This window comes from Salmo salar, chromosome ssa19, assembly GCF_905237065.1.
Source record: "Salmo salar chromosome ssa19, Ssal_v3.1, whole genome shotgun sequence".
Lineage (NCBI taxonomy): Eukaryota > Metazoa > Chordata > Actinopteri > Salmoniformes > Salmonidae > Salmo > Salmo salar.
The window spans coordinates 65,150,823-65,295,001 of NC_059460.1; the positions used below are offsets into that span (position 1 = coordinate 65,150,823).

General features: G+C 42.8%; 2 protein-coding genes and 1 long non-coding RNA gene across 10 annotated transcripts; 1 reads left to right on the forward strand and 2 right to left on the reverse strand.

Annotated features, from left to right (window-relative positions):
- Positions 1-7,156: 7,156 nt before the first annotated feature.
- Positions 7,157-15,570, forward strand: nif3l1 (NIF3 NGG1 interacting factor 3-like 1 (S. cerevisiae)). The gene is given in 3 exon segments (NM_001146480.2): positions 7,157-7,213; positions 8,315-8,781; positions 15,240-15,570. Coding segments are annotated over 2 exon segments (603 nt in total). The 5' UTR covers positions 7,157-7,213; positions 8,315-8,324; the 3' UTR covers positions 15,386-15,570.
- A 10,761-nt stretch (positions 15,571-26,331) lies between these two features.
- eif3c (eukaryotic translation initiation factor 3, subunit C) lies at positions 26,332-96,001 on the reverse strand. 8 transcript variants are annotated; one of them, XM_014159281.2, is made up of 27 exons: positions 95,837-96,001; positions 85,101-85,221; positions 84,950-85,015; positions 83,968-84,157; positions 83,753-83,878; positions 81,486-81,537; positions 80,994-81,106; positions 69,308-69,432; positions 68,735-68,897; positions 66,877-66,968; positions 66,383-66,524; positions 65,741-65,869; positions 65,334-65,427; positions 64,852-65,039; positions 62,669-62,893; positions 51,703-51,894; positions 47,168-47,339; positions 41,227-41,386; positions 40,856-40,921; positions 40,072-40,159; positions 39,715-39,880; positions 34,997-35,038; positions 33,390-33,434; positions 33,116-33,163; positions 32,508-32,549; positions 31,982-32,023; positions 26,332-26,951 (listed from the first exon to the last, which is right to left on the reverse strand). In XM_014159281.2, exons 2-27 carry the CDS (start codon positions 85,199-85,201, stop codon positions 26,731-26,733), a joined length of 3,090 nt encoding a protein of 1,029 aa, XP_014014756.2. In that variant the 5' UTR covers positions 85,202-85,221; positions 95,837-96,001; the 3' UTR covers positions 26,332-26,730. The 8 variants fall into 8 exon arrangements, with proteins under 8 accessions (XP_014014756.2, XP_014014758.2, XP_014014757.2 ...); XM_014159283.2 differs by lacking the exon at positions 33,390-33,434; XM_014159282.2 differs by lacking the exon at positions 32,508-32,549.
- A 38,084-nt stretch (positions 96,002-134,085) lies between these two features.
- Positions 134,086-137,143, reverse strand: LOC123729020 (uncharacterized). The gene is made up of 2 exons (XR_006760771.1): positions 135,136-137,143; positions 134,086-134,747 (listed from the first exon to the last, which is right to left on the reverse strand). It is a non-coding gene; the product is annotated as an uncharacterized lncRNA (long non-coding RNA).
- Positions 137,144-144,179: the final 7,036 nt, after the last annotated feature.

A 144,179-nucleotide genomic window follows, 5' to 3' on the forward strand; every position in this document is an offset into this window, starting at 1 on the left:
CTGTGGATGGTTTGTCCTCTGACAAATCAACTGTAAATTTCGGTGTTCCTCAAGGTTCCGTTTTAGGACCACTATTGTTTTCACTATATATTTTACCTCTTGGTGATGTCATTTGGAAACATAATGTTAACTTTCACTGCTATGCGGATGACACACAGCTGTACATTTCGATGAAACATGGTGAAGCAGAGCAATAGAAGTGTGTTTTGCGCCTCAAAAAGATATCGGAGTGGAATGTTTTGTGTATTGATTTTCGGAGCAGGGTACCTATCAAGGTTATCTCTGGGGTGTGCATGAAGTAAATTAAGATTATATAATTGAAGACCTAGATTGTGTGGTTGGTGAACATCGACTGACCCATATGGTGGATGGAGTAAAGAAATTCACTTCATCCATACTATCATTCTTTGTAGAAGAGTGTCTCCCATCTCATGTAAAGTTAGGATTCATGAGATACCCTGTAAGAGCTTTCGTGCACATGCCCCTTCAGTGTCATAAATGCATGTGTCAGCAGATGGGAAGAGTATCGTATGCCAGCTGAGGTGAAATGCTGCGAACATGTGCCCGAATTCCTTGAGTGCCCTGTTTTTTTTTTTAATGTTTTTTTTTTTCCCCTTTTTCTCCCAAATTTCATGGTATCCAATTGGTAGTTACAGTCTTGTCTCATCGCTGCAAAAGTCAAGAGCCGTGCGTCCGCCAAAACATGACCAAACCAAGCCGTATTGCTTCTTGACACAATGCCCGCTTAATCCAGAAGCCAGCCACACCAATGTATCAGAGGAAACAACGTACACCTGGCGACCCTGTCAACGTACATGTGCCCTGCCCGCCACAGCATTCGCTAGAGCGCAATGGGACAAGGACATCCCTGCCAGCCAAACCCTTCCCTAACCCGGCCATTTGTGTGCCGCCCCATGGGTCTCCCGGTCACGGCCGGATGCAACAGAGCCTGGACTCAAACCAGGATCTCTAGCAGCACAGCTAGCAACTGCGATGCAGTGCCTTAGACCACTGCGCCACTCGGGAGGCCCGGAGTGCCCTGTTATGGTGAAGGAGACAGAGCTGGCAAGAATAAGGGCTGTCCAGACACGCTCCTAACTGGAGGCGGCAAGAAGTGTGGAAGGAGCAAATAGCAGTGAAGAAACAATGGTATCACCAGTGAAGGTTTCTCACCAACTGAGGGATCATGATATATTACATGTTAAAAAGGTGGACTTTGTATCATTTATTGCAATGGATATAATCTGTATAGCACAAGCGGAGAAGTTGACATCATTGTGAGTGTGGCTGAACATTCTTGGGGTCTTCGTAATTTCACAGCTGAGGCCTTGCAAGGAATCCGTTCGAAAGACTGTTCCACCCTCACAGGCCCCTGAGCCCGAGTAGGGATGTATTTTGGATTGGTCTGTGAATGAAGGAGTGGGATGGATTTGTTTGTGGATGTCTATTTTTGTATTTTACATGATGTCATTTTCCCCCCTTTCTTTTTCTCCCTTTCCCCTGCAGAGGCACCAGCAAGAAGACAATGGCAGAATCGGACATGGAGCTGGAATCCTTTGGTGGTGGAAATGAAGAATGAACTTTTGTCCAAAGAAATATAAACATAAGCTGAATTGATGGGGGACAGGAAGCCACTGGTGTTGATAATTCCCCATTGTATTTTCTAGGGGTAGGTTTTGTGGGAATATGTACGCCCGACATGGTGAACCCATTGAAGACATCCAAAGTGGTGGAGAAAGCTTTGGGTAAAGAAAAATCGGTGATAATCACGAGAAGTGGGCTTGTTCTTCTAATGTCTGCTTCCAACTCACACCCTCAAACACCTAGATGCCTGAACGCAGCTCACTCTCCAGATCCAAATCACCTGAATTCTAATCACCAGTTCACACACCTGTTTGTCATTATCACACACTATTTAGTTCAGTTCTTTGCATCCCATCACTGTGAGGTATTGTTTGTTTTGTGACACACGGCTTTCAAAGTGCTGGGTTTCCTGTGATTTACTCCTCCTGAGTATGATAGCTTTTGCCTATTCCCTGCCTGTACTTTAGCCTATTGGATTTCCTGTTATCAACCTATTGCCTGATCTCCAGGACAACGTTACTAGCCTTTTCCCTGCCTGTGCTGTTGCCCTTTTGGACCCCCTGTGTATGACCTTCTGCCTGCCCCTGGATCCAGCTACCTGCCTCCTCCTGTGGTCCTTTGCAATAAACACCAGCTGCGCCCTGTGCTTGAAACCAGCTCTGTCTCCCCTCGTGTTCATTACAGTTCTGATTTTGTTTGTGTCGGAGGAGCAGAAAAAAACTGCTATTGGAACTCACCAAATTTGGAGCTGATGTGTCGTACTTTGAGATACGGAACAAGGCACCTATTAAAGGAATAATTTCTGGAGTTTCGGAAGACATTGATATACTAAAGAAAATTCCTGGAGAGGTTGATGTATGCTGGATGAATCGTGTGAATAATGGAAAGACGGAGAAGAGTTTGTCAGTTGTGCTTTTTTATGTGGAATCCCTCTTGACCCTTGTGCAGCTGGGATATGTGTATTATCCTTTCAGAGCCATTATATCCAGGTATTGGCAGTGAAAGATAAGTAAAATGTTTGGACATGTAGAAAGTGTCTTGAGACGGAAGGAACCGAAATGTGGGATAAAATCACTTTGATGGAGACTGAAGGGCAGGAGAGAATCGCAAAGGAATAAAGTGTTGTAAAGTGGGGTGGAGAACATATGGTGACATCCTTGGAATGCCCAAATAGGGTGAAATAGATGGAGGTGGCCAAAGTCAAGGCAGTTCAGTTTGTCTTCTATGGGGAGGCGGTAAAAAAGGTAGAAGGAGCAGAAGGTCCAATGTTTGTTAGTCAATACCAGTGGAGCCAACAGCAACATGCGCCTAGGCCTGCGTGTCACCAGCAGGATCCAGACATTCTTCATATGAAGAAAGTGGACTTTGTCAGTTGTAGCATTGTCGATAAAAGGAAGTGCATAAGTGGAAAAGAAGTCAAGAAAGATTGACATAATTGTTTCTGCAGCTGAACTCTTTCTGGGATTAAAGGATTTGACATCTGAGGAACTACATGGAGTACTGTCTCGTGCAGTCCCACCCTCTCAGGCCCCGGAACCTGAGCAGGGTATTTTAGTTTTCGAATGACTTAAGGCGTGGGAATGTATATATTTTTTTGTCGTTTGTGTGGATGAATGATCATTTTCCTTTCCCCGTATGGAATTTACTTTTCTCTTGTACATTCTTTTGCACCCCCCCCGTTCAATTGACGGCGACAAGGCCCTCCCCCGCCCTCTCTTGGGCAAATCTGAACACGGCCATCTTGCTCCTCCCTTCCTATAGGCAGAAACTCAAACAGGATGTACCCGTGCTAAGAACTATTCAACACTGGTCTGACCAATCGGAATCCACGCTTCAAGATTGTTTTGATCATGCAGACTGGGACATGTTCCTGGTAGCCTCAGGGAATAATATTGACGTATACGCTGATTCGGTGAGTGAGTTTATAAGGAAGTGCATAGGAGATGTTGTACCCATTGTGACTATTAAAACCTACCCTAACCAGAAACCGTGAATAGATGACGGCATTCGCGCAAAACTGAAAGCGTGAACACCGCATTTAACCATGGAAAGGTGTCTGGGATTATGGCCGAATACAAACAGTGTAGTTATTCCCTCCGCATGGCAATCAAACAAGCGAAATTTCAGTATAGAGACACGAGCTCAGACTGTATGGCTCAGACACGAGATGTACACTACCGTTCAAAAGTTTGGGGTCACTTAGAAATGTCCTTGATTTTGAAAGAAAAGCACATTTTTGGTCCATTAAAATAACATCAAATTGATCAGAAATACCATGTAGACATTGTTAATGTTGTAAATGACTATCGAAGCTGGAAGTGGCTGATTTTTGTAAATGGAATATCTACATAGGTGTACAGAGGCACATTATCAGCAACCATCACTCCTGTGTTCCAATGGCATGTTGTGTTAGCTAATCCAAGTTTATCATTTTAAAAGGCTAAATGATCATTAGAAAACCCTTTTGCAAATATGTTAGCACAGCAGACAACTGTTTTCCTGATTAAAGAAGCAATACAACTGGCCTTCTTTAGACTAGTTGAGTATCTGGAGCATCAGCATTTGTGGGTTCGATTACAGACTCAAAATGACCAGAAACAAAGAACTTTCTTCTGAAACTCGTCAGTCTATTCTTGTTCTGAGGAATTAAGGCTATTCCATGCGAGAAATTGCCAAGAAACTGAAGATCTCGTACAACGCTGTGTACTACTCCCTTCACAGAACAGCGCAAACTGTCTCTAACCAGAATAGAAGGAGGAGTGGGAGGCCCTGGTGCACAACTGAGCAAGAGGGCAAGTACATTAGAGTGTCTAGTTTGAGAAACAGATGCCTCACAAGTCCTCAACTGGCAGCTTCATTAAATAGTACTCGCAAAACACCACTCTCAACGTCAACAGTGAAGAGGTGACTCCGGGATGCTGGCCTTCTAGGCAGAGTTCCTCTGTCCAGTGTCTGTGTTCTTTTGTCAATCTTAATCTTTTCTTTTATTGGCCAGTCTTTTCCTTTGCAACTCTGCCTAGAAGGCCAGCATCCTGGAGTCACCTCTTCACTGGACTTCACTGAATACCACTTCTGTATTGTGCAAGTCAATGTTACTTCCTGCTTTAGTTTTTGCTTGTAAGCAGGAGAATCAGGAGGACAGAATTATGGTCAGATTTGCCAAATGGAGGGCGACTTGAACTTGATCTAACATCTCTGGAGAGACCTGAAAATAGCTGTGCAGTGACGCTCCCCATACAACCTGACAGAGCTTGAGAGAATCTGCAGAGAAAGCAGAGCCCTGACCTCAACCCCATCGAACTCATTTGGGTTGAATTGGAACGCCGACTGAGAGCCAGGTCTAATCGCCTAACATCCGCGCCCAACTTCACTAATGTTTTTGTGGCTGAATGGAAGCAAGTCCGAGCAGAAATGTTACAACTTCTAGTGGAAAGCCTACCCAGAAGAGCGGAGGCTGTTATAGCAGCAAAGGGGGACCAACTCCATAATAATGCCCATGATTTTGGAATGAGACGTTCGACAAGCAGGTGTCCACATACTTTTGATCATGTAGCATAGCTAAAGGAGTGAGATGAGAGGGTAGTGGATGTCCCACAACCTACAGTGAATGTCGTTCAGGAGAAAGATCCTGACACACTAACTGTGAAGAAGCGCATTGCACTAGTGAAACTAATAAAAAAAATCTAAGAAGCTAGACATCATTGTAAAGGCGTGAAAAATACTTCTGGATCAGCCAAAATGTTACAGGGAATACTGACTGAATGAAGAGGTTCCCCCCTCCACATCCAGTAGGTGCACCATGCACCATTAACGTTGTTTGCGGACCTGAAGAAGAAGAAGAAGAAGAAGGCATTCCTAAAGTTATTCTTCCAGTATCAAAAGTAATTTCTGGACAGAGCATGACTGAGGGGCACAGGGTCTGAGCAAGCGAATCGAGGAATCCGTGAGAAAGGGAGCACACTTGTTTAAAATGGAAAAACGTTGCGGTAGCTATTGATGAAGAATAACATCAAGACAAAGTAGCTGCTTTACAAGCGGGATGCACTGTTGAGCGTTACATCCCGAGGGGATTGTGCTGATTGTACAGAGATTGTGACAGCCAGTTAAATGGCGTCCCTTGACAAGGCAAGAACAAGATGTATGTCAGGAGAAGTGCAGCATTATCATAACGAGACTTATACTTGGAATACGGAGGAGGAATGGAGGGAAAAGAGAGGCAGAGGAGGTGGGAAGAAAATGGTGAGAAAAAAGGAGATGGTTTGTTAAAGAAGAATGGTAGAAAGTGTAAGCAGAGTGCATTGAAGACAGGTGGAGAAATGGAAGTGAATGAGGGCGAAGTATTGGAGTTCATAGGTGTGGTGAAGTTCTCGGAGCCCGAGGCTTGCATCGAGGGTCAGGGTAAAGATGAGTCTTTGACAGTAGAAGTTAATTTTTTGGAAAAAGTGGACCCTTATATAAGTTATCCTCTATGAGCTTTTGTGCCAAATACATTACGTTGTTACAGGTGCCAAGCTTATGGGCATGTGGCAGCAGTGTGTAGGATGGAGGTTCCTAGGTATGAGATGTGTGCAGAAGGGCATGAGACAAAGGAAGGTGTAGCATTGGGGAAAGTAGTGTTATGTGTTAATTGTAGGGGTGCCCATGGGGCTGGGGATCAGAAATGTCCTGTGTGAGAGGCAGGTTGAGGTTTCCCGGGTTAGACTAGTGCAGAAGTTGTCATATGCTGAGGCAGTGAAGAAAGTAGAGGAAGATGGGTCAAGGGGGAGGGATCCTTAGAGGAGTGGTGTGAGTATTCGATCTGTACCAGTACAGAGGGATAAACCAACAAGTGATACATGTTTCAGTAAGATTGGATTTTTGGCATGTATAGCAATGGTTATCAACTGTTCTGCAGGGATGGAACGTAAGTCGCAGAAAATAGAGGTTGAGGTGGCGGCTGCAGAGGTATTTGGGTGTGCGAGACTTGACATCAGAAGAGTTACAGGGTGTGTTAAGTGGTGGTGTTCCTTTCTTTCAGGCTGTTGGCCTGAAGTAGCACTAAATAGAGGAGTATTTTACTTATTTATTTTATTTTATTTCACCTTTATTTAACCAGGTAGGCCAGATGAGAACAAGTTTTACTAGCATTTAAAAGCAGTTGGAGGCCACGGAAAGAGTGTTGTATGGCATTGATGCTCGTCTGGAGGTTTGTTAACACAGTGTCCAAAGAAGGGCCAGAAGTATACAGAATGGTGTCGTCTGAGTAGAGATGGATCAGAGAATCACCAGCAGCAAGAGCGACATCATTGATATATACTGAGAAAAGAGTCGGCCCGAGAATTGAACCCTATGGCACCCCCATAGAGACTACCAGAGGTCTGGACAACAGGCCCTCCGATTTGACACACTGAACTCTGAGAGGTAGTTGGTGACCCAGGCGAGGCAGTCATTTTAGAAAATGTTATTATTATTATTTTTGGTGTAGTGTTAGATGGTTGGGGATTTGTTGTATTTATTTTTTCAAACAAAGTATATGGGAGTTATACTCCAGTCTAGTAGGTGGCAGTAATGCAACATTTATTGGATGCCAACTGCGGTTAAACTTCATCGAAGAAGAAGGTAACCACAAAAGCTGGCTCTCTCTCCACCAGTAAGTGCTGTTACAATGCTTGCATTTCCAATTCATAGTTTTTGCCTATTAATTGATAACTTACGTTTAAAATGTATCGTATGAATCACACCAGTCTGAACATGCAAAAAGAAACACCTTTTTTTTTTTGGTAGCTAGCGTATTGCTGTGGGCCCTGTTCGAAGTTTGGGAGCCAGCTATCTAATGTTAGCGAAGCTATTATACATGCCTCTAAGTTACTTTACCTAGCTAGTTTGTAGAGTTTCTCTGGCTCATATTCGTGTGATTTAAATTATCTCGATTCTAACGTTACCTTGGTCATTAAACCCGTGCAGTTGATTTAATTTGTAAACAATGCACCTTAACAACCATGCCCAAAATGGCAACAGCAGCCATTGCAATCCAAACCTATTAGCTAGCCTACTAAATGTAGCTAGAACAGTGCATATTAGCATTTGAGCAGTGATGTAACGTACTACTTAAGTCGTTTTTGAGTGTATCTGTACTTCACTTTACTATGTATATGTTTGTTTTCTTTAGGAATGTAGTCATGTAGTTTTTACTCCATACGTTTTCCTTGACACCCAAAAGTACTCGTTACAGTTTGAATGCTAAGCAGGACAGGAAAGTGGTCCAATACACGCACTTATCAACAGGACATCCCTTGTGATCCATACTGGCTTTGATCTGGCGAACTCACTGAACACACACAATTCGTTTCTAAATTATGTTGGAGTGTGCCTCTGGAGATCCGTGAAAAAACAAAATGGTGCCGTCTGGTTAGTTTATAAGGAATTTTAAATTATTTATACTTCTACTTTTGATACTTAAGTATATTTTAACCCAAAAACGTTTACTTTTACTCAAGTAGAATTTTACTGGGTGACTTTTACTTGAGTCGTTTCTATTAAGGTATCTTTACTTTTACTTAAGTATGACAATTGGGTACTTTTTCCACCACTGCATTTGAATGGGAGTTTTGACAATTAGCCTTTTTAATAATAGATGACAAGATAAACAGGTCATGATGTTTTAAGAGAATGCAGCCTTGTTGCAGATTAGCCTTGCTCTTGGATGCAAACAATATTTATTCATATCAAATGAACTCTCTTTTGCACACAGGTCTACACTAATGTTGACTGGCTACAAGAATGCTTTCCAGAGAATTCTGTCATTGACCTGCAGAAGGAGCTACCACGAAAGCATCTCTCAAACACTCGCTTGTTCCCCTTTCTCTTCTCACTCCAAATTGTCTGCCCTTCGCTCATCCTTTTTTTATGACCCCTCTCATTGTACTATTAGGTCTCGTCAGCTTTCTACCCATCTCCATCTCTGTCATTGCTACTCTTTTTCGTGCTCCCTTTCCCACTCATCTCGTCCAACAGGTCCAATGGATTTAAAGGAGGTTCTCAAGGTTCTGGAGCAGCTTGCCCCTCTATCACTGGCAGAGTCCTGGGATAACGTTGGCATATTAGTTGAGCCCATTAAATGTCGGCCTATCAAAACCATCCTGTTAACCAATGACCTGACCGACTCTGTCATGTCGGAAGCAGAGGCCATGAACTGCGATCTCATCATTTCTTACCACCCCCCGTTGTTTCATCCAATCAAGTGCTTGGTTTCAAAGGACTGGAAGCAGCGATTGGCTATCCGGGCGATTACGGCTGGAATAGCAGTGTTTTCTCCTCACACCTCTTGGGACAGCGTCAAAGGAGGTGTGAATGACTGGCTGGTTGGAGGAGTTGGTAAGAGACTGTTGTCAGTGTTTCCCCTAGCTTTATAATAAGAAAAGTGGACTGCTGTAGCTCTGTGCGCTATGAAAGTGACACAGAATTTTCCAAGAACTCGTTTTTGAACTTTTGTATGCTTTTTGAATGGTCTTCAATGGGCAAAAATGTAGCGCAATGGTCTTCAGCACAAAATCCCCAAAAAGGCATCTGGCAGATATCTTAAATGAATGTGTTTTCACAAATTGTATTATAATTGTTAAGCCCAATCCAAAGATTAGGGTAGGATGATGTCACTTTCACAGTTTATTGAAGATGCGTATAGAGTGTCATATCTGTTCTACTCAAATTATCTGAATGTTCTGGAGTGTTCTCCCCACCTGAATAACTTCATGATGTTTGAAAAGCACTGCGGAGTAACAAGTACTGTTTCTGTTGTCTTCTTCAGGGAGTGGCAAAGTTTCAGTGTTGAGTCAAGCCTTCAGCAGCGCCCCCCAGAGCCACAAACTGGAGTTTACAGTCAGGAGTCAGGAGGAGCTCAACACCATCATGGCAGAACTGAAGGGGACGAATAGCGGTGTCAGTTTACAGCACACAGCTGTCAGGTACTGGATACTCTGTCAGTTTGTTTGTGTGTGCGTGCTTAAATTTGTATACACCTCTTCACTGTTGTTTACACTGTTACTGTACATGTCTCCTATCTGGCTCTAGCTCTGAAACTGATGGCTTCTTCATTAGTCTGATCTGTCCAGACTCAGGGCTGACCCCCAGTGTTCAAACTCTGTTACAACACGCCACTCCCAGCCAGTCTCTCAGTATCCTTCAAGTAAAAAAGGTATAGTACTGCTGCTAGCCTGGTCCCAGATCTGTTTGTGCTGTATAGCCATCTCCTATGGTCATTGTCATGGGAAATACGACCATAGCAGTTGGCAAAACAGCACAAACAAATCTGGGGCCATATGTATCCAGCGTATTACACCCTGAACACGCAAAGTAGACAGTTTGGTCTGAGTGTTGATTTTTAAGATCATTTTTGCCTTTTAGAGCACAATGGCTGCGTTTACACGGGCAGCCCAATTCTGATATTTTTTTCACTAATTGGTATTTTGACCAGTCAGATCAATTCTGAAAAATATCTGATGATCTGATGTGATTGGTCAGAGAACCAATTAGTGGAAAAAGATATCAGAATTGGGCTACCTGTGTAAATGCAAGATAAGATTACATGGAAAGGGGGAAGCAGACTGTATATCAGCACGCATGACAGGGATTAACATTTAAACAATTATTTTTTTTTTAGGTTGCCCAAAGATTATGACCACTTGCACGAAAATGTAAATTAGATATTTACACGCAGTAGTGCCATATATTGACAGCTGTTCATCTACACACGGGAGAAATCAGAAAGATCAGTACTGGAATTCTTTATATTTTGGTTGTTATCAGTAAAACATTTCTCAGAGCTGGCTCAACTCGCCCGACTGCCATAAATTGTCTGTTTTAGGCTACTAGAGGTCTTTGGTTGTTTTAACTTATTTTATCACCTGCCCAATGGCGCAACCTCAGAGCAGGCCCCAGGCAATAGGACAACCCTTAATGTTAATCCCTGCTTGATAAATATCCCCTGGGATCATATTCCTGCTATCCTGAATCAATAGGCGTAGCTTGCCACAGAGTGAATAGGACTGGACTTCAATGAATTTTACTAAATGTTTTCACTCTTTTTACATGTGACATCTTATTCATTAGTGCACACTGTAGTAAAACAAAAAGTTCAGGCAGTCCCTCCCTGTTTCTGTTTTATTCCTCTTGGTGCCTAGTGAACACGACCCTGGCTGTTTCTCACCCTGTAGCGTCCTCTCCCAGGCTACGGCCAAGGGCGACTCAGCGTTTTGGACGAGCCCGTAACTGTGGCGGCGGCCGTCCAGCAAATGAAATCGCACCTGGGTTTGAATCACCTTCGACTGGCCCTCGGAGCCCAGCAAACTTTAGGTGAGTGAGAAGGCTAAACAAACATCTATGTCTTCCTTTTTGTTACCGGATTACTAACTTGGATGCGTCCCAAATGGCACACTATTCCCTATATAGTGCCCTGGTCAAAAGTAGCTATAAAGTAGTGACAGGAGGATACCAGTATTGCGATACATGTTTTTCTTTAGGAAAACAGCCCTAATGTTAGAAATGAACTTCATTATGTTGTCATCCAGAGTCACATTTATTTATTTTTTGATATAGCATGCAATATTTTACATACAGCAGGTTTTTAAAGGACCAAAGTGTTTGCTCTTCTTTGTGTTTTCATTTTTGCCATGGAAAAAATATTGCGATATTGGTATCGTCCCGGCCTTACTATAAAGAGAATAGTGTGCCGTTTGGGAAACACACCATGTCTTTTAAATATACTGAACAAAGATTTTACTGAATTACAGTTCATAGAAGGAAATCAGCCAATTGAAATAAATAAATTAGTCCCTAATCTATGGATTTCTTCATGACTGGGCAGGAGGGCATAGGCCCATCCACTTGGCAGCCAGGCCAACCCACTGGGGAGCCAGGCCTAGCCAATCAGAATGAGTTTTTCCCCCACAAAAGGGCTTTATTACAGGTTGGGCGGTTGTTAGGCCAGTTGGACGTACTGACAAATTCTCTAAAACAACGTTGAAGGCGGCTTATGGTAGAGAAATTAACATTCAATTATCTGGCATCAGCTCTCTTGGACATTACTGCAGTCAGCATGCCAATTCCACACTCCTTCAAAACTTGAGACATTTGTGACATTGTTGTGTGATAAAAGTGCATATTTTAGTGGCCTTTTATTGTCCCCAGCACAAGGTGCACCTGTGTAATGATCATGCTGTTTAATCAGTTTCTTGATATGCCACACCTGTCAGGTGGGTGGATTATCTTGGCAAAGGAGAAATGCTCACTAACAACAATGTAAACAAAATTGTGCTCAACATTTGAGGGAAATAGGCTTTTTGTGCACATGGACATTTTCTGGGATCTTTTATTTCGGCTCATGAAACATGGGACCAACACTTCACATGTTGGGTTTATATTTTTGTTTAGTGTATATATTCGCTGCAATAAGTGTATTATGTTGACAGCTAGTGAGGGGCTGAGAGGATAACGTAATTTTATGTGATTGTTCCTTTTAGAGTCCATTGTAAGCACTGTGGCAGTGTGTGCTGGGTCCGGAGGCTCAGTATTGAATGGAGTGAAAGCAGACCTCTACATCACAGGTACATTCACTATAAACGCCAGCTGCTAGAATCAAAACAAATTCTGTCAAGAATACTGAACAATTTCTTTTGCATATACAGTGCCTTCGGGAAGTATTCAGACCCCTTGACTTTTTCCAAATTTTGTTACGTTAGCCTTATTTTAAAATATATTTTTAAAGCTCCTCAGCAATCTACACACACCACCACATAATGACAAAGCAAAAACAGGATTTTAGAATTTTTTGGAAAAGTATTAAAAATAAAACGGATACCTTATTTACATAAGTATTCAGACACTTTGCTATGAGACTCGAAATTGAGCTCAGGTGCATCCTGTTTCCATTGATCATTCTTGAGATGTTTCTACAACTTGATTGGAGTCGACCTGTGGTAAATTCAATTGATTGGACAGGATTTGGAAAGGCACACACCTGTCTAGAGTACCAGTCAAAAGTTTGGACACACCTACTCATTCAAGGGTTTACTTTATTTTTACATTGTAGAATAATAGTGAATACATAAACTATGAAATGGCACATATGTAATCATGTAGTAACCAAAAAAGTGTTAAACAAATCAAAATATATTTGAGATTCTTCAAAATAGCCACCCTCTGCCTTGATGACAGCTTTGCACACTCTTGGCATTCTCAACCAGCTTCACTTAGAATGCTTTTCCAACAGCCTTGGAGTTCCCACATATGCTGAGCACTTGTTGGCTGCTTTTCCTTCACCCTGCTGTCCAAACCATCTCAATTGGGTTGAGGTTGGGTGATTGTGGAGGCCAGGTCATCTGATGCAGCACTCCATCACTTTCCTTCTTGGTCAAATAGCCCTTACACAGCCTGGAGGTATGATGGGTCATTGTCCTGTTGAAAAACAAATTATAGTCCCACTAATCGCAAACCAGATGGGATGGTGTATCGCTGCAGAATGCTGTGGTAGCCATGCTGGTTAAGTGTGCCTTGAATCCTAAATAAATCAGTGTCACCAGCAAAGTACCCCCACACCATAACACCTCCATGCTTTTGGACCGAGACTTGCGATCCAGTACCGCTTGCCGTGTAGTAGCAGAGAGACAGCATGGTGGCTAGAGTCTGACAATTCTTAGGGCCTTCGTATGACACAGCCTGGTATAGAGGTCCTGGATGGCAGGAAGCTTGCACTCAGTGATGTACACATGCAGAGTTCATCCGTTCATCTACTCTGCGTATCACAAAGACAGTGGTTGGAACCAAAAATCTCAAATTTGGACTCAGACCAAAGGACAGATTTTCACCGGTCTAATGTCCATTGCTCGTGTTTCTTGGCCCAAGCAAGTCTCTTATTATTGGAGTCCTTTAGTAGTAGTTTCTTTGCAGCAATTCAACCATGAAGGCCTGATTCACGCAGTCTCCTCTGAACAGTTGATGTTGAGATGTCTGTTACTTGAACTCTGAAGCATTTATTTGGGTTGCAATTTGAGGCTGGCAACTACTGAACTTATCCTCTGCAGCAGAGGTAAATCTGGGTCTTCCTTTCCTGTGGCTGTCCTCATGAGAGCCAGTTTCATCATAGCGCTTGACGGTTTTTGTGACTGCACTTGAAGAAACTTTAAGTTCTTGAAATTTTCCGCATTGACTGACCTTCATGTCTTAAAGTAATGGACTGTCGTTTCTCTTTGCTTATTTGAGCTGTTCTTGCCATAATATGGACTTGGTCTTTTACCAAATAGGGCTATCTTCTGTTTTCCACCCCTACCTTGTCACAACAACTGATTGGCTCAAACGCATTAAGAAGGAAAGAAATTCCACAAATTAATGAACAAGGCACACCTGTTAATTGAAATGCATTCCACGTGACCACCTCATGAAGCTGGTTGAGAGAATGCCAAGAGTGTGCAAAGCTGTCAACTTTGAAGAATCTCAAATATAAAATATATTTTGATTTGTTTAACACTTTTTTGGTTACTACATGATTCCATATGTGTTATTTCATTGTTTGTCTTCACTATTATTCTACAATGTAGAAAATAGTAAAAATTAAGAAAAACCCTTGATTGACACTTTATATAAGGTCCCACAGTTGACAGTGCATGTCAGCAAAAACCAAGCCATGAGGTGGAATTAATTTTCCGTAGAGCTCCAAGACAGGATTGTCGAGGCACAGATCTGGGGAAGGGTTCCCCAAAATGCCGGCAACATTGAAGGTCCCCAAAAACACTGTGGCTGCCATCATTCTTAAATGGAAGAAATTTGGAACCACCAAGACTCCTCCTAGAGCTAGCCGCTCGGCCAAACTGAGCAATCGGGAGAGAAGGGCCTCGGTCAGGGAGGTGACCAAGAACCCAATGGTCACTGACAGAGCTCCAGAGTTCCTCTATGGAGAAGGGAGAACCTTCCAGAAGGGCAACCATCTCTGCAGCACCACCAATCAGGCCTTTATGGTAGAGTGACCAGACGGAAGCCACCCCTCAGTAAAAGGCACATGACAGCCCACTTGGAGTTTTTCAAAAGGCACATAAAGGACTCTCAGACCATGAGAAACAAGATGTTATGGTCTGATGAAACCAAGATTGAACTATTTGGCCTGAATGCCAAGTGTCACTTCTGGAGAGAACCTGGCACCGTCCCTACTGTGAAGCATGGTGGTGGCAGAATCATGCATGTCTCAAGGCTTAAAAAGCTTTTAACCGGTCTCCTCCCCTTCATCTACACTGATTTGAAGTGGATTTAACAGGTGACATCAAAAAGGATCATAGCTTTCACCTGGTCAGTCTGTCATGGAATGATCAGTTTTGTATACTCAGTGTACATGCATGCATGCCTACACACACACACACTTTTACTTGACTTTACTTGATTCATGTTTAAATGTCCAGACATTGACCTCATTTCTCCCCCAGGTGAGATGTCCCATCACGAGGTCCTGGACTCCGTTGCTGCGGGTGCCAGCGTGATCCTCAGTGACCATAGCAACAGCGAGCGGGGTTTCCTGGCCGTGTTCAAGAAGAGGCTGGCAGGGCATCTGTCCAACTCCGTTACCGTGGCGCTGTCACGGGCTGACAAGGACCCCCTGGAGGTGGTCTGAGATGCTTACAGTTTTCCTCAACTGGCGGCCCACAGGCCGAATCTATTCCGCAGGTGTTTTTCTGAGCAAATAATTAATAAATTCATATTTGGACATAAGGCTGTAAAAACACCAGGAAATCAACTCGAAGTGATTTTAATTTTGGAAATCTGTTCCCAGTATTCCCACACATAATAGAGATGTGATCGTATACTAAATGTAAGCAAGGTTTGAAATGATTGTTTAAGTCAAATATGTTTGGGCTCCTTCCTGTCTATTTGCAATTATGTTCCAACCATCCTCTCAAGGAAAAAAATAGGACTGTTTGTATCTAGTTGATGATCTGTGTTAAAGGATTTAATAAATAATGCATACAACTGAATAAGGTAATTCTTTGGGTGATATTCAAAGTATGCATCTACATCAGTGGTCACCACAGCATTCCTAGTCAATTACCAAACATTAATGTGTGTATATATATAAGAAATAAATCCTTGCATTCCTATTTTTTTTAATTCCTTTTGCACTGTTGGTGGTAGGTGCACTTGATTCAGAAGTCCTAGCGCCCGGAAAGGTAGTGTTCCCATTTTGAACTACTTCATGTGTCTGAAGGTAGATCTCCACCTACCCGGCAGGCCCAGAGAGCAAATCAAGTGCACCTATCACTGTCTGCAGTTTCCTCACCATAGACTGGAAAAATCAGCCTCTAACGCACAGAAAAGTTGATACTGAGATTTCAAAACTTTTATAACCATGACTAGAGAGAAACAGCAGCTCTGCTGTATTCATTGAATGTTTAAGTTGTTATTCAGCACTGTCAACACTTCATAAGCCATAAAATGCGCATTCCCCCTACTTCCACATGCTGCAATGAATGAGTATAACAAAGTGTTCCGATAAGATTGCATTATTATTAGCGTCTTGTCTTTTAATAGAGGAATATTTCACATTCTCTGGTCATAGGAGTAAAAACATGAATTGGTGTATGAGGCAGGAATAATGCAGTGCGACTTGAGTTACACCATCAGCTGGAAGACTGCCCTTTTTTCTCAGTAGAGGGAAGGAGGGCAGAGGGACGGTGAGCCGGGTGAGAGGCAACCTCACCGCTGCTCCCCTCAGACTGACCACTTCAAATGACTGACAGTATCACCAGCAAAGCAGCATCACACCTCCATGCTTCACAGTGGTAAACACACATGCAGAGATCATCCGTTCACCTATTCTGCAAAGACATGGCGGTTGGAACCAAAAATCTAAAATTTAGACTAATCAGACCAAAGGGCAGATTTCCACCGGTCTAATGTCCATTGCTCGTGTTTCTTGGCCCATGCAAGTCTCTTATTATTGGAGTCCTTTAGTAGTAGTTTCTTTGCAGCAATTCAACCATGAAGGCCTGATTCCCGCAGTCTCCTCTGACCAGTTAGTTGATGTTGAGATGTGTCTGTTACTTGAACTCTGAAGCGCAGTTAATAAGTCTAATGAACTTATTCTCTGCAGCAGAGGTAACTCTGGGTCTTCCTTTCCTGTGGCGCTCCTCATGAGAGCCAGTTTCATAGCACTTGATGATTTTTGCTACTGCACTTGGAAGAAACTTTAAAAGTTCCTAATGTTCCGCATTGACTGACCATGTCATGATGGACTGTCGCTTCTCTTCTTTTATTTGAGCTGTTCTTGCCATAATATGGACTTGGTCTTTTACCAAATAGGGGTGGTATACAGAAGATAAGATAGGGCTATCACAACAACTGAAACACATTGAGGAAAGAAATTCCACAACTTAACTTTTAACAAGGCACACCTGTTAATTGAAATGCATTCCAGGTGACTCCCTCATCAAATCAAATTGTATTTGTCACATGCGCCGAATACAACAGGTGTAGACAGTGAAATGCTTACTTACAAGCCCTTAACCAACAATGCAGTTAAGAAAATACCCCCCAAAAATATAAAGATAAGAGATAACAATAAATAATTAAAGAGCAGCAGTAAATACCAATAGTGGGGCTATATACAGGGGGTGCCAGTACAGAGTCAATGTGCGGGGGCAAGGGTGTCGAGGGATTTGAAGTAATATGAACATGTGGGTAGAGTTATTAAAGTGACTACACATAGATAATAACAGAGAATAGCAGCAGCGTTCCAGAGGGAGGGGGGGCAATGCAAATAGTTGGGTAGCCATTTGATTAGCTGTTCAGTTGTCTTATGGTTTGGGGGTAGAAGCTGTTTAGGAGCCTCTCCGGTACCGCTTGCTGTGCAGTAGCAAAGATAAGTCTATGACTAGGGTGGATGGAGTCTGACTATTTTTAGGGCCTTCCTCTGACACCGCCTGGTATACAGGTCCTGGATGGCAGGAAGCTTGGCCCCGGTGATGTACTGGGCCGTACGCACTACCCTCTGTAGTGCCTTGCGGTCGGAGGCCGAGCAGTTGCCATACCAGACAGTGATGCAACCCGTCAGGATGGTCTGTAAAAGCTTTTGAGGATCTGAGGACCCATGCAAAATATCCTGAGGGGGAATAGGTTTTGTTGTGCCCTCTTCAGAACTGTTTTGGTGTGCTTGGACCAGGTTGGAAAGGGCAGTGTGGAAATTGCATCATCAGTAGATCTGTTGGTGCGTTATGCAAATTGGAGTGGGTTTCTGGGATAATGGTGTTGTGAGCCATGACCAGCCTTTCAAAGCATTTCATGGCTACAGACGTGAGAGTGCTACGGGTCAGTAGTCATTTAGGCAGGTTACCTTAGTGTTCTTGGGCACAGGGACTATGGTGGTCTGCTTGAAACATGTTGGTATTACAGACTCAGACAGGGAGAGGTTGAAAATGTCAGTGAAGACACTTGCCAGTTGGTCAGCACATGCTCGGTGTACACGTCCTGGTAATCCGTCTGGCCCTGCGGCCTTATGAATGTTGACCTGTTTAAAGGTCTTACTCACATCGGCTGCGGTGAGCGTGATCACACAGTCGTCCGTAACAGCTGATGCTCTCATGCATGTTTCAGTGTTACTTGCTTCGAAGCGAGCATAGAAGTTATTTAGCTCATCTAGTAGGCTCATGTCCCTGGGCAGCTCTCGGCTGTGCTTCCCTTTGCAGTCTGTAATAGTTTGCAAGCCCTGCCACATCCGACGCGTGTCGGAGCCGGTGTAGTACGATTCGATCTTAGTCCTGTGTTGACGCTTTGCCTGTTTGATGGTTCATCGGAGGGCATAGCTGGATTTCTTATAAGCTTCCGGGTTAGAGTCCCGCTCCTTGAAAGTGGCAGCTCTACCCTTTAGCTCAGTGCGAATGTTGCCTGTAATCCATGGCTTCTGGTTGGGGTGTGTACGTACAGTCTACATTCTACACCTACATTCTGTCCAGTTTCCCAGACTTCTTGTTTGTTTGGGCAGTACAATTAATCACCTGCGCAATAAACTCTACAATATCCACCTTCTTTACAATCAATGTATCAGTATCCCTCAAATGTTAGGCGACAATCTGAACCGGTTGCGGGTCATCCACTGCCATAGCTTCCTCAGCTCCACTTGCTCCTTCAACTATTTTCCACACCTCTCTGTAGGAGACCTGTTGTACATCTCAGATCCTTGCAACTTCAAACTCCTTTACCCTAGCAGGGCACTCCAGGAACTCTGCAATGCGATTTCCACCACAATTGCTACACTGTACATTATCAGATTCTTCAACTACATCTTGATTCTGTTGACACACACTTGAGACATGGCCATACTTAGACATTTCTGCACTTTAACGGTTAATTTACGAAGGCTCTTACAGCGTATCCCATCTTTACATGTGTAGGCAGATACTCTTCATCAAACATCAGTAAAACGAATTGACTTTCTTCCTTCTTTCCATCCACTACATAGCGCAGGCATTGTGCTCCCACCACTCCTGGAATCTTCTTCTTAAGACATGAAGTCTCAATGTCCAGTGATACTCCTGAAATCACACCTTTAATTGGTGCCCTGCTCCAAAAATCAAAGCTCTCCACTTCAGTTGTCGCCAACTTGCTAAATGAACTAGTGTAGCCCACAGCCAAATGGCATAGCTAGATCAGGACCTAACATAAGGACAACTCTGAGTATGCTATTCTGTTCTTCTGAAATAGACTACATTTTCTTCATATCGTGTTTCTTTCGACCGGTCTAAAATAAATTGATTTATTGTTAAGTGTAGGCTATATTTCATTGATTTATTCGACTTTTTAAAATGTAGATATTCCAAAGGTCTGCATCCGTGGCTTGTGTGAAAGCCAGGAGATGATAAATGTGTTTATGTTAATTAACAGACAATTATCTTGAGATTGACAGTTATTTGCTTGACCATCACCGGCTGATGAAATTTAGTGACCGCCACAGCCCTACTTTTGACCCACCGGCTGTCCTTACGTTACAGTAAGGACAGGAAGTGAATACGTTACGGTATTCATTTCCCAATGCAAAACTCATAGAAAAATGAATGAAAAGAATGTCAATGATGGCATAATGGGTGGATTGGATGCCATTTTGAGTGTACCCATGCCAGAAAGTAAAAACAGGAAGTGTACCCTTCAATCTGTACTGTGATTTGTCTAGTCAACTGAACTGACATTACAAAAAATGTATACCATGGCATTGTTGAATGCTCGTTTCTCTTCTTTTTTTTTTTCATTAACCCCTCCACCACCCCCCCTCTTCGGAGGACAAATATCTTCATTTTTGTACAGGTTTTTTGCCACAAATACATATACATTTGACATACATGGTACTTTTATATAAAGCAGTCACATAACAATAATACATTACCAAACATAAACTCTTTAATCCCAACCCTCAGCCACTCTCAGCCCATCCCACCTATCACCATAGACCACCCTCGTTTGGTTTCCATGTGCCATATATTTTTAAATTGTATTGTTTTACAAAATGTGAACCTTTCTAGTCGTATGTTATCCCCAGATTGTGAGCTAAAGATGAAAACCTTTCCTACGAGTATTATATTATTTATTGACTGACTATGGCTTTCCAAATCGACCAACACTGCTATTTGCAAGGTCATTTTAAGTGCATGTGATTTTTTAACCATTCCTGAATCTGTGACCAGAAACAAGCTACATAGGGGCAATACCAGAATGCATGTTTTATTGATTCTGTCTCTTCGCAGCAAAATCTGGAGAGCTGAGATTGTTGTATGCCCCATATATATAGCATTCTGTTGGTGGCAAGAATTGTATATAATAATTTAAATTGAAAAACTAAGTGTTGAATCAAGTGTAGTTTTTTGTACCAGTTCATACACCATGGAATTGGTACATTGAAAATCTCCTCCCATTTATTTTGCAACCTCTATGGTGCAGCTGTCAACATTTTTGTCCTCAGATGAAACTGGCATATTTTTCTATTCATGCCAGTTCCTTTCAACCAATTTCTATCTTTAATATTTGTCAGGCAAACAAGTTCCCTACCTTCTCCCTTTTCCACTTGCCTCCTCCATTTTTGTGGTAGTGCTGCAATCAGTTGGTGGTAAATTTGGATTGAGCAGATATTCCCATATATTTTCAATAACAGAATATGTGACATAACTCCTCCATTTCTATACATAATATCATTAATAAATATAATACAATAAAATTAAAATAAATCCATAAAGAATGTTTTGTTATTAATCAGTATATTTGTGTTTAACCATAACATTTGTTGTAATACTTGTTCTATCTTTTCTGGAGGATAAAACTGAAATTGTAACCAGCTTTATATGGCTTGTTTAAGAAAGGGCGATACTTTAAACAAAATCTAATTTTCAATTAGTCGGATATGAGAAGTTGTAATCGGTATGAAGGCAAAAAGGCAATTTAACAAACAATGAGCCTTTCTTAATAATCTACTGGAGAACCATTTAAGTATAATTTATCTATGAGTGAAGCTTTCAGTGAGACGTTTAAAGATTTAATATTGAATAATTTTAGCCCCTCAAACTCATATTCAATTTATAAATAGGCACGTTTAATGTTGTATGGCTTATCATTCTAAATAAAGTGAAATATTTTTTGCTCATATGATTTCCAAAAGAGTCATCTGGAGTAAGCAGTGCCATTAGTAAGTAAGTAAACTGTGATTTTTCCATAAATAGACAAGTATTTACATCTCCATGGTTGCAGAACCTTATCTATTTTTGCTAACTTTATTGAAATTGTGGTTAGTTCATTTATATTTTTTGAGATGTGAATACCAAGTATGTCTACTTCACCATCCACCCATTTTATTGGTAAACTACAAGGTAGTGTAAAAAATTTTTAACGATCCAATACGTAATATGGTACACTTGTCATAATTAGGTTTTAATCCAGAGGCTAGAGAAGTGATCAAGATCTTCAATGAGACTTCAATGAGACAGGAATCCAGATTGCAGACTTAAATTGTCATCCAATAGGCTTTGATTAAATGTCCAATATCCCCATCCACGTGGATATTCTGTAAGAGTTATATGGAGGCCAATTAGATGGTGGTCCGATCGCATTCGGTTATCTATTTATACTTTTTTTAACTTTTGATGCCAGCAAGGAGGAGACTGAAGGGCATTCTTGAGCATGCATTGTTTCCCTCTAACACACGCTATATCAGCACGGTAGAATTCAATGGCTATAGTTAATTCTTACATGTTCTATGTTAAAGCTGCATTTGAAAGCGAAAGTCTAATTAAAAACATTATTCGTACTGTTGAATTCGATTTTCATAATAGCAAACTAGGATTGATGGTTTGGTTACCAAGGCAACTAGGGTATATATCTAGTAAACTTGTTATCTACTTCAGTGGATGTTGAACATAGAAATAAAATGAATAGAAAGGGTGTCTCCAGTCAAGTAATGATGTCATAATGGGTGGACTGACCAGTGGCGACCCATCGTTCAGAGCCCTAAAAATGTGGGGCTCAAAAGAGATTTATTTGGGTGGGCTTGACTGTTTTGCATGTTATTTTGGCATTAATACGTGTCACATATCAGTTTGCAAACAATGTAAAAAAAATATATATCATTGAGTTAATAAAGCCGCATACAAACATGGTCTCTTTTTGTTTTCTTGTTTAAGGCAGCTACAAAATGCAGGTGTTTCAGCCTAGCTCAGGGCTTTCTGTGGGGGTGGGGCAAGCAAGCAGAAAATACAGAGCGTTGCGCCGTGATGGGCTCAGTGTTCTGTCACTCATGGGGACACTACGTCACCGCCAAGTCTAACGGTAGAGCTAGAAAATTCAAGCCCCTTGGGTGCTGCCCATAGAGTTACATTAGAAGTGCCCATCCAAAAAGGCTCAAGGTCATTGGCGACAGATAAAATTACATCAAATCACATTATATCTACAGTAGCTTTGATTGGACTTTCAAAATCTTAGCAGTCATGAATCAAGTCGACAATCTACTGGCAAATCCTTATCATATTTAGAAATGTTTTTGATAAAATGTATCTGTGCTCATTAGCCATTGGACAAACATTACACAACAAGTTGGAAATCGCAAATTCAACAATGAGTGCTTTGGAAGGAATCAGTGGCTAACTGCAAGCATTGCAAAGCAATCATTAGCCTGCTATTCAGTGGAGTGGCTGTGTGGTCCCAAATCTGGGATTAAGGGGCTCTTTTCCAAGTTTAAAATTATTTACAATTACAATTACGTCATTTAGCAGACGCTCTTATTCAGAGCGACTTACAGTAGTGAATGCATACATTTCATTTCATGCATTTATTTTTTTTGTACTGGCCCCCCGTGGGAATCGAACCCACAACCCTGGCGTTGCACACACCAATCTGGCGTTGTAAACACCATGCTCTACCAACTGAGCCACAGGGAAGACCAAAAAATACTCTTCTTGGCCATGCTGTCAATGAAGCATGATTTGTGCCGCGCTCAAAACAACTTAACTCGGAACTGCAAAATCTGATTTTAGTGAGTTCAAGACAACTGGGAACTCTGAAAAAAAGAGCTACGACTTGGAAAATAAGTCTGATGAAAGTTCAAAACTCTGGCCTCTTTCTAGAGCTACGACTTGAAGATCACTAACGTCATCCCGATTCAAACTTTTTTTCCACCCACCAGAGTTCCCAGTTGTCTTGAAAGCACCATAAATCCAGAGAGTGACAGACTTTGATGACAATTTTCCCACGAAGGACCGCTTCCCCACCTTCCTGTTCAAGTGAGCACAGCACAACAAGGTGAGTCCAAAAATGTCTTGTATGCTGCTGCATAAATGATTTAATATGCCAGGGAGATATGTATAGTGTATCTAAGAAAGTAATATGTGTATGTTGTGTAGAAAGCTGTTAGTAGCCCATTTCCTCACCCTAATAATTTCGCCTACTGTTCTGACTTGGTGGTGCACATGTAGCCTTTAACCTGTTTTTGAAAAATGTAATCATTGAATATTGTAAGAGCTTTCATTGTCTGCTTATATGCCCCCAGTATTTATCCTACGATTCTGAATTGGTGTACAGGGAGAACATTAAGAACGGCCCATGTTCTGAATTCTGTCACTGTACATTTCAAAAGTGCTGAACAAATAGTTGTATTGACTATGGACGTCCTAGCTCGCTCATTGTCTTAATCGAAATTACGGATTGCCTCTTATCCACTTGTCGTCCCCTTATGCCATAGTTTGTCCATCTCAATTGTCATTAGACACCACATTTGTTTAATGAAGTCAGCCATATCAGCTATGTATTTTTAAAAGGCAGTAAATGAGGCTGAATGAACTGTTTCGCTGCCAGACAAGGCTCCGCTGATAGCCAGGTGTAACAGTGGTAAGGTGTTGGGACTCTGCTGTTGGGACAGCTTTATGTAGACCCTAACAGTTTGTGGGCACCGTTTGACACCGTTATAGTGCAATTAATGTATTGTTCAGTGTTGTGTAGTGGCTTTGCTGGCATGTATCCCATGATTTACATGCTAAAATCACCACATTTTGAGTGTAACCATTGCCAGAAAGAAAAAGCAGGAAGTGTACCCTTCAATCTGTTCTGGGATTTGTTGAGTCAGCTGAACTGGCATTACAAAAATACATTCCATTGCATGAGCAACATCAGTTAGCATAATTTCATTATACATTCTACTTTACCATGGCAATCCAGCAGAACATTACAAAATACCATGGAAATGATTGCATCACAATACCAGGCAGCCATTGCAAGTGTACCCATGACTTTACCGGTCAAATTGCCAGCGTTAGAGCTTCTAAGTCCGATCTATTCATTCAATTTCTATGATGTTGAACACGTTTTTACCGTCAAATGAACACATTTTTAGCAGCAAATGTGTTCAATTATAGCCATGGTGTGAAAGGGATAATCAACTCGGGGCTCGATGTTCTCTTGAACATAATGCAACTTCCACTACGTGGAAGGTTAGAACACACGTTCTACGTAGTTGATTATTTTCCATAGAACGCATACCCATTCCATTGCATGAGCCATATCAGTTGGCATAATTTGAATGAACATTCTACATTACCATGGCAATCCAGCATCAGTTGATAGAACATTCAAACATACAATAGCAATTATTGCATCACAATACTAGGCAGCCACAGATGCAGTAAAGCGGTCAATAGAACTTGACCAAAAAAATGGAATTGCTCTGGAAACGTGGGGGAAAGATGGTCTCCTCACTGCCCCCCAGAAAGAAATGTCTACATTTAGGCTATTGTTTATGTGTATTTTACACTATGTCGAGGTAAACATGAGAGTATAACGCTTGTATGGATGTCAACCCCAACACATGTTCATGTCATCCTCACCAATCAACTGCATTACGGTTAAACGACTGACTACCATCAACGATTTCTGTATGCTAGCGAGTTTATACTAACGGGAGTTAGCAGTCGCTTCTAAATCTGATAAGGGACAACTTCTACCTGTTATGCAGTGAAAACAGCCAAATATATCCAAATCGGACTTAAGTAAGCACATTGTGGGCATGTTAAAATGCATATATCATGACGGATTTAAAGAATATTCACTTTGTTAGATTAGATTTGTTGAACGTGTGCCAATCTGGTCAATGGAACATCTGTGTGGCGCGATGGGTAACGATGCTTCGGTGGGTGTCAGTTGTTGATGTGTGCAAGGGTCCCTGGTTCGAGCCCGGGTTGGGGCGAAGAGAGGGACGGAACCTACACTGTTACACATGGTAGTGAACTTCTCACTTTGAACTGCAGCTTTTTCAGGCCAAGGCGCAGCATAACTGATTGGCAGTGCTCCATCTGTGCCAGGAGCTTCACCTCGAGGTCGTGATCAGGACATCATCAGCGATGGGTTCAATGCCCTTGAGCCCAGCCAGTATCTCGAGCTGCTTCCGTTGGTATACCTCAGGCTCCACGGAGACACCAAACGGGAGCTTGAGCCAGCGTTTGCGACCCTAGGGTGTCCAGAAGGTAGTCATGAAACTGCTTTCTTCGGCCATTTTGCATTGCAGGAATGCATCTCGGGTGTCCACCAAGGTGAAAATCCTGGCCTTGGGAAGCTTGTAGAGGACATCCTCCAGTGCCGGCATGATGTAGAGGGAGCGTTATACTGCTTGGTTCAGATGCTTTGGGTCGATGCAAACTCTCAGCTTCTCTGACTTTTTCACTATGTCCATATTGCTGATCCAGTCAGTTGGGTCAGTCACGTGGCCATCAGCCTCATACTTGTCCAGCTGGGCCTTCACAGCCACTTTCATTGCAATGGGTACATTGCGAGGAGCACACTGGACAGGAGTGTCACTCTCATCCAATTCAAAGTGTAGTACCTCCCCAGGTACTAATTCAACGGGCTTGTTGAATACATCGTCATATCTGATGAGTAGCTGTTCTTTGGACAGGGGTCCACGATGTACTGGTCATATGGTACGGTAAACTCAGTCCCAGGCGTTTGCATGTAGAGCCTGAGAGAAGATGTTGACTGGTTTTCATGATCTCAAATTTCAACTTGTTTTTGGCCCCCCGAATAACACAGTGGGTCTCAAAGATGCCCATAGAGCTCATTAGCTCTCCTGAGTACAGCTTTAGTCTAGTGTCGCTGGGTAAGAGATGTGTGTCAGGTGCCAGATTGATTTTGCAGCAGTTATCATTAGAGGGCAACAATGTTTTGATTCGTCTCCAAAAAACAATGTTTTAATGGACTTAAAGAATAAGACAAAACCATATATTAATTCAAATGTTTATTTCAGAGGTTACAACTGAAAATACTTCACTTGACATGTCTCTGACCCTGATACACTGCCAAAAGAAAACCCCTGTCACACTGCAAATGCATTAATCTTGTCACACACAATTATTCAACACCATTCTAAACACATTCACACTCGACAAAAAGCATAGGCAATTCAGATATATCCTACAAACTTTAAATATATAGGGAAACGGACTTGTATAAGTACAACGGTTTTCAAGCCTGTCATGTAGAGGGAAAGCTGATCAATGTTGTACAAAGGGAGAAAAGCATAGTAGAGCTGCAATGTCAAGTGATACAACCCAAGATAATGTTGTTTTGGAATGAAGACTGGCTGGCTCTGTTGGACCAGGTTCCAAGGGCGGCTCCTCTGGCTCAGTAGTCTCTCCTGTCCTGGTAGCCTCCCTTGTAGCCTCCCCTGTAGCCACCACCACCACCCTGATAGCCGCCGCCGCCACCACCACCCTGATAGCCGCCGCCACCACCACCCTGATAGCCGCCGCCACCACCACCCTGATAGCCGCCGCCACCACCACCACCACCCTGATAGCCCCCCCTGTTCTGCCCCTGGTAGCCACCACCGCCTCGGTTTCCATCTGTGGGGAGAAACAAAGATGGAGAAAGAAAGAAAAGTACGATTCAAAGAGATTCAATTTGGAAAATGTGAACAGAAAAGTAAAACATCCAGACAAAGAGCTGAAAAGACCAAGACATTTTGTTACGTTACAGCCTTATTCTAAAATTGATTAAATTGTCCCCCCCCCTCAATCTACACACAATAATGACTAAGCAAAAAAAAAAAATAATAATATATATATATATATTTAGTGTTCCCTTTATTTTTTTGAGCAGTATATATATATATATATATATATATATATATATATATATATACACACACTGCTCAAAAAAATAAAGGGAACACTAAAATAACACATCCTAGATCTGAATGAATGAAATAATCTTATTAAATACTTGTATCTTTACATAGTTGAATGTGTTGACAACATAATTACACAAAAATAATAAATGGAAATCCAATTTATCAACCCATGGAGGTCTGGATTTGGAGTTACACTCAAAATTAAAGTGGAAAACCACACTACAGGCTGATCCAAATTTGATGTAATGTCCTTAAAACAAGTCAAAATGAGGCTCAGTAGTGTGTGTGGCCTCCACATGCCTGTATGACCTCCCTTCAACGTCTGGGCATGCTCCTGATGAGGTGGCGGATGGTCTCCTGAGGGATCTCCTCCCAGACCTGGACTAAAGCATCCGCCAACTCCTGGACAGTCTGTGGTGCAACGTGGCGTTGGTGGATGGAGCGAGACATGATGTCCCAGATGTGCTCAATTGGATTCAGGTCTGGGGAACGGGCGGGCCAGTCCATAGCATCAATGCCTTCCTCTTGCAGGAACTGCTGACACACTCCAGCCACATGAGGTCTAGCATTGTCTTGCATTAGGAGGAACCCAGGGCCAACCGCACCAGCATATGGTCTCACAAGGGGTCTGAGGATCTCATCTCGGTACCTAATGGCAGTCAGGCTACCTCTGGCGAGCACATGGAGGGCTGTGCGGCCCCCCAAAGAAATGCCACCCCACACCATGACTGACCCACCGCCAAACCGGTCATGCTGGAGGATGTTGCAGGCAGCAGAACGTTCTCCACGGCGTCTCCAGACTGTCACGTCTGTCACATGTGCTCAGTGTGAACCTGCTTTCATCTGTGAAGAGCACAGGGCGCCAGTGCCGAATTTGCCAATCTTGGTGTTCTCTGGCAAATGCCAAACATCCTGCACGGTGTTGGGCTGTAAGCACAACCCCCACCTGTGGACGTCGGGCCCTCATACCACCCTCATGGAGTCTGTTTCTGACCTTTTGAGCACACATGCACATTTGTGCCCTGGAGGAGGTCATTTTGCAGGGCTCTGGCAGTGCTCCTCCTTGCACAAAGGCGGAGGTAGCGGTCCTGCTGCTGGGTTGTTGCCCTCCTACGGCCTCCTCCACGTCTCCTGATGTACTGGCCTGTCTCCTGGTAGCGCCTCCATGCTCTGGACACTACGCTGACAGACACAGCAAACCTTCTTGCAACAGCTCGCATTGATGTGCCATCCTGGATGAGCTGCACTACCTGAGCCACTTGTGTGGGTTGTAGACTCCGTCTCATGCTACCACTAAAGTGAAAGCACCGCCAGCATTCAAAAGTGACCAAAACATCAGCCAGGAAGCATTGGAACTGAGAAGTGGTCTGTGGTTACCACCTGCAGAACCACTCCTTTATTGGGGGTGTCTTGCTAATTGCCTATAATTTCCACCTGTTGTCTATTCCATTTGCACAACAGCATGTGAAATTTATTGTCAATCAGTGTTGCTTCCTAAGTGGACAGTTTGATTTCACAGAAGTGTGATTGACTTGGAGTTACATTGTGTTGTTTAAGTGTTCCCTTTATTTTTTTGAGCAGTATATATATATATATATATATATATAAATAAAAGGTATTCACACAGTTTACTCAGTACATTGATGGAGCACATTTGGCAGAGATTATAGCCTCGAGCATTCTTGGATAGGATTATAGAAATGTTTGCAAATTTATTACAAATAAAAAACAAATGACATTTACACCATTATTCAGACCCTTTACTCAGTACTTTGTTGAAGCAACTTTGGCAGCGATTACAGCCTTGGGTATGACGCTACAAGCTTGGCACAACTGCATTTGGGTAGTTTCTCCCATTCTTCTCTGCAGATCCTCTCAAGCTGTGTCAGGTTGGATGTGGAGCGTCGCTACACAGCTTTTTTTCAGGTCTCTCTAGAGATGTTTGATCGGGTTTAAGTCCCGGCTCTGGCTGGGCCACTTAAGGACATTCAGAGACTTGTCCCGAATCCACTCCTGCGTTGTCTTGGCTGTGTGCTAGGGTAGTTGTCCTGTTGGAAGGTCAAACTTCGCCCCAGTCTGAGGTCCTGAGCAGGTTTCCATCAAGGATCTCTCTCTGTACTTTGCTCTGTTCATCTTTCCCTCGATTCTGATTAGTTTCCCAGTCCCTGCTGCTGAAAAACATGGTGCCAGGTTTCCTCCAGATGTGACGCTTGGCATTCAGGCCAAAGAGTTCAATCTTGGTTTCATCACACCAGAGAATCTTGTCATGGTTTGAAAGTCCTTTTGGTGCCTTTTGGCAAACTCCAAGTGGGCTGTCATGTGCCTTTTACTGAGGAGTGGCTTACGTCTGGCCACTACCATAATGGCCTGATTGGTGGAGTGCTGCAGAGATAGTTGTCCTCTTGGAAGGTTCTCCCTTCTCCACAGAGGAACTCCGGAGCTCTGTCAGAGTGACCGTTGGGTTCTTGGTCACCTCCCTGACCAAGGCCCTTCTCCCCCGATTGCTCAGTTTGGAGGCCACTGTGTTCTTGGACTTTCAACGCTGCAGACATTTTTTGGTGCCTTTCCCAAGATCTGCGCCTCGACACAATCCTGTCTCTGAGCTCTACTGACAATTCCTTCGACCTCATGGCTTAGTTTTTGGTCTGAAATGCACTGCCAACTGCTAGACCTTATAAACAGTGTATTTGTTAATTACTCAGATCCCTTGTATTTTTCCATATTTTGTTACTTTACAGCCTTATTCTAAAATGGATTACATTTTTAAAGAGGTCTCCTCAATCAACACACAAAACCCCATAATGACAACGTGAACAGGTTTTAGAATTTTTTAAAAATGTTTTCAAAATAAACAGATACCTTCACATAAATATTCAGACCCTTTGCTATCAGACTTAAAATTGAGCTCAGGTGCATCCTGTTTCCATTGATTATCCTTGAGATGCTTCTACAACTTGATTGGAGTCCACCTGTGGTAAATTCAATTGATTGGACATGATTTGGAAAGGCACACACACTTGCCTGTATAAGGTCCCACAGCTGACAGTGCATGTCAGAGCAAAAACCAAGCCATGAGGTCGAAGGAATTGTCCGTAGAGCTCCGAGACAGGATTGTGTCGAGGCACATATCTGGGGAAGGGTACCAAAAAATTGAAGGTCCCCAGGAACACAGTGGCCTCAATCATTCTTAAATGGAAGAAGTTTGGAACCGCCAAGACTTTTCCTAGAGCCGGCCACTGCCAAACTGAGCAATCGAGAGATGAAGAATAACCCGATGGTCACTTTGACAGAGCTCCAGAGTTGCTCTGTGGAGGTGGGAGAATCTTCCAGGCGGACAACCATCTCTGCAGCACTCCACCAATCAGGCCTTTATGGTAGAGTGGCGAGACGGAAGCCACTCCTCAGTAAAAGGGAAGACAGCCCGCTTGGAGTTTGCTAAAAGTCACCCAAAGGACTCAAACCATGAGAAACAAGATTCTCTGGTCTGATGACACCAAGATGTAACTCTTTGGCCTGAATACCTAGCGTCACGTCTGGCGGAAACCTGGTACCATCCCTACGGTGAAGCATGGTGGTGGCAATGTTTTTCAGTGGCAGGGAGACTAGTCCAGGACCGAGGGAAAGATGAGCGGAGCAAGGTACAGAGAGATCCTTGATGAAAACCTGCTCCAGAGCACTAAGGACCTCAGACTGGGGCGAAGGTTCATACAGCCAAGACAACGCAGGAGTGGCTTCGGGACAAGTCTCTGAATGTCCTTGAGTGGCCCAACTAGAGCTCGGACCTGAACCCAATCTAACATCTCTGGAGAGACCTGAAAATAGCTGTGCAGCGATGCTCCCCATCCAACCTGACAAAGCTTGAGAGGATCTGCAGAGAAGAATGGGAGAAACTCCTTGTAGCGTCACACCCAAGTAGACTCAAGGCTGTAATCGCTGCCAAAGGCACTTCAACAAAGTACTGAGTAAAGGGTCTGAATACCTACGTAAAATGTCATTCTTTAAATTTGTAATAAATGAGCTCAAATTTCTATAAACCTGTTTTTGCTTCGTCATTAAGGGGTATTGTGTGTAGATTGAGGGGAAAAAACAATTTAATCACTTGTAGAATAAGGCTGTACCGTAACAAAATGTGGAAAAAGTCAAGGTCTGAACACTTTTCGAATGCACTGTAGACCGGTGTGAGCCTTTCAAAATCATCTCCAATCAACTGAATTTACCACAGGTGGACTCCAATCAAGTTGTAGAAAGATCAAGGATGATCAATGGAAACAGGATGCACCTGAGGTCAATTGAGTCTCATAGCAAAGGGTCTGAATACTTATGTAAAAAAAATATGAGATCTATTTTTTATATATTTGCTAAAATGTCTAAAAACCTGTTTTTGCTTTGTCATTATGGGGTATTGTGTGTAGTATGATGAGAGAAAAAAAACCAATCAATTTTAGAATGAGGCTGTTACGTAACAAAATGTGGAAAAAAGTCAAGGGGTCTGAATACTTTCCGAATGCACTGTACTGTGTGTGGGCTAATTCTAACAAGTTGTGCGAAGAACGGAAGTGAAAGACTGCGAGAGAGAATGAAGAGAATGAAATGTTGGGGGGACATTTTTAGAGTGGCCTAAAGGTTCAGGCATGAAGGGATGATAGATAAGGGGGGACTGCAGGTCACAGACTGGTTTTAAGAAAAAACAGAAGTAAAATGCAGACATTTAGAGGATAAAAGGTGGTATAAATGAATAAGCACCTCGGTTGTAACCGCCTTGCCTCTGTTGGTAACCGCCTCCGTCTGAAACCAACCATAAACGGTAAACATGTGCGAGGCCACAACTAATGTGTCCAATATATTCTAAAAATGACTTTTGTGCTTGTTTGCATTGGGTGCTTATGCGGTGGTTAGTTACACTTTCATCATTTGCATGCGGGTTTAGGGTACTTTTCTTAATCAAACAAAATGTGTTTTTTCCCCTCCAACTAAATATGAAGTTGATAGTATGTTTGAAATACCGGTTTCTTTAGACCTACCTAAACAATGCGTTGTTTTTACGATGGTATATAATTAAATGAAATTAGTACACTTAAAGGATAATTATGTTTATCCCATTCTGTCAAATCCCATTCTAAACAACTATTAATAGTGCCAAAGGCTTGGGCATTGCGAAATAGGAAAAGAGAGGACTGCAGCTCACTGACGGTGGCTTTAAGAAGAAACAGAAGAAAAATTCAGACATTCATAAGAAAATAAAAGGTGGTATAAAATGGTTCTTAAGCACCTCGGTTGTAACCGCCTTGCCTCTGTTGGTAACCGCCGACGTCTGAAACCAACCGTAACCATAAACTGTAAGCACGAGCGAGGCCACAACGGATGTGTCCAATTATAATCCACAAATGACTTGTGCACTTTAATAATGTCTATACATTTGTGCTTGTTCACACTTTTTTTTCTAATCAAGTTAGCTTTTCAGCTACGCTTTCATCAATTGACCTTACATCTTGCATGCGGGTTTAGGTCAAATATTTCTCATAGCAAGAAGCTGTTACTGGGTTCAATTACATGTTCTTTCTGTTTCATAGTTTAAGCTAGAGCAATCCTTAAATAAAATGGATTAAACATTTAATTGCAGTTTTTTTTTCTCCCAAAGACACATTTTTCTTTTAAACAATTACAGTATTTACAGAACAGTAAACCCATGAATACATTGTGTTCTTAGACATTCTAACTTACAGTATCCAATGTTTCTCAAGAACTGCCTAAACACAACCACATCCTGATGGTTCTAGACTAGTGACTGATGGTGGCTTTAAAAATATTATAACCATTTCATTTTTTTAATAAAGACATTCTTTAGAAAATAAAGGGAGTAGAAATAATCATAAGCACCTCTGTTGTAACCTCCTTGCTTCTGTTGGTAGCCGCCTCTCTGACCGTCTGAAAACGTACAATGAAAACAGTTCACACACACACACACACACACACACACACACACACACACACACACACCCCTGTGACACGTCATGTGTGCGGAAAAAAACACGTTTGACTACATATAATAAAAATGTCTGTCTCTCACATACAAACTGAAATAAGACACATACACAGTCGCCATCTTATAAGATTCAGACAAGCATGCATTTCAATCAATTAGTTTAAACACCTCGGTTGTAACCGCCTTGCTTCTGTTGGTAACTGCCTCTCTGGTCTGAAACCGTACAGTGAAAACAGTTTAGAAACACACAGCTGCGGCACGTAATGAGCGTGGGCACACACACACACACACACACGGATCCACATTTTTTTTTTTTTTACAAATTAAAAATCTTCCTGTTTTTTCCCCCCACACAATATATGCCTATTGCCTACAGGCACCAATACCTTTTTCACACCATCGTGCCAGCCAATCTCATTGTGCAACCGTAATACTTTATTTTCACATTGTTCTCTTTGGCACGGTTCCAGTATTTATGGTGGATGTATAACCAGGCCAGTGCAGTACAGCTCGGCTCAATAGTGAGAAATGGGCAATACACACCACCACAATCACACATATTAAATAAAACATGCATATTAATTAGCTCTCAATGCATTAGGAGAAAAAAAAAATACATCATTACAACATTCAAAATACAGGACAGCAACCTCCTGCGTTGCATCCACTAAGAAATGTGCAGGTTTGATAAGGATAATATTGTGGTCAGTGGTACGGAAACACACACCCTAAGGCAGACCTGTGTGTACAATATTGGCACTTACCTTATCATTGCTATGCAGACGACACACAATTAATCTTCTCCTTTCCCCCTTCTGACAACCAGGTGGCGAATCGCATCTCTGCATGTCTGGCAGACATATCAGTGTGGATGACGGATCACCACCTCAAGCTGAACCTCGGCAAGACGGAGCTGCTCTTCCTCCCGGGGAAGGACTGCCCGTTCCATGATCTCGCCATCACGGTTGACAACTCCCTTGTGTCCTCCTCCCAGAGTGCTAAGAGCCTTGGCGTGACCCTGGACAACAACCTGTCGTTCTCCACCAACATCAAGGCGGTGACCCGATCCTGTAGGTTCATGCTCTACAACATTCGCAGAGTACGACCCTGCCTCACACAGGAAGCGGCGCAGGTCCTAATCCAGGCACTTGTCATCTCCCGTCTGGATTACTGCAACTCGCTGTTGGCTGGGCTCCCTGCCTGTGCCATTAAACCCCTACAACTCATCCAGAACGCCGCAGCCCGTCTGGTGTTCAACCTTCCCAAGTTCTCTCACGTCACCCCGCTCCTCCGCTCTCTCCACTGGCTTCCAGTCGAAGCTCGCATCCGCTACAAGACCATGGTGCTTGCCTACGGAGCTGTGAGGGGAACGGCACCTCCGTACCTTCAGGCTCTGATCAGGCCCTACACCCAAACAAGGGCACTCCGTTCATCCACCTCTGGCCTGCTCGCCTCCCTACCTCTGAGGAAGCACAGTTCCCGCTCAGCCCAGTCAAAACTGTTCGCTGCTCTGGCACCCCAATGGTGGAACAAGCTCCCTCACGACGCCAGGACAGCGGAGTCAATCACCACCTTCCGGAGACACCTGAAACCCCACCTCTTCAAGGAATACCTGGGATAGGATAAAGTAATCCTTCTAACCCCCCCCTTAAAAGATTTAGATGCACTATTGTAAAGTGGTTGTTCCACTGGATATTATAAGGTGAATGCACCAATTTGTAAGTCGCTCTGGATAAGAGCGTCTGCTAAATGACTAAAAAAATGTAAAAATGTACCTCTGTTGTAGCCACCCTGCTTCTGCTGGTAGCCTTTTTGATCTGTAACACACACACACACAACCAGGACCCGTTAAAATCACTTAGTGTTACTTGTATGTGGTGCCTTGTGTGTCCCAAGGCACCAAGATGATTCAATAAGTGGTATTTGTGGCAAATTTCATCATGTCACACAACAGGGCATACAAAAAACACTGATACATAATCAGTATGCTAGTATTAGTGTTCTTGTTGGACTATATAGGAGTAAGGCATGTCATTCTACCCCATATTGGAACGTTGGGATAAAAGCCCTAGAAGCTGCCACATTTAAAAATAGTACATTTCAGGAAAAACTTTCTCCATCTAAAACCAGATTATTTATAAGATAATTCTGGTCTTCATTTTGACAGTTTGTTGCATAAATTAAACTACCATTGAAATCGTGATGTCGAGGCACCCTGAGAAGGGAGGAGTTTGGTATGAAACACACTCCCCTCTAGATGTGCTGGCTGGTACCACGTCAAAGTTTACTATAAAAGCAGGTGACAGCATGCCTTATTTGGCAATGGAGCGTGCCAATATATTTAGCATGATGCTTCCTTGACTACACTACAAAATTCAAAAGGCAGTAAGGCACATTTCCACATGACCAAATTCAAAGTTCATACACATGTGTTTTTCAAAGACAAACGTGTAGGCTATGAGGATTATATGACTATATACAGTACCGGTCAAAAGTTTGAACACACCTCCTCAATCAAGGGTTTTTCTTTATTTTTACTTGTGTACATTGTAGAATAATAGTGAAGACATCAAAACTATGAAATAACATATGGAATCATGTAGTAACCAAAACAAAGTGTTAAACAAATCAAAATATATTTTATATTTGAGATTCTTCAAAGTAGCCACCCTTTGCCTTGACAGCTTTGCACACTCTTGGCATTCTCTTAAACAGCTTCATGAGATAGTAAAGTGGAATACATTTAAATTAACAGGTGTGCCTTGTTAAAAGTTAATTTGTGGAATTTCTTTCCTTAATGCATTTGAGCCAATCAGTTGTGTTGTGACAAGGTAGGAGTGGTATACAGAAGATAGCCCTATTATGACAAGAACAGCTCAAATAAGCAAAGGAACGACAGTCCATTACTTTAAAACATGAAGGTCAGTCAATCTGGAAAATTTCAAGAAGGTTAAACGTTTCTTCAAGTGCAGTTGCAAAAACCACCAAGCGCTATGATGAAACTGGCTCTCATGAGGACCGCCACAGGAAAGGAAGATCCAGACTTACCTCTGCTGCAGAGGATCAGTTCATTAGGAGTTAACTGCACCTCAGATTGCAGCCCTAATAAATGCTTCAGAGTTCAAGTAACAGACATCTCAACATCAACTGTTCAGAGGAGACTGCGTGAATCAGGCCTTCATGATTTAATTGCTGCAAAGAAACCACTACTAAAAGACACCAATAAGAAGAAGAGAATTGTTTGGGCCAAGTCCAGAATTGTTTGGCCTGAGTCCACTGTCTTTGTGAGACGCAGTGTAGGTAAACGGATGATCCCCGCATGGGTGATACCCACCGTGAAGCATGCAGGTGTTGTGATGGTACTTTGCTGGTGACATCATCTAATTTATTTAGAATTCAAGGCACACTTAACCAGCATGGCCACCACAGCATTCTGCAGCAATACGCCATCCCATCTGCTTTGCGTTTAGTGGGACTATCATTTGTTTTTCAACAGGACAATGACTCAACACACCTCCAGGCTGTGTAAGGGCTATTTGACCAAGGAGGAGAGTGATGGAGTGCTGCATCAGTTGACCTGGCCTCCACAATCACCCGACCTCAACCCAAGTGAGATGGTTTGGGATGAGTTAGAGAGCAGAGTGAAGGAAAAACAGCCAACAAGCGCTCAGCATATCTGGAGCAGTGGAAACGCGTGCTCGAGAGTGATGAATCACGCTTCACCATCTGGCAATCCAATGGACAAATCTGGGTTTGGCAGATGCCAGGAGAACGCTACCTGCTTGAATGCACAGTGCCAACTGTAAAGTTTGGTGGAAGAGGAATAATGATCTGGGGGATTTTCATGGTTCGGGCCCCTTAGTTCCAGTGAAGGGAAATCTTAACGCTACAGCATACAATGACATTCTAGACAATTCTGTGCTTCCAACTTTGTGGCAGCAGTTTGGGGAAAGCCTTTTCCTGTTTCAGCAAGACAATGCCCCCGTGCACAAAGCGAGGTCCACACAGAAATGGTTTGTCGAGATCGGTGTGTAAGAACTAGACTGGCCCTCACAGAGCCCCTCTGACACCATTAGGATGAGTTGGAACGCCGACTGTGAGCCAGGCCAAAACTCCCAACATCAGTGCCGACCTCACTAATGCTTGTGGCTGAATGAAAGCAAGTCCCGGCAGCAATGTTCCAACATCTACTGATAAGCCTTCCCAGAAAAGTGGAGGCTATTATAGTCAACTAGCTTTTTTCCCTAACCCCTATGACTAATTGGTGGCACAGTTTTCTAAAACAGTTGGCTCTTGGTTCAATGGTTGTAAATTATAGTCCCACATGGGGCGGGCGGGCGTACGTACAAAAGCTTTGATTTGGGAATTCTAAATTCCAACAGAACAAAGTGTATAAATCAATATCAAATATTTCAATGCCCTTGGACACGGGAAAAATGGGTCACCTTTTTTTAACACAAATGCTACCTATTTCATAGTATGGAATGACCCTGTGCGCGCGCACACACACACACACACACACACACACACACACACACACACACACACACACACACACACACACACACACACACACACACACACACACACACACACACACACACACACACACACACACAAATAAAAGAAACGTCCCTTTTTCAGGACGCGGACTTTCAAAGATAATTCTTAAAAATCCAAATTACTTTACAGAACTTCATTGTAAAGGGTTTAAACACTGTTTCCCATGCTTGTCCAATGAACCATAAACAATTAATGAACATGCACCTGTGGAACAGTCGTTAAGACACTAACAGCTTACAGACGTTAGGCAATTATGGACACAGTTCTGAAAAGGACACTAAAGAGGCCTTTCTACTGACTCTGAAAAACACCAAAAGATAGATGCCCAGGGTCCCTGCTCATCTGCGTGAACGTGCCTTAGACATGCTGCAAAGAGGCATGAGGACTGCAGATGTGGCCAGGGCAATAAATTGCAATGTCCGTACTGTGAGACGCCTAAGAAAGCGCTACAGGAGACAGGACGGCCAGCTGTTCGTCCTCGCAGTGGCAGACCACGTGTAACAACACCTGCACAGGATCGGTACATCCCAATATCACACCTGCAGGACAGGTACAGGATGGCAACAACAACTGCCCGAGTTACACCAGGAATGCACAATCCCTCCATCAGTGCTCAGACTGTTCGCAATAGGCTGGACTGAGGTCTTGTAGGCCTGTTGTAAGGCAGGTCCTCACCAGACATCACCGGCAACAACGTCGCCTATGGGCACAAACCCACTGTCGCTGGACCAGACAGGACTGGGAAAAAGGGCTCTTCACTGACGAGTTGCGGTTTTGTCTCACCAGGGGTGATGGTCGGATTTTTGTTTATCATTGAAGGAATGAGCGTTACACCGAGGCCTGTACTCTGGAGCGGGATCGATTTGGAGGTGGAGGGTCCGTCATGGTCTGGGGCGGTGTGTCACAGCATCATCGGACTGAGCTTGTTGTCATTGCAGGCAATCTCAACGCTGTGCGTTACAGGGAAGACATCCTCCTCCCTCATGTGGTAGCCTTCCTGCAGGCTCATCCTGACATGACCCTCCAGCATGACAATGCCATCAGCCATACTGCTTGTTCTGTGCGTGATTTCCTGCAAGACAGGAATGTCAGTGTTCGGCCATGGCCAGCGAAGAGCCGGATCTCAATCCCATTGAGCACATCTGGAACCTGTTGGATTGGAGGGTGAGGGCTAGGGAAATTGCAGGTGCCTTGGTGGAAGAGTGGGGTAACATCTCACAGCAAGAACGGGCAAATCTGATGCAGTCCATGAGGAGGAGATGAACTACAGTACTTCAGGTCAAAATATTTTTGGGGGCCATTTTATCTAACCCTAACCCTTTTCATAACCTTAAACTAATTATCCTAACCTACTATCCTAAACTGCTGCGGAAGTTCTAACATGCTACAACGTCAAATCTGACAAAAGCTGTATCCTATCTAGTCAAAAACGATTTCATCACTGACTCAGATTCACATTCCCTTATAAAGGTCCACACTCACCAATAATCACATTTGGTAGTTAATTTCAGCAGAAATGGTGTCTTTTAGCATCTTTACAAACCAGATAAAACATATAGCCAGAGCACATAAGGTAGATACAGATCATATTATCAAAACGAGCAAATTCTTTAAGGAGCGAGAGCATAGAGGGAGGAGAATGAGATAATCCGTTAAACTATAATCATTAATGTACACTTACGCTATTGGGCATATTTACTTAAAAATACAATAAAATGTATCTATTAGAACGGTTATGATGGTTATTTTATTTACGGTCTTCATCCATAATCGTCAGTTACACGGTTATACAATTACCGTGCCAGCCCTAGAAGGGTGGACACGGGGATCGAACCCCAGTCTCTGCGGTTGGCATGTATGTGCTAGGAGTCAGGTGTTACCACTAGACGAAAGGCTCTGCACATGTATTCTATGTTGCTGCTCCACTAACCTCTGTTGAAGTAGCCGCCGTAGACGCCCTGCTTGAGGTCAAAGACACGCTCATTATTCTCCACCAAGCCACCCAGCTTCTCTGCCAGCTGCAGGGCCATGTTCTGCAGGGAGGTGGGCTCTGTGCGGTGCATCACCACCGTCTGGGTGGGCTGGTCCAGGGATGCCTGGGGGAGGAAAGACAGAGGAGACACAGATGACAGACAGACAGACCGACACACAGGTGAAAGCCATTCAGAGACACACACACAAAACATGTTACAGCTCCAGGTTCATAAAACAAATGTCATCATCTAGCTTTATTAATTCTATGGTGCTGAACGGTCTACACATGACACATTGATGCCGTGGATTTTACCATGAGCTCTTCGTTGATGATCATCTTGCTGATGATGCTGTGCACCATGGGCAGCTCCAGCTCAAACATCTCCTTCAGTGTCGCCATACTGAGACACAAAGGGGAAGGAGAAAGATTGTATTTATCCATTTAACCAGGCAAGCTAATTATATATGAGGCACAGTAGATGTAGCCTGGTCCCAGATCATTTTGTGCTGTATAACCAAATGGTAGCCTCAGAATCCGAGGCTTCTCACAGTAGTTAGAAAGCCTGGGGATGTAACTCCTCAGGAAGTAGTCCTGCTTGGGTTGAGTTCGGTAGTCTAGATGGAAACCAGTGACGGGTTGACACTTATCAAACCAATCAAAGATTTTGCATGGGTGGAGTTCCTAAAAGACGTTGTGTTTCAAAAACAAATGTTGACTTGCAACGAATGCCGCAAAGCCAACTAAAACTGAGATATGGCCAAAAAAATTAAAGACAAGGCCTCTCCGGAGGGAAAACACCATTTTTACTCACAGCCAATCAAATGCGAGTGCTGAATGTCACCGACTCAGGCAGAAATCCAAACATGAAGTTCACCAGACATCCAATAGCTGAGTGAACAAGATGGGATTTTGGAAGGTAATCCCTATGGTCGTTGTCATGCCATAGGAGATGGCAATAATAAACAGTTGGGGACCAGGCTACAGTAGTTAAGAATAGAACATTGAATAGAGAATCCACATTGAAAGTTATTTTTAGTCCAGGACTAGGCTTAGTTTGTAACTGGGAAACCGCCCGATTAGTTGTATAAGTTATTACCTGATGGAGTCGTAAACACTGCTGTAGGTGAACAGGTAAGTCCTCAGAGACTCCTCCTGGATCTTCCTGCAACCACAAACCATCAGGAAACGTTACAGGAATGCTACCTCTGAAGGATGCACTGTGTTGCCAAAACATTAATTCAGTCATGAAATTACAAACTACTTGTATACTAGTGTGCAACTTTATTTTTCTAAAGGGTTGTTTTATTAGTCCTTCTATGGACTTAATTGAATTAATTTTATTCAACCATTCCAGGCTGCGATTCGTTGATACTACCTACTGAAACTTGACTACTGATAAAACAAGGGACAGTTGCATAACAGGGGTTAAAGAAGACCTTTTATATGATACATTTTTGACACACTGACCTGACAAGCATCTCTCGCACGCACTGCGTCTCAGGGAATAGATCCCAAACCTTGCTGTTCATCTTCTCGTTGATGATGAATGAGTGGCAGGTGCGCCAGTCGCCCATCTTCATGGACTTGCTGGCCGCGACCACGTGCTCACGCATGCTCTCTGGGGGTCCTGGAAGGGACACAGAGAGGGATGAATTTGTTTAGTGTTTTATGTATGTCCATTGCTGTATCTGTACTTGTCTGTATCAGCTATACAATCTTATCGTAAGGATTCTTAGCCACCCATTTTCCTCAAAGTACATGTTTGTCTAACTTCTTTGGGCTAGGGGGCAGTATTTTGACGTCCGGATGAAAAATGTGCCCAAAGTAAACTGCCTGCTACTCAGGCCCAGAAGCTAGGATATGCATATAATTGGTAGATTTGGATAGAAAACACTCTAAAGTTTCTAAAACGGTTAAAATTATGTCTGAGTATAACAGAACTTATTTGGCAGGCGAAACCCCGAGGTGACAGTGTTTTCAATGGGTTTTCTATGTGGATCTAGATTTCTAAAGCACTTGCTTGCAGTTCCTATCGCTTCCACTGGATGTCAACAGTCTTTAGAAATTGGTTGATGTTTTTCTTTAGAGAAATGAAGAAGTACGGCAGTTCAGAACGAGGGTCCAGCCTAGTGCACTCTGTTTTGATGTGCGCTCCAGGTCACGCGCTTCACATTGTTTTTATCCGGTATTGAACACCGTTTATCCAGTTTTAAATTGTATCGATTATTTACGTTAAAAAATACCTAAAGTTGTATTAGGAAAGTTGTTTCAAATGTTTGGACAGCGTTTACAGGTAACTTAGATATATTGTAGTCATGCAGGGCGAGTTGGAACCGGTGTTTTTCTGAATAAATAAATTGACATTTTGGAGATATAACGACGGAATTAATCGAACAAAAGGACAATTTGTGATGTTTATGGGACATATTGGAGTGCCAACAGAAGAAGTTCTTCAACGGTAAGGCATTAAATCGTTATTTCTGACTTTTGTGTTGCGCCTGGCGGGTTGAAATCTGATTTTCATGTGTTGGTATGCTGGGCGCTGTCTTAAGATAATCGCATGGTTTGCTTTCACCGTAAAGCCTTTTTGAAATCTGACACGGTGGCTAGATTAACGAGAAGTTAAGCTTTAATTTGGTGTGTTGCACTTGTGAATGTATTAAAGTTAAATATTAGTAATAATTTTTTATTTATTTGGTGCTCTGCCATTTCACCGGATGTTGTCAAATCGATTCCGTTAACGGGATTTGAGCCCAAAGAAGTTAATGTACATTGTGTGTTGACATCTCGGGATTACTGGATATCATAAAGGCCAATCCGGGGGAAAAAAAACTAAATTCTTTCGCCCCTATGTCTTACTTAACCTCTGCTGGATCAGTGTCCTGTTAATGGGACAGTTGTTGCTCAATATGCATAATGTGACTAGAACGACGTTGTAAACAACCACCAATTTTCCGGTACATATAGATGTCTTATACGGGCAGAAAGCTTAAATTCTTGTTAATCTAACTGCATTGTCCAATTTACAGCAGCTATTACAGCAAAAAAAATACCATGCTATTGTTTGAGGATAGTGCACAACAACAAAACACTTCCATAGTGCCAGGGACTCGGATGAACAATGGGAACCCCCAAAGTCAAGGTGTCCATCCCCCACTCATTCAGATGTTGAAGCTGGTTCATCCAGTCTGACCCCTGCCGTCTCCTGCTCCACACCGACCCCCAACCTGGCCATCTAGAGGTGTGAAGAGGCCAGCCAAGAAGCAGAGGGGAAGTGCAACAGCTGTAACCGAAGAGGCAGGGGACCATTGGCACACTGTGCTAGATGATGATTTGGAGCCACTTCCACCAACATTTTGGCCGAAAAGGCAGCCAGAACCTCGGCTGAACATGACTAGAAAGAACAGGCTCCATCTTTTACAGATGTTCCTCCTTGTCAGTTCTTGATTCGCTGGTGTCTAACACCAACAAGTATGGGGCTAAAAAGCAAGCAGGCAAGAAAGAGGCATGGAAGCCCATTTCCATCCAAGACCTGTACTGTTACATCTCACTGGTCATTTACATGGATGGGGCTTGTGAAGTTGAAAAACCTGAAGGACTACTGGAGAAGCTCAACACTCTACCAACTGCCTTTTCCCACCACTGTCATATCTACTAAAAAGGTTTCTGACTAACTCGCGGGCGCTTCATATCAGTGACCCACAAGCTAACGACGACAATGACAAGAGAGGCACAGCAAGCTTTGATAGGCTCTGCAAAATTAAACCTCTCTACCCCAGCATGGTTGAGGCCTGCAAGACCCACTTTCAGCCCGACCAAAACCTGTCCATAGATGAGAGGATGGTAGCCTCAAAGGCTAGAATTGGCCTCAAACAATATAGGCGTAACAAGCCAACAAAATGGGTTGACAAACTGTTTGTTTGGCCGATTCTGTGTGTGCATACACTTGTGGACCACTAAAAACGCCCCCCATTCCAGCTGCTGTAAAGGGTTACAACAAGCGCATGGGAGGTGTGGACCTGTCAGACATTCTGATAGGCTACTACAATGTTCTCCACAAGACAATGAAATGGTACAAGACCTTGTTCTATCACTTCATCGACATTGCTGTGGTAAATGCATTCATCCTCCAGCAGGAAAATGGCTAAGAGCTATGGACAGCCCCCCTGACATAGCTAGCCTTCAGAGAGCTGCTCATCCAGGAGCTTGTTGACTATGGCACAAAGTCCACTGCAGCACCTTCTGTCCCCTCTACTCCTGCCACCAGTGGTGTTCACCTGCCCAAATACATAACTGCAGACATGAATGTGCCTCAGGGCCAAAAGGCCACAGCAGGGAGGCGTCGTGCTCTGTGTCACAAGAATCTCCCATCACCTGCACTACTTGTTCTGCTTCCCTCTGCTTTATAGCAGAAAGAGACTGCCATGGGACTTGGCATCAGCAGCACAATATTGTGTAGAGGACTCAGGGTGTTCCAAATATTATAATTCTAAAATAGATATATATATATATTTTTTTTTACACCACTGACATTAGATCACTGCTGGCTGCTAACTTGGCCCTTATCTTAAATATTTCACTTCTGTGTTTGGAGACATTGGATCAGCATTCTTGTCACATCTCCTGTTAGTACCGTTTATGTAGAGAAGCTAATGATCCATCATGTATGACATTCCTGGGTGTGTAAACTTGTATTTGAATTAGCATAGCATTTTTGTATGTTCTCTATAGTTATTTTCTTGAAAATGTATCCATTTACCAATTCGGCCACTTGGGTACATTTGGGCAACTCGTAAGGGACACCTGGGTTACTTCATACTAAATGTCATGTAGCTCTTGAAGTTATTAGTCTGAAACTTTGCACATATACTGTTGCCCTCTTGTGGACACCATCTAAATTTTCTCCAGCATCCTATCTGAATGTATGGCTTTTCTTTTTCAAAAATAAAAATAGAAAACTTATGTTTAAATTATTTTTTTTTTAATCTTTAACCAGATCTATTGTGTTATGTTCTCCTACATTAATTTCACATTTCCACAAACTCAAACTGTTTCCTTTCAAATGGTATCAAGAATATGCATATCCTTGCTTCAGATCCTGAGCTACAGGCAGTTAGATTTGGGTATGTCATTTTAGGCAGAAATTGAAAGGGCCTGATCCTTATGTCCAATGCATCCGTATTTAATCACAAAAACAGCTTCTTAGAAAAATGCTATTTCTCAAGCAAGAATTCTGGGAGTGGTCAGAGAGGGGCGTTATTGGTTTTATTGGCAGAGAGAAGGACAAACTCTTATTGGTCTATTAACTTATATCGCCTGGTCACCAGGCAGTCCATAACCCCACCTAGCCTAACAAATAGAAATTTCAGGCTGTCTTTTCATGCAGCTCTTTTGTGGCTCCCGAGTGGCGCAGCGGTCTAAGGCAATGCATCTCAGTGCTAGAGGCGTCACTACAGACCTTGGTTCAATCCCGGGCTGTATCGCAACCGGCTGTGATTGGGAGTCCCATAGGGCGGCGCACAATTGGCCCAGCGTCAACTGGTTTAGGGGAGGGTTTTGCCAGGGTAGGCCGTTATTGTAAAATAAGAATTTGTTCTTAACCTGTTATGGATAGGGGGCAGTATTTTCACGGCCGGATAAAAAACGTACCCGATTTAATCTGTTTATTACTCCTGCCCAGAAACTAGAATATGCATATAATTGTTTGATTTGGATAGAAAACACCCTAAAGTTTCTAAAACTGTTTGAATGGTGTCTGTGAGTATAACAGAACTCATATGGCAGGCCAAAACCTGACAAGATTCCAAACAGGAAGTGCCCTCTCTGACCATTTCTCGGCCTTCTTTAGCCTCTTTATTGAAAACAGAGGATCTCTGCTGTAACGTGACACTTTCTAAGGCTCCCATAGGCTCTCAGAAGGCGCCAGAACGTTGAATGATGACTCTGCAGTCCATGGCTGAAAAACAGTAGCACATTTGGATAGTGGTCGACCTGAGAACAATGAGACAGGTGCGCGCGAGTCCATTTTACATTTTCAGTCTTTGAACGAAAACGACGTCTCCCGGTCGGAATATTATCGCTATTTTACGAGAAAAATCGCATAAAAATTGATTTTAAACAGCGTTTGACATGCTTCGAAGTACGGTAATGGAATATTTTGACATTTTTTGTCACGATACGCGCCGGCGCGTCACCCTTCGGATAGTGTCTTGAACGCACGAACAAAACGCCGCTATTTGGATATAACTATGGATTATTTGGAACCAAACCAACATTTGTTGTTGAAGTAGACGTCCTGGGAGTGCATTCCGACGAAGAACAGCAAAGGTAATCCAATTTTTCTTATAGTAAATCTGAGTTTGGTGAGTACCAAACTTGGTGGGTGTCAAAATAGCTAGCCTGTGATGGCCGGGCTATCTACTCAGAATATTGCAAAATGTGCTTTCACCGAAAAGCTATTTTAAAATCGGACACCGCGATTGCATAAAGGAGTTCTGTATCTATAATTCTTAAAATAATTGTTATGTTTTTTGTTAACGTTTATCGTGAGTAATTTAGTAAATTCACCGGAAGTGTTCGGTGGGAATGCTAGTTCTGAACGTCACATGCTAATGTAAAAAGCAGTTTTTTGATATAAATATGAACTTGATTGAACAAAACATGCATGTATTGTATAACATAATGTCCTAGGAGTGTCATCTGATGAAGATCAAAGGTTAGTGCTGCATTTAGCTGTGGTTTTGGTTTTTGTGACATTATATGCTAGCTTGAAAAATGGGTGTCTGATTATTTCTGGCTGGATACTCTCCTGACGTAATCTAATGTTTTGCTTTCGTTGTAAAGCCTTTTTGAAATGGGACAGTGTGGTTAGATAAAGGAGAGTCTTGTCTTTAAAATGGTGTAAAATAGTCATATGTTTGAAAAATTGAAGTTTTCGGATTTTCGAGGAATTTGTAATTCGCGCCACGCCCCATCATTGGATATTGGAGCGGTGTTCCGCTAGCGGAACATCTAGATGTAAGAGGTTAACTGATTTGCCTAGTTTAAAAAATAAAAATGTTTACCTTTTTATTTAACACTAAAATGCATTATCATAATTTTCCCAATTTCACACTATTATTCCAAACTCAGTGTGGAAATAGATATAAAACACAGGAAATCATGTTTGACTGCACTGCCACTTTAAATCCTGTCCGTCTCTTATCTAGGTATGAGTTACTTGTACGCCCACATTTTGGTCCAAAACCAGGCTGTGTACATTAGGGCACTCAACGAAGAAAAAAAAAGGAAAAAAAGAACATTTATTATTGGACAGGTCCTGGTAGTTCCTCCCAGTTTCAGTATTTTTCTTCCAATTGGTGCCTAATGAACACAATCCTGCTTTGTCTTCACAGCCTACTGTACGTACCCAGAAGGGGCTGCCTCTCGCCCACCCTCAGCTGGTGGTGGAACTGCTTGCTGATCATCCTGCGGCGGGCGTCAAACTCGTGGGCCGCCATGTAGGGGATCTCCAGCAACATGGCAGACACCAGGTACACGCACTCCAGCAGCTCCAGGTTGATGTGCATGTGGAAGGGCACCTGGAACAAGATGGATAACAATGTCACGTTGTAAACTAATCACAGTCAGTGTAGTGTATCACTGTACAATATTCATAAAGGAGGCTCTAGTACACCACACACACACACACACACACACAAAAGTTTGGGGTCACTTAGAAATGTCCTTGATTTTGAAAGAAAAGCACATTTTTGGTCCACTAAAATAACATCAAATTCATCAGAAATACAGTGTAGACATGGTTAATGTTGTAAATGACTATTGTAGCTGGAAACTGCTGATTTTTTATGGAATATCTACATAGGCGCACAGAGGCACATTATAACCAACCATCACTCCTGTGTTCCAATGGCATATTGTCTTAACTAATCCAAGTTTATCATTTAAAAAAGGCTAATTGATCATTAGAAAACCCATTTGCAATTATGTTAGCACAGCTGAAAACTGTTGTGCTATTTAAAGAAGCAATACAACTGGCCTTCTTTGGATTAGTTGAGTATCTGAAGCATCAGCATTTGTGGGTTCGATTACAGGCTCAACATGGCCAGAAACAAAAAACTTTCTTCTGAAACTTGTCGGTGTATTATTGTTCTGAGAAATTAAGGCTATTCCATGCGAGAAATTGCCAAGAAACTAAAGATCTCATACAACGCTGTGTATTACTCCCTTCATAGAACAGCGCAAACTGGCTCTAACCAGAATAGAAAGAGTGGGAGGCCCCGGTGCACAACTGAGCAAGAGGACAAGTACATTAGAGTGTCTAGTTTGAGAAACAGACGCCTCACAAGTCCTCAACTGGCAGCTTCATTAAATAGTACCCGCAAAACACCAATCTCAACGTCAACAGTGAAGAGGCGACTCCAGGATGCCGGCCTTCTAGGCAGAGTTACAAAGAAAAATCCATGTCTCAGACTGGCCAATAAAAAGAAAAGATTAAGATGGGCAAAAGAACACAGACCCAGGAACTCTGCCTAGAAGGCCAACAGCATCACTGTTGAAACTGGTGTTTTGCGGACAGAGGAAGATTTGAAAAAAAGTGTTATGGACAGACTAAGTTTGAGGTGTTTGGATCACAAAGAAGAACATTGAAAAATGAAAAGATGCTGGAGGAGTGCTTGACGCCATCTGCCAAGCATAGTGGAGACAACGTGATGGTCTGGGGGTGCTTTGGTGGTGGTAAAGTGGGAGATTTGTACAGGGTAAAGGGGATCTTGAAGAAGGAAGGCTATCACTCCATTTTGCAACGCCATGCCATACCCTGTGGACAACGCTTAATTGGAGCCAATTTCCTCCTACAACAGGGCAATGCCCCAAAGCACAGCACCAAACTATGCAATAACTATTTAGGGAATAAGCAGTCAGCTGGTATTCTGCCTATAATCGAGTGGCCAGCACAGTCACCGGATCTCAACCCTATTGAGCTGTTGTGGGAGCAGCTTTACCATATGGTACGTAAGAAGTGCCGATCAAGCCAATCCAACTTTAGTGAGGTGCTTCAGGAAGCATTGGGTGAAATCTCTTCAGATTACCTCAACAAATTGACAACTGTAATTGATGCAAATGGAGGACTCTTTGACGAAAGCAAAGTTAGGACACTATTATTTATAATAACCTTGTTAACGTCTTGACTATATTTCATATTCATTTTGCAACTCATTTCATGTATGTTTTCATGGAAAACAAGGACATTTCTAAGTGACCCCAAACTTTTGAACGGTATTGTATACACAAAAGTATGTGGACACCCCTTCAAATTAGTGGATTTGGCTATTTCAGCCACACCCATTGCTGACAGGTATATAAAATCGAGCACACCGCCATGCAATCTCCATAGACAAACATTGGCAGTAGAATGACCTTACTGAAGAGCTCAGCGACAACGTGGCACCGTCATAGGATGCCATGCTTCCAACAAGTCAGTTCGTAAGATTCCTGCCCTGCTTGAGCTGCCCTGGTCAACTTCAAGTGATATTATTGTGAAGTGGAAACGTCTAGGAGCAACAACTGCTCAGCCGCGAAGTGGTAGGCCATGCAAGCTCACAGAACGGGATTGCAGAGTGCTTTAGCACGTAAAAAAAAACATGTCCTCTGTTGCAACACTCACTACCGAGTTCCAAACTGCCACTGGAAGCAACGTCAGCACAAGAACTGTTCGTCGGGAGCTTCATGAAATGGCCAAGCAGCCGAAAGGCAAGCCTAAGGTCACCATGAGTGATGAATCACGCTTCACCATCTGGCAGTCCGACGAACAAACCTGGGTTTGGCGATTGCCAGGAGAACGCTACCTGCCCCAATGCTCAGTGCCAACTGTAAAGTTTGGTGGAGGAGGAATAATGGTTTGGAGCTGTTTTTCATGGTTCGGGATTGGCCCCTTAGTTCCAGTGAAGGGAAATCTTAACGCTACAGCATACAATGACATTCTAGACGATTCTGTACTGCCAACTTTGTGGCAACAGTTTGGGAAGGCCCTTTCCTGCTTCAGCATGACCATGCCCCCGTGCACAAAGCGAGGTCCATACTGAAATGGTTTGTCGAGATCGGTGTGGAAGAACTTGACTGGCCTGCATAGAGCCCTGACCTCAATCCCATCAAACACCTTTGTGATGAATTGGAACGCCGACCACGAGCCAGGACTAATCGCCCAACATCAGTGTCCGACCACACTAATGCTCGTGGCTGAATGGAAGCATGTCACTGCAGCTATGTTCCAACATCTAGCGGAAAGCCTTCCCAGAAGAGTTGAGGCTGTAATAGCAGCAAAGGGGGACCAACTCCATATTAATGCCCATCATTTTGGAATGAGATGTTTCACGATTAGGTGTCCACATACTTTTGGCATGTAGTGTATATCATCCTAAGACGATACGAAGTTGATTTACTGTTTAATGGATTTCATATTTTTCAAAAGTGAGTCAACGTTAGTACAACACCTAGTGACCTTAGCAAGCGATTTTAGCCTTTTGGTATAATGGTTTTGGAACGACAGCCACAGGGACCACAGTTTCAGTCGTGGTCAGGATACCCCCTTAATTAACTACATTGGTGTCAGGAGTTGGATAGAACCATTGAAAGCTTGTCTAGGCTGAGGAAAGCACAGTTTTAAGCAGTTTTCCAGAGTTCTGCCTTTTTTTAAATGGATGTGCTAACTGAAATATAGGTAAAGGGAGATACCTAGTCAGTTGTACAACTGAATGCATTCAACTGAAATGTGTCTTCCGCATTTAATCCAACCCCTCTGAATCAGAGAGGTGCGGAGGGCTGCCTTAATGGACATCCACATCATCAGCGCCGGTGAATATTGGGTTAACTGCCTTGCTCAGGCACAGAACGACAGATTTGTACATGGTCAGCTCGGGGATTCGATCCAGCAACCTTTAATTTACTGGCCCTACCCTCCTACCCGCCAGGCTACCAAATATATAGCAGTCTACTAAAGTAATCAGCCCTATTCTTACTGCAACAAAGTGCTTCAGCTTCTATTCAGCTTGAATTCTACATATCCCACTACAATACAAATATTTTTATACAGCTGAAGCAACCAGACCCATTTTCTTCAGGAAATGTACCTTCTCATCCTCACTTTGCAGGCTGACTAGCATCTATTGAGTTGCAATTCCCTATAAACTGAATGCCAAAATCAACTTGAAGTATCTACAAAACAAGTTTTGCAGCCACATAATCCAAAAGGAAGGATAGACCTAATATTTTTTCCTACAATTATTTTGAGTCACTGCGATTGAACCAATCCCAACTACTATAACGGCAAAGTGAACCATTCGTTTAATCAAATATAATCGTTTGAAAGATTTGATTCATATGACTCAAATTAACCGCTAAAAACGTAACTTTTTTACGTGATGCAGCGCATCCGTTAAACAGTAAATACACTGTTAGGCCTAAACAATAAACAAATAGATCTCCAGGCATAATAACGTGAAAATCTGTCATAACTGTCTTTTCGCTTTCCAGCTCAGAACTTATGTGGAAGAGGATGCTGATCCCGCCGTGCATATGGGTTCCACCTAGCCTAGTCTACATATTTAGTCTAGCCGAGCTTGGCCTACCTGTTCTCTCAAACTTTTCCTGTTCGGCTGGTTAAGCCTTGCCTAGCCTAACCCTAGCATACCTGTTGCGTCGTCTTCTTGGTTTAGCCTAGCCTACCGGTCATTAGTTCTGCTGGGTTTAGCCTTGCCTACCTATTGTCTCCTCTGTTGTTTTTGATTAGCCTAGCGTACATGTAGTCTCTTCTCAATCCTCTACTTTTCTGCTGGCTTCAATCAGCCCATCCTCAGGTTACCACTGGTCTTTTCTGCTGGGATTAGCCTAGCCGTAACCTACCAGTGGTCTCTTCGCAGAGTTTAGTTTAGCTGAGCCGTAGATTACCTGTCGCCTCTTCTCGATTTTCTCCTGCTCGGCGTTCCTCTCCTGCATGTTCCTCATGAGCAGGCCCTGGCCCAGCAGCTCCTTGGCGCGGCCACTCGATTGGATGTCCAGCAGGGCATTGTGGGCGTCCTTGATCATGCCCTGGCGGAAGGCACAGATCCCCAGCTGCACCATGGTCCTGTTGTACAGGATCTGGAGGGGGGAGAGAGTTGGGGGAGACATGGTCACACACACATAATTCTAGCAGTGTGTGGCTAGGTGTACATACGCACACATTTTCTTTTAGCGCAGGGCTCTAGAGTGGGACCATTTAAATCACATTTTGCGTCTCTTTGACTTGGCTGTGCAAGTATAATGTTTACTTGGTCGCAGCAGTGCCAGCTGCAAATTCTAGTCGGTCACTTCACTCAAAGCTTTCAATTTTTGGAGCGGCTTAAACTTTGAGGATTTGGTCAAACAGGCTCACTTGATCCCTGCAATCAAAGTGTCTGCACTGCCCATTTCACTAGCGGGAGCCAGTCACTCCCTCCCACTGGGCACATCAAGTAGACAGCTTGTGTAGACATAAAAATGGATTTCTGAACTCTCAGAAAGAGATTTTAGGCACCGTTTTTATAACAAAGGCTGCTATGTTAGTTTTGGGTTGTTGTAACCGTCGGAACTCATAAGAAGTTGAACGCATTAATGCGTTCAACTTCTTACGATAGGCCCTGGTGGCACAAAATCAAAAGACTGCATGGAGATGCTTGGGAATATGGTCAATACAGGGGACCGTGTTGTGGGTGTTTCAGGGAAAAGGTGTACATTTGACCATCTAGGATGTGACAATGGTTAATAAAACCTCTCCATTCCTGCCCATTGTTTTGCACGGTCTTGCAGGCCTTCTCATACAGCTGCAACTGTATATGCATTTGTAAATCAAGACCTTTCTTGAGTTGGGCTCAGGGATGGTGCAACTGTTGAGAATGTGAGCCTATGGTTGTGTGGGGGGAAAGGGTGGAGTGTGTATGAGTGTGTGGGTGTATGTGTGTATCCCACAACTGTTGCGAAGGAGTAAAAGATGTTAGGGACAATAGAAGATGATTCACAACAATTGTTTGCTAATATAATACTTGCTTGTAATAAATGTAATTTTGGTAATGGCGAGACTGGTGAGAGGTAAAATCCTTTCCATAAATTGCCTACATTACTACAAATATTAATAGCTAATTATGGAAAATAAGAAACAGGATTCTATAATACAAATCAAGGTGAGGGAGATGGAAATGCATTTGGCAGTTGATCTACTTCTGTTCTGTAAATTGCACTGTGTGCTCTTTTCGAAGGATGGATCTCAGTCTCTTCAGGGCTATGGGCTCACAACCCAACTCGGGATGAGGAGGGCTTTTAGAGGGTGGAATAGTGGGGACCAATTGGAGGTTTACTTCGTAGCAATGCAAATATCATGGTACAGCTATATAGACACTCAATCATCATGTTACGTTTACAAACAAATTTTGATAATTAGAATTGAAAGTTGTGTCTCATTATGGTAAGTGCTGAAATAAGTATAGCCAGTTACAATTGTAATGGCCTAGCAGATAAGAAAAGGCAACCAGTATTTACCTGGCTAAAAGAGAAGGAATATAATATCTATTGTTTACAGGAAACTCATTCAACAATTTTAGATGAGGTTTAGTGGAAAAAGGACTGGGGGGGCGAAATATACACTGCTCAAAAAAATAAAGGGAACACTTAAACAACACAATGTAACTCCAAGTCAATCACACTTCTGTGAAATCAAACTGTCCACTTAGGAAGCAACACTGATTGACAATAAATTTCACATGCTGTTGTGCAAATGGAAAAGACAACAGGTGGAAATTATAGGCAATTAGCAAGACACCCCAATAAAGGAGTGGTTCTGCAGGTGGGGACCACAGACCACTTCTCAGTTCCTATTCTTTCTGGCTGATGTTTTGGTCACTTTTGAATGCTGGCGGTGCTTTCACTTTAGTGGTAGCATGAGACGGAATCTACAACCCACACAAGTGGCTCAGGTAGTGCAGCTCATCCAGGATGGCACATCAATGCGAGCTGTGGCAAGAAGGTTTGCTGTGTCTGTCAGCGTAGTGTCCAGAGCATGGAGGCGCTACCAGGAGACAGGCCAGTACATCAGGAGACGTGGAGGAGGCCGTAGGAGGGCAACAACCCAGCAGCAGGACCGCTACCTCTGCCTTTGTGCAAGGAGGAGCACTGCCAGAGCCCTGCAAAATGACCTCCAGCAGGCCACAAATGTGCATGAGTCTGCTCAAATGGTCAGAAACAGACTCCATGAGGGTGGTATGAGGGCCCGACGTCCACAGGTGGGGGTTGTGCTTACAGCCCAACACCGTGCAGGACGTTTGACATTTGCCAGAGAACACCAAGATTGGCAAATTCGCCACTGGCGCCCTGTGCTCTTCACAGATGAAAGCAGGTTCACACTGAGCACATGTGACAGAGTCTGGAGACGCCGTGGAGAACGTTCTGCTGCCTGCAACATCCTCCATCATGACCGGTTTGGCGGTGGGTCAGTCATGGTGTGGGGTGGCATTTCTTTGGGGGGCCGCACAGCCCTCCATGTGCTCGCCAGAGGTAGCCTGACTGCCATTAGGTACCGAGATGAGATCCTCAGACCCCTTGTGAGACCATATGCTGGTATGGTTGGCCCTGGGTTCCTCCTAATGCAAGACAATGCTAGACCTCATGTGGCTGGAGTGTGTCAGCAGTTCCTGCAAGAGGAAGGCATTGATGCTATGGACTGGCCCGCCCGTTCCCCAGACCTGAATCCAGTTGAGCACATCTGGGACATCATGTCTCACTCCATCCACCAACGCCACGTTGCACCACAGACTGTCCAGGAGTTGGCGGATGCTTTAATCCAGGTCTGGGAGGAGATCCCTCAGGAGACCATCCGCCACCTCATCAGGAGCATGCCCAGGCGTAGTAGGGAGGTCATACAGGCACGTGGAGGCCACACACACTACTGAGCCTCATTTTGACTTGTTTTAAGGACATTACATCAAAGTTGGATCAGCCTGTAGTGTGCTTTTCCACTTTCATTTTGAGTGTGACTTCAAATCCACTCTAAATAAATTTGATAAATTGGATTTCCATTGATTATTTTTGTGTGATTTTGTTGTCAGCACATTCAACAACGTAAAGAAAAAAGTATTTAATAAGATTATTTCATTCATTCAGATCTAGGATGTTATTTTAGTGTTCCCTTTATTTTTTTGAGCAGTGTATTTCTCCCATAGGCAAAGAAATTCAAAAGGGGTGATGGTTTTAATTAACAGTAATTTTGATCCAAATGTGTAAATTGTCCAAACAGATTATCAAGGTAGATGGATTATTTTAAATATGTTATTGGACAATAAACAGATATGGCTTATTAACCTATACGGTCCAAATAATGATTATCCAAGCTTCTTTGAAAATATAAGAATTTATCAACTCTACAAGCAACACTATTATTATGGTGGGAGATTTTAATACGGTCTTAAATACCTCTATGGACAGGAAAGGAAATCACACTACAAACTATCACCCTCATGCACTTAAGGAAATCATGAATGTCATGGATATATTGGAATTAGTGGATATCTGGAGACTTAAATACCCTGACCTAGTGAGATATACATGGCAGAGGCTTAATCAAGCAAGTCACCTTGACTACTTTCTTATGCTATTCTCTCTGGCACCAAAAGTTCAAAAAGTGTTGATAGGGGATAGAATGCGGTCGGATCATCACATAATTGGCATATATATTACTCTTACAGAATTTCCAGGTGGGCGAGGATATTGGAAATTTAATCAAAGCCTACTACATAATAAATTGTTTCGAACTAGGACAGAAGAATTTATAACTGACTTTTTCAGACATAACATGGGTACAGCAGATCCCCTTATTGTATGGGACACTTTTAAGTGTGCCTTTAGAGGCCATGCAATTCAGTACTCATCTATAAAACAAAAGCAATTTAGATCAAAACAATTAACAAAGGATTATTAACAAAAGAAATTTAAGGACTAACAGTACAGTTAGATAGCAATAACAACAGTACCATAGAGGCACAGAATAAGTTAAGAGGAAAAACAAAAAGAAATGGAGGAACTTATTCAAGAGAGATCCAGTGTAATATATTTAAAAAAATAAAGCGAACTGGATGGAATATGGGGAAAAATTAACCTAATTCTTTTTCAATCTTCAAAATAGAAATGCTACCAATTTTTTTTAATTAAAACTTGTTGCAAATGATGGAGTCACGCATGATTCACCGAATGATATTTTGAAAGAGGAAGTAAAGTACTTTTAGAATATGTTTTCGTTTCAGTCTCCTCCACTAACTGAAACTAATTGTATGGATTTTTTCCCTAATAATAATGTAAAATTAACATCTGTATAGAAAGACTCATGTGAAGGCCAAATTACAGAGGAGGAACTTCTTGATGCAATTGGGGCCTTTAAGGATGGGAAAACTCCAGGGCCGGATGGCATACCAGTGGAAGTATACACAACTTTTTTTGATATACTCAGAGGACCATTATTAGCATGTTTCAACCACACCTATATAAATGGTAGATTATCAGACACGCAACAAGAAGGTCTGATATAATTATTACTGAAACAGGACCCAAGTGGTATATATAAAGATCCAGTCCATTTAAAAAAATTGGAGACCTCTTACACTTCAGTGTTGTGATGCAAAAATCCTTGCAAAATGCTTGGTGTATAGAATTAAAAAAGTATTATCAGATATTATTCACCCTAATCAGACAGTTTTTTTTACATGGATGATACATTGGAGATAATATAAGACAAGTACTGAAAACAATAGAATACTATGAAATGTCGGGGACACCAGACCTGGTTTCCATAGTATTAAGGCTTTTGATAAAGTACGACTGGAGTTTATATATAAATGCCTAGACTAGAATATTTCAATTTTGGGGAATCTTATAAAATGGGTTACAATTAAGTATAGTAACCCTAGGTGTAAAATAGTAAATAATGGATACATCTCAGAAAGTTTTAAACTATCTAAAGGAGTAAAACAAGGTTGTCCACTATCGGCGTTTCTATTTATTATTGCCATTGAAATGTTAGCTGTTAAAATTAGATCAAACAATAATATTAAGGGATTATAAATTGGTGGTTTAAAAACTAAGGTGTTGGAGCACGTGATGCCACGGAGCTGAGCAGACGTTGACAAACCGAGCTCTTCAAAGTTATTCTATTATTACCTAAATAACAACGTTGAAACAATATTCTAACATCGGCTGATAAATTGTCAAGTACTTACCTTCCCAACGAGCCATGGACCTCCGACCGAGAGGCAAGAAGGACGACCAAAACCTCGTTGATTCCCAAGATAACGCTACAGCTAGCAAGATTAGCATTAACTCAGCATAACTCAGACGACAGTTCCAGGCCTCTTGCGAGCCTGCCGACATGCTGGCTACGCTCCTCCGGGAAATTCAGGATGGTAACAAAGGTCTATGAAAATTGACAAGAAATCGGCTGAACTCCATTCTTCCATTGACGACCTGAAATCCTCCATGAATGAACGACTGAGGCTGAGTTGCGCATTAGCACAGTTGAAGATACCATCGCTCGACATGACCAGGTTCTGATACAACTGCAGAAGGACAATGCCTACCTCAAAAACAAGGTAGACCAGATGGAGACCCAGAGCAGATGTAGCAATATCCATGTGGTGGGATTGAAAGAGGACAGCGAGGGCCGTGACCCGGTCCGTTTCTTCACTCAATGGATCCCGGATGTCCTAGGCATAATCAACTTCACCAAGCCGCTGGAAATCGAATGCGCCCACAGAACATCAGCGCCAAAACCCCGGCCAGATGAGCCCCCACGGGCCGTCCTGATCAGGTTCCTCCGTTTCCAAGACAGAGAGAAGATACTGCAATTCGCAAGAGCCAAAGGGGACATCACCATCGATGGCAAGAGGGTCAGCCTTTTCCCGGATATGAGCGTGGATCTCGCCAGATGTCGCAAACAGTTCAGACCTGCCTCCAAAGCACTGAAGGAGAAGAACATCACCGGCTACCTCATCCACCCTGCGCGGATGAAAGTTCAGTACAAAGGCCGAAGCCATCTCTTCAACACACCGGGAGAAGTGTTCACTTTTCTCAAAGAACTGAACTGCGTCTGAACCAGGATGGTCTCTTTGGGGGTTAAGATGCAGTTTGTTTGTTCTCTCTTATTCGGACCGACCTGCTGATATCTTCTTGCAATTTGGATCCGTTTACCCCGCTATCCAGTCGCTATAACTGATTTGTACATTTTCAACTAACCGTTTTTTTCCCGGGGTGAGTTCTATTATATTTACAGGAGAGTATATTTTGGTTTAGTCAATATCCACTGGGCGAAGCAAATAAGTGGGCTTAGGCCCACTGCTTTCCCCCCCATTTATGTTTCTCCTCTCCTGAAAAGAGACTTAAGCAGCCCTTACCGTGGGCAGTAAATATTCAGCCATAAATGTCTATTCACAACGTTTGTTTTCAACTTAGAGAGCTCGCAGGTTTTAGTTTACGCCAAGGTTTAGCTAGTAAGAGCAAGATGGAAAGCGAGCAGCAACGTATCTCTACAAGTATATTCATGTTTGATTGCTGGGATTGTTGTTTTAGTCCTACCTAAAGAGACACATAGGTCACTTCTGTGTTCAAACCAAAGTTGAAACATTTCCTGACTATTTCCACATGAGAGATTTCCCATTCGGTTACATATTTGAAACCCAACCTATGCTTAATCCACTAAAATATGTCACATTCAACGTAAATGGTCTTAACAGCCCGGTTAAGAGGAAAATACTCTATACATACCTTAAGAAATTAAAGGCTGTAAGAAACATATCTTACAGCCAGTGAACACAAGAAATTGAAGAGGGAATGGGTAGGACACGTTTTCGCGTCCTCTTTTAACGCCAAAGCAAGAGGAACTGCAATTTTGATAAGTAGACACATCCCCTTCTGCGTCAACAACACCATCTCTGATCCCTCGGGCAGGTTTGTTTTGGTGCAGGGGCATATGTTTTCAGTCTTGGACCCTATTGAATATTTATGCTCCTAACTTCGATGACCATATGTTTATACAAAATGTCTTCCTTCAGGTCGCTCAAGCACCACCAGGATGGCTACTGGTCGGAGGAGATTTTAATTTTTGTTTAGATACAGTTCTTGATAGGTCCTCTGATAAACCCTCACTTCTTACCAAAGCCAGCAAGCTCCCCATGTCATTCATGAAAGATCTCAATTTACTAGACATCTGGAGACAGTTGCACCCACACAACACACACGCATAGATCACTTTTTACTCCCGACCCAACTGTTTCATAGAGTGTTAGATATCGAGTATCTCCCCTGATTGCTTAGTGACCATTCTCCTCTGGTATTATCAATCTCCATTCCTACCAAGGTAAATGGAGCATATAGATGGAGACTAAATTCTACACTCCTAAAGCAACTTCAATTTTGTGCATTCATCAAAGAGCAGCAATAAAAAAAGTTGTTACGCTCGTCTGTTACTGTCACTTTGTCCTATTGTAGTCTAATATCTTTTCACTTTTGTTTTGAATGTTCTTAATTGGAAAATGAAAAAAATAAATAAAAAGGTGTCATTGTATGCTAATGATTCATGTTTCCTTTTAAAACCACAATTAGAATCTCTCCACGGCCTTATAGAGGATCTAGATACTTTTGCTATCCTCTCTGGATTAAAACCAAATTATGATAAGTGTTACGTATTGGATCACTTTTTTTTTTGTACTTTTACATTACCATGTAGTTTCCCAATTAAATAGTCTGACGGAGATGTGGACATACTCGGTATACAAATCCCAAAATAAATAAATGAGCTCACTCCCAATACATTTTTATAGAAAGTTAGCAAAAATAGATAAGATCTTGCTACCATGGAAAGGAAAATACCTGTCTATTTGTGGAAAAATCACCCTGATGAACTCTTTAGTCATATCACAGTTTACCTATTTGCTTATGGTTTTGCCTACACTTAGTGACATACTTTTTAAATTATATGAACAAAAACAAAATTCAATTTTACTTGGAACGGCAAGCCAGACAAAATTAAAAGGGCCTATTTATATAACGAATATGAATCCCGCGGCCAGAAATTATTAAATATTAAAGCATTAGACCTCTCACTAAAGGCATCAGTCATAAAAGTTATACTTAAATCCAAACTGGTTCTCTACTAAATTGGTAGGAATATCTCATCCTAATGTTCAAGAATGGCCTTTTTCCCTTTATTCAGATTACACCTGCTCACTTTGTTGTTTGAAAAGGAAATAATCTCCAAAATATCGTTATTTTTTAAACAAGCCTTAGAAAGTTGGTTGCAATTTCAGTTTAATCCACCTGAAAAGACAGAACAAATATTGTGGTTAAACTCAAATATTCTAATTGATAAAAAAAAAAACATTTACAAAAGGTAGAATTTTAGTGAATGATATCATAAATATGACTGGTGGAGTTGTCACACATGCAGCTAACACAGACATATGGAAATGGCTGCTCTACCCAAAATGACAACCAATTAATTGCAGCATTACCACAAAAATGGAAGAGGCAAGTAGAAGGGGAAAAAAGTAAGGAACTTGAATGTCGGCCCTGTATTAAAGAACATAAATGGTTAAAGAAAAAAGTGTGATAAATAAAAACATAAACCAACTTCATTTAAGGACCAAAAAAACTGACAGCTGTGCCATATAAATGGCAAAATAGTTGGGAAGAGATTTTCGATGTACCCATTCCATGGCACATGGTTAATGAATTGATATGCAAAACAACGCTGGATTCAAAACTTCTAATTTTTCAATTTAAATTACTATACACAATTCTTGCAACCAAATAGAAGAATGGTATATATATACATACATACATATATACATACATACATATATGTGTATACACACACACACACACACACACACACACACACACACACACACACATATATATATTTTTATATATATATATATATATATACACATACATACAGGGACTACCCTCTACATATATTGGCAAACCCAATATAAAAGGGCTGATAGCCGATTATCGATTGATCTCTATACAAAACATTAGGAACACCTTAATATTGACTTGCACCCCCTTTTTCCCCCCAAAACAGCCTCAAATTAGACTGGGCATGGACTCTGCAAGGTCCATGGGTGGTGGACCATACCCGTTCAAAGGCACTTAAAATATGTGGCTTGCCCATTCATCCTCAATGGGGCACTCATGCAATGTCTCAATTGTCTCAAGGCTTAAAAAAATCCTTCTTTAAATGCGTCTCCTCCCCTTCATCTACACTGATTTAAATGGATTTAATAGGTGAAATCAATAGGGGATTATAGATTTCACCTGGATTTACCTGGGTAGTACGCCATGGAAAGAGCCGGTGTTCCTAATGTTTTGTGCAGTCAGTGTACAACAATTGAAACAAAACAAAAACCTTTCAGTTATACAACTTGTCTTGTTGCGTCTTCCAAGCGTCGGAAATACACTGAACAAAAATAAAACGCAACATGTTAAATGTTGGTCCCATGTTTCATGAGCTGAAAAAAAACTCAGAAATGTTCCATTCGCACAAAAATGTTATTTCTCTAAAATGTTGAGCACAAGTTTCTTTACATTCCTGTTAGTGAGCATTTCTCCTTTGCCAAGATGATCCATCCACCTGAAAAGTGTAGCATATCAAGAAGCTAATTACACAGGTGCACCATGTGCTAGGGACAATAAAATGCCACTTTAAAATGTGCAGTTTTGTCACAACACAATGTCTGAAGTTGAGGGAGCGCGCAATTGGCATGCTGACTGCAGGAATGTCCAACAGAGCTGTTGCCCAAGAATGTAATGTTCATTTCTCTACCATAAGCTGCATCCAATGTCGTTTTAGAGAATTTGGCAGTGCGTCCAACCGGCCTCACAACCGCAGACCACGTGTAACCACGCTAGCCCAGGACTTCCACATCCAGCTTCTTCACCTGTGGGATTGTCTGAGGGCGTGTGTGTGTGGGGAAAAACTCATTCTGATTGGCTTGGCCTGGCTCCGCAGTGGGTGGGCCTGGCTCCCAAGTGGGTGGGCCTACGCCCTCCCAGGCCCACCCATGGCTGCACCACTGCCCAGTCATGTGAAATCCATAGATTAGGGCCAAATGAAATTATTTCAATTGACTGCTTTCCTCATATGAACTGTAACTCAGTAAAATGGTTGAAATTGTTGCACGTTGCGTTTATATTTTTGTTCAGTACAAAATATGTAACCTTTTCTGAATAGCCATTCAAGTTTTTCCTCATTAGTTTTGGTTTCTGTTGCATTTTCTTCAAACAGGGTTAGTCAAATCTTCATATAAAGTACAGTAAAATGTATCTCCCTTAAATCACAGGCTGTACAGAGCAAATCATCTTAATTTATGGCATTGAAGCTACCTTCTTTAATTGCCAGAGGCAGTATCCTGGTTCTCAACTGCGCTCACAAGGATCTTTGATTTCTTGTTAAGCGACAGGTAACATAGGGTTGTAGATCATAGGTGTTTTTGATCTGGTTATAAGTTCTGAGCTTTGGTTTTAGCCATATATCAGTTGCCCATTTTGCTTTGTAGGTAAGGGTTAACTTGTGTCTGATCAAGTTGACATTGCATCGTAACTTGTTTCTAAATATGCTTTGTAGCTCAGCTTCCTTAAATATGTTATTAAGTTCCTTTGTCCAAGGGTAAGTGTGTGTTTTAGTGGCAGGGCTCCAGAGTTAGTCTGGAGCCCTGTAGCCTGCCAGATGTTGCCCAGCAGGTGTGTGTGCCCCTCCCTACATGTATGAACAGCTTGGCATACTGGGTGCTGCCCTGTTGTGTGTGTGTGTGTGTGTGTGTGTGTGTGTGTGTGTGTGTCCACACTCACGTGCTCATACCTGTACAGGCGGGTCAGCGTGCTGAATATTATCCTGCAGGTGGCTCATGAGCATCAGGTCACGGGCTTGATACCAGCGCGAGTGAAGTGCGTGGTGGTAGATGTGGCACAGGATGGCACATGTGCGGATGCGGTCTGTGCGGTCCTTAGCGTAGATGAACTTGCACAGGCGGTCCATGATGAAGGCACTGTCCTCGCCTTCACTCTCCTCCGCATCCTGCTCAGACTAGGGAGGAAATACAGAGACAAAGAGAGAAGGGGGAGAGGGATAAAGTGACAATTCAATAGTAGGCGAGTATAGTGTTGCACGGTATACCGGTACCACGAAATCAAAATGTGATGACAATTAGAAATTTGAAAATACCGTAGTAGGTTTCATATGATAATAACCAATCTTTTCAGCCCTAACAATCTAAAGAACCTACTGGCGCCTGCCTGTTATAAAATGTTTATAAAGTCAGTTACTAGTCTCTTGTATGCGCAGGTTCAATAATATCCACTTCACTTTTCATGCGCATTTCACGTATGGCAGCTGTAATCAGCCATCAGCAACACCTACCAGCCCTCACCTGCTTCTCTCCGTCCGCATCTATTCCTCCGTCAGTTTGAATAATATACACTAACGTTCAAAAGTTTGGGGTCACCTAAAAATGTCCTTATTTTTTAAAAGAAAAGCAAATTCTTTGTCCATTTAAAATAACATCAAATTGATCGGAAAGTGTAGACATGGTTAATGTTGTAAATGACTATTGTTGCTTGAAATGGATGATTTTTAATGGAATATCTACATGGGCGTACAAAGGCCCATTATCAGCAACCGTCACTCCTGTGTTCCAATGGCACGTTGTGTTAACTAATTCAAGTTTATAATTTAAAAACGCTAATTAAACATTAGAAAACCCTTTTGCAATTATGTTAGCACAGCTGAAAAGATTTGTTCTGATTAAAGATTCAATGAAACTGGCCTTCTTTAGACTAGTTGAGTATATGGAGCATCAGCATTTGTGGGTTCGATTACAGGCTGAAAATGGCCAGAAACAAAGCACTTTCTTCCTGAAACTCGTCAGTCCATTCTTCTGAGAATTGAAGGCTATTCCATACGAGAAATTGCCAAGAAACTGAAGATCTCGTACAACACGGTGTACTACTTCCTTCAGAGAACAGTACAAACTGGCTCTAACCAGAATAGAACGAGTGGGAGTAACAACCTGGTTTAGGCTTATTTGATTGGCACAGGAAGAAAGGGTCTGCTACTCATGAGATGTGCTTCAAAAGGTAGGATTCATATAGGCCTAATAGTAAGCCTAAACCACTTCAAAAATCTATTTCTTGTGCTCCTTAAATTCTGTTTGGTGCCTAATGTTTTAAAAGATGGGAGAAGTATGTGTGTTTGTGGGAGAGAGAGGGGTGTGTTTTTTTTTTTTATAAGAGTGAGGGAGACAGTATGTGAGGAAGGGAGGGAGAGTGTGTGTGTGTGAACTGAAGAGCAAAGGTGTCATGCAGTGTTTTCCCCTTACTGACACAATGACATGCAAATCATGATGCATGTTTTTTTTTCCTCCCACTAAATCACAGGTAGGCCTTGGCAAATATGAGCAAATTAGCCATTCTATGCAGTATTCTATTTTTCACTTAACAGTGTGGAGTTAAACTCAATGAGTTGAGTAGAAGTGTGAATTTCAGCGACAGGTTTTTGGAGAACGTTTAGAAAACATGACCAAGCGTTCAGGGGACAGGGCGAACAGGATGCTAGGCCACTTTTTTTTCTAATTATGGTATCGTGATACTAGGCCTGGTATAGTATCGTTACGACACTACGTGAGGACAAGGTTGGGTTATGACTAGGGGTGTGATGTTTAAACATTTAAAAGAAATTGGGATTGTTAATGTTCAGAAATGTGTGAATTCACGTCCTTTTATGATTCTTCGTTCAAACGTTTTACACAAATTCCTAGTAAGTATCCGCCACATTGCTTACATCTCTCCTATCCTGCAATTTAAAACGAGAAAGAGACAGTCATTTCAGACAATTGAGAAGCAGCCATGGGGCACATAGAAATATAACTACTAAAACATACATTCCCATTCAAGTTCTATGATTGGTGGACCGGCTGCCATATTGAGTGTACCCATAACCTGAAAGTAATTTTGTGTTCATGATGGGGTCTCTGTCCGTTTCCTTACCTTGGTCTCTCCCTGGAGGCCCAGTGCGCGGCGGTGAGCCTTGTAGTCAAACTTGTAGTAGGTGTGCATGATGCGGCGTAGGTAGACGCGGCACACCTCCTCCGTGCTGCCCTTGGTCTCCAGGTAGCCCAGCAGGCGGTCGATAATGCCACACACATGACCCTCATCCTTCAAGTTGTCCACGTACTCTGGGAGAGGGAGTGAGTGATTAAATATCACCGTGTGAAATTTAAAGTCGGTGTGAAAAAGAGATCAGGGTATGGTTTTTCATAGGTAAAAAAAAGTGATCCCAATAATGTGTGTTATGTACAGGTTTTCATAGGAATTCTATTGCTGTCTATTCTATTAATCCATTTACTTCATGTGTCTATAGTGATTGAGTATCAATTAAGTTAGTCTTTGACAGACGCACAAGTGACTTGGATAATGTGAAAATGCGGGTGTGGATCTAAAATAGCGAGAACACTATGAGAGGGCCTCACCTTGAGAGTGGGGGTCAGTGTTCTGCATGATCTTGGTGAACTCCTCGTCCATCCTCTCCACCAAGGTCAGAATGCAGCCACGCACCCTGAATGGCTGAGGAACAGATAGAGAAACTGAATTTATTTGTACCATCTACTGCAAACTGCAGCCTATCATATGAAGTGTATTGCCATGCCTGTCTTCTTGACAAAAGGACCACAATGGCAATAAGTAAAACACTAACGTATTTGATAGGTTTTTGTAATGTACATACTGCTTGTTCTTGACTGTATATGTATTCCTGTTCCTGTGGGGAACTACTCGTTTGGAGTAGTTCAAATAAATTAACCAATCAATCATTCATTCATTCATTCATTCACTGAAAGAAACTCAATCAACCACTAAGAGTTTTCTGTGAGAGAATTACCTGAGAGTCAGTAATGGCCAGGTTCTCGCTGTCCTCGGCGATGTTCTCGCCGATAAAGATGTTGTTGTTGTTAAAGAGGATGTCCAGCAGCTCGTCAATGCAGTCTAGACACTTCTTCCACATATCAGCCTGGGAGAGGGGTGGGGCAGGACAGGTAAAATGGATGAGGAGATGTTAGTGTGAATTGGTGTCACACTCGGGCCGGATACGGGAGAATCCAGGACGAAAACGGGAGTTTATGGTTGTCAGCACCATTTCACCAGGTCAAATTCCTGGTAAATGTACTTGGAGAATCAAGGTAATTGATGCTGAGAAGACATTTCTAAAAACAGATAAAGTACAACTTGTCCAATAACTTTGTTTTTACATTTAATACATTCCCCCACCACATTTCCCCCCCAACTGCTATGGGGGGGGGGGTTAAAAGGGATGGAATTGCCATTTTTGTAGAATTGCACATTAAATATTCTTATTTTTTCCATGCTCAAATGTGTTGTCATTTCATATAGAGGTGGCAGAATTAAGACCGCTCAGGCTCAACCCCTTCAGACTACGAACGTTTTAAAATTCAGCAATTTAACCATTTAATAATTTAACAAATAAGCATTTAACAACTTGGAATTTAACACCAGTGAGTCTGACCTTCATGAAGGCGGCCAGGTTGGGGTTGTAGTCGTACAGGGAGGCGATGATGTTAAACTTGATCTTGACCAGGATGCCCTCGCCCAGAATGTTCTCATTGGAGATGTTGGCCAGGGCATGGAGAAGCTCGATCTGGGCAGCTCTGAACAAAGCAGAATGTAGAGGAGGGAGGTAGAGGGAATAACAGGTGTAGGGACAGTGTTAAGTTAGTTCAGGGTCTTTTCAGGCTTAGGTGTCATATTACCTAATGGCGGTTTTTACCTAATGGCGTTTTTATCTGGTCGCAAAAGAAACCCCAAAACCCTACCTGGATGTCCCCTTGTAGACATGAAAGTGCTATATCTGTGAAAGGCAAAAAAAACTTTGCATAGCCTTAGGTACAACCAATACCATATTGCTTACTTCACCATTGTTTTCAGATCTACAAAGGGCCATCGACTAGGGGCACATTCTGGGACAGAGCATTTATGTCAATGTAGTCAAATAAGTCGTACCTGTCTGTTCCCTTCTTTCCACGGGCCTGCAGAATCTCGTTGAGTTTCTTTACCACAACTGTTGTGTTGATTTCTGTTCCCTTGGCAAACATCTTAAAAGGTAGGAAGCATGAGTTTTTACTCACTAAAGTAACACAGTGTGGTCAAAGACTTAGTAACTTAGTTGCAGGTACAATCTGGTTAGCTATAAATACAAACAGTTGTGTTTTTTTTAACATATTTATTCACTTATTTCTGTATAACCACAATTAACTATTTTCTCAAAGTCATATGGAGAATCTACTCCGCGTTAGCTAGCTTAAGCTGGCTAATGTTAGCCACTAGCCATGCAGACAGACAGCTGGCAATGATGAGCTACAATTTACCAATCACGAGGTGGTGTGATGTAAACAGCCAATCAAATTCCCCACACCTGGGGGGCATATGATCCTGCTCGCCTGCTTTAAGCAGCTCTGACTTCTGCACCGGCAGGCTTGCCTCTGGTGCAAAAGGAAAGTGGAAAATTATTTCTGCCTGCTCTAATTGTTTAGTACCTCGTATGTTCTTCGTTTTTCGTCCTACAATTTATTTGGTCAACTTTGACGTGTTTTGAGTTTTTCAACCTTAGCTTAGTACTAACGCACTACAGTAGCTGACTGACTGTGCTGTTGTGATAACTTCAATCTGCCTGGAGCCCAATGCCGACTCTGGAATGTCTCTGGAATCTACTTTAGATTTGCCTCACTATAGGATTAGCTGACTCTCCCCTCTGCCGGTGAAATGGCCTCTCCCTTTGAAGTGCCTCTCTCCTTGGCCATTCTTTGGGAGCCAAGTCAGCCGTATATCAGTCTCCACTCTCTGTACTTTATATCTGCTGGCTTTTTTGTGTGTGTTCTATGGGTTCCTGTGCTAGACCAGGTGGTGTTGTTTTCTGGCTTACTATTTAGTTATGTCGCCCGTGGTGGTTGGCTAGCTAGTCTAGTTAGCTGGCTAAAATAACAAACTTTAGCTGGCTGGCTAAGAACTGCATATACCGGCAACATTGTTTGATAACTGGTTAGATGGCGTTATGCATTTCCAAAAACTTGGTTTACTTTAATGTAGTTGTAACCATGGTGTTTAAAGCAACTGGCTGACGCATTCTGTGCTAACATAACGTTAGCAGGCTGGTTGGCTAGCAACCTCAACAAATCAGCTTGCAACAATAAATTCATGAAGTATTTGCTTGTAAGTTGGCTGAAAATGTAATTGAGTGCAAACGATTTGGTTGAATTCTAAGTTATTTCTGTTGGAGTTTACATTATAGGGAATAGGCTGGCTTGCCGGGTCCTCCATATTACATCAGAACCCACAAAAACATTTTCTGGCATGACTTCAACATTCGGATAGGTTTTATGTAATAACACAAAAAATGTAAAAGTGAGGTGCAACTTTGCATTGGGACTTTTGATGCATATACTAACCATATGTTAAATGTGGTTACGTTCATGCTACCTAACCTTTAAACTTCTCCTGTAGGGAAAAGCAATTAGCACTATCCACATTCACTGGCAGGTTTGGCTCTGTACTCAAAGCATTTCAGAGTAGCAGTGCTGATCTAGGATCAGGTCATTACAATCTAAAAGGCAGAAACAATCCTAGATTAGCAGCACTTCTACTCTGAGACGCGTTATGACCATATAGGACCATTGGGTCGTGTTCATTTGGGGACTAGAGAGAAAATGCTTTAAAAGGTTTTGCAATGGAAAACAAAAAAATTAGTGTTTCTTATTAGTAAAGCTCAGGTGGTCCCTCTCCGTTTGTCAATTCTTACATTTGGTGGTTAATGAACACCAACTATACATACAGATAAGTGGAGTGCCATGACTTGATTACCCACCTTAACGAGGGGCACTCCTCCCTTCACCTTCTCCCATTCTCCTTCGTCCTCCTCTTGGGCCTCTTCCTCTGCCTCTTCCTCCACACGCTCCTTCCGCTTGTGTCTCTTCTTCCTATCCTCCTTTTTCTTCTCACTGGTGTGTCGCTCGACCTCACTACCAGACCTGGCAAGACAGAATGAGGTGTTGTGAATACATTTTGGTCAGTGTGTAAAACTGATCTGATGTCAGAGACGAGTTTCTAAAGCAGGGGGTAGGCAACTAGATTCAGTCGTCAGACAATTTTTTCAGGCGCAGCAGGTTGCGGGGCCGGGACATTATATAATTTTTTTATTAACTAAGAAAATATTGAGGGGCCAAATAAAATCGCTTTGGGGCCAAATTTGTCTCGCAGGCTGTCTGTTGCCGAGCACTGCCCTAGAGTATCGTTTAACATACAGAGTGAGATATAGCGAATGAAAGTCAAGGGCAGGATGTTTAGACTTCGAGGAATGTTTGGTTACAGAGGCAGTGATATTGACTCAATCCACAATAATTCCATCCTAACGCACAAGGTACAAAGGACAGGGACTGACTTCTTGAGGAAGATTTTGGCAATGGCGTCATTGCCCTCTTCGTCTTCGCTACCACTGCCGCTTTCCGCGGTGTCTGAGTCCCAGTCTTCGTCATCCACATGACTGCTGCTGGAAGACTCCTCATCCTGTTGAAGACATATACTGTTATTACATACGAGTTAGATTAAAGCCCCCATGCAGTCTTAATATAATTTTTAAATCATCCCTGTATATCTAATCAATCACTATTAATTTATTGAAAACACCACCAAAATATATTTGTAATAATTTATTTCACTTTCAGTTGGACCCAGAAAGCGACGAACTTCGACAAGCATATAGGATTAATTTTGTCATCAAAACTAAAAAAAGGCATACATCATGCATCTTAATTTGCAGTATCATTGTTGCACGGTTTTCAATAGGTCATCAGAAGATGCAGTAGGTCGCCAGAAGATGCAGGACCAGATCGTAAACAAGGTTATAAAGAAAGTCTAGATCATAGCATGCAAGTATCTTTTCCAGTTATTGTTTTACATGTGCTCAAGCTCTGGAAGGTGTTCCTGTGAGAGGAAAACAGATCATGGAGAAAGTAAGAGGGTGTTAGCTAAACATAATCAGATAGGTCTAAAATGTAGAGCAGCAGCAGAGTTGTCATGATGGCATGAAGTAGAAAAGTTGTGGTTTTATTTACATTGTCCTCACCAGCTTGCTCGAACACTGACATTACTATAAACTCATCCCATGACAGGAAAGGCGGAAGAGTTAGTATTGCAAACACACAATTACACTTAGCTTCTCAACAACAACTTGTTTGGCAGAATCTGTTGTGATTTGTGATGGTTGGGTGAAAATCTACCGGAGAATAGATCTCCAGGAGGATGGTTGTTGACCACTGCCCCTACACACACTACAAATGTGTTTTCAAGTAGTCATACAGTGAATCACAGATAGACCCATAGCCCCTACCCATTGACAATTCCTACTAAAAATCAGTTATAGGTCATAGTTCAACTACTATGCTCTCTGGAAAAAGTAAAATAGAACTTTTGCCCCCATAGCAGAACAATCTTGGGTCTATATTAGGGATGTTAACCGGTTAGCGGCAAAAAAATACATTTGACCATTCATGCTTATCGGACAATAGGTGAATTAGCAAAATGGAGTGGAATTCAATTGATGCGTGTATATTCGTTAGTTCGTCATACAGCTTATTTATCAAACACACACAGGATATGCTACAGAGCACAGTAGGCTATGAGCAGAATAATATCACCAGTTGGACAACGCAGCTCTCAAACAGCTGGATGCTGCTGGAGTGAAACGTGTAAGCACAGTCATTGCGCAACAATTCTAAATGCAATCGCATGTTAAAAACAGTTTTGATGGCCACAATTAACAAGAGGAGGATCTCAGCATGATATTGCTACTATTTTTATTAATTGAACCCAGTCATGGGCAATACAATAGGCAACACTATGAGAGCGTCACCCACCACCTAGCAACTGGAGGAAGTATGCATTTTAAAAACATAATTCAAATTGTATGAAACCTGGACATTTTACTTTATATTATGAGGCATGTCTTACCTTGCTTCAAAGTAGCCAGCCTAGCCAAAATCAAACCATAGAAACGTAGAGGCAATTTTATAAAAACTTCCTAATTTGCCATTAAAATAGCATTTCTCTCCTGTTCTATTGGTTTTCATATCAACTTTCTTTCACTATCCAGAAGCGAAAGGCACAATCCTAGTCATATTAGCAACCCATCTTAGTTGTTGCATCTTTAGACTCCCCCTCTTTCTATGTTGGAGATTTTCAGCTCTGTCACATATGGAACCACACGCATCAGGTGCGCTATTTAGAATGGTATTTTCCCAGGAATAGCATTTTGGAAAATGTTTGAAATTGTTTTATATTGGTTGCTTCATTAGAGAAGTATGTTCAATAACATAGCCTTTTTTGGGGGGCTGTGAGAGGATTGGCTTGCTACTGTTGCATGTTTCAATGTCAGTTCCTTGTATGCACGCATAATATTATCTGTTGGTCACGTTTAGGGCTTTTTTAAAAATGTAACCTTTATTTAACTAGGCAAGTCAGTTAGTTATGGACAAATTCTTATTTATAATGACGGCCTACCAAAAAGGCCTCCTGCGGGGACGGGGGCCGGGAGGGCTGTGGCCGTCACGAAATTTAGTCAGCCGGTTATTGTCAAGCAAATAAACTGTCGTTCTCACGGTAATTGACCGTTAATTAGCATAAACATTTAGCATCTCCTGGCTTCCACACATAGCCTACAAGCCACTGATGCAGACGTCGAACATCTCCATTTAAAAAATCCATTTAAAATAGCCTACACCTTCACAATAAATCCATTAATTTAGACAGGTTTAAAGAAGCATGATATGAAGAAAATATAGTCTATTACAGAAGAACAATAGCCAAATGGCTGTGGGCTACACTAGTTCATTTAGCAGACAAGATTTGCTTAGAATTCCATGGCATTATTTTATAGTATGAAGAATACAATTGAACAAAGCTGAATAAAATAGAAAGGATATTTTCTCAATGATTTGAGGGAGTGTGCACATGCGGCTATTCTGTGTCGAGCGGTTAACAAAGAAATAGGTAGTACTATATGCTTCATTTTGATTTATTGATGTATAGAACAGTGTGCTCTACAAACATTGGGCTATATGTTTTGATTTTGAATACATTGTAAGGCTGCATGATGCGACTCTGACAATTTGAAAAAAGTCGCTTGAAAGGCATGAGCTCTGCTTTGTTTTTTTGCGCAGGCTGTACACACGCCAATAGTCTCATTAACAAATTGACAAGCACTTGAAAATGCCTCGAATTGTGTGGCAGTAATGCACCCTAAAACAAAAATCCTTTTGTGGCCAGTGGCCGTTGTGCCCTTGGCCTGGAGTGCTGTGTTATGCCCTTTTTCCTGAGCGCTGCGTGCTCCGAAGCACCTCTCACTCACATGGCTCTCCATCAAGTGTTTGGGTCTCTCAGAGGCTACAAGTGAAGACAGACATTTCGGGGATGCAACAGCGCATGTCCTTATCCAATTCTGAGGTGCATTCTGAAGATATTGGAATAACTGTGCACATTTACTTTTGGTCAGCCAACAAGATTAGTAGGCCTAACAAACAGCAAAAGCACTAGCCTATGTCAATCAACTATCCCCCATAGTACAAAAGTTGACCTATTCTATTCTGTGCGAGAAATAAATATTCCAAACAGTCTGGGACAGTGGCTGATGCAACATGTGGCTGACGCAACAGATCAGAACGTTCAGCTTTAAATGTTGATAAACTATTAGGCAATTTCTTCACATTATAAAAGCAGCAATGTGCACATGGCAGTAGGCTATAAACAAATATTCCATTAGCAGAAAATAACATTATCAAAAGTGACAGCAAATGCAATTATGCATGTAATGCTTTTATTATACTCACCTTGAATTGGACTAATCATTTTTCTTTAATGAGTTGGACGAGAGGGATTTACTCCAAACACCCGAACAGGCCCTCATCCCCGTAATTCGCAGGAGAAAGAGACAGAGGTTTCGTGGAAGGAGATCGGGTTGCCTTGTGAGGATCAGGCGATGAGTAGCTAATCTGACTTTGCCATCGATACTATTGGCCAACGTACAATCGCTGGATAATAAAACGGACGAACTAAAAGCATATATATCCTACCAATGGGACATTAAAAATGAAAATCTTACGCTTCACAGAGTCGTGGCTGAACGATGACATGAATAACATACAGCTGGTGGGTTATACACTGTACCGGCAGGATAGAACAGCAGCCTCTGGTAAGACAAGGGGTGGCAGTTTATTTATGTTTGTAAACAACAGCTGGAGCACGATATCAAAGGAAGTCTCAAGGTTTTGCTCGCATGAGGTAGAGTATCTCATGATAAGCTGTAGACCACACTATCTACCTAGAGAGTTTTCATCTGTATTGTTTGTAACTGTCTATTTACCACCACAAACTGTTGCTGGCACTAAGACCGCTATCAATGAGCTGTATACGGCCATAATTAAACAGGAAAACGCTCATCTGAGGCTGTGCTCCTAGTGGCCGGGGACTTTAATGCAGGGAAACTTAAAATCAGTTTGTAGCTCATTTCTACCAGCATGTTAAATGTGCAACCAGAGGGGGAAAAAAATCAAGACCATCTGTACTCCACACACAGAGACACGTACAAAGCTCTCCCTCACCCTCCATTTGGCAAATCTGACCATTATTTGAACCTCCCGATTCCTGGTTATGTGACAGGTTAAAGGAAATACTCATAGCCTGTTATACATTAAAAAGTATTAGTAAGTTCATAGTATGTGAGGATCTTAAAACATCTAAGGTTAAAAAGATCATGCATTCTGTATTAGTTGATAGAGATTGATAACATTCATATAATTGTGTTAAAAAGTTAAAATCCATCAAGTGTACAAAGGGTAAGAATTGTAAAAGGAATGTGTAAATGTTATATTGATTACTTTATTTTGTGGTGCCTAATTGAAGGGGAAAAGTGTTAATCTGTGATCTACTAAATGCTGATGAGCCTGAGATCGATTGCTCTGGTCTCCACCCAAGTTCGCGGGGAAATCGCGGTCTTTTCCTTATTGCAGTAAAGGTTCTCAGTGAGGAAACAATACCGTATCACTCGTGATTATTTCTCCCCTTTTTCAGGTACGTTATTGATGATAAAACAGAGTCATTTAAATGTAATAACTCGCTAACATGTCAAGAGTGTTTAAGGTGTGTCTTAGTAACATCTTGAGGAAGTTAGAGTTACGTTTGCAGAGTAATATGAGCCCTGCTCGGTTGCAGCTAAGGCTAGCTTTGTACTGAGAGTAGCTGCCATTTTATGTCGATCGTGAATGAACATGTGCGTCGTTAATAAGATATTTTGCGGTGTTATTTGTGTAATGGTTTTTCAAACACTTTATTGACTGTTGATAAATTAAGTTATGGTTTACTGCGTTAAAGCTTTGTGCTTGACAGTTATATTGAAATGAGTGTATGTTTCAGTGAATTACAGTGTATACTGTTGTGACTTGAATAAGCCTTGTACCCTACAACACTAGCTCTTTCCTGTAGATCTGTTGTTTTGTAAAATGTGTTACTTTGGTAAAATGTGTTACTTTTGTAAAATCATTGCAGTAAAAGTTCTCAGTGAGGAAACAATACCGTATCACTCTCGTGATTATTTCTCCCCTTTTTCAGGGGCGTAACACTTACAAGCAAAAATTAAAGCAGGAAGCACCAGTGACTCAGTCTGTAAAAAAAAGTGGTCAGATGAAGCAGATGCTAAACTACAGGACTGCTTTGCTAGCACAGACTGGAATATGTTGCGGGATTCTTCCGATAGCATTGAGGAGTACACCACATCAGTCACTGGCTTCATCAATAAGTGCATCAATGACGTCAGCCCCACAGTGACTGTACGTACATATCCCAACCAGCTCCGACGCTCGGCAAACGTGGCAGAGCTAGCAAACTATTAGACTACAAAAGGGAAGCTCAGCCGAGAGCTGCCAAGTGACACAAGCCAACCAGACGAGCTAAAATCACTTTGCTCTCTGCGAGGAAAGTAACACTGAAACATGCATGAGAGCAACAGCTGTTAGACGACTGTGTGATCCCACTCTCCGCAGCCGATCTGAGTAAGACCGTAAAACAGGTCAACATTCACAAGGCCAGACGGATTACCAGGACGTGTACTCCGAGCATGCGCTGACCAACTGGCAAGTGTCTTCACTGACATTTTCAACATCTCCCTGTCTGAGTCTGTAATACCAACTTGTTTCAAGCAGACCACCATAGTCCCTGTGCCCAAGAACACTAAGGTAACCTGCCTAAATGACTACTGACCCGTAGCACTCACGTCTGTAGCCATGAAGTGCTTTGAAAGGCTGGCTCACATCAACACCATTATCCCAGAAACCCTAGACCCACTCCAATTTGCATACCGCCCTAACAGATCCACAGATGATGCAATCTCTATTGCACTCCACACTGCCCTTTCACATCTGGACAAAAGGAACACCTATGTGAGAATGCTATTCATTGACTAGAGCTCAGCGTTCAACACCACAGTGCCCTCAAAGCTCATCACTAAGCTAATGACCCTGGGAATAAACACCTCCCTCTGCAACTGGATCCTGGACTGTCCTGACGGGCCGCCCCAACGTGGTAAGGGTTGGAAACACATCCGCCACGTTGATCCTCAACACAGGGGCCCCTCAGGGGTGCGTGCTCAGTCCCTTCCTGTACTCCTTGTTCACTCATGACTGCACGGCCAGGCACGACTCCAACACAATCATTAAGTTTGCCGATGACAACAGTGGTAGGCCTGACCACCGACAAGACAGCCTATAGGGAGGAGGTCAGAGACCTGACTGTGTGGTGCAAGGACAACAACCTCCCCCTCAACGTGATCAAGACAAATGAGATGATTGTGGACTACAGGAAAAGGAGGACCGAGCACACCCCCATTCTCATTGACGGGGCTGCAGTGGAGCAGGTTGAGAGCGTCAAGTTCCTTGGTGTCCACATCACCAACAAACTAACATGGTCCAAGCACACCAAGACAGTTGTGAAGAAAGCACAACAAAACCTATTCCCCCTCAGGAGAATGAGAAGATTTGGCAGGGGTCCTCAGATCCTCAAAAGCTTCTACAGCTGCACCATCGAGAGCATCCTGACTGGTTCTATCACTCCCTGGTATGGCAACTGCTCGGCCTACGACCGCAAGACACTACAGAGGGTAGTGCGTACAGCCCAGTACATCACAGGGGCCAAGCTTCCTGACATCTAGGACCTGTATACCAGGCGGAGTCAGAGGAAGGCCCTAAAAATTGTCAAAGACTCCAGCCACCCTAGTCATAGACTGTTCTCTCTGCTACCGCACAGCAAGCGGTACCAGAGCGCCAAGCCTAGATACAAGAGGCTTCTAAAATAGCTTCCACAAGCCGTAAGACGCCTGAACATCTAATCAAATGGCTACCCAGACTATTTGCATTGACCCCTCCCCCCTTTTATGCTGCTACTCTGTTATTATCTATGCATAGTCACTTTAATAACTCTACCTACATGTACATATTACCTCAATTACCCCGACTAACCGGCACCCCCTGTATATAGCCTCGCTATTGTTATTTTACTGCTGCTCTTTAATTATTTGTTACTTTTATTAAAGGTATTTTTCTTAAAACTGCATTGTTGGTTAAGCATTTCACTGTAAGGTCTACACTGGTTGTATTCGGCACATGTGACAAATATATTTTCAAATCAATTTGTATAATTGGCTAATATTGTCACCAGACTACTCTTGATTTAATCTTATCTTTACACATACTAAATAATAGGTGTGAAATTTGTTTTGATTTAGAATGGACCATTATCATGCACCTGTCTCTAAACAGGGGCAGCGGGGGGAAAAATACACGTCATCTATGCACTTAAATAGTAAATGGATGATGCTTTTCCCGTGGTTCATGTTCATGCCAGCCAAGTAGGCTATACTCCTGTTGTAAAGATAAGCAATGTGCTTAATATTAGGAAAGTTGAGAAATAAATAGTAGGCCTAGCCTAGAGATTGCTGATGGGATCTTCGTTTTAATAGAGGCCATCACTCTTGCGCAATTGCATAGCCTATACTGCCCTACCAAGCAAAAAGGCAGTAACTGCTCATAGCGTTGGATTGAGAAAAATGGCTTTCATTTACCTTGGTTTCACAGTAACTTTATGCTGTTACTTTTAACATGACCCCCGTTTTCTCCAATCACAGAGGTAGGATACTTGTCCACCTGATTAAGCATGTATTTATTGTAGAAAAAAAATGACAACTAATTTTCAACCAAATGAGCAGTTACCGCCTTTTTGCTTGATAGGGCAGTGTAAAAATGTTGCGCAACACGAGCTCATGGGCTTCCATTAATTGTTTTGATTAGATTTGCGATTACATTTGCATTGATTTCAGAGCAATTAGAGGGACAATAGAGTGCTGCAGTTTGGTAGGCTACTATTGACCATCAGCAGCATCAGAGCTTGGCGAAGTCTAATTACTGTGACTAAACGGTCACATGGATTTTATTTTATTTAACTAGGCAAATTCTTATTTACAATGACGGCCTACCCCGGCAAAACCCTAACCCGGATGACGCTGGGCCAATTGTGCGCCGCCCTATGGGACTCCCAATCACGGCCGGTTGTGATACAACCTGGAATCGAGCAATTGTCTGTAGTGACGCCTCTAGCACAGATGCAGTGCCTTAGACAGCTGCACCACTCGGGAGCCCAAATTTGACTGCCTTCATGACTCGTGACTGCCAGTGTGGCGGTAATACAGTCACAGCAACAGCCCTAGTTATGTTATTTTAATCTATTTGGAACACATGTAACCGTTTGTTAACCGAGAGCCGGTTAGTTGGCAGCAAAATTGACAGAAATGTGCAATATAACTTGTGGCTAAACCATGCCCTTTGAAAGACTAAGCGGGAATTATTACTGAACAGGGGCTACTCGTCTCTGTGATTGGCTGTATGATTAATAGAAGACATTAGTAGTCATTACAGGCACCTGGCCTATAAAGGAGCTTAGTCAGTTAGTGCTGGGGCTATCAGGGCTGTAAGAACAGAGTGCCTAGACCTTCGCATCCACCAGGAGTTCCGGGATGCCCAGGGAACCAAGCCAAAATATGAGATGCAACACATTGAATCACTTTCATATCCATACCAAAATGTGCTAGACTGAAACAGAATATTCACTGCACACTTACCTTTTGACTATAGAATGCGGTGGCATAAAAATTGTTATTGCTAATTGGTAACCCAATCACAGCCAAAGTAAAACATTTTATTTGGGGTTATGACAGTTTATTACAAAATCAGTTTGACAGTATCTCAAATCTGAAGGAAGTGTATTTGAAGTGGCTGAAATGATTCAAAAAGGTACTGAGAAGTGATCGGAAGATCACAAGGCAATACCTGTGTATGAGTGTAGAAAAGATGTTGCTTTTTCCCCTTAGTCTGATTATGCTCTGGTCTAGCGAGTAGGGCTGAGCGATTAGAGCTTTGAGGTCAGTTCGGTTTCATTTTTTTATTTTTAATCACAGTTTTAAAGAAATTTTTTTAGACATTAAATGCACTGTGGGTTGAATGCTGTAATTTTTATTTGCATTTTATTTAACTAGACAAGTCAGTTAAGAACAAATTCTGTAACAGAATAAAAATGAATAAGTCCTATGATGGTGGTGACTGCCAATTACTGCTTATGAACGACCATTTATTCAAAATCACAAAAATATATTTCAGTTGTGTATAGTACATTTGTTTTAGGCCTATTTGATGACTATTATTTCATTCCAAGATCTCTATAGAGCTGCTGCCTATGCTGTCTGACAAAATCACTATTTTAGTAGTTCCTCAAAGTAAACAAGACATACTTTTGACTGTTGAATACCAACTATCAATCACTTATATCATGTATTTTCAGGTAGAGTTTGGTAAATTAGTTGTTAAAAAAATATGTGAATTGCTCAGCACAACTAACGAGTCCTGTGCAGCGTGTGAGCGTTGTAAAGGGAAACAGATGGGTTTCTGAGAATCTTAGCTTTCAGAAATGGGATCATAATAGCTTATAGCTCCAACTGTACAGAAGTTGCAGGAGAAAAACACATTGCAGGAGAAAAACGTAGAGCACTGTTTATCACAACCGCATTTAGGGGCTATCGGAAGTTACGCACGTAACCACGGTTCTATGAACTTAGCGATGCATTAATATTTTATGCAGAGCTTCTTTTGCCTCCCACAATGTAAACTTTACAGCATAAACTGTCAGCCTACACTATCCCTAGATTGGGGATCCAGTAAGCTACCTTCAGCGTATTTTCGAATTTGACGTGACATGCATTTACCTAGGTACCTGTACATAACAAAGCAATGTCAGAATCACAAATATAGCTAAATGTCATGTCAGTATCCTAGCTAATTGCGGTCGAAACTAGCTACTTACTAGCTAACGTTAGCTAGCTAAATCCCAGAATGGCTCTGCGGCCTCACAAGCGCAGATCACGTGTATGGCGTTGAGTGGGTGAGCGGTCTGCTGATATCAACGTTGTGAACAGATTGCCCCATGGCGCCGTTGGGGTTATGGTATTGGAAGGCATAAGCGATGGACAATTGCATTTTATCGATGGCAATTTGATGCACAACGCTCCCGTGACAAGATCCTGAGGCCCATTGTCGTGCCTTTCATCCGCGCCATCACCTCATGTTTCAGCATGATAATGCATGGCCCCACGTTGCAAGGATCTGTACACAATTCTTGGAAGATGAAAATGTCCCAGTTCTTCCAGGGCCTGCACACTCACTAGACATGTCACCAATTGAGCATGTTTGGGATGCTCTGGATCAACGTGTACGACACTGTGTTCCCAACAATATCTAGCAACTTCGCACAGCCATTGAAGTGGGACAACACTCCACAGGCCAGAATCAACTACCCGATCAACTCTATGCAAAGGAGATGTGTTGCGCTGCATGAGGCAAATTGTGGTCACACCAGATTCTGACTGGTTTTCTGATCCACGCCTGTGACCAACAGATGAATATCTGTATTCCAAGTCATTTTAAATCCATAGATTAGGGCCTAATTCATTTATTTTTATATGAACTGTAACTCAGTAAAATAATTAACATTTTTGCGTTCATGTTTTTTTAAAGTATAGTTTGTTGGATGCAACATCTGCCTACTTACAGAAAGCAATTCTGACATTACTTTTTATGTAGCTAGCTAAAGGTACTCATGTAAATACAAATGTCACATCAGGTAAGTAGCTAGCTAGTTATCCACGTTGTGGTCGAGGCTAGTGGCTAGCTAGCTAACGTTAGCTCGTTAGCAGCAGAGCCACAATATCAAGACCGTCATATTGAAGGATAATAGCTAGATAGAATAATAGACTTCTTGAATGCTTGCTGCCACTTCCGGATGCAAGATGTAGCTATGGGACAGCCCCTTTATGGAGGATGAAAGCTGCAAATCCACTGGCTAGCTACCTTGAAGTGTGCGGTGCATATGCTCAGGTTCAAGCTTAATTTCTATGGCACTTGAGTGAGTGAAATAAAATCAAAGCCAAATCAGACGAAGTGATTGCTCTGATGGAAGACAGTGCAAAGAAATACTTGCTGCATTGCAGCTAGCTACTGCACAAACCCTTGCTTTTGGCCGTGCATAACTAGCTACATCTCCTATGCATGTCAACAATAAGGACTACCAATTTGACCGGGTGGGACTGGCAGAAGTAGGAGGATATGGTCATTGGTCTATTATAATCAGCTCGCCTTGTGTCGTTAAGCGGTGGGCCAAAAGTTCAATTCCACTTGAAGAGGATGAAATTCGAGACGTAAAAAAATAAGAATAACTTTTACACAAAAAGGGCATTATCATATTCAAAATGTCAGTGTTATTTCCCCCATTGTGGAAATATCATAAATTATGAAAATCATGTTTTAGACTGCACTGCCCCTTTAAAGTGATGGTAGACCATGAAATTGACTGTCGGTGGTAGAAGGCTTGACAAAAATAGATAAAGTGTCACATTTCTGGCTTACTAAACGTATTCTTGTAGAATTGTCGAGTGAGTTAACTGTGCACTACAACAGAGCCACTGAGCGTGTCCTCCATCTTACCGCTGCTCCCTTCAGGAACTTGCTGCTGTCCGGCGGCAGTGCTTCGGCGGCCGGTTTCTTCTTCAGGAAGCTCTTGGCGTCTCCCGGCTCGTCATCACTATCTGACGACACCCCTACAGACAACAAGGAAGATGGGTGATTCTAAAAGAAACAGCAGTTAAAACAGTGGCTAGTCAATAGAATGAATGCATCAATGTCATCCTGAGATTGTAATGGTGGAGAGTCAATCCCCAAAGAAAAATGGGACCCGATGCGTCTCTGGGGTAAGTCCCTGCAATAGACTAGCCTCCTGTCCAGGGGGTTTACTTGTACATCAAGCTGCCTCTTTATCGAAACAGGAGGGAGGCTCCTGCCCTATTGGCTCGGCAAGGCTACTTTCTTTACTATGAGCTATCACCCAAATTACCAAAGCAGACGTTTGAGTCTTTCATTAATGGCATTTACTGTAGACATAGATCGAGGTGTAATGAAAAGGCATGGTAAGAAACTCACCTGATTCAACCTCATCCTTCTCATCCTCCTCATCCGCAGAGAGCATTGGGTTCTGAAAGAGAGAGAAAAGATTGCTATTATACCACGAAGCCATTAGTAGGAACTAAGCATCTCACGCTGGCTCAGAGTGTCTTGGGAAAGATGTATTAAGCCGAAAACACACGGGGGACGTCATACAACGAAGTGAATTCTGATTTACATAAGTATTCACACCAGAGTCAATACTTTGTAGAAGCACCTTTGGCTGTGATTACAGCTGTGAGTCTTTTGGAGTAAAGGTGTCAGCATGCTACAGTTCGGCTGTTGGCTAGACGAAGTCGGCTAGCTGAACCGAACAAGTGTGCTCGAATGCGCCGTAAGATATTCGCTTGAAAAACAAGTAAGGGGAAAGCGGAAAATATAACCTTGGGACAGTAGAGGGCGATAAGCTGTTAATAGCCATCTACGGCCAAACAAGTGAAGAGAATACACGCAGAGAATAAAATCGTGTACAGAGACACTTGACTGGCATGAACATTTTATTGATGCGAATTTCCCGGGATCTACTAGATTTGATTTACCAAGCAACACATATAATAGGCGAGATACGGAGACAGAAGATGCCTGGTACAGGTTCACAATGGTGGATGTAGGGGCATACGGCCAAGAGTTCTTTAGTCCAAACTGCTGCAGAAGACCCTCGATTTACCACCACCAGCAGTCCTACAAGGTACCACAATGCCAAGTCCTCATGGTTTCCTGGGAGAGGCAGCTTTCCCCTTACATGGAGAACCTCATGCACCCTTATCCAGGCATGTTGATAGAATGTTTGAATCAATTTCACTTCTGTTTCTAATTTCCCTTGTTACTGCATACATGTATGCACCACTATATGATAGGTGCCATTTTATCAAGGCTTTTGGAATATGGTTCCTGAAAAACGGTATGGTGTTTTTTGTGTTTACCATATATGACATATATTCTCGTTACCTCGCATTCACAGGTGTCCAGGTCAATAAACCTGGGTGTACCTGGAACTACCACTCTCGTTGTCGGAGAGTCAGAATGCATTCGGCAACATGGCTGCAAGGATGAGGATTCTTGGATGCAGACTCAGTTCTGTGTGCACTGTGAACCAGTAGTTTATATTTATCTTGTTAATAAAATGAAACCTGATTCTGGGATGGCTCAGAGTGGAGTAATTTAGATTAGACTGTACTACTACACAAGTAGAAGAAAATCTGTGGCACACAGCTCTTCTGTATGTTGTCAGCACTTGATATTCAAATAGAATGCATTGAAACACCTTGAAGAAATGCCAACAGAGCTTTTTCAGCACACAAATAAACCAGCTTTGCACACTCTTGGCAGTTAAGGCAAAGAGTGGCTACTTTGAAGAATCTCAAATATAAAATATTTGTTTAACACTTTTTTGGTTACTACATGATTCCATATGTGTTATTTCATAGCTCTGATGTCTTCACTATTATTCTACAATGTAGACAATAGTAAAACCAGACTGGAAGTGTGTAGAGACTTTTTCAGTTTAGCATTTTGCCTCCAGCACCTCCACTTATCGGTTTTGGGGGTGTGGTAGATTCTGCCTATTATCTACAATTACAGAGGTAGCAATGCACAAAACAGTCTAATCTGACAATTTGTTAGATTTGATATTCCAAACATATTGCTCACTATTTGTCTGCTTCAGAGACAAGAAAGAGAAAATGAGTTTTGATCAGCCATGGATATAAAAGTGCTGAAAACGTGGTGGCTGACTATTTAAGAAGACGGAGAACAAGGTATAGGATCAAATATACCCGAGTTTTGGTGCAGATACAGCCGACTAATGCTAGCATTTCATTAATTTATCGATACTTGGAGTCAAAGTACCGATATAATATTTTTCTAAATAATATTGCGATAAATAACTATTGATTCTCTCTCTCCCCCCCCCCCCATCACCACAATTTATCAGGAAATTTGACCAGCAATGCTCCGCATAGACGCAAGAACATTAGACTTGCTTCCTAATTTGACACACTATATGCTCGTGACACCGTTGAAGCTCGCGGTCCGTCTTCTCTCATTCACTCCCATGCATTCGATTTCCACGTTCCCCGTGTGATTGACTCCAAAAGGTTACAAAAATGTTGCCAAAAGAAAACGCATATTTGGATTATTTAATGTAGCTTTATATGTGCGTTCCTTATTAGTAAGTGTTATTTGCTAAAAAAATAAAACATGACTAAGAATCTACCATCATGTGTTGTCATAGCGAAAAGCCTCACCTCCTTATAGCTGGCGATCTCCGTCTCGTAGTCCCTGTTGTACTTGCGGATCTTCTGCCGCAGGGTGCTGAGTGCTTTGGCGTTGTTCTTGTTCATCTTCTTCTTGCCTTCTTTGTCCTCCCAAAGCTGTAGGGAAACATTAACCATCATCGTGCTTAGGCATAGTGGTAGGAGTGTGTGTCTTAATAGAAACAGTGTAAACTGTGAATGTTTACCTGATTTAAATAGTCTTCTAGGTCAGACAGAAGACGGATGTAGAAGGGAGGCATCCCTTCCTTGTCCACTATAGTCTTGCTTTTGAGGAATGCTCGACATAGCTGCTCAAACTCCTCCAGACACTTGGACATATCTCGGATCTTCATGGCGTTGCGGATTGTCTTGATCAGGTTAGTTAGCTCCTCGAACCTAGGACATAATCATTTTTCTTAATGATTGTTTATTGAGATAGCCTACATTAAATACAACACCAGTTTGATTTTGTTTAATTTGAGGGACCTAGGAAAATAATTGTCGCCCCGACTTTCATTTCCTGCAATTGTACATAGTTTAACTAGACTCCTGACATCTTTAAGGTAGGCTATTTGATAAGGAAAATAAAGTCTACATCCGATTTCCACAAATGTTATTCTACATTCTCTTTTACAGAAAGTGATTTGATCAATTGATAGCGACAGAGTAACACATTGTTTAAGTTTACTTCCCAAGCAAAGTCAAATTTCTTTGACTCCTCGTAGTTCAGCTTCTGAATGTCAGAGACAAACGAAAGATATTCCCATGTGCATCAGTCTCATATTCCTCTGCCATTTAACAGCTTGTTTCTAGCCTAAAGCACTGCGGATTTCTGCATTGTTTTAGACTAGTACAAAGAATTGAGAATGGCACAAAAAAAAAAGTCTTACGCTCCCCCATAGGTTGGGAACACCTGGGGTAGATGGCATAGTCCAGGGCAGGCATACCAACACATACTAGATTGCATCAGCGTCAGGGGATGGTAGCCTAGTCCCAGATATCTTTATGTTGCACAGCCAACTCCTATGGGTGGTAGCCTGGTCCCAGATCAGTTTATGCCTATGCTGTATTGCCAACTCCTATCAGGCATAAAAGCCCCCATAGGAGTTGGCTATACAGCACAACCAGATCATGGACAAGGCTAAGGAGATGGTTCTATGGATCATGGAAGTAGAGTAAATGACTGACCTCTTGTCCTTGGCACTACGCACCACTCTCTTGGTGTCTTCCTCATCGTCACGAAGCAGCAATGACCTACGGGGAACAAATGTGGAAAAGTGAGAAAGCTGTGAAAACAGTCAGAGTGACTGAGGTTTCAGAGAGAGAAAGTAGTACTGACTGCTTGGTGAAAGAAGTGCCGGGTACTTTAGGGGTGATCTCATCAGACAACGAGGAATCCTCAGACTCGCTGTCGGACCCGGTGGCAAAGAAACGTGACATTGCTGAAGGCTGCCGTCAACCTGTGGGGGTGGAATCATGATATTTTATAATTGTGCTCAAACACATGGTGCGAAGAAGCAACTTGAAATTACAGCTAACATTTCCTCTTAACCAAGTGTTTTCCATAAGTGCTATTTCCATTTCATAAATTATTAAGCCTTCATTTAATTTAAAAGCTTCAATTCACCAGTCAGAAAAGTCTGCACAGCCTTTTCTAGATAGAATGAACCAAATACATCTTCTAGTGATCTATTGATAGGACAGGTGCCTGTCAGTCACAGAGCGAGCAATGACAGGAAAAAACTGCTAGTTCGTCAGTCTGCCCCGCCTCTCGGTACCCGTATTATTTTTTGTGCGTTGTGGTTGGCTGCAGTCAAATTTATTTTCACGGCGGAGGGAGAGTATGGCGCTTCTTCATCGTTTCCTGTGAGTGAATGTACATATCACGTGTAATGTAAGAGGAGTTGAAATGTACGTAATTATGGTTGTAGCACATTAATTTATTTTATTTTGTGTGTTTCATAGGCCTATAGCCAGCCATGGAATCGGGGCGCATAGGCTATTTACTCTTGGATGATTGACGACGAACAGCTTGTATTGACTAGTTTAATTAAGGTGTTGAACTGACGGAACAAAGTCAATCTATATCCCTTTGTTATTCATAAATCATAACGCAATTATGTCCATGGTATCACATCGGGACAAATAAAATAAAACCTTGTTTGTATTCTCCTAGGACTCGAGTGCCCTTGTCGAGACTTGCCAGTGAATGCTAAAGTGAGTAGAACTGGGCGATAAACTGCCTGAACTGATGCAAGAACAATAAATAGAAAGATAAGTTTATATCAATATGCAATGTTTTTTCAAATTATCCTTTAAACTACTACTGCTGGTTTGATGGTTGTAGCCATCAATTGTCCCATTAACAATCACCTATATTACCATACGCATTTCATTTCAAACTACACATTTCTAGTATAGGCTACTTATCGTAATGAACAATATCTGCAAAATGCCTAAAATAAATGATCGGTGTTGATATTTTTCGGTTTATCGTCCCCACTCAAGTGTAGGCTAGTGACGGGTTGTTCACGAACTAACAGCTCTTTTTGAACTGATCTTTTAGGTGAATTGGTCACTAAACCTATCCAAGTCAGCGGTTTTCAGTTGCGGCTGAACAGTTTGTGTGTTTAGCTCTGCCTGTAATGATGATTCCTGGATGATTCAGAATCCATTGAAGAGCTTGAACGATTCATTGACGAGAGATACTTACGAACTCTTAGAAACATGTCGCTGGTTTCGGGGATTCAAGCATTGCTAAGGACAACCAACCCAATCAACAAAACAAACCAAAATCAGGTTGGCCAATTGGTATCAACGATGGAACCAAACCATCCCCTAGTAAGAGGGCGCGTGTGGCGAGAGGTTTACTGATATGGATGTTGACTTGTTAAAATCCATCAATGAAAGGCTTGCTAAACTTGATATCTTGGATATATTACGAGAGGACATCAATGCAGTATGTGCCAGTCTAGAATTCAGCCAACGTCAGATTGATGATCTAAGGAAAGAGAACACGGAGCTGAAAGGTACTGTAGACTCTATTCATAGCAAGGTGGAGGTGGTGCAAAGGGAGAACAAACAAGTTAAAGAAACCTTGCTTGATGTACAGTGTCGATCAATGCGGGATAAATCTAATATTTTCAGGGATACCGGAGAATGACAACAGCAGAGGCTGTGAGGTCATAGTCCGAGACTTTATGTCAACTCAACTAAAACTGCCTACTGATGTTATGCGTAATGTCACTTTCTCCAGAGTCCATAGAATAGGTAAGGCCTCTGGAAATAGGCCACGGCTATTATTGCATGTTTTGACAAATTTAAGCAAAAGGAAATGACAAAGAACATGGGCAGAGAACTCAGAAACACTGATTTTGGAATGAATGATCACTTCCCCACCGAGATCAATGAAAGGAGGAAAAAACTATATCCCATCATGAAGGAAAAGCGTTGCCTGAATCAACGAGTCTCCATGGTGATGGATAAACTTTATATCAGCGGGCAATTGTATCGGGACTCTAGAGTAACTCCCTGGTTATTTTAATTTAATGTTCAAATTAGATTTTGTCTGTTGTAGTGTATCATGACAACTTCAACTATAACGAATACATGCTCTATTGATCTTCACTTGATAAGGAAAGGGTTGCATATAGCTCAGGTTAATGTATGTAGCCTTCCTAACAAAATACATGAGGTCTTTAACTTGGTCAAGTTAAATAATATTCATATTTTGGCTTTGACCAAAACACATTTAGATGCATCTGTAAATGATGGGCAAATTAACATTCATGGATATAGTCTACTGAGAAGAGACAGGAATAGGAATGGTGGGGGTGTAGCACTGTACATTCAGAATCATATACCTTTAAAGAGGAGGGATGACCTTAATGTATGTCAAGTAGAGGCACTATGGGCTCAAGTACATCTGCCTCACCAGGCAGCCATATTGGTAGGATGTGTGTATAGACCTCCTAGCTCTAAGGTGTCCTATCTGGATGACTTATGTACTGGGATTGACCAGGCCACAGATAGCAACAGAGATGTATTTATCTTGGGTGATTTTAATATAAATTGGAAGGATCACAATAATTCGAATAGAACATAATTGATGAGATATGCCGAGAACTGTGGTTTGAAACAAATGGTTTCAAATGTCAACATACTACTAGACCATCAACTAAGTTGGGTCATCGTTCAGACACATGCATTGATCTGATTTTCTCTAATATACCATTGCAATATTTAAAAGCCAGATCAATGCCAGTGGGCTGGACAGACCATAATATTGTGACCATAACCATGAACACCAAGGTTCCAAAGAAACCCCCTAGGATTGTGGTCAAGAGAAATTAAAACATTTAATCATGAGATATTTCAAAATTATTTGGCTGCTGTACCCTGGGAGCTGATTTATCTAGAGGATGATTTAAAATCACACTACAGAATGTTTTATTGATTTGCTCACTGAGGTAATGGACCATCATGCCCCAGTAAGAAAGAGGACAGTTGGTGCTCGTCCATCTCCATGGATTGATGATGAACTGGGTGAGGCTTTTTCTCAAAGAAATATGGCAAAAGTCTTAGCAGCCAAGTCAAAATTAGAAATTGATGAACAGAATTATTCAGTTAAATTGAATCGAAGGGGGAAAAAGTTATTTTACAACAATGTTTTTATTGATTGTAAAAATGATTCTAAAAATGTATGGAACACAGTTAAGGGCTTACTTGGTACACCTATCTCATCATGCCCATCTAGTGTGGAGGTTGACGGGAGAATAATAACAAACCAGTTGATATTGCCAATCATTTTGCAGATTTTTTTTTACAAAGAAAATTAATTTACTGAGCAACAATGTAAACATACATTCTTCCAAACAAGCTATTGTCCAATGGATTGATGATCATATTATGAGCAACAAGGTCTGCCCTTTTAGTCTGCAAACGGTGTCAGTGGAGGAGGTGTTAAACCTATTGAAGTCATTACCTGATGGTAAATCTACAGGGTATGATCTTATGGACAATTTTTTACTTCGCTGTGCTGCTCCCCAGATTGCAGTTCCACTGAGATACATATTTAATTGGTCACTGGAAAAGGGGTTGTTTGCAAATGTATGGAAGCATGCGAAACTGTGTCCTATTCCGAAAGACTGCAAAGAACCCATTACTCCGGCCAATAGTCGACCAATTAGTCTACTCCCTACACTCTAAGATATTGGAGGGTATTGTGAGTAGACAAATATGGGAGTACATGGAAAATAATTATCTGATTACAGCCAATCAGCATGCTTATCGCAAAAACCATTCCACTACCACTGCATTGGTTGACATGACTGACCAGTGGCTTAATGCTATGGATAATGGCAAGTTTGTGAGTGTACTATTTTTAGATTTCAGTGCAGCATTTGATTTAGTGGATCATGAAATAATTGACAAAATTAATGCATTATGGTTTTAAGGAGGTAGCATTGAATTGGGTACAGTCATATCTAACTGACAGGAAACAGTCCACCTATATCAATGGTTCATTTTCTTTCCCTCATGTGTTAAACTGTGGAATACCGCAGGGCAGCTGCCTTGGGCCACTTCTTTATTTAATATATACCAACGACGTTCCCTATGCCTTAGCTGAAACTCAAGCTACTATATTTGCAGATGATACTACAATTTATGCAGCAAGACAATCGGTTCAACAGGTACAGCAAGCTTTACAAGGAGATTTGGAGAATATCAGGGAGTGGGTTTGCCAAAACAAACGTGTTTTAAACACAAAGAAAACCAAAGTTATGTTGGTCTGTTCAACTAGGAAAAGCCCAAAACAGCATGGGATACAATTAAGTATGGGAGGAGTACTAATTGAAGAAGTGGCAGAAACCAAACTATTGGGAGTGCAGCTAGACAACTGCTTATCATGGTCGTCTCAAATAACTAATCTATGTAAAAAATATTAAAACAGCATGCATAATCAGAAGGATAGCTAAATATTTACCAGGAAAAATTATTCAGCAAATAACACAAGCATTAATTGAGAGTCAGGTGAACTACTGTTCTGTGGTCTGGGGAAATGCATCAAGTGAAGTTAGAGGCTGCAGATTGCACAGAACTAAGCAGCAATGATTGTTTTAAGGTGGAGATATGGTTCTTCTGTTGCAGTCATGCGCAATGTTCTTGGTTGGTCATCAATTCATAAGATCATTGAAAAAAAAACATGCTTATTTTATTTCATAATATACATCATTTAAAACAGCCAAGTTCTATTCACAATTGTAATCAGTTGGTAAGAGACAGACATTCCGTAAATACTAGGAATAGATTGTCCACCATCTATGCGTTAACCAGACAGAAAAGAGAAATAGGCAAAAGAACATTTCAATTTAGAGCAATAAAGAAATTGAATAAATTAACTGAGCAAACCAGAAACTTTTCAATATATAAATTTAAACATTATTTTAAAACGATTTAAATATAATACATAGAAATGTTGTGGGACTATAGTAGATGAAGAATCAATATTTTTTAGATTGAGTATTTATTGGGTCATTATGTTAGTATATTATGTATGTTTGTAATAGTGTGTTATATGTGAAAATGTGTTCGTATTATAAATTGTATTTTAATGTTTAAGGACTCTTGGAAGATTAGTCCAAATGGGGACTAAAAGAGATCCAAATAAAATCAAAATCAAAACCTTGAGTCCTGGTCCAAGTGCTCAAGTTTGAGTAACTGGGTCCTTATTAACTCCAATTATTTACCAGGTGTGATATAGTGTAGTGGCAAGAAGGATTTAGTCAATAAATTGTTTTCTATCCATTTTCCTTTCTGTGCCTCCAAATGTTCGCATGTGTTTTGTAATGTTACCAGTTTTTAAACATTGCAAATACAAATTCCATTAATAGAGCCAACGTTATTCCTTATTCAAGATGTCAGAGGCATGTTTGTTCTACATAGTGTTAGGGTTTAACCAACTATTTGTTAGCATAACCTATATAAAATAACAGAGCAGCTATGCCACAATATTAAGTATATAAACTATAGATAATTGAATACTGCTATATGTTAGAGAAAGTGGCTCATGTGATGGTGGGTCATGTGGACATAATGATGATGCTTTAAAACAGGGTTTTGCAAGAGCTTTTTGCTGAACAACAGCAATAACAAGATAATGGGTGCAATGTAGGGGTTTTAGAGAACTGTGCATTGTGTAACAAGGTGTAGGCAGCTGACTTACTGATAGGAGGTTGTGAAACCCATCACAAGGGGAGCATGTGAGGAACAGGTAGAGTGGAGAAACAACAGTATAAGTAAATCACTGGAAATTGAGTGGTTGCTGACTCTTGAGTATACACTAAGAAGATAAGATCCAACGCCAGGCAACATGTGATGCGTCAAGAGGTTGGGACCAACCTGCACGCCAACGATAGGCTGGAGTAAGTCTAAACCACACCCAGTCTCTACTCTGACAGGCCCAGCAAGGAGTGGGAACTACGTCTGTCAAGAAGTATTTAAAGAAGAACTTGTGATGTCATTTCAGTTCTCTGTCTGCCCTGCGTGGTGTTTCAGTGAGCCCGTATATACAAACAACATACTTACCACTCAAGTGTTTGCATTAATTAAAGTACAAAGAAATCAGAAGTTACTCTGTGGTGACTATTTTGTTCCGACACCAGATTCGAATTGACGCAACCCAACAATAGTATACATTTATATCCGAACTAGAGGTCGACCGATTAATCGGAATGGCCAATTAATTAGGGCAGATTTCAAGTTTTGATAACAAAAATCGGTAATCTGCATTTTTGAACACCGATTATGGCCGATTACATTGCACTCCATGAGGAGACTACGTGGCAGGCTGACTACCAGTTATGCGAGTGCAGCAAGGAGCCAAGGTAAGGTGCTAGCTAGCATTAAACTTATCTTAACATAACCACTAGTTAACTACACATGTTTGATGATATTAGTAGTTTATCTAGCTTGTCCTGTGTTGCATATAATCGATGCGGTGCCTGTTAATTTATCATTTATCATTATAATTAAGTCTATGATTTGATAGAGCAGTCTGACTGAGCGGTGGTAGGCAGCAGCAGGCTCGTAAGCATTCATTCAAACAGCACTTTCCTGCATTTTCCAGCAGCTCGTCATTGCGCTGTTTATGACTTCATGCCCATCAACTCCCGAGATTAGGCTGGCAATACTAAAGTACCTATTAGAACAGCCAATACTCAAAGGTATATGAAATACAAATGGTTTAGAGAGAAATAGTCCTTTAACAACTACAACCTTAAAACTTCCTACCTGGGAATATTGAAGACTCATGTTAAAAGTAACCACCAGCTTTCATATGTTCTGAGCAAGGAACTTAAATGTTAGCTGTTTTACATGGCACATATTGCACTTACTTTCTTCTCCAACACTTTGTTTTTGCATTATTTAAACCAAATTGAACATGTTTCATTATTTATTTGAGATTAAATTGATGTATTATATTAAGCTAAAATAAGTGTTCATTCAGTATTGTTGTAATTGTAATTGTCATTAACACACACACACACACACACACACACACACACACACAACAAAAACGGCCGATTAATCGGTATCTGGCTATGAACTGCAGTGGGGCAAGTGCGAGGGTTGAGCAGGACTACAAATTCAAAAACATTTCTATACTCAAGGTAGAGAAAAATATAGCTAGACTGTTTTACTATTAAACTTAAAGCTGCAATATGTAACTTTGTGGGCGATCTGACCAAATTCATATGCAAGTTATATCTGACATTCTCATTGAAATAATGTGCAAAAAGCAGTAGACCTGTTAAATGTGTGGTATTTCTATACCTCCCGTGCTTAACCTGTTGGGGATAGGGGGCAGTATTTGCACGGCCGGATAAAAAAACGTACCGATTTAATCTGGTTACTACTCCTGCCCAGTAACTAGAATATGCATATATATATTGGCTTTGGATAGAAAACACCCTAAAGTTTCTAAAACTGTTTGAATGGTGTCTGTGAGTATAACAGAACTAATATGGCAGGCAAAAACCTGAGAAGATTCCTTACAGGAAGTGGCCTGTCTGACCATTCCTTGAGCTTCTTGACTCTGTTTATTGAAGACTGAGGATCTTTGCTGTAACGTGACACTTCCTACGGCTCCCATAGGCTCTCAGAAGGCGGGAAAAAGCTGAATGATGTAATTCCAGCCCCAGGCTGAAACCCATTAGCGCTTTCGGTAAGTGCTCTATCAGAGGACAATGGGCTGAGGCGCGTGCACGAGTCGACCCCATGTTTTTATTTTCTATCGTCTTTGAACCTAAACACAGATTCCCGGTCGGAATATTATCGCTTTTTTTACGAGAAAAATTGAATAAAAATTGATTTTAAACAGCGGTTGACATGCTTCGAAGTACGGTAATGGAATATTTAGATTTTTTTTGTCACGAAATGCGTTGTGCGCGTCACCCTTCTTTACCATTCGGATAGTGTCTTGAACGCACGAACAAAACAGAGGATATTTGAACATAACTATGGATTATTTTGAACCAAACCAACATTTGTTATTGAAGTAGAAGTCCTGGGAGTGCATTCTGACGAAGACAGCAAAGGTAATAACATTTTTCTTATAGTAAATCTGACTTTGGTGAGTGCTAAACTTGGTGGGTGTCTAAATAGCTAGCCCTGTGATGCCGGGCTATCTACTGAGAATATTGCAAAATGTGCTTTCACCGAAAAGCTATTTTAAAATCGGACATAGCGAGTGCATAGAGGTGTTCTGTATCTATAATTCTTAAAAATAATTATGTTTTTTGTGAACGTTTATCGTGAGTAATTTAGTAAATTCACCGGAATTGAAGTAATAGCATTTCTAAGGTATTTGAATAACGCGCCACGGGATTCAACTGGCTGTTGAGTAGGTGGGACGAATTTGTCCCGCCGACCCTAGAGAGGTTAAAGTTGCACTATGCAGAAACACGGAACCCAAACGGGCGTGCATAAATTTATTTTGTCCCCCTACACCAAACGCGATCACGACAAGCAGGTTAACCTCTTACATCTAGACGTTCCGCTAGCGGAACACCTGCTCCAATATCCAATGATGGGCGTGGCGCGAAATACAAACTCCTCTAAAATCCGAAAACTTCAATTTTTCAAACATATGACTATTTTACAGCATTTTAAAGACAAGACTCTCGTTAATCTAACCACACTGTCCGATTTCAAAAAGGTTTTACAGCGAAAGCAAAACATTACATTATGTCAGCAGAGTACCCAGCCAGAAATAATCAGACACCCATTTTTCAAACTAGCATATAATGTCACAAAAAACAAAACCACAGCTAAATGCAGCACTAACCTTTGATGATCTTCATCAGATGACAACCCTAGGACATTATGTTATACAATGCAAAAAATACTGCCCCCTAGCCATAACAGGTTAAAATATCAAAACAAACTCTGAACCAATGACATTAATTTGGGGACAGGTCAAAAAGCATGAAACATTTATGGCAATTTAGCTAGTTAGCTTGCACTTGCTAGCTAATTTGTCCTATTTAACTAGCTTACTGTTGCTAGCTAATTTGTCCGGGGTTAAACATTAGGTTGTTATTTTACCTGAAATGCACAAGGTCCTCTACACCGACAATTAATCCACACACAAAAACAGTCAACTGAATCGTTTCTAGTCATCTCTCCTCCTTCCAGGCTTTTTCTTCGTTTAAATTGTATGGTGATTGGCATCTAAACTTTCATAGTATTACCACGACAACCGGCAACAGTTCCGTCTTTCATAACCAATGAGGAGATGGCACGTGGGTACCTGCTTCTATAAACCAATGAGGAGATGGGAGAGGCAGGACTTGCAGCGTGATCTGCGTCAGAAATAGGAACGACTTCTATTTTAGCCCTTGGCAACGCAGACTCTCGTTGACTCGCACGAACAGTCTGGGTGTAATATTTGAATAACAGATTTCTACATTTATTTTGCAACGCTCACCTATATGAGTTTAACGTGGATATGTCTCATTGCCAACAATAGCAACGCAGGCATTGTAACAGAACAATGGGCTGGGAATAGAACGTTCAGAAGGCGAGTTTGTGCCACGGTGCTCAATAGAACTAATAGGAGCTGGCAGGGTGAAAAATGCCCTAAAATAATGCCTGTTTTTTCGAGGTTACTACGGCATGCAGTTGGGACAGATGGTAATATTATGAAACTGAGCTCCACGGCGGATGCAATTAACTAGTTTTTATCAGAAGAAAAAGCGTTAAATGTCATGTTTCCAGCCTATTTAGAGCACTCATCTGAGTGTATGAATGTACGTGTCAGTAAACGTCGCAAAACAATGTTGCCAGCAGCACAGTTAGTCGCCAAAGCCCTGGATAACGAACTGCCTTACAAGCTCTGCTAGGGCGAGTAGAAATAGTCAGTGAGGTTCTCTCATTTGTGTAGCAGTAGCAAGCCAGCCTGTTAACTTGGGTGCTTGACTGCCGTTGAGGTCAGAACGCTCGGATCAACCGAACTCCTCTGCCAGAACGGAACGCTCTGAAGTTTACGATCGCCCAGAGCGCACTCTAGCACACCATATAGAATTTACTTACACACTTCAAGTAGCTAAATTAGCTAGCGCTGGCCAGTAACGTTAATGTTGCAACTGATATTTCACGGCACAATAATAACACCTAGTAACTAGTTAGCTAGCAATGTAGCAAACACCAGCCCAGTGAACAATATCAGTACCTAACGTTGGCTAGCAATCTACGTATGAATGATGCACAAGTCGTATACCCAAAGACACTGAGTAGCTAGCTAAACTGACACGTTTGTAAAACGACTGACAAGCTAGCATGTTAACTAATTCAGATAAACAAGGTAGCAAGTAAAATAACCATTTTTGCCGTATTTCTCGCACTGTGAAATGGATAGTTAGCCAACGAGATAAATAACGGTGAACGCTTCCTTTTCACGGCAAAAACGATGACAGGTTAACTTGAGTGCTGCTAACACACTCGGCCCAAACTTTCCCAGCAAATATAAACGCTATTTAAGACAGATCAAACAAATCATTGCGAGGGACTAACCTACGTCCTTTTGAAAATCGTCCTGTGGTGCGTCTGATCACTTGGGAATGATTTATAATCCAGTTTTGCGATTTAACGGGCAAATTTGAGAGCGTGGAAAGTCTCTTCCGGGCACTTGCGTCAAGAAAGAAAGTGAGGGAAGAATTCACAAAACAGCTTCTGTGGCGTGTATCGGCGGTTGACATCCAATGGTGCCTTACCGCCACCTACTGTACGGGAGTGTGGGCCAGAGACGGGGAGGAACGGGTTAGAAGTTAGGCGAAAGGGTTAGCTAAGTAGCTAAGCTAAGTAGTTGCAAAGAAGTTAAAAGGTATATTGAACAAAGTTATAAATGCAACATGCAACAATTTCAACGATTTTACTGAGTTACAGTTCACATAAGGAAATCAGTCAATTTAAATAAATAAATTAGGCCATAATCTATGAATTTCACATGACTGGGTAGAGGCGCAGCCATGGGTGGGCCTGGGAGACGCCCAGCCACTGAGGAGCCAGGCCCAGCCAATAAGAACAAGTTTTTCACCACAAAAGGTTTTATTACAGAAAGAAATACTCCTCAGGTTCATTAACCGTCCGGGTGGCTGGTCTCAGACGATCCCGTAGGTAAGAAGCCAGATGTGGAGGTCCTGGGCTGGCGTGGTTACACATGGTCTGTGGTTCTGAAGTTGATGTACTGCCAAATTCTCTAAAATGGCGGCGGCTTATGATAGAGAAAGGACCATTCAATTCCCTGACAGCAGCTCTGGTGGACATTACTACAGTCAGTATGCCAATTGCACGCTCCCTCAAAACTTGAGACATCTGTGACAAAACTGCACATTTTAGAGTGACCTTTTATTGTCCCCAGCACAAGGGGCACCTGTGTAATGATCATGCTGTTTAATCAGCTTTTTGATATGCCACACCTGTCAGGTGGATGGATTATATTGGCAAAGGAGAAAAGCTCAAATGAGACATGCCAGCAACAAATGCCGACTCTACACATCCAAGTGTATCTGACCAAACTATGAAAGACAAGCATTGTAATTTTGAATTCCGTATGGGGGTGTGGAAGAGGCGAATTTTTTTTTTTGTCTATCAACAATGACAAGCCCCCGGGGTATGACAACTTGGATGGAAAAATTACTGAGGATGATAGCAGACAATATAGCCACTCCTATTTGCTACATCTTCAATTTAAGCCTACTAATAAGTGTGTCCTCAACCCTGGAGGGAAGCAAAAGTAATTATGTTACCTAAGAATAGTAAAGCCCCCTTTACTGGCTGAAATAGCCGACCGATCAGACTGTTACCAACACTTAGTAGACTTTGGAAAAAATGGTGCTTGATCAGATACAATGCTATTTTACAGTAAACGAATTGACAACAGACTTTCAGCCCAGTTATAAGGAAGGACATTCAACAAGCACAGCACTTACACAAATGACTGATGATTGGCTGAGAGAGATTGATGATAAAAAGATTGTGGGGGCTGTTTTGTTAGACTTCAGTGCGGATTTTGACATTATCGATCATAGTCTGCTGCTGGAAAAACATATGTGTTATGGCTTTCCACCCCCTGCTATATTGTGGATAAAGAGTTACCTGTCTAACAGAACACAGAGGGTGTTTAATGGAAGTCTCTCCAACATAATCCAGGTAGAATCAGGAATTCCCCTGGGCAGCTGCCTCTTACTTTTTTCAATCTTTACTAACAACATAGCCACACTGGCTTTACTCAAAGCCAGTGTGTCTATGTATGCGGATGACTCAACACTATACATGTTAGCTATTACAGCGACTGAAATGACTGCAACACTTAAAGAGCTGCAGTTCGTTTCAGAATGGGTGTCAAGGAATAAGTTAGTCCTAAATATTTCAAAACTATAAGCATTGTATTTGGGACAAATCCTTCACTGAACCCTAGACCTCAACTAAATCTTGTAATAAATAATGTTAAAATTGAAAAAGTTGAGGTGACTAAACTGTTTGGAGTAACCCTAAATTGTAAACTGTCATGGTCAAAACATACAACAGTAGCTAAAATGTGGAGAAGTTTGTCCATAAAGCGCTGCTCTGCCTTCTTAACAACACTATCAACAAGGCAGGTCCTACAGGCCCTAGTTTTGTTGCAACTGGACTACTGTTCTGTCGTGCGGTCAGGTGCCACAAGGAGGGACTTAGGAAAATTACAAATGGTTCAGAACAGGGCAGCTAACATTAATGATATGCATGTCAATCTCTCATGGCTCAAAGTGGAGGAGAGACTGACTTCATCACTACTTGTTTTTGTAAGAAGTGTTGACAAGCTGAATGCTCCGAGGGTCTGTTTAAACTACTAGCACACAACTCAGAAACCCATGCGTACCCCACAAGACATGTCACCAAAGGTCTCTTCACAATCCCGAAGTCCAGAACAGACTATGGGAGGCGCACAGTTATACATAGACCCATGACTACATGGAACTCTATTCCACATCAGGTAACTGATGCAAGCAGTAGTATCAGATTTTTTTAAAACTCATAAAAATACACCTTATGGAACAGATAAAAATACACTTTTTGGTCTCTTCTATGAAGAGACACACACACACAGGTACAGACACACGCATACGCACACAAACTTTAGCACACACGTACATTGTAATATTATTGTATGGTGGTATTATAACTTTTTGTATTGTAGATATGTAGTGGTGTAATAATGTTATATAATGTACTGTTTTATGTGTAATGTAAGTGCCTTAATGTGTTTGGACCCCAGTAAGAAGGTAGCAGCAAATGGGGACCCTTAATAAATGCAAATAGAAACCATACTGCAGCGTGATCTGTGTGGTGGATGAATCAGAATTAGTTGGGTAACATGGATAACTAAGATGTCTTATCTGCTTATGTGATATACTTGTTATTAGAATATTAGAATATATCCCTTCAGACTCTGGTGTTGGCAGTTGCACTTCTTCCATTTTTTACATTTGACATTTTAGTCATTTAGCAGACACTCTTATCCAGAGCGACTTACATTTCATTTAATGAAACACGCACAAAACCATGTGGGAACCAGAGGGTTAAATAGGGAATAAATTATAATGTAATGGAAACCAGGTGTGTACAATCAAGACAAAACAATAGGACAAAGAAACGTAGATCGGTGGCGGCTAGAAAGCCGGTGACGTCGACCGCTGAACGCCGCCTGAACAAGGAGAGGCACCAACTTCGGTGGAAGTCGTGACAATATCCCCCCTTGAGTGCGCCGACACCGGCCTCGGGGACGACCCGGAGGACGAGGTGCAGGATGATCCGAGTGGGGACGGTGAAATTCCTGCAGTAAGGAAGGGTCCAGGATGTCCTCCACCGGCACCCAGCATCTCTCGTCCGGACCGTACCCCTCCCACTCCACGAGGTACTGAAGGCCCCTCGCCCGACGCCTTGAGTCCATGATGGCTTGTAAAGTATACGCCGGGCCCCCTCAATGTCCAGAGAGGGCGAAGGAACCTCCCACACCTCAGACTGCTGGAGCGGACCAGCCACCACCGGCCTGAGGAGAGACACATGGAACGAGTGCTTAATACGGTAATCAGGGGGGAGCTGTAACCTATAACAAACCTCGTTCAGTCTCCTCAGGACTTTAAATGGCCCCACAAACCTGGCCATCTCTGCCCAGGGGATGAAAGCTGCCCACTCCTCCGGCCGGTCCTGGCAATAGGACCGCAGAAACCTACCTACATCCTGGTTAACTCTCCACCTGCCGTTACTCTCGGGGGGAAAATCTGAGGTAAGGCTGACCGAGACCCCCAGACATTCCATGAACGCCCTCCAGACCCTCGACGTGAACTGGGGACCCCAATCAGACACTATATCCTCAGGTACCCCGTAGTGCCGGAAGACATGTGTAAACAGGGCCTTCACAGTCTGTAGGGCCGTAGGAAGACCGGGCAAAGGAAGGAGACGGCAAGACTTAGAAAACCGATCAACAACGACCAGGATCGTGGTGTTTCCTTGTGACGGAGGAAGATCCGTCACGAAATCCACCGATAGGTGTGATCACAGCCGTTGTGGAACGGGTAGGGGTTGTAATTTCCCTCTGAGCAGCTGTCTAGGGTGCACACCGAGCAGGAGGAAACATAAATCCTCAAGCCCTTAGCTAAAGTGGTCCACCAGTACTTCCCACTAAGACAGCGCACTGTCCGACCGATGCCAGGATGACCAGAGGAGGGTGACGTGTAGGCCCAACAGATCAAGCTGTCGCGGACATCAGGCGGACTGTACAGACGCCCAACTGGACATTGGGTGGGAGTGGGCTCTGTACGTAACGCCCGCTCGATGTCCGCGTCTACTTCTGATTCCACCGGTGCCACCAGGCAAGAAGCCGGAAGTATGGGAGTGGGATCCGTGGACCGCTCCTCTGTGTCATACATCCGGGACAGTGCGTCTGCCTTAGCGTTCTGGGAACCTGGTCTGTAGGATAGGGTGAAAAACATGGCCCACCTTGCCTGGCGAGGGTTCAGTCTCCTCGCCGCCCGGATGTACTCCAGATTGCGGTGGTCAGTCCAAATGAGGAAAGGGTGTTTAGCCCCCTCAAGCCAATGCCTCCACACCTTCAGAGCCTTGACAACAGCCAACAGGTCCCGGTCCCCCACATCATACTTTCGCTCCGCCGGACTGAGCTTCTTTGAAAAGAAAGCACAGGGGCGGAGCTTTGGTGGCGTACCCGAGCACTGAGACAGCACAGCTCCTATCCCAGCCTCGGACGCGTCCACCTCTACTATAAATGCCAAGGAGGGATCAGGATGAGCCAGCACGGGAGCCGAGGTAAACAGAGCCTTCAGGTGACCAAAAGCCCCGTCCGCCCCAGCTGACCACTGCAGTCGCACATGTCCCCTCTTCAGCAAGGAGGTAATGGGAGCCGCTACCTGACCAAAGCCCTGGATAAACCTCCGGTAGTAGTTGGCAAACCCTAAGAACTGCTGCACCTCCTTTACCGTGGTTGGAGTCGGCCAATTACGCACGGCTGAAATGCGGTCATTTTCCATCTCCACCCCTGACGCGGAAAGGCGGTACCCTAGGAAGGAGACGGACTGTTGGAAGAACAGACATTTCTCAGCCTTGACGTACAGGTCATGCTCCAACAGTCAACCAAGCACTTTGCGCACCAGTGACACATGCTCGGCGCGTGTAGCGGTGTATATTAGAATGTCATCTATATACACACCACTACAACCTGCCCGTGCAGGTCCCTGAAAATCTCATCTACAAAGGATTGGAAGACTGATGGAGCATTCCACTCATCCCCCTCCCGGACAACGCACCAGGTTGTAAGCGCTCCTGAGATCCAATTTTGTGAAGAAGCGCGCCCTGTGCAATGACTCTGTTACACTGGCTATGAGAGGCAGTGGGTAACTGTACTTCAACGTGATCTGATTTATACCTCGATAGTCAATACACGGGCGTAAACCTCCATCCTTCTTCTTCACAAAAAAGAAACTCGAGGAGGCAGGTGAAGTGGAAGGCCGAATGTATTCCTGTCCCAGAGATTCGGAGACATATGTTTCCATAGCCGCCGTCTCCTGTGACAGAGGATACACGTGACTCCTGGGAAGTGCTGCGTCTACCAGGAGATTTATCGCACAAGCCCCCCGTCGATGGGTTGGTAGTTGAGTCACCTTCTTCTTACAGAAGGCGAGAGCCAAATCGGCATATTCTGGGGGAATGTGCATGGTGGAGACCTGGTTTGGACTCTCCACCATAGTTGCACCTATGGAAACACCTACACACCTCCCTGAGCACTGACGTGACCATCCCTTGAGAGCCCTCTGTTGCCACAAAATAGTGAGGTCATGATAGGCCAACCAGGTAAGGCCCAACACCACAGGAAACGCAGGAGAATCGATCAGGAAGAGACTAATTCTCTTCTCATGACCCTCCTGCGTTATCATACATAGTGGAGCTGTGACCTCCCTAATCAACCCCGACCCTAAAGGACGACTATCTAAGGCATGTACAGGGAAGGGCACATCAACAGAAACAATAGGGATCCCTAATCTAAGTGCAAATGAACGGTCAATAAAGTTCCCAGCTGCGCCTGAATCTACTAGCGCCTTCTGCTGGGAATGCGGGGAAAACTCAGGAAATTCTACACACACACACATGTGCGCAACAGGGAGCTCTGGGTGAGTCGGGTGCCTACTCACCTGGGATGATCCACCAGTGCCCTGCCTGCTGCCTCGACTCCCTGGGGAACCTCCCCAGCACCGACCAGCAGTATGCCCTCTGCGGCCACATGTGGTGCAGGAAACGCCCCCCCCTCCAGTCACCCTCAGAGCAGCACCTCTGAGTTCCATAGGTGTAGGGTTGGAGGTGCTGCGGGATGGAATGGATGGGCCCCGATCCAGATGTCCGCGGGTAGCCAATAGGTTATCCAGCCGGATGGATAAATCCACCAGCTGGTCGAGGGTAAGGGTGGTGTCCCTGCATGCCAGCTCCTGACGAACGTCCTCACGTAGACTGCACCGGTAATGGTCGATCAGGGCCCTTTCATTACATCCCGTGCTGGCTGACAGGGTCCTGAAGTCCATTGCAAAGTCCTGTGCGCTCCTCATCCCCTGTCGAAGATGGAACAACCGTTCCCCCGCCGCTCTCCCCTCAGGTGGATGATCGAATACTGCCCAGAAGCGGCAGGTGAAATCCTCGTAGTGGACCAACGCTGCGCCTTCTCTCCCCCATACGGCGTTGGCCCATTCAAGTGATCTCCCCGACAAACAGGAGATGAGGTTGGTGATTTACCCAATAAATTACTGTGAGTTTATGGAGTGTGCGACTATTTTCATAGCTTATGGATTAAGGAAATGTAACAAGGTTGGGCTATATAAGGCAAGCCCCAACTCAGAATCATTGGGCCCTCAACAATCACCTATGGGTGGTCATTGACCAGCTCCATTATTGCAATAATGAATTGATATTAAAATTATTGTTTGAAGAAATAACAAAGTCTCTCCTTATTGGTTAGAATTTCCATACTGTACATATCCATAAATGTTTGACATCACACTTGCTCAGATCCACATTCTCACTGTATTCACACCCAATGCTGTTTAATTATTGTGAGAGCCTGCCCCAAATTGTGTTTTGTTGTAGCCAGAAAAACAGTTACTTTCCATTGTAGTTAATCACTTGCCTGGCTAACACTTAACTTTTGAAGTCCTCCTAACTTCATAGTCTGGTATGGCTCTTTGATGTTGTCGGCACAATGCGTAGAAAACGAAGGGGGCTGTGGTTGGCTCTTCTCTGGTTGTTTATCCTCAAAGTCTTTCTCACTTAAAACACCCCACAGCGTAACGTCAACGTAGGGAGTCAGGAAGCAGGTGCAGTTAGCGAGTTTAATAATGAACATAGAACAATACAAAACAAGAGAAACGTCTGACAAGGAAACATAACCAATACTGCCTGAAGAGTGATGCTAGGGAGTGCTAGATAAAGAGGGAGTACTCAGGGTAGTGATGGAGTCCAGGTGTGCCTCATTATGGGGTGCAGGTGTGCATAATGAGGGTTGCCAGGTGTGCATAATGAGGGTTTGCCAGGACCGGTGAAATCGCGCACCGGAGACAGGGAATAGACGTAACAGTATCCCCGACGTGTGGCACTAGCCACAGGACAATGCCGGCCAGGAGGACAGCCCCGAGGGCGAGGAGCGGGCCGGACGGCGAAGGTGGAATTCTTGGATGATGTTGGGAACTAGAATGTTCAGCACGGCACCCCTCCCAGTCCACCTGGTACTGGAGCCGATCCCCACGACTTTGGGAATCCCGGAGTGATCTGACGACATAGGCAGGGCTCCCCTCGATGTCTAAGGGAGTCGGAGGTGTGTCATGGTGGACGGCATCAGCCAGGGTACCAGGAACCACCGGCCTGAGAAGGGAAACATGAAAGATGGAGAGATACGGTAGTTAGTGGGGAGTTGTAATCTGTATGTTACCTTGTTGGCTCGCCGTATGACCTTGACTGGCCCAACAAACTGGGAACTCAGCTTCTTACAGGGCAGAGAGAGTGGGAGGTTCCTGGTGGAGAGCCAGATGCGAACATCAGGATGAAACACGGGAGCCTCACTGCTGTGGTGAGCTGCCTGCTCTTTCTGATGGCGGATCACGTGGGCATCATTCCATACCTCTTCTGCTTGCCTGAACCACTCGCCCACTGCAGAAGCGTTGGTCTGGCTCGTAGTCCACAGAGCCAGGGCCGACTGATAACCCAGAACACACTGGAAGGGAGTCAGCCCGATGGAGGAGTGTCGCAATGAATTCTGGGCGTATTCAGCCCATGGAAGGAATCGGGCCCACTCCCCCCGCTGGTCCTGGCAGTGACTACTGAGGAACTTCCCCCGCTCCTGGTTTGTCCTCTCCACCTGCCCGTTAGATTGCCATGGTAAGTGAGGCTGATCGTGACCCCTAGCTTCTCCATGAAAACCTTCCATACACGTGATGTAAATTGGGGGCCACGATCGGAGACAATATCCTCCGGAAGGCCATAGTGCTGGAAGACCTTCTGGAACAGTGCCTCTACGACCTGGAGAGAGGTATGGAGAGAGGGATGAAACTGCATGATTTTGAGAATCTGTCCAAAACCACCAAAATGGTGGTGAAACCATCAGAGGATGGGAAAATCAGTGACGAAATCAACAGACAGATGAGACCAGGGTTGCTGAGGCACGAGAAGGAGTTTACCTGCTGGAGCGTGCCAGGGAGATTTAGATTGAGTAAATACTGAACATGAGTTGATAGTGTGCAACGTCCTGCATCAATGTGGGCCATCAGTATTTCTCAGAAAGGGATTGAGTGGTCCGGGTGACACCTGGGTGTCCAGTGGCGAGGGATGTGCCCAGGTCAGCAACCAATCTCTGACCCCCGTGGAGATGTAGCTGCGCTCAGGGGGCCAGTTGGCAGGAACCCTCTCCAGACCCTGGCGGATGTCCTCATCTACATCCCAAAACACGGGGCTAACAATACAGGAGGACCGATTAATGGGCTCGCGGACACTCACAGGGCCCTCCACCGACGTGGAACCACAGGGTGCGGGAGAGCACATAATCTGACATTTTGGCCCCAGGTGGTAATCCTCCCCTCTGACTAGGAGATGGTGGGATTATGGAGTTGGAGCCACGGGAGGCCAAGGATGACTTTGTGCATGGGTGCAGAGGTAATGAGGAAGAGAAGGTTTTCCTGGTGCTTGGGTCCCACGGTGAGGGTGAGTGGAGCTGTGACGTGCGTAATAGTGACAGATCCCAATGGTCGTATATCCAACGCTTGAACTGGAAATGGAGAGGAGCGCAGCTATGAGGTGATGTGCAGGAAGGAGGCAAGGGCCTGGTCAATAAAATTCCCAGCAGCACCGGAATCCACTAGAGCTGTAGAAACAATATATGAGGGACAGCCAGCTAGTGAAATCGATACTAAAAAAGGTTTAGCGGAAAGTGATGGATTATTCACACCTAACCCAAGAGATGGATGATCACGGAGCTGTCCCTCTGCTCTCGTGGATTCCGGGTTGGGACACCATTGAAGCTGGTGCCCCTCCTGGCCACAATCGGGACAGAGGTCAAACTGTCTCTGACAGCGTCGCTCAGCCGCGGGGAGGCATGTGGCCCCTACCTCCATTGGTTCAGGCTCTGATTCTAGTCAACGAAGGAGGGAGAGAGGCGATGGGTGTGCCGACTGTCCCAGAGAAGGTATTCCAGACCGATGGCCACGGAGATTAGTGTATCCAGTGCACACGTGGCCTACATATCCATTAAAAAAATATTTGTTTTTTTAAAACTTTATTTAACTCGGCAAGTCAGTTCTTATTTACAATGACGGCCTACAGTGGGCAAAACATATTTTTACCTTGTCAGCTCGGGGATTCAATCCAGCAACCTTTCGGTTACTGGCCCAACACTCTAACCACTAGGCTACCTGCCACCCCAAAATGCATACAAAAACTATCTAGGTCAAATAGGGGAGCGGCGTTGTGCCCTGAGGTGTTGCTTTCTGTTTTTTGAAACCAGGTTTGCGGTTTATTTGAGCAATATGAGATGGAAGAGAGTTCAATGCAATAATGGCACTATATAATACTGTACGCTTTCTTGAATTTGTTCTGGATTTGAGGACAGTGAAAAGACCCCTGGTGGCATGTCTAGTGGGGTAAGTGTGTGTTTCAGAGCTGTGTGTAAGTTGACAATGCAAACAATTTGGAATTTAACACATTCCTGTCGTGTCTTTGGCTATGCCGGATTAAGTGATATGACTTGCTAACCTATAAAATCCTTTCTCTGTAATTAATATTACCTGATTAAGCTAATCATGTAAATGTAATTAACTAGAAAGTCGGGGCACCACGGAAGAACGTTTATAGAGCCGTTATCTTCCGAATAAACTCTTAAAATACTTAGTCATATTTTACATCGATAGCAGTCAATATTAACCCTTATCTTATTTTCAGTCTCATAATGAAAGTTGTAAATTCTTGGCTATCTTCACGAACCCTGGCTAACAAGTTGAATCAGCAATACAAAATTGGGTTTAATTATTTATTTACTAAATACCTAAACTAATCACACAGAATTACAAATACACCGAATACAAATGATGTCATACATGATGGCTGGTTACACAAAGGAAAGGGGGTTGGGCTTGAATGAAAGAGCGGGAAGACTTAGGAACAAAGAAACAGCACCTATGCTATTGTAAATACATTATCTTATGCATTCTAAATTACCGCCCATTTGGAAAAGGAAAATGCAATAAATATTTACTCTGAGCTGCGCTTCGGTAGATTGGTCGTAGATGCTGGCTGGGTTGGCCAACAGATCTTCCTGTCCTCGGAAGAATGTCTCTGGTGGTAAATTGGATACGTGGTGGTATCTTTGTCTGTCTGTTAGACTGGATCCGTCGTCCGTCCTTTCCTAGCCCCCGTCTACAGCGGCGCTGCTAACTCAACGGCTAGGGAGCATCACTTCTGTAGTGAATAAGCTCAAAGTTCATACCATTCGCCACCAAAGCTCACGCCGAGGTTGGCTTAGTTCTGTACTTGACGTGTGTCCTTCTAACGTAGAGGCTGCAGACCTCACGTACTGGAACATGTGGTTATCTTTTCGTCAAAGGCTTATATAGTGGAGAGGGGGAAGGATGTGTTTCATCGTTTATAACCGCTGTCTCTTCACAGGGGTGGGCCACTGATCAAGCAGGGCACTTTCCTTATGAAAACCCAGTTCTCTCATTTGGAAGCTAAAATTACATTTAATCTCCTAACAAACAATTTCAATATCAAACATTTCAATTGCATAACAATTCCATGTTACTCTGATAACTAGAGGGTGTATACTTTCTCAGGTACAGTTTATGTCGTCCTGTCATCAGTCATAATGTCTCAGATGACAACCAAACTGACATCCATACTCATTACGTTCCCAAGCATATTTCCAACTTGTTTTATTACCAAAATATGGTTCCTTTTCCCCATTTGTTTGATGTTCCCAGACTCTCTATATTTAACACAGGCTATTCAAGTCCTTCAGTAGGGTCAGAAAGAGAGGGGAAGGGAGAAAGGTATTTATGGGGGGGGGGTCATAAACCTTACCCACAGGCCAACGTCATGACATTCCTGTTTCTTATAAAAAGGAAGTGATGCAGTCAGTCTCTCCTCAACTCCTAGCCAGGAGAGACTGGCATGCATAGTATTTATATCAGCCCTCTGACTACAATGAAGAGCAATATGCGCAGCTTTGTTCTGGGGCAGCTGCAGCTTAACTAGGTCTTTCCTTGCAGAACTGGACCATGCGACTGGACAATAATCAAGATTTGACAAAACTAGAGCCTGCAGAACCTTGTGTGTGGTGTCAAGTAGGTGTCTCTGTTTGCTCACCATCTGGGAGATGTCCTGATTAACTGCTGCTTCCTGTTGTTGAGGCAGTATTCTGTAACGTCGAGTCAGGAAGCAGGTGCAGTTAGTGAGTTTAATAATAATGAACGTAGAATGATAAAAACCAAGCGTAATGTCTGACAAGGAAACATAACCAATACTGCCTGAAGAGTGTTGCTAGGTTGTGCTGGATAAAGGGGGAGTAATCAGGGTAGTGACGGAGTCCAGGTGTGCCTCATGATGGGGCGCAGGTGTGCATAATGAGGGTTGTCAGGTGTGCATAATGAGGGGTTGCCCGGACCGGTGGTTAGTAGACTGGCGATGTTGAGCGCTGGGGAGCGGGAGTAGACGTGGAGCGCCACCCCCTACTATTACAATGGTCAGATTTTCAAATCCAAACAATGAGAGGCATCAACCCTGAGAAAAAAATTACATTTGAGAGAACCATTCAAACACCGTCGCACAATGTATTAGCTAATATTGCATGAACAAACAGCCTCCTTTCCAGACCAGTGTAGTCACAGCTCTCCCTGTGCTGTGAGTCACGTGGGTCGCGTCAGCCAGGCTAGTTATTCACAGCAAACAGAATGAAAAGTCTAATGTTTTTGTAAAAAATTTAACCCATCATGCCTGGAGTATCCAGCAGACGTGGATACTTTCTGACTATCTCAACTGTCTTTGCCCCGTTCTGTCTGGTCCACTGAGCCCTCTGGATTGCGGTCTCATTCATGTACTCTGAAACCTGGTTTGCAGGCCAGATGTTGTTCAGCCACTTGGTCATCTGGGCTGCCCTCTCACATTTGACTCTGTTGTGAGCACAAAGTATTCAATTAATTACACGCTTCTTTTAACAATCAGTTTAAAAAATCTAAACATCTTTCAACATGTACCTGGCAAGACTGTGTGTCGCTTGGTGTGTCCACAGTCCTATGTATTCATGTGTGTGTCCGAGGACCTCCCCTCATGTATAAAAAAGGTGGTGTTTACAGAATACTTACTGCGTGTAAGGCTTTTATGTTCTTCTTACCTTAAGGCTATAGACAAGTCATCCAAAAACAAGAGTGTTTCCTGGTCTATCTCCTCCGCTTTTAACAGATGGTTAAACGGAGTACCTAATCAGTTGCACAACTGAATGCATTAAACTGAAATGTGTATTCTGCATTTAATCCAACCCCTCTCAATCAGAGAGGTGCGGGGGGGGGGGCTGCCTAAATCGACACATGTCTTCGGCGCCTGGGGAACAGTTGTTGTTGGGAGTTAACTGCCTTGCTCAAGGGCAGAGCGGCAGATTTTTCCACCTTGCTGGTTCTGGGATTCGAACCAGCAACCTATCAGTTACAGGCCCAACGCTCTTAAATGCTAGGCTTAACCACTAGGGGGGAGATTGTAAGGGACATTTCTAAATGAAACTGGGCCTTCCCTGTAGCTCAGTTGGTAGAGCATGGTGTTTGCAACGCCAGGGTTGTGGGTTCGATTCCCACGGGGGGCCAGCACAGAAAAAAAATAAATATGTATGTAATGTATGAAATTGGGCCTTCCCTGTAGCTCAGTTGGTAGAGCATGGTGTTTGCAACGCCAGGGTTGTGGGTTCGATTCCCACGGGGGGCCAGCACAGAAAAAAAATATATGTATGTAATGTATGCATTCACTACTGTAAGTCGCTCTGGATAAGAGTGTCTGCTAAATAACTAAATGTAAAAATGAAATACTTTGAGGGAAGGGTTGATAAGCCAGATCAAATGGTTGAACAAAGGCAAGGAAGTGAGGAAAGAGCTAAATGAATAGGGGCTGCAGTATGTGGGGGGAAAATCAGAATTAGCTAAGTAACATTGCTATAAGGTGTCTCATTTGCAGAATATGCTTACATGTTTTAATTACTGTTGTTATGTCTCCTTTTAGACTCTGGTGTTGGTGGCTGCACTTCCTCCCTCATATGGGCCTCAGTCGCCTGGGGCCCAGAGGGGGAGAAGTCAGGCTTGTCTATCACATGTCCCTGTTGCGGTGCAGCATATCAGAAAGAGAATAGGGCAAAGGAGGTCAGAAGGGAACATCTTTTCCATGTGTGAATATGTGTCTTTACCTATTGCAAACCATGTGAAGGGGTGGTGTGAGTAATGGGGAACCAATCACTTGTCTCCACAATGTCTGTGCATCAGTCACAGCCTCCTTGGGCAATGGGGGAGATTGTTCTTTCCCCTGGTTCCCTTTTTAGCAGGGTGGAGATTAAGTAACATCAAATGTCCTTTTAAGGTCTTAGTACTGAACAAAACAACAAGTTCTCTGTATTTGGGGCCAAGGTCTGTCACAGGATGTGTGAGGTTAGTGTTTGGAACCATTGTAAGTCATCTCTGAGGTTGCACCTATCCTGAGATAGTATATAAACCAGAGGCTCACTCCACTAAGTGGTCTCTCACTCTATTCACTTTGTGGGTGGTGTGACCAGCTCCCTTATCGATAAGTTTTTAATAAAGTTAATATCCTGATTGGTGATTGACCTTGTCTCTCCTCATTATTGATTAAAATATCCACCACAAGTAGCTTCAAGGTTAGAAAGGCAGGCCGATATTCGAACCCCTGTCTGCTTGCTGGGAAATCTGCAGGGAGTGATCCGTCAGCCAGAGGGTTACCAGCCACAATATCTCTGTATACTACCTACTGCTGTTGTGCCCTTGAGCAAGGCATTTTACCCCTAAGTTCCCATGAGCTGCTCCCAGCCTGATGTGTGTGTTGTGTGTCAGGTTGGTCACAGTGACAGAATATTTGTACAAATTAACAATAAAGCAAGTATGGTAAAATGAAGGCCAGACTATCTATGGTAGCTGTGCATTTAACGCATCTAGTCCCAAAGTGACTGCATGGTTCTAAGAGGCTCTGGTGAAATTGTCTTTCAAGTGTCCATTAAGGTTGTACTTTTGGTTTTCAATGACAATGTGGAAGACGTAGATGCTGTTTTACACAGGGTTAAGGAACATCAGTGCCCCCCCCCAACCAAAGCTAAGTCCCTACTCTCAAAAATGAATTTCTCAGTTTTAATTAACCTCAAAATTTGGAATCAAAGAGGCCAGTTTCCACTCATTCAGTGTATCTAAACAAAGCTGTCTATTCATTGGACTTGACCTCTACATTGAAGTACATAAATATTTTTTTTTAGAAACATAGCTAGCTAGCTAAACTAACTTGGCTACATCAAATTTAAGGTAAACTCTAATGTTAGCTAGCTAAAGGAATTTGCATCCATCCTCAACTTCACAAGTCCGACTACAGCTGCCGCTGTCAGAAACCATTGAAAAAAAACCAGTAAAGTAACGGTAGTGAGCTCAATCAATCACCATGCAAGCATGAGATCGGCCGGCCAAATAGCTTGGTTGAATTAAACAAGATGAAGAATATGTAGCTAGCTAGCCAGCTAATTTATCTAACATCGCTAACGAGTTTCTGGGATTCCTGAGGATGCATCCAATAATCCAGAGGGAGCGATCAGAGAATTCATGCAATCCGCCTTGAAACTTCCTATAGAGACTGTAAACAAGGTGGCTTTCCACCGAGTACACAGACTTGGAGCTCGGAGCGACAAGACCAAGGGTCCCCGACCGATTTGAACACTACCAACAAAAGGAGCTGATCAAAAGCAGGGGAAGGGAGCTTAAAGGGAACAAATTCGGTCTCAATGACCAATTTCCAAGGGAGACAAACGAACGTCGTAAGAGACTGTATCCAGTACAAAGGCAACAAAGGGAGAAGGGTAAGCGTGCCTTACTCATTGTGGACAGCTATTCTGAGACAGCTCCATAAAACCATGGCTGTACTAAATTCTACAGGGACTTAAAGATTACGCAAAAAAGAAAGTATGAGAACTGTAAAAATATCTGAACACTATGAAGTGGATATGAACACACACATAATCAATTGCATGCTCGCTTACACATATGGACTTATACATACACACAGCTGATCTCGCTGTCTTCTCTCTCTTTCTCTTCTCTTCTCTCCCTCTATTGTCGAGAACTGTTTTATAATTTAATGTGTTTATTGTTTGTCTATGTTTACAACAAGCAAGGGGAAGATATCAGAATAGGGGCATTGGGGAATAATACAATATTGTACGGAATACATTTGTACTGTAGTGAAGCCATCTCTAGAGTAATGCAAGGTCTCTTTTATGATCATTTGAAACGTCATTTGCTATGGAAATGCTGGGATGTGTTTTTCAATGATGTTAAAGGTAATTATGATGCAACAATGACGGTGATATGATATGGATTACAATTATCATCATAAATATTAAGGCTATACGCACTATATAGCCAGTAATAATTGTAACGGTTTAGCAGATTATAAAAAAAGATCAGTCTTTACATGGGCTAAACGAAAAGCAATATAACATATACTGTTTACTGGAAACTCACTCTACATCCTTAGATGAAGTTGCGTGGAAAAAGGATTGGTGTGGTGAAATCATTTTCTGTCATGGACAAAGGAACTCAAAGGGTGTGATGATATTAATTAACAAAAATGTTGATCTGAATGTGCAAATAGTCAGGAATGATTTGCAAGGAAGGTGGATCTTTTTGAATAAGAAAGTGGACGAAAAAGAGATTTGGCTCATTAATCTATATGGTCCAAATCAGGATGATCCATTCTTCTTCGAAAACATTTATACCAATTTATTGAACTTACAGGCAACAAATGATCAAATCATTATGGTAGGAGACTATAACACAGTGTTTAGTACCTCAATGGACCGTAAAGGTAATCACTCTACAAACTATCATCACAGTGCCCTTAAGGAAATCACAAATATTATGGACACATTAGAAATAGTGGATATTTGGAGACTAAAAAAACCTGACCTAGTGAGATATACATGGAGGAGACTTAATCAAGCTAGTCGTCTTGACAACTTTCTTGTCTCTTTCTCTCTTGCATCAAAGGTTAAAAAGTTTGAGTAGGAGACAGAATGCGATTGGATCATCATCTAATTGGTATTTTACATAACTCATAGATTTTCCACGTAGACAGGGATATCGGAAATTTAATCAAAGTTTACTGGAGGACAACTCGGGGCAGCAGGTAGCCTAGTGGTTAGAGCGTTGGACTAGTAACAGAAAGGTAGCAAAATAAAATCCCTGAACTGACAAGGTAAAAATCTGTCGTTCTGCCCCTGAACAACGCAATTAACCCACTGTTCCTAGGCCGTCATTGGAAAATAAGAATTTGTTCTTAACTGACTTGCCTAGTTAAATGAAGGTCAAATATAAAAAATATTTTTAATTAAGACAAAATAATTTATAACAGAATGTTTCCAGTATAATATAGGTTCAGCAAATCCCCTTATTGTTTGGGATACCTTTAAATGTACCTTCAGAGGTCATTCAATTCAATATTCATCAATAATAATAAAGCAGTTTCTGGCTAAAGAGACAAGACTAACAAGGGAAATCCATGAACTAATAGTACAGGTAGATAGCAATAAAAAACAATACTACAAAGATACAAAATAAGTTAGAGGAAAAACAAAAAGAACTTGAGGAACTTATTCAAAAACGATCTAATAAAGACTTTATAAATCATTTTAAATTGAGGCTTCACAAAGTATTTCTAACCTTGTCATGCATCTTGGTAAAGCACTGCAATGTAGTTAATGTAGTTACCCTTTAATTCAGTGCGCATTCGGTGTTTCTGTAGCACAGTAAACACACATGTAAATAGAATTCGCAAATCAAATGCCCACTTGTGCTGCCACATGACAGTGGAAACTACTTAGTTGGCCTTTATTTATTGCAATTTAAATAAAGAGAGCCAAAATCTGAACACAAAGAGAATATGAGGATTATGAGGACCACCCATCCACAAAAAAAAAGAAACTTGAGACATCTGTGGCATTGTGTTGTGTTAAAAAACTGCACATTTTAGAGTGGCCTTTTATTGTCCCTAGCACAAGGTGCACCTGTGTAATGATCATACTGTCTAATCAGCTTATTGATGTGCCACAACTGTCAGGTGGATGGATTATCTTGGCAAAGAATAAATGCTCACTGACTGCTCGTATTCACTAGCACACGGTAAATTGCATCTTGCTGCTTAGGCCGCCCAGAATGGCTCGCTTGTGGGCGTGCTGGCAGCATATGGCAGCACGTTCGATTGTGCATCAAGAATTCAGCATAGCAAGTTTGCATGAATGTCTGATTATTAAATGGGTAAATAGTTAAATAGTAATATGCTCTAAAACGCTCTGGTGACAAACAAACTTTGCTGCCCTGTTTCCAATCGTCCATATGGCTGGGAGAACCTATTCAAGTAAGTAAATACATTTCGAAAATGTAAAAAAAACGATGTATTATTAGTTAACTAGCTACAGTGCAGGCTAACTCAAATGAGCTGCTAACATAGCTAGCTATCTAGCCAACTTTACATACTGTATGGATAGCTAGATATGTTAAATAAATATCACCAGCTACCTAATGTTACGTCCTGGCCAGTATAAGGGTTAATTGTTATTGTAGTTTGGTCAGGACGTGGCAGAGGGTATTTGTTTTATGTAGTTCAGGGTGGTGTGTTGGTAAGAGGGCGTTTGATTTAGTATTTCCGGGTTTTTGATCTATGTTTATGTAATTCTATGTTGAGTCTAGTGTGTCTGTTTCTATGTTTCTATGTAAATAAAGAAGATGAGTATACACATACCTGCTGCGTTTTGGTCCTCCATTTCTAGCGACGACCGTGACAGAATCTCCCACCAATACAAGACCAAGCAGCAGAAGAAAGGGGACTTCGAGTTGGACTGGCGGGAGAAATGGACCTGGGAGGAAGTTCTGGACGGGGCTGGACCTTGGCACCAGGCTGGGGATTATCGCCGCCCGCAGTGGGAAATTGAGGCAGCCAAGGCAGAGAGGCGGAGGTACGAGGCCATGGACGCGCTGAGGGAGAAGCACGAGAGGCACCCCCAAGAATTTTTTTTGGGGGGCACACGGGTAGTTTGGCTAGGCCTAGGAAGAGCCGGAAGCCAGCTACCCGTGGTTATATGGAGGAGCGTATGAGGTGGAGAGCGCCATGTTTCGCTGAGGAGCGCACTATCTCACCCATACGCACGCACAGTCCGGTGCGCGTTATTCCAGCCCCTCGCAGGTGCCGTGCTAGAGCGGGCATCCAGCCTGGTAGGAGGATGCCTGCGCAGCGCATCTGGTCGCCGGTACGCCTCCGAGGACCAGGCTACCCAACTCCCGCTCTACGCACGGCTACCATCAGGCCCCTGCACAGCCCAGTCTGCCCTGTACAAGCACCCCGCTCGTACAGGGCTACTAGTTCCATCCAGCCAAGACGGGTTGTGCAGGAGGTAAGATCAAGACCGACTGTGCGCCTCCATAGCCCTGGGTTTCCAACTCCTGTCTCTCGTGCGGACCCGGAAGTGCGTCAACCCAGTCCGACTCGTCCTGTTCCCACTCCCCGCACTAGCCTGGAGGTGCGTGTTCACAATCTGGTACGCCCAGTACCAGCACCACGCACCAGGCTTCAAGTGCGTAAACCCAGCCTCGCCAGTCAACAGTCGCCGGAGCTGCCCGCCAGTCAACTGTCGCCAGAGCTGCCCGCCAGTCAACAGTCGCCGGAGCTGCCCGCCAGTCAACAGTCGCCGGAGCTGCCCGCCAGTCAACAGTCGCCGGAGCTGCCCGCCAGTCAACAGTCGCCGGAGCTGCCCGCCAGTCAACAGTCGCCGGAGCTGCCCGCCAGTCAACAGTCGCCGGAGCAGCCCGCCAGTCAACAGTCGCCGGAGCTGCCCGCCAGTCAACAGTCGCCGGAGCGGCGCGACCGCCCTGAACTGCCGGAGCGGCCCGACCGCCCTGAACTGCCGGAGCGGCCCGACCGCCCTGAACTGCCGGAGCGGCCAGGCCGCCCTGAACTGCCGGAGCGGCCAGGCCGCCCTGAACTGCCGGAGCGGCCAGGCCGCCCTGAACTGCCGGAGCGGCCCGTCCGCCCTGAACTGCCGGAGCGGCCAGTCCGCCCTGAACTGCCGGAGCGGCCAGTCCGCCCTGAACTGCCGGAGCGGCCAGTCCGCCCTGAACTGCCGGAGCGGCCAGTCCGCCCTGAACTGCCGGAGCGGCCAGTCCGCCCAGACTGTCCGGAGCGGCCAGTCCGCCCAGACTGTCCCGAGCTGCCAGTCCGCCCAGACTGCCCCGAGCTGCCAGACTGCCCAGACTGCCCCGAGCTGCCAGACTGTCCCGAGCTGCCAGACTGCCCAGACTGTCCCGAGCTGCCAGACTGCCCAGACTGTCCCGAGCTGCCAGACTGCCCAGACTGTCCCGAGCTGCCAGACTGCCCAGACTGTCCCGAGCTGCCAGACTGCCCAGACTGTCCCGAGCTGCCAGACCGCCCAGACTGCCTGGAACGGCCAGAACCGGAGCCACCTCCTGATATAGGTGGGTTGGGGAGGGGGGGTGTAGCACAGTGCCGTCGTTGACGGCAGCCACCCTCCCTTCCCTCCCTTTTAGTAGAGGGGAAATTTTTGTTTTGTTGTTTGGGGTTGTGTTTTTTTTTTTTTTTTTTTTTTTAAGGTGCTTCCGGGGTTAGCACCTTTAAGGGGGGGGTACTGTCACGTCCTGGCCAGTATAAGGGTTAATTGTTATTGTAGTTTGGTCAGGACGTGGCAGAGGGTATTTGTTTTGTGGTTCAGGGTGGTGTGTTGGTAAGAGGGCGTTTGATTTAGTATTTCCGGGTTTTTGATCTATGTTTATGTAATTCTGTTGAGTCTAGTGTGTCTGTTTCTATGTTTGAGTTCATTGGGGTTGGGACTCTCAATTGAAGGCAGGTGTTGTCTATTTGCCTTTGATTGAGAGTCCCATATATGAGGGTGTGTTTGTGTTTGTCTGTTGTGGGAGATTGTTCTTGGATTGCTATGGTGCCTTCAAGGCTGTCATTTTGTCGTTCATCGTTTTGTATACGTGTTTGTTTGGCTTTTCCTTCTTTTCCGGTAAATAAAGATGAGTATACACATACCTGCTGCGTTTTTGTCCTCCATTTCTAGCGACGACCGTGACACCTAACTTCATATTAGCTAGCTATTTTGATGTATTTAACTGTAAAAAAAAACGACAAATACATTTGTAGGTAGCTAACGTTAGCTAACAGCAATGGAGGAGGGTGAAAGGATAGCAGCCCCAACTGTCAAAGTGAGAGAGTAGGCTATTCTGGATAGGGCAGGTACTTTGTGTAGTTCCAGTCCCTAGAAGTAAGGATAGATATAATAGTAACATAATATTCAGTGTGGTCTAATTTGAGTATTATGAAGTCAGTTTCTTGTGATGTTTTCTGTCCTCAGATACAGAGAGCTGTGAAAGCCTGTCTGCAGATGAAGATGTCCCAATAAAGATCAGTGTTTCTCAGTCATGGTCCTGGGGACTCAAAGGGGTGCATATTCTTGTTTTTGCCTTAGCACTGCACAGCTGATTCAATTGATCAACTCATCAAGCTTCAAGTGGTATTTATGTATTCATTTGTGATGCTATCCTTGATATGATCCTGCTATTGTCACATGCACATGTCTGTGCACATGCATCTATCACGTTTCAGGAGAAGACACAGATGCAGACAGTTTCGAAGTAACGAAAGTTTATTACTAGAACACGGGGCAGGCAGTGGTCAATAATCCAGGGTGGTGTGACAAGGTACAGAACGACAGGCAGGCTCAGGGTCAGGGCAGGCAGAATGGTCAAAACCAGGAAAACAGGAACTAGAAAAAGACAGGAGCAAGGGTAAAAACGCAGGTAGGCTTGACAAACAAAATGAACTGGCAACAAACAAACAGAGGACACAGGTATAAATACACTGGGGATAATAAATACACTGGGGATAATGGGGAAGATGGGTGACACCTGGAGGGGGGTGGAGACAAGCACAAAGACAGGTGAAACAGATCAGGGTGTGACAACATCTATAAATCCATTGTTATCATGATTTGTTAAGGGATATTATACTTTAGTAATCCACAATGATCCTGTGATATAAAAGTCTAATAATGACATTATCTTCCATATTCCTACAGTTACCTTGTAACTAATTCCTTCAAAACGATTGCCTGCACTTACCATGTAGAGCACTGCAAGGTTGGGTGAACAGGGCCATGTGGAACTGCCTCCTGGAGGAAATTCAGGCGTGTGAAGGCTACCTATGTCCGGAATAACTTCATGAGGATGGACACGAGGACCAGGAGGGGATCTGAAGCTCGCCACCGTGTGCCAGAGGAGAAGTCCGCTGCTCTGCAGGATATTTCAAGGATGGGGTCCATCAATGCAGCAAGAGAGGCAATCTATGTGCGGGAGATCTTGACCTCCTACTTCTTTGAAGAGGGTGCTGTTCCCTGGCAACACCATAGACTACACTATGCACAACCAAACTATGCACAACCAAATGCTATTTTAAGAGACATCCACATTGCAATAAGAGTATACTTCCATTTACTTAGCTATGTCTGCAGTTTTTCAATTCCCAGTTTCTCTCCCTTTGATTTCTACTTCTCAAGTGAGGGTGCTGTTGTCACGGTTATAGTCGGTGAAGGAGGACCAAAATGCAGCAGGACTGTGTTTGTTCATTTTGAACATTTATTAAATCAAAATGAACACAAAAACAACAAACAAGAGAACGAACGATATACCGACAGTCTGGCAAGGCACAAGGCTAAACACAGAACAATCTCCCACAATTAAACAAACAAACACACCCAACTAATATAGGACTTCCAAGCAAAGGCAACACCACACAGCTGCCTTCAATTGGAAGTCCACCCCAATTAACCAAACATAGACATACAACTAACTAGATAAACATAGAAATACGTAAACAAAGATCATAACCCAAAAACACTAAATCAAACACCCTTTTTCCAAAACACCACCCCGAACCACATAAAACAAATACCCTCTGCCACGTCCTGACCAAACTACAATACCAATTAACCCTTATACTGGCCAGGACGTGACAGCTGTTTAGGTAAGAGTGTGATGTCTGTACAAAAACAAAACAGTCTATTTAAGTCACCCATATTGGTGACTTAAAATCAACACCCTATAATTAGACACCCTATTACCCACACCTACACACATGTATCAATCTGATTGATTGATTGCGTTGTGCAGTAAGCTGGCTCAGGTGTATAACTGTGACTCCTTCCACCTTCAAAGAATAGGCAAGAGGGCCAACCATGGAGAACAGTAAGACACTTCTTTATTTCTAGAACTACGCTATATTGTTTGTCCTCGTGTGTCTGTGCAGGTTTTTCAGCATAAAGTACTCTGCAGCCACGCAGTGTGGAAACAAAGTGAGGCCACACACACATATTCCTGTTGAACACTGTCTCTTTAACTATCTAATTTTGTCAATAACAGTGTCTCTCCTTCACTTCATCCCTCTCTCCCCTTCTCCCTAAATCCTCTAGGTTATATCAGCTGTGTTGGTGAACCCCTCCCACATCTGAACTGGCTACATAGAGGGCGCAGCATGATCAGATGTGAGAGGTCACCTGGTAGGGTCAACAGGAAGTATTATTAAAGAGATGTTTTACATTTAAATACAGATAGAGATGCAGTAGTCCCAGAGTTCATGATACAAGGTCAGTTTTGCATTTCACCTCCTGATCAGTATGATGACTGACAGTGTTAGAAAAAAGGCTTAAACATGCTATCTCTCTCTCTCAATCTGTCTCTCGTCTGCAGGTATGTTTTGATGTGAGAGAGGATTCCAATCCCCAGACCCGTCATCGCCACCTCACCCGCTCTTAAGATAACCTTCGGGCCGACTGGGAGCCCAAGGCTGGTTAGGAGACACAACTAGAGACACTATTATGTAATTGTGATGAACTGAGAGAATATTAGGGTAGCACTATGATTCATTAATCATAGCTGCCTTCTCTGCTCCTCTGTTCTTACCTGTTTCCCTTTGTCTTTTACACCTCTCTCGCCACCTCCTCTTTCTTCCTCTGTTTTTATAATGCACACCATATGTGTATTGAAGTACAGATAGAACTTGTATTTATAATATAATATTATAATATTTAAAACACTTGGATAATGAAATTCTTTCAATAAAGCGTTTCACATTCTCTACTTGTTGAAATTTAGTCTCTCATTTGATGAAATAATACACCAATCCTGTGTTTATCAGATCAATGCAGATGAAGGAAATTTGATACTGAGATGAACCGGCTTGAGTATTTACATGATGCATAGGAAGTGAAGTGTACTGTTTTTAAAATTCTATTTCTGTATATATGAATTACAAATCAGCCTTTACCTAGTTAAATCATATTTATAGTCAATTGCATAGTTACAATGTGTAAGCATTGATATCCCAGGACCAAGATTTGTAAACACCGTTGAAGTATATACAGTTGAAGTCGTTTTCAACCACTCCTCAAATTTCTTGTTAACAAACTATAGTTTTGGCAAGTCGGTTAGGACATCTACTTTGTGCATGACACAAGTCATTTTTCCAACAATTGTTTACAGACAGATTATTTCACTTATAATTCACTGTATCACAATTCCAGTGGGTCAGAAGTTTACATACACTAAGTTGACTGTGCCTTGAAACAGCTTGGAAAATTCCAGAAAAGGATGTCATGGCTTTAGAAGCTTCTGATAGGCTAATTTACATCATTTGAGTCAATTGGAGGTGTACCTGTGGATGTATTTCAAGGCCTACCTTCAAACTCAGTGCCTCTTTGCTTGACATCATGGGAAAATCTAAAGAAATCAGCCAAGACCTCAGAAACAAATGGTATACCTCCAGAAGTCTGGTTCATCCTTGGGAGTAATTTCCAAATGCCTGAAGGTACCACATTCATCTGTACAAAGAATAGTACGCAAGTATAAACACCATCGGACCACGCAGCCGTCATACCGCTCAGGAAGGAGACGCGTTCTGTCTCCTAAAGATGAATGTACTTTGGTGCGAAAAGTGCAAATCAATCCCAGAACAACAGCAAAGGACATTGTGAAGATTCTGGAGGAAACAGGTACAAAAGTATCTATATCCACAGTAAAATGAGTCCTATAACTTGAAAGGTCGCTCAGCAAGGAAGAAGCCACTGCCCCCAATCCGCCATAAAAAAGCCACACTACGGTTTGCAACTGCACATGGGGACAAAGATCGTACTTTCTGAAGAAATGTCGTCTGGTCTGATGAAACAAAAATAGAACTGTTTGGCCGTAATGACCATTGTTATGTTAGGAGGGAAAAGGGGGAGGCTTGCAAGCCGAAGTACACCATCCCAACCGTGAAGCATGGGGGTGGCAGCCTCATGTTGTGGGGGTGTTTTGCTGCAGGAGGGACTGGTGCACTTCACAAAATAGATGGCATCATGAGGAAAAAACCTGACTCAGTTACACCAGCTCTGTCAGGAGGAATGGGCCAAAATTCACCCAACTTATTGTGGGAAGCTTGTGGAAGGCTACCTGAAATGTTTGACCCAAGTTAAGCAATTTAAAGGAATGCTACCAAATACTAATTGAGTGTATGTAAACTTCTGACCCACTGATGAAAGAAATAAAATCTGAAAGAAATAATTCTCTCTACTATTATTCAGACATTTCACATTCTTAAAATAAAGTGGTGAACCTAACTGACCTAAGACAGGGAATTTTTACTAGGATTAAATGTCAGGAATTGTGAAAAACTGAGTTTAAATGTATTTGGCTAAGCTGTATGTAAATGTCCGACTTCAACTGTATGTGAGAGTGGATTCTCGGCCCTCACTAGCATACAAACTAAATACAGGCACAGACTGTGTGTAGACAATGATTTAAAAGACTGAGACTCTCTCCAGTACAACCCAACATTGCAGAGTAATGTGTATCCTTTCAAGCACACCTTTCTCATTAACCTGTGGTGAGTTATTCACAATTATTGATGAACAAATAAGGTTTTATATGTAAGATGGCTAAATAAAGAGCAAAATGATTGATTATTGCTGTATTATTATATGTGCCCTGGTCCTATAAGAGCTCTTTGTCACTTCCCACGAGCCGGGTTGTGACAAAAACTCACACAGTGTGTGTGTGGCAGGCTTACACTTATGGCAAAAAAATGACATTTGAGACTGTGCTGACCCTGGTGTTAGAGGGGATACGCAGCTGGAGGTTGAATGTTTGAAGGGGTACAGGACTATAAAAAGTTTGGGAACCACTGTATTAGAGGAACAGGAGCTCAAGCAATAGGACATTTCAGGTACTCAAGTCGAGCACTGCTTCTTATCCCTTGCGCAAATAGCCTACAGCTGTGTCTGTCCTGAGCTCACTGGCACTGGAACTTAGAGGGCCCAGAATATTTTATACAATGTTACAAGTTCTCTAGCACAAGCTTTGGGCTGGAGGAATAGGATATTTATTTTTATCATGTTATTTTCTACCTGTGGTCTGCAATGTTTTCATTTGTTGGCTTTATGTAGGCTGTTTTTACATAGTTGGCAATGGCAATAAAAATTACTTTTTAGGTTTGTATAATTTTCTTTTAGATTTGGATAGAATTTTGATTAACAACATGACAACGATTGAGATATGAAGACGTTATTATAAATTAAATGAAACTTTCTCCAAAATGTATATATGAAAACCATAACTGGCACGCAGATCGGTAGATATGGTAAGATAAATATGCATTCCACATGAGCAAGGTTGTCGACTCCTCGTGTAGCCTATTACCGGCAACTTCAGGAGAGTAATGGCAGAATCTGCAAAAGCCAGCAGGAGTGGGAGGAGAATAGCTGGGTCAGGTTAAGGTTCCTGAGTGGCGCAGCGGTCTAAGGCACTGCATCTCTGTGCTAGAGGTGTCACTACAGACCCTGGTTCGATTCTGGGCTGTATCACAACCGGCCGTGATCGGGAGTCCCATAGGGCGGTGCACAATTGGCCCAGTGTCGTCTGAGTTAGGGGAGGATTTGGCCGGGGTAGGTTGTCATTGTAAATAAGAATTTGTTCTTAACTGACTTGCCTAGTTAAATAAAGGTTAAAAATAAAAGTTTTTTTTCTTCTGGTTATCTAGATCTCTGGCGCCCTCTTCAGGCATTTGTCTTACTTCATCAAACCATAAGCATCAGACAAGCTCAATGAATATAGTTGATTTTATTAAAACACATAGGGTGTGTATATGTTTACCCGTTTCAGGAAACTAGGCGCATTTCGCAAGTCATGATTTCATAGGGGAGCTGTTTGAACGTTATTTATTTTTATTTTTATCAAAATGCATTTTTTGGGGCAGAAATGCCTTCTCGAACATGTGAACTTTCATGTGACTTAATAATAAACTTTAATGCAATCTGTAAATATGGATACGTTTGTTAAATTACGAGCCTAGTTGGTTCAGCCAAAGAAAAAGTCAGGAACCTTCCCGCTAGCCATGATTGACTGAGATAATGAGTGGGCTGGACATGCCCGAGAGATGAGTTTCAGATTGGTCTGCAGTGTAGCATCTTGTGTCTATAAAATGAACTGCTTGTTATACGTAGATAATCCTTCCTACTGCATTTTTTTTTAAAATATAGCGTTAATCATGGAGAACTGCAAATATGTTGCTACTGCTCTCAATAACATTGATGCCCTGAATTTATCAGGTGCTATTGACAAAGGTCAGTGGGAAAAATTTGTAGCTACTTTCTGGAGGATGATCGTGTCATGCTGACTCTCTCTGACTCTGAAAATGAATCAGACGATGAGGAAATCCTGATTTCGGTAAAAACATTTTAATTGAAGATATTGTAGAGTCTTCTGATGACAGTGATGGGGAAGAAACGGCTATCAACAGTGTTGTTGTCACTGAAGAAGTTGAAGTCACCTCACATACTGTATGAATCCTTAAAGAGATGGTGGGGCTGGCTTAAGAGGTTGTGAACAATGCTGAATGGGTGTAGACAAAGGAGAGCTCTCCAGTAGGTACCAAAACATTCAAAGGCCATTTTCTCAAAAGTGAGTTTACAAGTTTATTAACTTTCAAATCAGAAATACTTTCCCATTGTTCCTCAAACTTTTATCCAATGTAAAAAACACAATTTCAAATTTTGCTACATAAGACCGATTTGAGCCGGTCGGTCACATATGGAAAAATACACGATAAAAATGTTGGGCCAATCAATTTTGAACAATCCTCCCACTCCTGCTGTCTTTTGCAGATTCTGCCAGACGACTTTCGGTCAACCAAGATTTTTTTGTTGTTGTCAGAGACAGGCCTACATGGGATTCTCATATAACATTCTATGTAGCTATATCTTGTACAACACATATTTTCTCAGCTGAGTCTCAGCTTGATATGTTGTTGTAACTTGTCCGACTCGTATAAAATTTAAGTTAGTGTAACATCTGTGAGGGATCCTTTTCATATACGGGACAGTTGAAGAAGATAAAGGACACCTCTGAAGTAGTTCCAACAATAGGGGCCTTTTTACCGTTCTTAACACTAGAATCCGCCATAGGCCAACGGCCATTGATGTTTGATTTTGTAAAGAAAAAACATCGCCTCCAAAAAAGATGTGTCCTGCTCCTTTCTGACATTTCCTAAATGTTTGTATTTTACACTGCTCATTTGTCAGAACTTTAAAATCACAAACAGAAAAGTATTTCGAGCCTTTTTACTTGTTTTTTTTTTCACATTGGTACCCATCTAATGCACCTCTCTCTCCTCACTGAATGAATGACAAATGGATGAATGGGTGATAATTGCTTCATAAGTTACTTCATAATCAAATTTAAATTAGGCCTAACTGAATGATGAGGGCGAAGAGGTTGATTTAATTTAGAACAACATTATTGTAATGATGAGTTTGTGTTATGACAATTAATTTTAAAATATAAAAATATTTAACATTTATTTAACTAGGAAAGTCAGTTAAGACCTCATTCTTATTTACAATGACGGCCTACACCGGCCAAACCCAGACGACGCTGGGCCAATTTTGCGCCGCCCTATGGGACTCCCAATCACGGCCAGTTGTGATACAGCCTGGATTCAAACCAGGGTGTCTGTAGTGACGCCTCAAGCACTGAGATGCAGTGCCTTAGACCGCTGTGCCACTCTGTAGCCCCAGCTTTGGCAGGTTGATACCATTCTCTTTTACGTTTTACTTTGTAAAAAGGTGTTACAGGACTGTTTTATTTACTGTAACTCTATTACTAAACAAATTTATTGTAAGGGAAACAAAAACATTCTAGGTCTTTAGAATAATGCAAAACATATCCTTGACTCTATCCAAGTTGATGAGCGGGAAACAAACAATGCCAGTCAGCCTGCACAGCAGGCCCATCAACACTACACCTAAACTATACATAAACTAATTTCACACATAATAAGAGAGCCTATGACAAGATTAAATTGACAATAATCTGATGAGTGACAATATTAGTGTAACGGTCGTCGTAGTAATTGGACCAAGGCGCAGCGGGTTGAGTGCTCATCTTAACTTTTATTGTGAACACGACTAATAAACAAAACAAAACAATAACCAAACGAAATTCTTGTAGGTTCACATAGCAGTACAAAGAACAACCTCCCACAATTCCCAAAACAAACATACTCCTAATTATAGGACCTTCAATCAGAGGCAACGATAAACAGCTGCCTCCAATTGAAGGCCCCAATCCCAAATACCTAAACATAGAATTAAACACCCTAGAACAGACATAGAAATAAACAAACATACAACATAGACCAAAACCCCGGAATACATAAATCAAACACCCCTCTACATAAATACACAAATACCCCCTGCCACGTCCTGACCAAACAATAATAACAAATAACCCCTTTTCTGGTCAGGACGTGACAATTAGGCCTATCAGTTGTCAAATTGTACATGAAGAGATGGGCGCATCTTGCAATTGACAGATTCAGGGAAAAGAGGATCACTTTATTAAATCTTCCTTCAGAGTCACATGCAGGTAAAACATATTGATTTCTATATAGTATCAGAAAGAGCATGTTCTGCAATTTCTATGATACTTACCTTTGTCAAATAACTCAAAATTCAGGAGGTGCTACTCTATTTCCAAATTTCACTTTTTCCAAGAATATCCATGCATTCAGCACATGACCACTCGTGCGGCAGCATTGCTCTGGCTACTCAGCAAAAAACAGTAACATTATAAAATAAAAATATGTTATTCTGTTGTCAGTCGATGAATGGGCGATAGAAAACATATTGAAATTGATAATGGTGCATGTGACTGATGAGGAGCGTGAATAGGGTGATTGAATTTGATTGATCTGAATGATGAGGGTGATGAGGGTGAAGAGGATGATTGAATTTAGAACAATAGTGTAATGATGATGAAGAATTGAAGAATTGTGGGCGGTCTAATTATTTTATTATGAAAGGCTGGAAAAGTTATATAATTCCCCTCGGAGAGTCAAACCAGACACTGAGTACACAACATACAATGTGTGTAGTTCACAATGGCAAGCCGAACTGAACAAATTAGTTGGAGTAGGATGGAGGAACGCATATTGAGCTTGAAATCTACGTTCCTGATGAAGAGTCTTCATCTGATTTTGATTTTGACTTCGAGTCTCCGGTGCCTGAGCCTTGCCACAGAAAAACCAGAACAGAGATAACTGAGAGGGTGATCCCAATTACCATGGTGAGACAGGAGTCTGGGAGGGATGGCACGGTTTGGGTAGAAAAGAGTGACGAGTTTATATGACATGCAAATGTTGCAGAACACCAGAGATTGTTCTGCTGCGCACAGAAAAGGAAACAGTACCTGGGACATGTCTATAGATGAACTCAAAGCATTTATTCCACACTTGTATGTCTGCGGGGCATACAGCTGAAAGAATATGGATGAGAAGTTATTTTGGTCTGACAGGTATGGGGTGGACTTTTTCCCGAGAGACTATGCCACACAACCGCTTCAGAAAAATTATGCGACACTTGCGACAGGTGCACACAAAACAAGGCCCATGAAAACTGTGTGCAGTGCTACCGATTTGTTTGTGGGACTTGCTTACACAAACCCCCGAAGCTGTGTGCTGACTGTGGACCCGAAGCATAAAGACAAGACGAGAATGATTAATGCTTAAAGGCATGCGTATAAGGGCACGATACAGTGTCTGATAAAATCAACAAATTACTGTTTTATATCTTGTCATGAATATACAGTACCAGTCAAAAGTTTGGATACACCTACTCATTCAAGGGTTTTTCTTTATTTTTACTATTTTCTACATTGTAGAATAATAGTGAATACATCAAAACTATGAAATAACACGTATAGAATCATGTAGTAACCAAAACATGTTAAACAAATCAAAATATATTTTATATTTGAGATTCTTAAAAGTAGCCACCCTTTGCCTTGATGACAGCTTTGCACACTCTTGGCATTCTCTCAACCAGCTTCCCCAGGAATGCTTTTCCAACATTCTTGAAGGAGTTACCACATATGCTGAGCATGAGTTGGCTGCTTTTCCGTCACTCTGCGGTCCAACTCATCCCAAACCATCTCAATTGGGTTGAGGTTGGGTGATTGTGGAGGCCAGGTCATGTGATGCACCACTCCATCACTCTCCTTCTTGGTCAAATAGCCCTTACAGAGCCTGGAGGTGTGTTGGGTCATTGTCCTGTTGAAAAACAAATGATAGTCCCACTAAGTGCAAACCAGATGGGATGGTGTATCACTGCAGAATGTGGTAGCCATGCTGGTTAAGTGTGCCTTGAATTCCAAATAAATCATTGACAGTGTCACCAGCACCCCCACACCATCACACCTCCTCCTCCATGCGTCATGGAGGGAACCACACATGTGGAGATCATCCGTTCACCTACTCTGCATCTCACAAAGACACGGTGGTTGGAACCAAAAATCATCAGACCAAAGGACAGATTTCCACAAGTCTAATGTCCATTGCTCGTGTTTCTTGGCCCAAGCAAGTCTCTTCTTATTATTGGTGTCCTTAAGTAGTGGTTTCTTTGCAATGTTAGCAAGCTAAGGCTAGCGTGTTAGCTTAACTAGCTAACTTTAGTGCTAGCAAAGGAATACATCATATTTGGTGCTAGCTAGGTAATGCTAGCTAAATAGCACTAGGCAGCTAACATTCGTTCTAGCGAGATAGCTTGTTAACGTTAGCTAAGCTAACTTTAGGTTAGGTTCTAGTTAGGTTCTAGCAAGCTCCACTAACTGGTTGGTGTTGACATAGCTAGCTAGTTAGAACAGTTATGTCTCTATGGTTGTAATTAAACATGTAGCTAGCCAGGTGACCAGCTAATCTATATTGGCCAAATCCGCTGTTTATGATTTAATACAAGTTTATGTCATATAATAAACTATAGCTTCTAAGTCTGCTATTAGCTACCTAAATTGCAAAGTGTGTTAGTCAGCTATGTGATAACTTAATGAAACAGTGGATTTAGCTCATATGGAAATAGCTAGCCAGCTGCATGTTTATGAAGAATTTTGAGTTGTAATGACACTTTCTTTCTGATTCACATGCTTAATTATGGCAAAACAGGAATATGAAGTCTTCTTCAAAGACAAACCAGTCCCCTCCTTGGGACTTGGTTTAACACAGTGGCTTGTAGGCAAGAAGGACAAGGAGATAGATCTCACTGAGTTGGTGATGGTCAATTGGCCAACTGGTGGCCTCTCCCACTGTCACGACTTCCACCGAAGGTGGCTCCTCTCCCTGTTCGGGCGGTGCTCGGCGGTCGTCGTCGCCGGCCTACTAGCTGCCACCGATCCATTTTTCCTTTTCGTTTGTGTCTGTCTGTTTTGTCACACCTGTGTTTCATTTAGTTGATTTCAGTGGGTTTGTCTACCTCCGCTGCCTGCTAGTCTTTGTGCGGGATTGGTTGTATGTGTTACTATGTTAGGAGTGCGTGTCTGCACCACGGGGTTTTCTTTTCACTCGGTAGTTGTACTGTTTAGATATTTGTTTAGGAGTAGAGGTTTCTCCTTTGTGGTCTATACTCGGCCTTGTCTCAGGATGGTAAGTTGGTGGTTGAAGATATTCCTCCAGTGGTGTGGGGGCTGTGCTTTGGCAAAGTGGGTGGGGTTATATCCTGCCTATTTGGCCCTGTCCGGGGGTATCATCGGATGGGGCCACAGTGTCTCCTGACCCCTCCTGTCTCAGCCTCCAGTATTTATGCTGCAGTAGTTTATGTGTCGGGGGGCTAGGGTCAGTCTGTTATATCTGGAGTATTTCTCCTGTCTTATCCGGTGTCCTGTGTGAATTTAAGTATGCTCTCTCTAATTCTCTCTTTCTCTCGGAGGACCTGAGCCCTAGGACCATGCCTCAGGACTACCTGGCATGATGACTCCTTGCTGTCCCCAGTCCACCTGGCCGTGCTGCTGCTCCAGTTTCAACTGTTCTGCCTGCGGCTATGGAACCCTGACCTGTTCACCGGACGTGCTACCTGTCCCAGACCTGCTGTTTTCAACTCTCTAGAGACAGCAGGAGCGATAGAGATACTCTCAATGATCGGCTATGAAAAGCCAACTGACATTTACTCTTGAGGTGCTGACTTGTTGCACCCTCGACAACTACTGTGATTATTATTATTTGACCATGCTGGTCATTTATGAACATTTTAACATCTTGGCCATGTTCTGTTATAATCTCTACCCGGCACAGCCAGAAGAGGACTGGCCACACCTCATAGCCTGGTTCCTCTCTAGGTTTCTTCCTAGGTTTTCGCCTTTCTAGGGAGTTTTTCCTAGCCACCGTGCTTCTATACCTGCATTGCTTGCTGTTTGCGGTTTTAGGCTGGGTTTATGTACAGCACTTTGAGATATAAGCTGATGTAAGAAGGGCTATATAAATACATTTGATTTGCATATTGAAAGGATGGATGGAGTGAGAGATGAGAAATGGAAAAGAGACATTGAGACAGAATCGGAAAGAGAATGGGAACGAGCGAAAGATATCACACTTACACTTTACATTTTCTCATACAGAAAACAATGAGGAATTGGCCAAGTTTATCAATACTTACTGAATGAACAAAACTACAAGTGAGTTGAGGAAAGACGATAAAATGAAACACAAATCCTACCCGAATGAAGGGGTAAGATTGTTCAAAACCTTGTTTCTTATTATTTCTTTTTTTACTGTCTTTTTTTGCCATTTCTGAATGTGTTATTCAATGCGTTTCTCCGGCCTACAGTAGTAACGGCCCAATTCAAAATTATTGTTTAATATATTTTTGGGATACCTAGAGGGGTCAACCTCCCCCCGGGGTCAACCCCCTCAACGAGGAGACATAAACTAAATAGTTGACAGGATTAAATCCCCCATGCAGTCCTTTTAATTTTATTTTTAAATCATCACTGTATGTCTAATAAATCACTGTGTGTGTTTATTTCATGAAAATAACTCCAACTTAGAGGTCTTATCGGCTCCAAAAAGTTGGACCTGGCTTTCCCACCTGGACCTGATATGCATAAATACATTTATAAAATATAGAGTCCCTGTTCCGAACGGACCTGAGGACAACTTGACCCATTCCATATAGACCTGGTTGTATCCAGACCCTGTCAGATCAGATCCGAGTGATGGAAGCAGCAGAAAATACATGTTTTAAGTTACTTTATTAAGCGTCTCTGATAATTCCCATACAAAAATGTACCATGGTAGTACAATGAAAATAAAACACGGTACTATCACAAGTTTTCCGTCACTACCATGGCAGGAAAATACCATGTTATTTGACCAACAAAAACATGGGAGGAAAACACCATGGTACCGGTGGAAATACAATGGTACGTATTTTCTTACCGTGGTAGTGACCAAAAACCATGGCAGGAAAATACCATGGTACTGGTGGAATTACCATGGTATTTTCCTACCAGGGTAGTGACCAAAACACAATGGCAGGAAAATACCATGGTACTAGTGGAAATATCATGGTATTTTCCTACCATGGTAGTGACCAAAAAATCATGGCAGGAAGTGACCATGGTAATGACCATGGTAGTGACCATTCTACCATGGATGGAGTCAATATACCATGGTTTTGCGGCATGTAGTGAAAGAACATGAAAGCATTTTAGTGGTTTACAATGTATTACCATGACACAATGGTCTGTGATCCCACAATTTGTCAGCCATTGCAGTAGTCAAGGCATGATACATTGACTACTCGTTCTGCAATGGTAACGTACTGTAGGACTGGTGTACTATGTTAAACCTCCTCAGCTCATAGTAAAATAACCACAACACCAGTATTTGGTTAAATTATTAAATACATTTAATCATACACTACATGGCCAAAAGTATGTGCTTGTCAAGCATCTCGTTCCAAAATCATGGATATTAATACGGAGTTCGTCCCCCCTTTGCTGCTATAACAGCCTCCACTCTTCTGGGAAGGCTTTCCACTACATGTTGGAACATTGCATCGGGGACATGCTTCCATTCAGCCACAAGAGCATTATTGAGGACAGCCACTGATGCTGGGCGATTACGCTTCGAACACACCGACTGTGTTATTGCGTTTCGATACACCAGAAGTACATTCATTTCCAATGGAACGCTGCGTTTGCCTTGCAGCATTGCGTTGCAGAGGCAGTTGCAGTGCGTTCTGTGTGGTGCATACGTTCTATTTATCGAACGTATGCGTCAAATTCTATGCATAGACTTGACAGAAAGTAGCAAAATGTGAATGTTGAATTTTTGTTGCACACATATCCAGTAAAACAAAGTGGGATTACATAATAACAACAGTTTGACTGGAGAATTTCTTTACATTTTTTTATTGATTTATTTGCCAAGTATATTATTTATTCGATGACATCCACAAATGAATTGTGAGAGCCTATAATATAATTTCCCTCCAAAATGCTGCTTTGGAGCGAAATGCATAATAAATAGTCAAGGTGGCAGAGTCGGCTCTTTCAACAATGAGACCAACGTTGAGGAAGGTGGTCTTGATTGCGCTGTTGGGCCGGGACCAGCCCCGCCGAAAGCGCAGAACTGTGTGGGTCCAGAGATGGTTAAAGTCCCGAAAGCAGGCAGGGGAGTCCCACCGTCTCATTCAAGAGCTTCGACTGTTTGGAGAGGAATTCCGAAGTTACTTTTGTCTGGACCGAAGCCAGTTCGATCACCTGCTCCAGATGGTTGGAGCCAGGATCGCCCGGATGGATACCAACTACCGGGAGTCCATCAGCCCAGTTGAACGCCTGGCGATTTGTCTCCGGTAAGCTACATTCTAGTACATTTTTAACCTCTATGGGCTAGGTGGGACGCTAGCGTGCCACCCGTGGTGCACTCCATCAACAGCAGGTGCATTTCAAGAGCGGCAAATTTGAATCCAAATAAATGTCAAAATTCAAATTTTTCAAAAATACAACTATTTTAGTTTTTACTATTGATATTTGATACATTGTTTTTATGTGCAACCTAGCTAGCTAAAGGGCTCTCTAGTTAATAGTCCCTATTAGACATCAGATGTACTTTTACAGAATGTTCATTAGGACTATAACTTTTCCCAAAGTTGGTTTATAATAATTTTTTAATTATGCAATGTTACCAAATGAAAAGAAAATTGGGGTGCCTTCTGCTCTGATGAAGGTAGGCTACTCTTCTCCAGGACCCCTTGTTGTTCAAGACAGTTACAGTCATTCATTACATTCTTATTGGACTCAAATACACTCTTAGAGAAAAAGGTTCCAAAACTGTCCTTCTGCTTTCCCCATAGGATAACCATTTTTGGTTCCAGGTATAACCCTTTGGGGAAAATGTTATACATGGAACCCAATAGGGTTCTACTTGGAAACAAAAAGGATCTCCTGTGGGGAAAGCCAGAGAACCATTTGAAGTAGATAGTACCATTCTTTCTAAGAGTAGAGTTGGCCTGGGCTATAGTTTAATGATATAGTCATAGACTGAATTGTACTGTTTCAAGGCATTGTTAATGATGGTTGATGAGTATTACAATATAATTAGTAGAGCATAATAAACAGTAATGAGGTAGATATATGAGTAGATAGAATATGTGGGTGGAATTCAAGTTACACACAATACTGATCATTATTTTGAATTATATTTCAGATTCTTGGCGACAGGGGACTCCTACAGGACCATTGGATTCAGCTTCCGAGTTGGACGGTCCTCGGTGGCAGACATTGTCCCCTCTGTGGCACAAGCCATTTGGGACTGTCTGGTTGGTGAATACATGCCTGTCCCCAAGGAGGAAGACTGGAGGGCCATCGCTGCCGAGTTCCTGGAGAGGTGGAATTTCCCCAACTGTCTTGGCTCCATTGACGGGAAACATGTAGTAATTCAGGCTCCACCGTGCTCAGGTTCGCAATTCTACAAGGGTACATATTCAGTTGTACTCTTGGCTGTAGTAGATGCCCTCTACTGTTTCCGTGTTGTCGATGTTGGTGCTTATGGCAAGGGAAGTGATGGCGGGACCCTCCGGGACTCTGCCTTTGGCCAGGCACTTCAGGATGGCACCCTGGAGATTCCACCACCTGCATCACTCCCTGGGGCTGAAGACCTGGGACCTGTTCCCCACGTCTTCGTCAGCGACGAGGCCTTCCCTTTAAGACCCAACCTCATGAGGCCCTCCGCTGGACGCCAGCTGCCATTGCCAAAGCCTGTAAGGATCTTTAACAAACGACTGTCCAGGGCAAGGTTAGTTGTTGAATGCACCTTTTGGATTCTGGCAGCCCGGTGTAGAATGTATCGGAGAGTGCTTGGTCTCAGCCCCTCAAATGTCGATGCCTGCGTGAAGACCACATGTGTTCTCCACAACTACCTGCCGGAGGTCATTCCAGGACCCGCTCCGGATGGAGATGGGCACGCCAAATGGTCACCTACCTGATGTCACCAGGGCAGGTGCCAACAACGCCCCCAGACAGGCACTCCAGGTGAGGGAGAAGCTGACCACCTACTTCTCATCGCCAGCAGGTGAAGTTCCATGGCAGTATGCCATGGAGTGAAACAGCTCTTTGAAGAGCCCAATAACACAAAGGTTATTTTAAGAACCATCCACCGTTGTCCATAAAATATAATTTTTCCCCCAGATTACTTTATGTATCATTGTCTCTCTTCATTTGGAAGCTATATTTAAGTGACATTTGGGAGTAAAGACCACACCTTAAAACCCCTTCCCTCTCTCATTAACGTCAGTATTATACACACCTGGCATGGTACATCAGGTGAGCAGGAGCACTAATTAAGGTTATACGACATACAGTTAGTATGATAACTAAGGGAAAGGGTAACCTAGGGTCCATACAAATAGTACAGTTTACCACCATGTTCACTGGCCTGACAAAATACAGGTGGGAAAAAAATGAATTAGGAAGAGAATGTGTTTTTACTTTCATCTTGTCTTAGATCTGCGAAGGTGTAGGGAAGAAATTAGCAGATTAAGTCTAAATGAGATATTAATAAACAAATGAAACAACTGACTATGAAAACATAATTTAATAAGTATTCAAGTACAGGAAAGAACATGACAGGTATGTGTGTTGTAAAAAATGTTTAAAAAAAATACAACTATTGAAAGAGGTGTGTGTGCGTGTAAACATTTAAAAAAGAGCATCTGTGAATTATTCGGTGTATGAGTTTGATAAGAGCCAGAAGGTGACAAACAGTGTGAGAAGTTTATGGGGGTTGCAGGTCACCAACAGATTGTGTGTAAATGCATGTGCGTAAGTAAGCAAGAACTATATAATGACTGTTTTGTTATCCTGACGGCAGAACGTTCTCTGAATAAAGCTACAGAAACCTTTTGCAGAAAGCTGAGTCCTTGCTTAATTATTTTAACCCATTGTCTTACAAACCTTGGGCATTAGTCAAGGCGAATTGATTATTGATTATTATCATCAAGGTATAAAATTCCTATAACAGAGTTTCAATTCTGTCAATTCAGAAATCTATGTAACACTAATAATGAATGCTATCCCGAGACTTTATAAACAAATGACTTTATGAATTGACTGAATTTAAACGGAACGGACGTGTGTGAAAAGAAAGGTACAATGAGGGAGGTCAAAAACAACAACCAGACAACTCCTCTCCTCTTCCTGTCCTTCCTGTGAGCTGGTCGGCTAAATGGACTCCATCTCTGGAAGGGAAGAGAAAAACAACACATACAAGCTTAACATAAAAGAAAACCATAAAAGGTGAGATTTATGTTAACTAAATACTGCTTGTATAGTGTAGTTAGAGGCATAAATATTGGAACAGTGCAGTAAAGTTGGTAATACTTGCTGTTTACTCATGGAATTTGTATTTCAGAGATAAAGATGAATATGACAGGAAAATATTTAGACAGTAAACTGTTGTTTTGGGATATTTTCTAACCTAGAAACAACAGCTGTACATTTGCCTCATATTAATACTTTGATCTGAAATACCAATTAGCCTACATGAGTATACTGTAAAGAATTACCTACTTCACTGTCGCAACACTTATGACACTACCTGTGATGTGAAGAAGAAAAAAAACGTACCATTGAACTCGGCTTCGAAAAGCAGCTGATACATTTTAACTTTGACTGCTGCTTTTCTTTGCTGAGGCAGCCTCTTCAGGGTTGGCACCAGGCTCATGGCAAAGAGGGTCTCTTCATCCTCCTTCCTGTGAGCATCAGCTTGGGCTGCATCCCTCTCGACGGCTTGGAGGAGCCTCTGCTGAAATGAGTTGAGTGGATCTGGGGGCTGGAACCTTCGATGACGCCTGGTGTGACGTTGTTCCTCTTCGTTTCTCTCTCTGTCTCCACGGCCACATCCTGTTCAACGAGGTCCTCAGTGGTCACTTCCGTGAGGTTCATAATAATCTCAGGTGGTCCTAGATCCAGAGGTGCTTCCTCCATTTCATCGTCTTCCATGGCTGCACCGATGGTGGTCATACTTGTGGATGATGTAGACATTGTAGAGGGTCTCGCTGCACCGGTGGAGGCGATGGTCGCACTTGTAGGTGACATTGAGGGTCTTGATGCACCGGTGGCGACAACACTTGTGGATGACGTAGTAGAGGGTCTGGCTGTAAAATTGCCACTCGTTGCCCTAGGCACAATAAATGGATCCAGAAAAGAAAGAATGTGGCAGAAGCGCCAAGGCTGCTGGCCTGAAGCTGCTGACCCAGACCTCTTCTTCTCTTTCTCTGCCCTTCTCTCTCTCTGATACCTGTCCCTGAGTCCTCTCCACTTCCTCCTACAGTCTTCTTCTACATAGACATGATAAGCCAAACCATTACCTAGCATACCTATAGTTATTAGATAGCTATCATGGACATGTCACCTACTGTACACATAGACACACACACGGTTATCTGACCAAATTATCAGGGGTACAGTAGTATCTTCCATTTCTATGACTATTTATGACATACATACTCACACTCTTTCAAACATGATTATTTGATCAAGTTATCAGGGGTAGTAACTAGCATAATTTATTTGACTATTTCTTTCTTTCTTTCACACACACACACACACACACACACACACACACACACACACACACACACACACACACACACACACACACACACACACACACACACCTCATTGGCTAGGTTAGCAAGCTAGGTTAGCTAGCTAGCTAACTAGCCACATCTAGCACATGCTCACTACTAAGCTGACCTGGCAATCCTACTATCGTGGACACTTGTCTCCAAGCAGCATATTTTGTGTTTATGTCCCTGTAGCTGTCAGCAGTTGTGTCAAAAAGACACGGTTTTGAGGATACTGTGAAAATGATTCTCTTCCATGTGTACAACCGCATGCGACCATCTGCAAAAGGTACCTGCATCAGTATAGTTGCCTAGCTGCGCAAAATGTTACGTAGCAGTGATGCAATGACGCAGTCGGTGTGTTCGAAGCGTTAGGCCTGGCTTGCAGTCTGCGTTACAATTCATCCCAAAGGTGTTTGATGGGGTTGAGATCATGGGCTCTGTGCAGGCCAGTCAAGTTCTTCCACACCGATTTCGACAAACCATTTCAGTATGGACCTCGCTTTGTGCACGGGGGCACTGTCATGCTGAAACAGGAAAGGGCCTTCCCAAACTGTTGCCACAAAGTTGGAAGCACAGAATCGTCTACAATGTCATTGAATGCTGTAGAGTTAAGATTTCCCTTCACTGGAACTAAGGGGCCTAGCCATGAAAAACAGCCACAGACCATTATTCCTCCTGCACTAAACTTTATAGTTGGCACTATGAATTTGAGCAGGTAGCGTTCTCCTGGCATCCGCCAAACCCAGATTCATCCGAAGGGCTGTCAGATTTTTAAGTGTGATTCCTCACTCAAGAGAAGCGTTTCCACTGCTCCAGACTCCAATAGCGGCGAGCTTTACACCACTCCAGCCAACCCTTGGCAGTGCGCATGGTGATCTTAGGCTTGTGTGCGGCTGCTCAGCCATGGAAACCCATTACATGAAGCTCCCGACGAAGAGTTGACGTTGACGTTGCTTCCACAGGCAGTTTAGAACTTAGTAGTGAGTGTTGCAACTGACGACAGACAATTTAAAAAACACTTATTCACCAATGTACCTAACCATAAACAAAATATTTTAAACATTTTTAAATTTTTGCTCTACTATAATTTTTTTCTAATAATCTTTTTTTTTGTTTTTTCGAAAAGACAGGGTATATACAGCAGTTTCGCTTTCAAATGCATCATAGCTTCTTTCCGGATTCGACCATATTAATGACCAAAGGCTCGTATTTCTATGTGTTATTATATTATAATTAAGTCTATGATTTGATATTTGATAGAGCAGTCTGACTGAGCAGTGGAAGGCAGCAGCAGGCTCGTAACCATTAATTCAAACAGCACCTTCGTGCGTTTGCCAGCAGCTCTTCGCAATTCTTCAAGCATTGCGCTGTTTATGACTTCAAGCCTATCAACCCCGCCGATTAGGCTGGTGTAACCGATGTGAAATGGCTAGCTAGTTAGCGGGTGCGCACTAATAGCGTTTCAAACGTCACTCGCTGAGACTTGGGAGTGGTTGTTCCCCTTGCTCTATATGGGTAACGCTGCTTTGAGGGTGGCTGTTGTCGATGTGTTCCTGGTTCGAGCCCAGGTAGGAGCGAGGAGAGGGACGGAAGCTATACTGTTACACTGGCAATACTAAAGTGCCTATAAGAACATCCAATAGTGAAAGGTATATGAAATACAAATCATATAGAGAGAAATAGTCCTATAATAACTACAACCTAAAACTTCTTACCTGGGAATATTGAAGACTCATGTTAAAAGGAACCACCAGCTAGGAACTTAAACGTTAGCTTTTTTACATGGCACATATTGCACTTTTACTTTCTTCTCCAACACTTTGTTTTTGCATTATTTAAACCAAATTGAACATGTTTCATTATTTATTTGAGGCTAAATTGATAGTATTTATGTATTATATTAAGTTAAAATAAGTGTTCATTCAGTATTGTTGTAATTGTCATTATTACAAATAAAAAATAAAAAAAATGCAAAAACATTTATTTTTATTATTTATTTATTTATATATATTTTATTATTATCATTTAAAAATCGGCCGATTAATCGGTACCAGTTTTTTTTGGGGGTCCTCCAATAATCGGCATCGGCGTTGAAAAATCATAATCGGTCGACCTCTATTTGGAACCACCAAGACTCTTCCTAGAGATGGCCGCCCTGCCAAACTGAGCAATCAGGGGAGAAGGGCCTTGGTCAGGGAGGTGACCAAAAACCTGATGGTCACTCTGACAGAGGTCCAGAGTTCCTCTGTGGAGATGGGAGAAACTTCCAGAAGGTCAACCACCTCTGCAGCACTCCACCAATCAGGCCTTTATGGTAGAGTGGCCAGACGGAAGCCACTCCTCAGTAAAAGGCACATGACAGCCCGCTTGGAGTTTGCCAAATGGCACCTAAAGGACTCTCAGACCATGAGAAACACGATTCTCTGGTCTGATGAAACCAAGATTGAACTCTTTGGCCTGAATGCTAAGCATCACATCTGGAGGAAACCTGGCACCATACCTACGGTGAAGCATGGTGGTGGCAGCATCATGCTGTGGGGATGTTCTTCAGCGGCAGGGACAGGGAGACTAGACAGGATCGCGGGAAAGATGAACGGCGCTAAGTAGAAAGAGATCCTTAATGAAGTCCTGTGCGCTCTGGAGCAGGTTCTCAGACTGTGGCGAAGGTTCACCTTCCAACAGAACAACGACCCTAAGCACACAGCCAAGACAACGGAGTGGCGGCTTCGGGACAAGTCTCTGAATGTCCTTGAGTGGTCCAGCCAGAGCCCGGACTTGAACCTGATCGAACATCTCTGGAGAGACCTGAAAATAGATGTACAGTGGCACTCACCATCCAACCTGACAGAGCTTGAGAGGATCTGCAGAGAAGAATGGGAGAAACTCCCCAAATACACTTGTGCCAAGATTGTAGCGTCATACCCAAGAAGACTCGAGGCTGTAATCGCTGGCAAAGCTGCTTCAACAAAGTACTGAGTAGAGGGTCAGAATACTTATGTTAATAACCATACATTTGCAAACATTTCAAAAAACCTGTTTTCCCAGTATTGTGTGTAGATTGATGAGAAAAAAACAATTTAATCAATTTTAGAATAAGGCTGTAAGGCAACAAAATGTTGGAAAAGTCAAGGGGTCTGAATACTTTCTGAATGCACTGTACACAGACAACACAGGAGTAAGTGGGAATTTCAACTCATTCATGTCATTTTTTTATATATAATTTCTACGCACTACGCGCTTCAGCACTCTACAGTCCTGTACTGTGAGCTTGTGAGACCTATCACAGGACAACCATCTCTGCAGCACCTCAATCAAGCCTTTATGGTTAAGTGGCCAGACGGAAGTCACTCCTCAGTAAAAGGCACATGACAGCCCGCTTGGAGTTTGTCAAAAGGCACCTAAAAGTGTCAGACCATGAGAAATAAGATTCTCTGTTCTGATAAACCAAGATTGAACTCTTTTGTCTGAATGCCAAGCGTCACGTCTAGAGGAAACCTGGCACCATCCTTATGGTGAAGCATGTTGGTGGCAGCATCATGTTGTGGGGATGTTTTTCAGTGGCAGGGACTGGAGAGAGAGATCCTTCATGAAAACCTGCTCCAGAGCGCTCAGGACCTCAGACAGGGGCGAAGGTTCACTTTCCAACAGGAAAGCCACCCTAAGCACACAGCCAAGATAACGCAGGAGTGGCTTCGGGGCAAGTCTCTGAATGTCCTCGAGTGACCCAGCCAGAGCCCGGACTTGAACCCGATCGAACATCTCTGGAGAGACCTGTAAAATAGCTGCGCAGCGACACTCCCCATACAATTTGACAGAGCTTGAGAGAATCTGCAGAGAAGATCTGCAGAGAAGATTGTAGGGTCATACCCAAGAAGACTCAAGGCTGTAATCACTGCCAAAGGTGCTTCAACAAAGTACTGACTAAAGGGCCTGAATACCTATGTAAATGTGATATTTCAGTTTTTTTATATAAATGTATATAAATTTGCAAAAAATGTTTTTTGCTTTGTCATTATGAGCTATTGCTTGTAGATTGATGAGGGAAAAAACACTTTAATCCATTTAAGAACAAGGCTGTAAAATAACAAAATCTGGAAAAAGTCAAGGGGTCTGAATACTTTTTGAATGCCCTGTAAGAATGATAGAGGCAGCTGTGTTCTTGGGGACTTTCAATGCTGCAGAAATGTTCGACACAATCCTGTCTCAGTTCAGACGTCTTTGTCTTGTCGTGTCCTGTGTATATATCTTTTTTTCCTTCGTATATATTTCACATATATTTTTTATATTTTTTAACCTCAAGTTTCAAAATGTTCTCCTGCAACCCGCCTCACCCAATGCGGTATGGATCTGCAATTTTTTATACTTTAGAACCAGAACTCCCAACAGAAGCTAGCCAGCTAACTAGCTACTAGCTAGTAGTCAGTTAGCCACTGCTAGCGGTCATCAACTAACCTTAGCCTGGTCAACTCCTGCCAGTATGCCCAGCGCGATTCAACCCAGAGCATACCGGACTGCTTTTTCTCCACATCTCCGGTTTCTTACCGTAAGCCCTGAACCTTTTCACCTGGATCATCGCAGCTAGCTACCTGCTATCTGAGTGGCTACCCCCTAGCTAACGTCTCTGTCCCGAAGCAAGCACCAGTGAGCCTGGAGCTAGCCTCGTGCTAGGCCCATCTCCCGGCTAGCTGAAGAGGTCCATCAGCCACTCCTTGGGCTACAATACCTATTTTGCCAATTGGCCTGGACCCTTTTACCGCCTACACGGAGCCCTGCCAATCAAACACGTCTGGTCTGCTGAATTAACCGTCCGAGAGGGTTACAACAGACTTTTTCCGTCGCGACGTCCCCCTATGCTTCCCAGTGGTCCCTATGATCACTCGGCTACGCCTCTCCCTAATGTCAATATCGCTTGTCCATTGCTGTTTTGGTTAATGATTATTGTCTTATTTCACTGTAGAGCCTCCAGCCCTGCTCAATATGCCTTAGCGAGCCCTTCTGTTTCACCTCCCACCTCCACTGTATTCACATCCTACCATACCCTTGTCTGTACATTATGCCTTGAATCTATTCTTCCGCGCCCAGAAACCTGTTAGTTTTACTCTGTTCCGAACGCACTAGACAACCAGTTCTTATAGCCTTTAGCCGTACCCTCATTTGTTGACTTCTGTAACCGTAAAAGCCTTGGTTTCATGCATGTTAACATTAGAAGCCTCCTCCCAAAGTTTGTTTTACTCACTGCTTTAGCACACTCTGCCAACCCGGATGTCCTAGCCGTGTCTGAATCCTGGCTTCAGAAGGCCACCAAAAATCATGAAATTTCCATCCCTAACTATAACATTTCCCGACAAGATAGAACTGCCAAAGGGGGCGGAGTTGCAATCTACTACAGAGATAGCCTGCAGAGATCTGTCATACTATCCAGGTCTGTGTCCAAACAATTAGAGCTTCTACTTCTAAAAATCCACCTCTCCAGAAACAAGTCTCTCACCGTTGCTGCTTGTTATAGAGCACCTTCTGCCCCCAGCTGTGCCCTGGACACCATATGTGAATTGATTGCCCCCCTTCTGTATTCAGAGCTCATACTGTTAGGTGACCCATAACTGGGACATGCTTAACACCCCGTCCATCCTACAATCTTAGCTAGATGCCTTCAATCTCACACAAATGATCAATGAACCTACCAGGTACAACCCCAAATCTGTAAATACAGGCACCCTCATAGATATCATCCTGACCAACCTGCCCTCTAAATACACCTCTGCTGCTTTCAACCAGGATCTCAGTGATCTCTGCCTCATTGCCTGCGTCAGTAACGGGTCTGCGGTCAAACGACCACCCCCATCACTGTCAAACGCTCCCTAAAAAACTTCAGCGAGCAGGTCTTTCTAATCGACCTGGCCCGGGTATCCTGGAAGGATATTGACCTCATTCCGTCAGTAGAGGATGCCTGGTGATTCTTTAAAAGTGCTTTCCTCACCATCTTAAATAAGCATGCCCCACTGAATTTCTTTTTAACCAGGAACAGATATAGCCCTTGGCTCACTCCAGAAATAACTGCCCTTGACCAGCACAAAAACATCCCGTGGCGTACTGCATTAGCACCGAATAGCCCCCACGATATGCAACTTTCCAGGGAAGTTAGGAACCAATATACACCGGCAGTTAGGAAAGCAAAGGCTAGCTTTTTCAAACAGAAATTTGCATCCTGTAGCACAAACTCCAAAAAGTTCTGGGACACTGTAAAGTCCATGGAGAATAAGAGCATCTCCTCCCAGCTACCCACTGCACCGATGCTAGGAACCACTGTCACCACCGATAAATCCACTATAATTGAGAATTTCAATAAGCATTTTTCTACGGCTGGCCATGCATTCCACCTGGCTACCCCCTACCCCGGTCAACAGCCCTGCACCCCCCACAGCAACTTGTCAAAACCTCCCCCATTTCTCCTTCACCCAAATCCAGATAGCTGATGTTCTGAAAGAGCTGAACAATCTGGACCCCTACAAATCAGCTGGGCTAGACAACCAGGACCCTCTCTTTCTAAAATTATCCGCCGCAAATGTTGCGACCCCTATTACTAGCCTGTTCAACCTCTCTTTCGTATCGTCTGAGATCCCTGAAGATTGGAAAGCTGTCATCCCGTTCTTCAAAGGGGGAGACACTCTAGAACCAAAATGTTACAAACCTATATCTAACCTACCCTGCCTTTCTAAGGTCTTCGAAAGCCAAGTTAACAAACAGATCACCAACCATTTAGAATCCCACCGTACCTTCTCTTCTATTCAATCTGGTTTCAGAGCTGGTCATGGGTGCATTTCAGCCACGCTCAAGGTCCTAAACGACATCATAACCACCATCGATAAAAGACAATACTGTGCAGCCGTATTCATCGACCTGGCCAAGGCTTTCGAGTCTGTCAATAACCACATTCTTATCGGCAGACTCAACAGTCTTGGTTTCTGAAATGACTGCCTCACCTGGTTCACCAACTACTTCTCAGACAGAGTTCAGTGTGTCAAATCGGAGGGCCTGTTGTACCGATCTCTGGCATTCTCTATGGGGTGCCACAGGGTTCAATTCTCGGGCTGACTCTTTTCTCTGAATACAACAATGATGTCGCAGTTGCTGCTGGTGATTCTCTGATCCACCTCAATGCAGACGACACCATTCTGTATACTTCTGGCCCTTCTTTGGACACTGTGTTAACTAACCTCCAGACGAGCTTCAATGCCATACAACTCTCCTTCTGTGGCCTCCAACTGCTCTTAAATGCAAATAAAACTAAATGCATGCTCTTCAACAGATTGTTGCCCGCACCTGCCCACCCGTCCAGCATCACTACTCCAGACGGTTCTGACTTAGAACATGTGGACAACTACAAATACCTAGGTGTCTGGTTAGACTGTAAACTCTCCTTCCAGACTCACATTAAGCATCTCCAATCCAAAATGAAATCTAGAATCGGCTTTCTATTTTGCAACAAAGCATCCTTCACTCATGCTGCCAAACATACCCTCGTAAAACTGACTATCCTACCGATCCTTGACTTCGGCGATGTCATTTACAAAATAGCCTCCAACACTCTACTCAGCAAATTGGATGCAGTCTATCACAGTGGCATCCGTTCTGTCACCAAGGACCATATACTGCCCACCACTGCGACATGTATGTTCTCGTTGGCTGGCCCTCGCTTCATATTCGTCGCCAAACCCACTGGCTCCAGGTCATCTATAAGTCTTTGCTCGGTAAAGCCCCACCTTATCTCAGCTCACTGGTCACCATAGCAGCACCCACCCGTAGCACATGCTCCAGCAGGTATATTTCACTGGTCACCCCCAAAGCCTATTCCTCCTTTTGCCGCCATTCCTTCCAGTTCTCTGCTGCCAATGACTGGAACGAATTGCAAAAATCACTGAAGCTGGAGACTCATATCTCCCTTGCTAACTTTAAGCATCAGCTGTCAGAGCAGCTCACAGATCATTGCACCTGTCCATAGCCCATCTGTAAATATCCCATCCAACTACCTCATCCCCATTT

Coding starts and splice junctions, on each gene's coding strand:
- eif3c (XM_014159281.2), bottom strand. CDS start 85,201: ATGTCACGTTTCTTTGCCACCGGGTCCGACAGCGAGTCTGAGGATTCC. Junction 69,433..80,993: donor AGTTCCTGAAGGGAGCAGCG/GTAAGATGGAGG, acceptor TGTCTTCAACAG/GATGAGGAGTCTTCCAGCAG. Junction 66,969..68,734: donor GAGGAGTGCCCCTCGTTAAG/GTGGGTAATCAA, acceptor CTACCTTTTAAG/ATGTTTGCCAAGGGAACAGA.